Source organism: Leptosomus discolor, chromosome 4 (genome assembly GCF_034619465.1).
Source record: "Leptosomus discolor isolate bLepDis1 chromosome 4, bLepDis1.hap2, whole genome shotgun sequence".
NCBI lineage: Eukaryota > Metazoa > Chordata > Aves > Leptosomiformes > Leptosomidae > Leptosomus > Leptosomus discolor.
In genome coordinates, this window is record NC_141394.1 from 47356508 (window position 1) to 47462923 (window position 106416).

The 106416-nt window shown below is 40.9% G+C and overlaps 1 protein-coding gene across 1 annotated transcript; it reads left to right on the forward strand.

Moving 5' to 3' along the window:
- Nucleotides 1–16101: 16101 nt before the first annotated feature.
- Nucleotides 16102–104621, forward strand: SNX25 (sorting nexin 25). The gene is made up of 19 exons (XM_086464155.1): nucleotides 16102–16551; nucleotides 30068–30152; nucleotides 38424–38640; nucleotides 51537–51709; nucleotides 52579–52765; nucleotides 58228–58298; nucleotides 68024–68214; nucleotides 75055–75186; nucleotides 77126–77401; nucleotides 82282–82437; nucleotides 86258–86389; nucleotides 92244–92384; nucleotides 92962–93075; nucleotides 93612–93776; nucleotides 98674–98791; nucleotides 99984–100050; nucleotides 101900–102081; nucleotides 103624–103724; nucleotides 104547–104621. The coding sequence occupies exons 1-19, from the start codon at nucleotides 16102–16104 to the stop codon at nucleotides 104619–104621; spliced, it is 3033 nt and encodes a 1010-aa protein (XP_086320281.1).
- Nucleotides 104622–106416: the final 1795 nt, after the last annotated feature.

The following is a 106416-nucleotide window of genomic DNA, read 5'->3' on the forward strand; positions in this document are numbered from 1 at the left end:
TAAAAGAAGAATGAATTTTAAAATCTCAAAACATGCACAATAGAAAAAAGATTCAGAAGAGTAACACATTATTTACATTTAATTGTCTACCTCGTGTAACCTAAACCAGAAGGGAACCAAGCAGAATTTTTTGGCATTACCTGCAGACTGTAAGTCATTAATTATTTATTTAGCAACTCGGGCAAAGTCAATTCTAAGAAGAAAATGAATATAGGAAGTACATTGTTAAAATCCAAACAAAAACTTTCCTTCTCCATGATGCAAGGTTTTTATTACTTAATGCAATAGCATCTCACCAGTTTGTAGCTTCACACAGATTATGACTGACTGGTAAAAGTAAGCATGTGGTGTATTTCACTTGTCTCATCAAACACATAGGTTTGATGCACTGTTAGCACTGTTGTACATGTAAGAGCATAAGGGGATAAGGCAAAAACCAGGCTTGCAGGTGGATGCAGACCAACCAGTACTGCTTGAAATACAAGGTTTTGTTGAGTGCAATACACACATCCACGTATTTTTAGTTTATGTAATGCTGCTCCTGCAAAGGAGGCTAACAGTATCTCATTGGCTATAATATAATATGTGGTCACGCCACGACTTCCAAGACCTCTCTTTTCTGAACAGAATCTTTCAAATGAAGATGGGATTTAACTCAAAACAGTGAAAAGCACAGCGTAGAGGTTGCAAAAGGCGATAAGAGATAGCAAGGACACTGTCCTTTCCACCATTAGCACCAGCCAAGGAGCACACACCTTCCCTCTCTGCATGACTCAGGAACAGGTTACCTGACAGTGTTCGTCATGCAGACCGAGCCATAACTCGTTCATGGACAGCAACCACTGTTACAGAAGAAATGCAGTTTAGCAGACTGACTGCCCAAGGAGCAGCAGCTGTAACACCACTCATTTCATTGCCAAACACTCCTTCCACTTTTCTGGCACCATCCCCTTAGTGACTTTAGCCTTCATCTTAATGGAAAACAGACATGCTGTGTTGGTCAATTCTCTCACTGACACTCTTAATCATTCACAAACTAAACATTAATTATTTTTGTAGTTTCCATTAAAAACAAACAAGAGGAAACAGACGAAGATATGGTATTCTTGACTCCTATTCCCCTCGTGCATCTAGAATGTCTTTAAGGGAGCTGGAATTTGCCAACAAGCAGCAATACAGAAGAAGCAATTTAGCTGATAAACGACGCTTAAATTAATAAATTGGCTGTGTATACACACACAGAGACCCTGACACCCCTTTATATACAAGGCAGAGTGTGTTTCTATTTCTGTGAGAGGTACAGAGTTCTGATACATTATCAATTGTTAAAAACCAGAATCAACAGGTGTTATTCTGAAATCCCAAGAAAACTGTAACTATGCTGTAACTGCAACACCCACCCATTACACCAGCCAAGCACACCCATGTGTCTTTGTCTCTTCATCCCTGCAGGTTCTCCTGGTTTATACCACTTTTCATCCCTTCACATCTAAACACCAAGCTTGACCCATTTAAGATCAGAAAGCAGTAGCCAACCAGCCAAGTAGCACATACAGTTTGGCTGTCAGGGCAGTAGGGACACACACTTTCTCATCAAGAGGTTGATGCACTGAGCAACTGACTACCTATCTGGCCACATCTGTGTTCGCACCAGCCAACCACTGCAAGAGCAAAGACTGCTCAGCTCCTGTACAGGCCAACCACTGCCTGCTGTTGCACTGGTCAAAGGACAAGCAACATTTTTACATCCTCCTCCATGTTAAACAAAGATCAAGACCTTATTCACACCCTGCCAGCTACAGCAGGAAATATTTTTGCAGGTAATGCCTAATAGCAGGCCTTTAGGCACGGCTGCAATATAAAGTTTTTATATACTATCCTACCATTGTATAAGAAAGTAATACAGTGAGGATACAGATTTAGATGTGGTTTTGTGTTTGAACATATACTGCCTTTTGATAACATCTTCTGAATGTTAGGAACTAACACTTATGAAGGGCCTGAAGTACCTAGTGAAAGACTCAAGGTATTTTAACCTTAAAGTTAAAGGGTTAAACCTTAAAGTTATCCAATCTTTCACTTTTTAAAATGCAGACAGTCTGAAATGCATGCATCAGAGAGTACTGAAATACATCACAGAAAAAAAAAAAAAAGAAAAAGAAAAAACTCAACATTAAAAGTACAAGCAGTGATCAACTTTCTTTCAAGCATTCTATTTTATAACTGAGGAAGAGGATGGTTCATAAGAGGAAAGCACTTTTTTTTTTTTTCCATTCTAGTAACATACAAATTCCTAGCAGACAGAACACCACACTCTGAATTTGCATGCTATACATCCTCTGAAGGCCCTAAGTGCTTTCAGGACATCTTAAGATTCTGGTATTTAACAAAGTGAAAAATAAGCCCCTTAACCATCCTGTGGCCTCACAGAAATTTCTGACATTACTGCCTGCATACTGTGCATCACCACAAAGGCCATAATACAGCACAGCTATAGTACACTCAAGATGAGTCAACAATACGTTTCCTGCAACAAAAAGGAACACACATCATCTCAGGATGTATTAACAAACAGATATGTAAAGTACCAGAAGCAATAATAATGTTGTATTTGGCTTCAATAAGGCACCTTCTGGTTGATGGTTATTAATTTTGCTTTGTAAGTATAATTGATACTGAAAAAGTAACCAAACAGGCAACCTTCTCTCAGCCCATACAATTAGTGCTCTCACACAGCACCTCTCCTTTCAACTAGAAATTTCTACCTCTTCAGAACAGGGGCCCATCCTCTTCATCTCAGAAAGCAGAAATAAGTCTTTGAGAGCTAAGTGGCTGGAAGGTTAAAGTGTTTTAATTATAACATTTAGACTATCGATGGCAGATAGAACACTCCAAAATCCTCTGACTATGTACTCATTATTGCCCCTCTGTCAGGGATCCGGCCCCCTTAAACCAAGAGGTGATTTGGCAGTGAGCAGCGAGAGGTGAAAATGCAAACATATAATCTGATTAGCATTTTCAAAAATAACAATCGTTAAACAAGTTACCATGTAAAAACATTCTAATTCAAACCCCATCTCCCTCTTTCTCTCCCCCTCCTTTCCTAATTTTTGGTCGAGGTGTTAAAAAAAACCCAAAACATAATTTTGAAAATGTCTAGAAGTGAGTAATAAAAATTTTAAGACAACTGGAAAACTCCAACTCCTGAGGGTTTGTTCAGTTTAAAAGAGGGGAAACACACGGAAACATAACTCTTAAAACCTGTGAAATAAAGTAACCCCAAAATTAGTTTGTTCTCCTATACAATCAACAGTGGCAAAGATCAGCTACTGCAGCTGCTTCCAGCCATGTGACAAATGATGCATACTCAGCCTTATCTACGCCCTCTTTAATTAAAGCTTTAATTTTTGCCACTGAGAAACAACAGAGCATGCAAAGGAGGAAATATACTTCTCAGGGAATTACTTTCCTTAAGGGAAACCCCCCCAATGAATGAAACAGCCGTCCTGTTTAGCAGGTACTCTAATTTTCCAAGCTTAGAGTGCAATATCTGCTATGGCTGTTCTGCACACCAGGTGCTCTACAAACTCGGGCACCAGTTTCCCCGATACAAACCATGATGGGTTCATAACTAATCTACAAAGCACAAGGCCTCAACCCCAGCTCAGAATAAACCCCAACACGACAAATCTATCCAAGCTTTGCTCCCCGACACAGCTATACATCCTGCACTGGACCTGTTCCTACACCCTGACGTGAAAGGGCTGGTTGAGGCACAGGCAAGTTACTCCGAAAAACACCACAAACCAGGAAAGGAGCTGAAATTAGACTCATAGAAAATTTAGGTTGGAAGGGATCCTCTGGACATCATTCAGTCCAGCCCACTGATCAAAGCAGGGTCAGCTTCAAAGTTGGATGTAGTTTTGCTCAGGGCCGTGTCCAACCAAGTCTTCAAAAACTCCAAGGACAAACACTTCACTTCTTATGTGGACACTTGCTCCAGTACTTAACAACCCTTATTGTGAGCTTTCTTTTCTTTAATCAGAATCTCCCATGTTACATCTTGCAACTATTAGCTTCTGTCCTTTCATGGTGCACCTCCAAGAAAAATCTGGCTCTGTCTGGTTACAGGTAACCATGTTGCTGCTGATCAGCCACCTAGACAGAAGTACATGGGGGTGAACCCCTTTGCTCAGAATACAACCCACATAAGTATCTACTGCTGATTCATGACAAACTTCTTATTGTTGGCTCATGAGACAGTAGTAGACCTGTGCCTGAACCATATAATCTGAACAGGCCTTGGAACCACCATTTGTCCCTCACAGACCAGATCTGACAGGACCTAATTCAAGCTCAGATCAGAATTACCATCATTTCTAATGCATCTAAAACCACTTGTTCACCTGATTCTCAGCTGGCTCTCTGATGCCTTTCACTGTCTTTTTCTCTCTCCTAGCTAGCAAAGAGGAAGGAAGACCTGCTACTTCAAATCTATGGGGTCAATATACACAGCCGCTGCTGCCCTTTTCCCTCTGGTGGGTTTTTTTTTTTGTTTGTTTGTTTTCTTTGTTTCTTGGTTTGCTTTTTGCCCTGGTTCTCTCTGCTGGACACAAAGGAAAAGATTTTCCCTGTATGCTGCAAGTTCAGTAACTCTCAAACCTACAACAAGCTAGTCCTCAGAACAGCAGTTCTGTCTCCAAACAGAGGCAGGCCCACTGGAGATGCTCCAAAGTACTCTGAAGTTCTTTTAAAAGGATTCCAACAGAAAGCCCTGAGTCTCATAGCTGTTTCAAGCAAGGATTCAGTTCAGCAAACGAGCACTAGAAAGTCCTGGAACAGAGTCAATTGCCATCATCTGTTAGTGCAAACGAAAGCACATGACCACCACAGAACCCTAGATGACTGCAGGGCAAAGGCTTTCAAGTTAATGTACAAGGGAGAGGGGAAAAAAAAAGAAAAAAAGAGAAAGAAAGAAAATGTAGTTCCTCTTGAACCAAAAAGAAGCCATTCCCCCACTATAAAAAGCTGCAACAGACTATGCCAAGAGGCATGAACCTGTAGCTCCAGGACTTCACTCGTATACACACATTAAATGTTTGTTCTTCAGTGAAGGCCATCTTGCGACCTCATGAGCAGAAAGGCTGGGTCAGAGACTACTGAGGTTAGATGATGGGAGTGATGATGCCCACCAGGCCTGTCTAAAGAGGCCATGGCTACCCACTCACTGCTGAGAATCCCAAGAAAACAACCAGCAAACCCTCCAAACCCAGGGGGAACTGAAGCAGCTTACAATCAAAATCAAAGACAATGAATCATTAAGTTGTTTAATAAAAGTATCAACAGCTTCTGGAAGGATTTCCTTCATGAGGCCCTCCATCTCTACAAGCGTAAGTGACGCCATCCACATCAAAATCTCATGGGCCTACTGCCATACACTGTTTCTTGCTACCTGGAAGAGTCCCACCTCTAGCTACCTCAAGGACCAACAAGCAGCCAGATTCTATGGGGAAACTGGTCACTGGCACTGACCCTTCCCAGAAGGGATCCATAGCCACAGTATTTCGATAACATAGACATTAATCAGTTCCTGGCAGCAAAGCTACTTGTATATAGGTACAAAAAACCCAGAAAAGGACAGACTCTACTACCAGGTATTGAGGGTGAAGAGCAAGGTAACGGGAAGCTGAGTTTTCTCACTCCAGCTGTACTGGTGCTTATCTATGAAGAGTATTTCTACCCGATACCAAGATTTAAATATTGAGGCAACAAGCATCCAACCAGGCTATCCACAACTGAAGGTGGTAATCTGGCACAGTAGTCCACGATGGCATGCAAGAAAAAGCAAAACAATTCCTCTTATTAAAGCAAAACTTCATTATATTTGCCCCGTAAAGGATGGAGTTACGAGTGCCATCATCCTGGTGCACCAGTTGGGGGATTACCTGCGTGTACATGCCTGCCTTAAGCTCCAAGCACACCACTCAAACAGCTGATCCCTTGGGATCTGCTGAGACTAATCCAAGCAGCTGCTGCTGACTGTCAGGAGTCAGGTGTTTGCCATCTTCCAAACGACAACCGATACACCACTTCCCTGGCTTCATGTAAGCAACACTTCCATGTTGATTAACCATTTCAAAAAAATACAGCACAAAGGTGGCCCAAACCTCAGCAAAGGTCTCTGTGTACATCTTCAAGCTCTCAAACCACCATCGATCATTCCGCATCTGAAACCACATAAAAGCATAAACCCCCTCTTTCATCACAGTTGAAAAGTAAATGAGAAACAACAATTCTTTCACCAATATTTGTGCAGTAACATTCACCCTATCTCACCCTGTAACAGACCAGTTGTGTTCAGTCTGCGCTCCTGCCTCATTCACTGCACGCAGTGGAGGAGGTATGGCCCAGAAATGCTTAGAATCTACAGACACCCATCTGCTACTGTTGGGAAGCCAGACTTCAAAAATAAAGCCGTAGTAGAGTTCAAGAGCATCGATACTTTCATCCAAGAGCTGACCATCTATACTGTGCCACTGACCTTGGCATTTTCTGGATTTGGCTCTGTGTCAGTCCTGAAGTAGGTGGCAGGACCACAAAGGAAGCAATTACATACCATTTCAGAAACTATTGACAGAGTTCAGCAGCGGGCAAATCACAGCACGCTCCAGGACACCAGGCCATCCCTACCAAGTGGCACAACACGTGAACTGTCTCCAACAACAGAAATGCTCACTGAGCTAGAGGTTTGTTCATGCTTCTAAGGTTACGGATTTAGTATGCTTAGTGACCTGACTGCACAAATAGGCATGTCATCGGCATTTCTCTCAACACTTTGCACAGATGTGCTTCCACAGAGATCAAATAGATGTGAGTTTTGTGACCACAAGATGACACCTCTTATCATAGTTTGGAAAATACACATACAGTTTTACAGAGACAGCAATCACATTCTGCACAGCCACTGAAAACAAGATGCAATTCTTTTAATTTTCAGTGAATATATTTCTGTGTAAGAGGAACAAGCACTGTCTGGTACAGATGAGCAGACAAAGTACAGAAATTCAGTCGCTAAATCAGTATACAAAGAACAGCTTAAACAAATATCACTTAGGAATAGTCCAGATATATTTATGCTTCCTCAAAATGTGCGTACGGGGCAAATGAGGTAAAGGCCTCTTGAGATCCTCTCTTGCACTGTGTTTTTATGACTTGTTAATTTCTTCTGATGAGAAATATTAGTATGGAAAAGCAAATAAAATGCTGAAAGACAGGGATCTTATATTCAACATAATATGAGTTTCCTGGAGTTCCAGTGTTTATTATGTTATTAAAATGAAACACTTTATGAATGACAAATGCCCATCATTGAATTGTGGCTTAAGCAGCAGTTGAGATTATTGGATGTGAAACCAGTCTTGGTTGAGCAAAAGACCATGAAGCAGAGCATGAAAAAGCTTTAAAAAGCTCTGGTGGAAGCACTAAGGTACATCCATCATAGTAACGGTCTGCCTGTCTCCCATGAATTTAACGAGATGCCGAGGCTCACCTAGGAGCCTGCTCACTCTTATGTCTCAGCTCCAGAAATATTACTATAGCATCCGACTCCTGACCAGGCAGACTTTAAAAAGCTTGTAGATTCTCCTGTCACTTATGCCACAGAAGTCCATATGCCATCTATCCTGCAAATTCTGAAGTACTCCTTAGAGAAGTGCCTGTGTGTGCTGCTGGGTGAAGTCTCTTAAGGGATTGGCCAATTGCACTTTCAAAGCCTCAAGAGGCTCTGCAGTCCTGACAGCCCTCGAGCCCACATAAGTCTTACGCAGAAACATGGGACTCTCTAAATGCCCTTTTAAACATGGGCAAGCACAAAATGAAAACAGAAATCCCAGTAGGTCATAAAAGTTTTAAGTCCCAAGAAAAGGAAGAGAGCCCCCCTACTCACTTGTTCTCTCCTTTTCTCTGGGCTCCATTCCATACCATAAAGGATTATCTAGGCTGAGAAAATACAAAGGAACAATGTCTGCACTACCAAAAAAACCCAATCAAACAAACCAACCAAAAAACCAAAACATCCAAACAAAAAAACCCAACCAAACCTAAACAAACAGGAAACAGTTGTGGGAAAGCTTGAAGCATTCCAAAAGATCGAGTCCAAATTCTTGGAAACCGTATTTTAAAATGTCGAATATTTTACAAACCCATTCTTAAGCTAACATCTGGTGACTAATTTTCTAGTAATGATGACTTCATTTTAGTCCTCAAATAGCTCCTCTGAAGAATTTAACTTTTTTGTGGAACTTTTCTCTCTCCCCCATGAGAACTCCAGCAATTGCTTTCTATCCAAGAAAAAAAAACATTACTTTTTCATAGAAGCAGAAATGTGCACAATGCACTCGATGCTCTATATTAAGCACCTCATAACAGACAAAAGCAGGGATACAAAAGAAATCTAGCAGTGCTAATTCTGTTATATTCATTCAATCCTACATAATTTTCCTGCTCTTTCTATGAACGTTGCGCAGAAATTGTATCCAGTTTTTAAATATATAAATGTCCAAATAAAAACATTAGATGCTTTTTATATATGTTTTATCATAAGAATGAACAAGTGTAAACATTTGCATACTATAATAAAGCCAATTTCTGAAAAATTGTGTTTAACAGAACTGCAAGGGAAAAACTTTAGTATGGCATAGAAGTCACGTGACCTTAAATTGGGCTGTGCCAGAAGCCATGCTAAACTGTATTTTAAAAAGCCAATTTTCCTAATATGCTGTGAAAACTGCAGAAAAAACAGAGCTTCACGAGCATGACATATGTTGCTGTTTATTTTATCGTTTCATTGAGATGCTTTGGAATGAATTCCATGCTCTGCTCTGCTGCAGAGGTTGCACAAATGACAGCCAGGAAAGGCCCAGCATTTACGGTTACCTCTTTTGTCATTTCCACACAAATCCACAGGGGCCAGGAGATTCAGCGGTTGGTTATTTTTCCAAACTACAGCCCTACCTTGGGAACTAGAGAACGCAGACCTGTGCAGGGCAGGGAGAGTTTACACCATCGTCCCGAGGAAAATGCAATGATTTAACGCACTTGAGGCAAACTGTTTACAACGGTCATTTCAGCTGACTTAACTGTCACTAATTACACCCAACCAAAACACTTTGCTAAACGCTATCCGAGCATCGCTTCAACACATGCCTCCTAGTCCTGTAACTTTAAGGATGGTGAGGACGATGCTGTAACTCAGAATCACAGAACGGCAGGCGCTGGAAACAACCTCTGGAGATCATTTAGTCCACCCCCCCTGCCAGAACAGGATCACCTCGAGCAGGTCGCACAGGAACGCATCCAGGTGGGTTTTGAATGTCTCCAGGGATGGAGCCTCCACAACCTCTCTGGGCAGCCCGTTCCACTGCTCGCTTCCAAAGCCCATGACGACGATGCCAACGAGGGCCGGTGCCTCGGAAGAAAACCTCCCACCTTTTTTCCAACCCCCCGAGGAGCAGCAAGGGCAGGCACGACGCTGAAGCGGGGCACACAACACCTCTCACGGCGACATGACTAAACTCTGGCGGCTCAACGCCAGCCGAAGCCCTCCAAATATAGCGCGTGCGACATGCTTGGGAGACACCTACATACGTGTCGCTCAGGCAGCGACCCAAGAAAGACAGCAAATTGAAATTAATAAAAAATAGATCATGATTTAAAACAATACATATATAAAGCGCAAAACGCGTCTCCCACCTCGTTCGATCTGGCAAAGAATCATCACAGGCTGGGGAGGAAAATGCCTACCGCTCCCTCCCGCCTCCCCCAACCGCCACACAGCCGCTCTCCGTGTGGAGGAAGGGACCGGCCACCCCCCGAGACGGAGCACCAGAGGCCCCGTCGCCTCCAGGCCAGGCCGGCAGCCCCCAGGAATCGGCAACCGCCGTCTCTCCGCACCGGCTTTGTTGTTGTAACCGCGCGGGCAGCCGGGGCGGATACTCACACGCACCGGGAGGAAACAGAAAGAGAGAGGAGGGGAAGGGGTAACCTCGCAGCGCCGCGGCCACCGTCTAGATGCCAGGCTCCTGCGCAGCCCGGGCCGGCCCCCTCGCGTCGTCGGGCGGGGAAAGGCGGTGCCTGAGGGGGGCGGGAAGGGAGCCGGGGGCCCGCCCCCGGCTCCCTTCCCGCCCCCCTCAGGCGCTGGCTCTCCGCTTCTCTCCCGCCCCTCTCGGCTCCGCAGGAAAGCTAGGATTGTCGCTGAGGCGATGGCACGCCATGCTGAGGTGATAGTGCCTCAAGTTGAGGTGACGGTCCCCAGATTGTGGTGAAGGGGCTCTGAGCCAAGGTGATGGGGCTCCACGCTGAGGTGATAGGGACACACGCCTAGGTAACGGTGCCCCACGTTGAGGTGCCGGCGCTCCATTTTGAGGTGATGGCACCCTAGGCTGAGATAACAGTGCCCCAGGTTGAGGCAATGAGGCCCCACACTGAGGTGGTGGTTTTCCATCTTGGGGTAACAGCGCCCCAGGTTGAGATGATAGCGCCTCAAGTTGGGATGATGGCACTCCTGTTTGAGGTGCTAGTGGCCCATATGGAGGGGATGGCAACCCAGGTTGAGAGGATGGTGGCCCAGGCTGAGGTGACAGTGACCCACCTTGAGGTGATGGCACCCCATGTTAAGGCAAGAGGACCCCAGGTTGAGGTGACGGCTCACACGCTATAGTGGCTGGGTTGTGGCACTGAGCGACATATCCTGAGGAAAGGGAGAGGAGAAACTGATCTGGAGGGCTTCTGGGGACACCTGATCCAAATCTTTGGGGTTGGATCAGGACCTTTCCCTCAGTGAACCTAATCTCAGCATCCTTGAATCTCAGTATAATCATAGCAGAAACATGGATGAAGCCTTCAGGCAGCGTTTCATAACTTCTAGCACTGACCAAGTAAGTGGTGACTACCTGGATCTGCCACCTGGAAGTGGTAGTGTCCTGTGTAAGGGTGGGAAAGGTTCCAGCTCTTTCAAAGGGGTCAGCAGCAATATCAGACCTTGGCATTTCTTTAATAATAGTAATGTTACTTTTTAACAAAGTAGGAAAGAATTATATGAAAAGAAAGACTTCCAGATTACTGATCCCGCACTCAAACTAAAAATTAAACTTTACTTTGGCCCCGTTGTTCATCATGAAAAAGATTTAATGACATGATGACATGTTCTCTTCTGAGTATACTGAATGTTGAGTTGAATAGCGGCTGTGCAGCCAAGACAGCTGTTATGCATATGGCCCTGTTTCACTTGGCACATGAACACACGCACAGAGGCATACATATATGTATGTATTCGTGTGTATATATATATCTACATTAATTTTTAAATACATATAATGAATGTGTCAGGACACTACAAGAAAAAAAAGAATCTCTTGATTAAGACAACTCAATGTCCATACGTTAACCTGAGTCTAGTCCTACTTGGGCTACACAGTGTTCAATGGAGGTTCTGCAAATTATGCAGACTAACTTGGTCATGTGTTTCATTCGTATTTTTCTGGAACCTTACTCTACTCACTGTTGAAATGTTGAATAATCACAACTGCAGCTAAAATGAATGGAAGCTGTATTTGGAAACTATCAAGTGCTACAAAATGTTGAGTACTTCAAAAATTTTGTCTTAGGTACCTCACATTGGACACTAAATGGGTGCTTTTGTCCCTTTTTCCTGTGTGTCAGGTTCCTATCTGCAAACAGGCAAAACACAATACCATTGTCTCAAAAAGGCGCGGTGAAAAATACAATCAGTTAGTATTAGTGTAAATTAGATATTTTGTAGAAATGTGGGCAACAAAATTAATATTTATCTTCTGTGAGTAGTTCAACTAATTTTCAGTAACGGAGGAATAGGGCCTAATGGAAAGACAGTATATGATTGTATAATTAAAGTCTATATCATAATGTCTTTATGAATTACATTCTTGTAAGGAGAAAAATAACTGTGTAAGTATAAGTTTTGCAGTTGTAATATATAAATATTGAGGTAAAGTTTTATCAGACAAATAGTATCTGCTCTTATAGAGGCAGCTTGTTTATATGGTTTCCACTGAAATGTGTCGGCATTTTACGTTTTCAATCAAGTCCAAAGCATCTACTGTTGCAGGGAAAGTTTTAAAAGGCAAAAAAGGTTGGCAGTTTAAAGCCCCTTCATTCCACAAGCCTTTGAGAAATAACCACAATAATTTTTTTGAGTTTCTTGAAAGGTGTAAAATAAGATTTAAGATACTGAGAAGTATAACAGACAATCTCCTTTTCCCTTCCTCTGTTAGCTAGGGTTCATGAAATCAACAGCATCCACTACCCAGTAAATTTGTTTTTTCTCTTCCCTCTGGTTGTTTCTAACAGTGTTAGTTATCACTCTTCCATACCATCAGGTTTAAAAGGTCACAAGTACTTCTGGGTTTTGTGGCTGAGAGGCTTTTAGGAATTTCTATAATTGTTAATACGACTGTAACTACAATGCAGCACCACAGTGGTTATAAAATAAGCATGTAATTAATTCAAAATTGTAAGTATGCTAAAATATAAGCTAAGTATGCATTCTACACACCTTTTTTGCCTATCATGCAAATTTCTATTTTAATTGAGAAGTGGTAAATTGCTAACCTTTATGGCAATGTGATCTGAGCCAGGAAGGCTCAGAAAACAGAAGGTAAATGTGAAAAAGCTTTTAGGAAAGTATTCATTTTGAGCTTGTCTAAACATTTTAAAGGTGCAAATTTATTGAAGTTTAAAGTTTGCAATACTGTGAATGTGAAAGTTTCAAGATTGTTACTAAAGACAGAAGTAAAATTGTGTTCAGACTAGTGGGGCTTTGTCTAGGCTATGCTATAAACAGGTAAATTACACTCCTAGCTCAAAGGAAAAAGTGAAGATGCTGACTCTTCCCCCAAATCAGATATAATTTCTCTTTTAAAATGGGATTAAAATACTCTTACCTTTGTAGGAAAGATAGTTCCTGTAATGCTTAAGTAAGGTTGAGTTTGAATCTCTTATCTCATAAACTAGTTCCATGACTGAGTAAATAGTTACAGGAAGAGAATAAAATAACCCCCAGTTCAGAAAATTGACCTCTGAAGTCCTTTTGTCTTGTACAGAAAAGTGATTTTTAAAGCACAGAAGGGGAAATTCAAATAACACTGAGGTAAACTTGAAAATTGCCACCTACTTCAGTGGAGCTCGGATGTTGTCCAAAATATTAGGAATTGTACCTCAGGTTGTAAAGTCACAGAATCTTATTAAAAACTAAAAAACCCACACTCACATCTCCCTCTAGCTCTATGGATACACACTTGAGTTGATTTAGACATATCTAATTCAGGGTATGATGTGCAAATCCTAGCTAAAATTGGTGGGATTAGTCATTCGGACAAGAACTGGTTTTGTGCATAAGCACTGCAGGACTGAACCGTGATTGCAGGTAGGTTTGTTGTTTTATTTCTTCCTCTCCACTTCTGAGAATTAATACTCTAATAAGACAATAATCTCTGTTTACACAGGAGTAACAACATTACATGCTCTGCTTCAGGTTAATTTAAAAATTCAATTCCCTTAAGTAGTTTTGACAGAGGCCCAGGCAGTTTCCTGAATGCATTTGCAGTAAGAGGCCTCTACACACTCTGTCTGCTTTCTTGTGCGGATCTTTATTAAGATCCCAGAATAGATCTTGAACTCAGTCCAAAGCCCTGTATTTTCTGAAATCTTTGAGGAATAAAGTGTGTGCTGGGAGACGGATCTTTGCTTTTCGTTTTCTACCTGTTGAGTATAAAATAACTTTATAGGAAACCTTCTGGCATGTTGGGCCTTATCCAAAAGCTTTCAGACTCTGAAGAATCATTCTGTAGGTCTTTATGATCAGACGTATTGAAAGAACCTTGGTCCCCAAGCCTTTCGGTGAAGCATCATGATGTTTTGGCCCATGGTAGTTCACATGGGAATGGACTGTCATTGCAATAGTATTTTCACCATTATGATGTGATGATTTTCACCTTTAATCACATTAGAGGCATCACTTAAATAATAGATTTGGGACACTGTGAGTGGTCTGAGCCAGCCTTTAAAATGTCTTTGTGCAATTTACTATCCACTAAATAGAATAAACTGTGTAATGAAATTTTATGTAAGTTACTGTAAGGACTTTGGATCAGATTAAGGAGCAATGTCTCTTTCGGTCAGTGACTAGCATGGGAGCTAAAATTACTTCAGGACTGCTTTGGGGTTTTGAGACGAAATCCATTGCTCTGCAAACCTCTAATAAAGGCACGCATATATGGAGACAATTTTGCATACGAGTGAGGCCGTACGGTCAGACATCATGAGTTAGGTTAGAACTAGTTTAGAAAATACTGTGGCGGAGTAAAACATTTATTGTAATCCTGGCTAGCTCCGTGCCTGTCCTGTGCCCATTTCCATTACAGTTCTGCCCCGGGAGCTGACACCCGGCCCCCTGTTACAGTGCGTGCCACGGCCGTAGCGGAACCTTTCGGACACCCATACCGTTCATGCTCAGTGCCTTGGCTCGCTTGGTATCGCAGGAGCGCAGGGAAGTTTAGTGTCTGGTTTTAAAGCGGTTCTGGGTGCATTCTTGAAGTTATACAGAAATGTAAACATACCCAAGATCAGGGCCTTGGTACTCGTACCTTTCCTACACCAGGCTAGTATCATCCACTTTACAGAAGTAACATTTTTACCAAAGTTTTACAGAACATGAATAAATCAAAAGGACTCCAACCTCAGCACCAAGACCCGTTGTTTAAAAGACAACATGCAGGGCTATTTTGCACATTGAGACCTTCAGAGTAGTGGTAATCTGAAAAGTGCTTCCCAGAAGCCTCAATACCTGTAAACACTTCTACAGTGCTTAACTTTCTTAATGGGGTACCTGCTCTTAAACTGACGCCCATGATTAAATGCTTGTAAATCCACTTTTGCACAGTCTGGCTTCCTCAAGGAGAGCATTGCCCTTTACTCCTGCTCCGAAGAGATGATGGCCTCCCACTTTGGCTGTGGTTGGTAGCTGCTATGAACCTCCAAATTCAGAAGAGCTGTAATTGCACCACACCTATAGCAAGGTGAACCGTGCATCCCCAGCACAGCTGAAATATGGTAAGGCTTTTCCCATACGAGGAATTTGTTCTCAGAATCTGCCACAGGCGGTTATAAACATCAGATCAGTGGAGGTAGGGTAGTGATGCGGGCGCTGGCAGGCTTCCTTTCGGGTAGTGGGGCTGGGTTTTGCAGAATCAGTTGTATCATTCATTTCAAGAGCTGTTCTATCAACTGTTTATGTCTGAAACCCAGTTACTTGTGGTCTCCTTCGGCTGATCAGAGGGGGGGGGGGGGGGGGGGGGGCGCACAGAGCTCACTCAGGAGGGGCTCTGGACCTCAGAGACACCCCAGGCCAAGCTTTGTCCTGAGCCCAGGCCAGGTCCTCGGTGCTGCCGCCAGACCATCCCGGAGCCCCCTGGGCCGAGCCGCAGCCCGCGGGCTGCAGCCCCCAGCTCTGCCAGGCTGCCCGTGGCGGAGGGGCGCCGGTAGCTTTCCGCGGGACCCAGTTCCACACCGCAGCCGGCGGGAGGCACCCTGCCCGCCTCGTTTCGTCCCAGCGTAGCAGTTTCCCTGCCCGTGCGCGGGGAGGCCCTTAGGACCTGTCTCCGCGGCGCAGAGCCCGACCAGGCCAGGCCGCGGGGCGGCGCGGGGCGGCAGGCGCACATGTCCCCGGCCCGCCCGCCCGGCAGGCACCGCCCCCGCCGCCACCTCCCCCTCCCGGACAGCCAGCGGCGCGGCGGGGCCTCCCCGGCTGCCGCCACGGCGCTCGGCTCCCGCCGCCCACCGCCGGGCAGCGCTGCCGCCTCAGCGGCCGCCAGGAAGCGGCCGCGCCGCCGCGCATCTGCCTGCCGCCGGGCATGAGCTCCGGCTCCCCCGGCGGCCGCAGCGGTGCCAGTGGCGGCGGGCGGCGGAGGAGGCGGCGGAGGAGGAGAGGGGGGGGCCCGGCAGCGGCGACCTTCGCAGGGGGCTGCCGTGGCGGGAGATGCTCTTGCTGCCAGCGGCGCCAGGAGCAGCATGTTCCCCGGTGCCGACAGCGCTAGCAGCACGGCCGGGCAGCCCGAGGCGGCGGGGGCCGCCGCCCCCGGCCCGCTGGGCTCGCACGGCCCCGGCGGCGAGGCCGGCCGCCGCAGCGCCCCGGCGGCCGCCGCTGTGGCCGGCGGCGGCGGCGAGGAGGAGGCGGCGGAAGACGAGGAAGACGAGGATCCCGGCTCGTCCCGCTTCGTGCTGGCGGCGGGGCTGGGGCTGCTGGCCATGTCCGTCGTCCACCTGGGGCAGGAGCGGGCCGAGGCGGGGGGCGGCGGGCCGCCGTGCCTGGCCCTGCTGCTGCTCCGCCTCGCCCTCTATGCGGGCTGCGCCGCCGTCGCCGCCGCGCTGGGCACCCTGATCGTCCTGATGTGTCGCGGCCGCCGCCGCCTGCCCCCGCCGGACTTCGCCGCCGCAGCTCCGGTCCTGCGGGTCGCGGGGGTAAGTGGCGGGAGCGGAGCGGGGCGGGCGGTGGCCGCGGCTAGCTTTCCCCGTCCCGCCGGCGGCAGAGCAGGGAGGAGGGGGACGGAGGTGGCGCGGCCCTCGCTCCGCCGCGGAGCGCCGGGCCACCCAAACCCGCAGCCCCCTTATCCTCCCGCGGCCGCAGGAGCCTGCCCGCTCTGTGCCGCTCGGCGGGGCGTTAAATGGGAAAAGTTGTGCTGGAGGGTAGCGGGCGGGCAGGGAAAATCAAGTCTTTGCTCCGGGAGAGACCTCGGATTGCGGGAATGCTCGTACGGCAATTTGTTGTTGGCTGGGTCTCGTCCTTTTCTGCTCCTTCAGTTGAAATGCCATTAGTAAAAGCAAGAGACGTGCTTAAAGAGCCAGCGTAGCGTTGGTGAAATGCGTGCTCTGAAGTTGGGCAGGTTTAGATGGTGTTATCGTAATGCCTTGAGGAAGTGCCAGTGTGTTCTCAAACCGCTGCAGACCTCTATGCAAAAGATAAATTTATTTTCTGTGTATCTGCTAAAGTGTACTAGTCCATGAGCTGTTTGTAGCTGACTGCTTAGTATTTTTTGATTTTTTTTTTTTTTTTTTTTTTCTGAACGGGGCTAGTAGCACAAGGTATTTGGAGACTAACCGCAGGTGCTGATCGAAATAACTTTCCTCCCGCCCACGCCCCTGCCCCCCAACAAGTCATCCAGTGCTGCGGAGCTGGTCCTAGACAGGCCTGAAAAGCTGCTGCTGCCATTTGGGATCTGCCTGAACTCCCGCTCTGCCCATGGCTGACAGGGACGTGGTGGTTGGCATCGCAGCTGCTGACTCTGGCTGCGTGCCTTTGGCCCCTCACCGGGGAGTGGGGTGTGTTAGGATGTGAAGCGCTGCAGCAGTAGACAGTACCATCTAAGTGCTGTTCCACTTCGATGGTGTCATGCAGGATACCCGAGAGCATTCTACAAAGAAAAAGGGGCATAAATTGTGCCACCTTGATGCACAGCCTAGCTGTTCTGGTGACCCAGTTCATTACGTTTAGTACATGTCTTCTTGTTAGCAGCAAGTAGCTAATGCTGTCACTTGGTGTTTGGGGCTGCAATCTGTGCAGCTGGATTTGCAGAAAGTGGAGGGTGCTGGAAGGGCAGAGAACCTGTTAGAAGTCACTCGCTGATACAGTTGGCTATCTTTCTGTCTTGCCAATCAGATCAGCTAACGACCTGCAGTAGTGGTTTACTCCTTCATTCTTTGACCTAGGGAGGGAAAGAACATGCGTTCATGAGCAATACATTTTTCCAGGCCTGCGTTTAATGGGAACTGTCAGGACATTATTGTCATCAGAAAGGATCGTTTGGCTGGGGGTTGGTGACTTCAATGAATAGTACAACTTGCAGAGGTGCATTCAGGATCTGTTTGTGGCAGTGGGGGTGTGTGTTACTCGTTTTGTCTTTGGGGTAGACTTTAGAAAATCTTTGCTTTAAAGGGTCGACGTCATACTCAGCTTTTTGAAGAGAGTGAAGAATAAATAGTGTGTATGAGCAGTGAAAGTGGGAAATGGGGAAGTGAGAAGATGTAATGCACAAAGTCAGCGAGGGATAAGCAGGAGGTACCTGTGCTGTATGTCGTGTTTTACACAGGTGCAGCTAGGGACTGTTCAGCTGTTTTTTATCATAGGAATGCTGGGGAACAAATGTGCGTTAAGTACATAAGCACCTGAGTAGTAAAGGACCATATGCTTTTGTATTTCACCATTCAACTACCTTGCACCAAATGGAAAAAAAAAAAAAAAGGAAGAAAAAAAAACCCTGAAAAATGCATCAGTCATAAATTCCTGTTGCCTTCAGATTTGCAAGATTAAGTATTTCAGTGATAATGACATAGCTCTGGTGACATCTATATGCTGGTATACTGATCTGAACATCTGGATGTGTGTTAATTTACTTTTAGGAGAACATAGTACAAAAAAATCTTTATATAAACTTAGTAACTGAAATCTCCCTGCTGCTGCAAAGAGGAGCAACTTTCAGATTTGTGAAACAGCCAAACAATAAAAAATTATTTAATTTAGGAAGCTGAGAATTGAAGAAAAAATTAAATATATTGCTCTCTTTCTCTCCCCATTTGTGAAAAACATAATACGCAAGCCTGCTGAACAGGAGTGAAACTAGAACGGTCCAGGATCAGATAGAGTCACTTCAGTTACTGTACCATATGTACTTTGTTTTTTGTGATGTGTTACTGCCTGTTTCTCTTCAAGATGTTCTCCTTTTGTGTCCATCCATTAGATTTGTATATGTAAGTAGGGCACACCTGCTCTTGCTCTGTGTGGTCTAGTATGTGGTGTTTAGATATATTGTAGCTCTGTGGTATGTGTTCGTTGTTGTTGTTTCAGAAGGGAATTGAAATCTGCTACTTAAAAGTCACTGCTAAAGCAGCAGTACCTGCTGCAACCCTTTTTCCGGGATCGGTTCTTTACCCTCTCCCTGATTCAGTTAAAATTTTTCCTTTCTCCCTCTTTGTGCTGTTCTCAAAATTTAAAGGTGTATGAAAGGGACTGTTAGAAAAGGAGGGAGGTATTTTACCCTTTCTACTTAGAAGCTGTCATTCCAGGCATCTTATTTGGGTTTCTCATGCGTTCAATTTACAGTTTTGTTGATTTCTTCCTAATACAAAATGGCTACAGGGCCACAAAGGTCCTTGACGTACTTTGTCTGAGCACAGTTTTGTATATGTTTAGTGGATTGCCTGACTGGTGCTTCAGCAACATGTGAGTGAAGAAAGTAATTCTTCATTCACTAAAATGTTTCTTGCAAAGTTTCATCTGTACATTTACCCTTGAAAATTTAGTAGGTTAATCTTTTTATTATACATCCTTTTGTATTTACACCTCTTTATTATCATTCAGTTGTTAACGCTCCCATTTTTTCATAGAGCCTTATGATCCTGTTGTCTTTTCTTTTCTGGGAGCCAGCAGTAGGATGTCTATAAAGCCAGGATTTCCTCAGCCTTGTTATGTCTTTTCCTCAAGAACGGGGAAGAATCCTCTGTTGGCCTAATATTATTTTTTTTTAAATTTTGTTTATTTATGTAGGAAAGGGTCTTACAGCTGACATCTTGCTCTGTATGTGCCGTATGTATGCAAACTCAAGGCAGATAGGTTAATTTTTTTGTTCTTTGAGTCATTTTCACATTGGGGTTAACAAATGAGGAAACACTACGTTTTCAGTAATAAATATTTACTCTAGTGGGAGTCAGGCTCAGCATTTAGAAGTGAGTGGGAGCACTCTTGATCAACTTCAAAGGGACTTGGATTGAGTTCTTTACGCTGTGCTGAAAAAAGGGAGTTTTTTGTAAGTTCTCAATTCTGCAAGCACTTAGAATGTGAGTTTAGTGCTGTTGATTTTCATGGACCTGTTCATGCAAGTGAATAAGTTGGGTGAGGAAGTGCTGTATTGCAGGTTTGGACTTCAGAAGAGCAACGTGCATGCCTTTTTTCATTTTGCTTGAACTTGCTACTGGAGAAGCCATCTTTTCAAGCTGTGAAGCTCTGCTTTGTCCTGCATGTTGTTTGTGTAAGCCCTTTGGGACTTGAAAAGTGAAGACTTTCTGCTAAAGCCAAGTATCTCAGCAAGAGCATTTGAAATCTGCTGAGAACTGCAAAGCAAGGTGTGCAATTTATATCCCTATGATGAGGTGTGCTTTCAGTGTAGTCTTCCTGTATGTGAGAGCTCTGATCACAAGGTGTATCTGGGCGGTTTTCTGGCTTCCACATAAAGCTTTGTGTTTCTTCCAGTGTTCTTATATTTTCATTGGAAAGAGAAGGGAAGAGAGGTATACAGGCAACTCATAATATTGGTTTACTTACCAATTTAAGTATTTGCAGGCATTAATAATATTGGTAGATGGTTTCTGTTGATACTGAAATAATGGGAATTGACTAACACCTTGAAATTGTACATTATGTTATTGCCAATATTTTTCAGCACTTCTCAGGAGCTGTTTTAGGACGAGGTTATTTGTGGTGGAGGAGGACAGCAAAATGCAAGACAGCAAAAAGGCATCATGACCCAATTGTACCTTCATAAAAATGTCTGTCTCAAAGGGGATTTTCACTTTTCAAGCATTGGTGGACTTGCTCATACCAAAGATAGCCCCGGCTAGAACATGCGTCACCTTTTTAAATTCAAGCTTGCTTCCATACAATGCTGTTAACTTGGTGGTTGTAAGGGAGATGGCTTTAACTCATATGAAGAACCATGTTAAGCAAGTTAGTGGGAAGGGGAAGGAAAATGTTTTTTCCCATGTTTCCAATGTGAGTTGTTTCTTTGCAAAAAAAACCCTGGAAGGACAGAGTTTTCAGCATAGTGTTTTGACTCTGATTCAAAGCAAAAACTCTGAATAATAGAGTTGGCTTATCAACTTCATTTAAATAATGCAAAACCCAAGGATTAGTTTATTAGATTTAAGTGCTACACTTTGAATTCAGATTAAATGAATGATTCTCTGTACAAAGAATGATCTACCTAGACCATCTTGTAGTACTAATAAACGTGGGTTTTTTTCAGTGAAAAGGGTACACTGTTTTTATTTGCCTATGATTAACAGTTGCCAATGATTTTGAGTATTTCTTTAAAACTCAGCTCCTGACATGTTTGGTCATTCTTGCTTGCTTCTGTTTAGTAGCTCTGCATTTTCATAAATAGTTTACTCTTACTTTCTGGCCCTGAGGGAGACATGTGACTGTGTTTTGTGTGCCTAAAGGTTTGTTCCATCATTGAACATGGACTTTTTCTGAAACTGGTATTAATGGAAGGGCATGGTGTCGTGGTTTAATGCCAGCCAGCAACTAAGTGTCACACAGCTGCTCATTTGCTCCCCCTTCGATGGGATGGGGGAGAGAACTGGAAGGGTAAAAGCGATGAAACTCATGAGTTGAGATAAAGACAATTTAATATGCAAAGCAAAAGCTGTGCATGCAAGCAAAGCAAAACAAGGAATTCATTCACCACTTCCCATCAGCAGGCAGGTGTTCAGCCATCTCCAGGAAAGCAGGGCTCCATCACGCCTAATGGTTACTTGGGAAGACGAATGCCATCGCTCCGAACGTTCCCCCTTTCCTCCTTCTTCCCCCAGCTTTATATTCTGAGCATGATGTCATATGGTCTCGAATATCCCTTTGGTCAGTTGGGGTCAGCTGTCCCAGCTGTGTCCCCTCCCAACATCTTGTGCACCCCCAGCCTACTTGTTGGTGGGGTGGCGTGAGGAGCAGAAAAGGCCTTGGCTCTGCATAAGCTCTGCTGAGCAATAACAAAACCATCTCTGTGTTACCAACACTGTGTCCAGCACAAATCCACAACATAGCCCCGTACTAACCACTATGAAGAAAATTTACTCTAGCTCAGCCAAAACCAGCACACAGGCATTAATCTTTTCTCATTGGGTCAGGTAATCATTGAAATCTCTGGATCCTGCAAGGTAGTACTGTGTTTTATTTAAGCCATAGGAGTGTGAGTAGTGAGATTATCGGAAATGGTCTGAGTGATTCAAATGGGATGGCAGCTTGATCTAGGTTGAGTATCTGTCGTGGTATGCAAGCTGAGTGCTCTGCTCGTTTTGAGGAACATAAGGGAAGCAGAGAGAAAGGACACACAGTTTTATTTTTCTTCACTTTGTGACTTTTGCCTTCAGATGAAGCGTGTAAAGGTAAGCTCGCAGGAGCCTCAGCAGCTCTAGGAAGTGGAAGGTTTGCCACCTGTAGGCATCAATTTCGAGCATGATGCAAGGAAGTTCTTGAGATAATGAGCAATTTGGAGCAGAGAGGAGCAACTTTCAGTCTTGATCTTAGCACCTTAGTAAGTCTTCAAAAGTATTGATGTCATTTTTTATCAGCCTAAAGTCAAGCATGTTCTATGGTCTGTCTAATGCTCTGGTCCATTAGGGAATATAGAGAGCTCTGATATTGCAGGATTTTTGCTGTTACTTCTGCCAGTCATTACAATCTCTGCTTGCTGCTCTTCTGTCATGCTTGTGCTTGCAGCCACATATTCTGGTCTACTGCCATTCTTGTAGTTTACCAGTTGTCCCTGGATTGAAAGGAGAGGATATGTTTTAAGTTTGGTTTGTTTGTAACAGAACTGAGAGCCTGATACTTTTGTTCTTAGTGCTCTCTCTTACATAGGCGGGTTAACAATCAGCTTTTGATGATGCAGGTGAGTTTACTACTAGGCAAGTCCTGAAATTAAAGTAATGAAAAGGTCTTGTAGCATTGCCTACCAATTTCAAGAATTTTTAAACTTTTAAGAGAATGTTGCATGAATTGCAAATGTTCAGTTATAGTTCAGTGGGGGCCTGCTACACTTTGGGGCCTGTAGTTTGGACATTTCTGCTATGGCTGATTTTTAGGGATCTGTGGAATATGTTATCCTTAGGGATTTCTAAGCTTCTTCAGAATTGAAGGTTTGTCAGGACTGCGTGCATTGCTTACCTGCAGGCATAACTTTGAAGTGATAAGTTTATTCTCACAGGAGACTGATCTCAGGAAATGAAATGTTTTTCAGGCTCTGTGTCTCACTTATTTGTCCCATAACTCCTTAGCGGTGAGCAGACTTAGTTTTCCACACAGCCTTTTATCCGTCATGTATATTTAGAGATTTCTTATCTTGTCATGCAACCCTTTCTGTTTCCTTCCATGGTATCCTGTGTTGTCTTCAGCTCTGCATTGTATTGTGCTTGACATTTAATTTTCTCGTTGTTGTGTTAGATTGACGTTTCATAATTTGCTGTGAATCAGTCTGCTTTTACCTTTGTAGGGACTGCTTCTCACTTGAAAAGTGTTTTACGGGTGATGATATAATTAGAGAGCTAGTTCATTTCTCCCGATTACTGAGCCACACTGAGTCAAGAAGACAGACTGGTGCTGGGCTCATTGGGATCCTGCTGTCCAGGTCTCTGGCAGGGGAATCCTAAAGGTGGAACCAAAACCTATGTATATAATATAATAAGGTCAAGAGTGAAAGCATGTTGCATTCAAGATAGGCTTTAGGATTGAAAATAACTGTAGACATGTATCGGAAACAGTCTAAAAATAAAATCTGATGAAGTTCCTCCTTATTGCCAGGTGTTGGTTACTTGTTCTGTGCAAAGGAGAGCAGCAAAATTTACCCAAGGAGGAGGCAGTTACGTAGAATACCATATCCTTTCCCAAGCTGCCACCTTGTTAAGTGATTTAAAACAAACAAACAAAAATTTAAAATTGTGTAGTCATAGAGGGAACAAGTTTATGTTGTGTCTATGGGAGGTTTATATGACCAGTCATTCTGTACCATTTTTTTCCCTATTAAGCACGCACAGTGAAAGAGAACAAGTTAATGTTAATAAAATTAATGATGACAATTCATTCTACATGTTTTGTGATTCTCTGTTAAAAAGACAGAATACCCTACCTTTGTATGGTGAAAAGTTGTGTGGGGGGAGGGTATGGCAATCGGCAATGCAGGAGTTTCTCTCTGATTGTCAAGCTGAGACTCTGCAGTGAGGCATGAGTCTGTGCAGGTTTTTCTGGCTTGCCAGCAATTCAGTTTTCACAGCACATGGCTCTTTTGGCCTTGAAGTATAGGCCATAGGTTCTTCTTGTCTGTTTTTAGCAAAGGAGGAGAATCTGGAGATGTTCAGTAGGCTGGGGCTGTGCATGTACCCTGAGAATTCATGTAAGCCTTTATTTTGATGGTAATAGTAAAGATCCCAGCAGAGTATAATGCTGTATTTCTTGCTGAGCAGAAATTTGAATGCTGACTTATGAATTATGTCTTGGCTGTGCTGATGGGAATGAAAGTATTACTTGAGGAAAGTTTAATTTTGATATTCTTATCTGTCTAGTGTTATATGAAATCTCAAGTGAAGGAAGTTCTGCCTTGATGATAAAGTTTTTATACTGCTACAGTTTTATCTGTTCAGAATACGGTACATTCAAGATAGAAGATCCCCGTATAATAAACACAGTTTACGTGTTCCAGAAGCTACTATGTTAGTGGAAATACGATACGCTGATACTATAAAATAGTTATTGAGATAATGATGCTTAACATAATAGGATTAGCATGCTTTAAGTGTGTTGATTTTTAAATTGGTAGTTATGGTACCCCTTAATATATGTAGATTAAAGCTTAATGTGATGCATACATACTTGCTTTGAAATCTTAAATAGAAGTATAGGTATTAATTAAAAATATTAACTCTTGTGACTAGAAAATTTATTTTTACATCATAAGTTAAAGTAATATTTACTATTATAAGAAAACATCTATTCGGATGAGTTAAAGCTGAATTTATGAAGAGTTCAATGAAGTATTACTTGAAGCTGTGACTATCATCAAAGTTCAGTCTGACGTTAATGCATGTTTTACAAAAAAAAGAAATTTATAGGGCAGCCATGGGTGGAGCACGTATCTGTAACTGGGTAGTTCTTGTATGCTGAATTAGATGCAGTCTTTGCCTTCTAGATCAGTGATTAAATGGAGCATCTCATGCACAGTGCCCATTTATATTGTGGGATCTGTCCTGAGCTCTGTTCTAGTTTTGTTGTAACTGAGTTAATGTAATAGAAATAATTGTTAGTTTTTCTCTGCTTCTGGCTTTAATTCCATGACAGAATAAGTCTGTGCGTGACATGTCTGTAGCATGTGCCTGCCTTTCTGCTGTTATGTTTTAAGAATTGCATTTGACTGGATGTTGCAGATGGATTTCTTGAGATTGGAAGGTACTCCTGTGTTAGAGGTCTGGAGCATCTCTTCTATGAGGAAAGGCTGTGAAACTTGGGGCTCTTTAGCTTGGAGAAGCCTGAGAGGGGACCTTATCAACACTTACAAATATCTAAAGGGTGGATGTCAAGAGGACGGGGCCAGGCTCTTTTCAGTGGTGCCCAGTGACCAGACAGGGGGCAACGGGCACAAACTGGAGCACAGGAAGTTCCACCTCAACATGAGGAAAAACTTCTTTACATTAAGGGTGACAGAGCACTGGAACAGGCTGCCCAGAGAGGTTGTGGAGTCTCCTTCTCTGGAGACATTCAAAACCCGTCTGGATGCAGTCCTGTGCAACCTGCTGTAGGTGAACCTGCTTTGGCAGAGGGATTGGACTAGACGATCTCCAGAGGTCCCTTCCAACACCTACCATTCTGTGATTCTGTTCTCTGTGCTTTGCCAGTTATTCAGTGTAGTTGTTTAAACTTCTTCTTAATTCTTTATTGTTTAACATCTACTGTTTTCTTCAAAACTAATTTTAAATTACTTAAACTGGTTAAATCAATAAATGACATTAATGGAATTTTTGCATCTGTAGGAGACTGAGTCTAAGGCAAAATTTCAGGCTCAATGCCAGACTTGTATTTTTTTTTCCTGGTCTTTCAGACTGTTGTTTTCTATGTCTTAAATAATTCTTAAAAGCATCAAACAATGAGTATTATTCAGAATTCTCCAGGAAATACACACATCCTTCTTTTCAGCCTGTAAACAAAGTCAAAACTGGGGAAAACTTGAACTGTTCCAGGAAATAGGCCTCCCTGTTTGTTAGCAACCTCATACTTTGCATGTGCTTTCCAAATGTGCTCCACCCCTACCCCTTCAAGTCATTTTGTCAAGCCTTATTTAAATTTCAGTCTGGTTTGTGCTGTTCTTCAACGATAAACTCTACAGAGTGGAGCCCATGTGGTGTTTGGGGTTTTTTTTTTGGCTTTGGGTGGGTTTTTTTTGGGGCTGTGATAATGTGAGTCAGGGCTATTGGGAACATAACCACATTTCAGTTGGTGTGAAAGAGCATCTAAGGTGGACCTTTCATTGTGTTAAATCCATTTACGAACATCTTTGGCTCAGTCAGGGTTATGCCAACTGTTTCATGAAATGTAGTACCATTTTCCTTCAGATGAGCGACATGAAGAAAAATGTGAAAACATTCAAGCCTAGGCTTTCTAACTGAACCTGTTCTATGCATATGCCCTCCACCTGACTTGAGGCAGGGATGGGAAGAAAATCTTCCAGTGAAATCTGGGTTTTTTGTTCTCTCAGCTGGGAGAGCTGAATTTTGACTGTGAATTTTCTGAAATCTCTGTTATCACAGGTGCTGGTAAACCTGTGTTACCGGGTTGTTGCTGCTGGTTTTAAGGTGTTTGTTGCCATATGTCATCTAACTTGGGGGTGCCTGCTTATTTAATTAATTCATCATTATTGTTGTCACAGACACAGAATTTTTTAAAAGCAAATGTGAGCTAAGAAGACTTAATACTTGATTGTGCTAAATGCAAGTTTGTAAGTCTGAAAGGAAAAAGGATTTTGAGCAGCTGTTTTAGAGAAGGCAACTTAAGGTCTGGTCCATTATCAGTCACTAAATTAAATTCAAAGTTCTCTGACAGATCATCAAGAATCACAGAGTAGTTCACGCTGGAAGGAATGTGTGGAGGGCATCTAGTCCACCTTCCTGCTCAGAACGGGTCCAACTAGGTAGGGTTGCTCAGGGCTTTCTCCTGTCAAGGTCTGAGTATCTCCAAGGATGGAGACACCACAGCCTTTCAGGCCCCCCATTCTGGTATTTGACCAGCCTCATAATTAAAATAGTTTTGCCTTCTAAGTGATGGGAATTTCCTGTATTGCAACCTTGCCTCTTGTCCTTTGCAACTGCAAGAAGAGCCTGGCGCTCTCTTCTCTGAACTCTCCCATTTGGTAGTTGGAGACAGCAATAAGGTCTCCCCCGAACTGTTTTTTCTTAAGTGTGAACTAACCCAGCTGACATCAATGCAATTAAACGTTCCTGTTTGTTCAAATGTTAGATTCTCGTCTGTTCTTGAAAATTTGTTTTTTTAAACAAAGGTGAAACTGTGTTTTTAAAGGAGGTTTGTTTCTTGCTCTGTCTTCTCAGACTGTTTGTGGCGGTGTTATGCAATATCTGTATGAGTATGGAAAATTTCTCAGAAAATCCAATATACCATGCATCTTCCTTTGTCCTTCAGAAACTACATTCATGCGGCAGCAAAATCTCCATTGCTAGTGGTGATATCCACTTCTTAGCTTTTAAATTCTTTTTGATCACTTGTCTTACTTGAGCTTCTCCATGCTAAATGTCGATGTTACTCTTTTTTTAAAATGAAAAGCTATTGCCTTTTAGAGGTCAAATGTACCAACCTTAGCGGATGTTCTCAATGGAAGATATTCTTGCAAGTGGAAATGTGAGTTTGTATCTTGGTATTTAAGAGGCAGCATTTCACTGAGGCAACAATAGTCTGCCTTGTTCTTAACATGAGTGGTCAGGATTGAAATGTAAAAAGGGTAGTTTCTACTTTGTGGAATTGTGAGGACTGGATCGTAGTGTGGTGATGTGGAGCGAGCTACTTGCAACCATGGATCCTCTCTGAAGGCCTTTTTTTTTTTTTTTTTTCAATTGTTCCCTGTGCTGTGAAGAGGTCCTGAACTGAGGCAGGTAGGGAGGGGGAGGCAAAAGTACGAGTTCAGCATTTATACTTTTCATATCTTGGGTTGTGTTTTGAAACACAACTATTTGGCTAATTTGGCTAGCACTTCCTGAGAGAGCTTACTGATGCTTTAGGCTTTAAAAAACTACTTCCTGCTAACTATGTAAAATTAGAACTGTTGATGCCTGAGTGAGGGGCTTGAGATTACCAAACTCTATGCAGGTATGACTCAGTTTAGCAGAAGGATTAGTCTTGTAGGATACCCAAGCTAGCATGAGTGTTAAGGGAGATGGAGTATGTTGAGCATAGAGCTTCAGTCAGGATTGTGGCCTCGTGTTTAGCTCTTTCTTCACAGAAAGACCTGAGTGAGCTTGCTTAATGGAGCTTTCTGAATCCCTTCCCCCTCTCCAGATGTATTTGGGATGTTTAATGTCTCTGTGAGTCTGTCTCTTCTCTTTTTAAATTGGAGTGGTTATGAATCATCTGACTTCCTGCTGCAAATAAAGCAGAAAAATCCTGAAGTAATTGTGTGGCTAGCATTAACACAGCTTTTTGTGGAGGAAGCATGACAACATTAGCAATCAGATGTGATGTATTGGAGCCTTACAAATATTTTTGTTAGGTGTTCTTCCAAACAGCAAAAAGTGATTTCTGCAGTCATTCAGGTAGGTATGGCTTAAGCTTTTACCAGCATTGTGTTCAGGTAAAAGGGGGCCATGAAAATCTATGGTGGTTCACTAATCAGATAATACTCTGTTCTTGCGCATCCTTAACTATAGTTTGGTAGTAAGAGGGGCTGCAAATGGAGGAAGACATGCTGGAAGTCTTGCTGCTCTTGCCGTTGGCAGTGTTGTCAAGGAGGGAAGAAAATTTCTGGAAGACCACAGCGATGGTCTCAGAGTAGTGACTGGAAGAAGTCTAGGGAGCTGTGCTCCCCCAAGAGCTGGAACAAATTTGCTGTGGGTAGAAGGAGAGCACTCGGGGCCTGGAAAGTATCCATAGAAATGCTGTGTGTTAGGTGCAAGAGAGGCCAAACAGCTTCGTTTTACTGTTAGGGTTGTGCTTAGACTCCTTCATGTGTCCCATTAGATTTGCTTTATGCTAGACTCTACATGCATGTATCTGCAGTAGAAGGAAAACAGGTTACACCAAATACACTCTAAGGCTGCAAATTGGCTGAAATAATGGCATACTAACTTTACAAAAAGTGTTTCTACTTAAACCCCCTTTAAAGTTTACACTGCTTTCTTATTCTTTATTTGGTGAATGTTGGAAGGATTGGGACATTTCTGAAGCACTGTCTCGTCACCGAGGAGAGTCTGAGCTCCCATCAAGGCGAGTGAAGTAAGCTGAGTGGCAGTGGGGACGATTTCTATTTCTGATTTGAATTACACTCCTTTCTATATAAGGACAGCATGAATCACTGCTTTTTCTCTACACCCTGAAAAATGTTTCTCTGTCCACCCACCTGTTTGGACACTATAAAAGCTGATACTTAAAAATAGACAAATGTTTGTACAATACAGCAGCTTAAAATGTAGTGGCCAGAAGTGTCTTTGAAGGAAGAAGCCCAAAAAACCATGAACCAAAATTACTGTAGGAGATCTAACAGCTTAGCTTTTATTTTAAAAGTGGTTTATGAGGCTAAGTGACTTTGTGACAGTAGGCTGTAAAGATGTTATATTTGCTATTGACCTATCTGTTGGAGATCTTAAAAGCTGTGAAAATGCTGAATAGAAGAGTTCCAGTTGTTTTATTAAATGCGTGTCCTATTCTCAATGCATTGAATTGCAAATGAATACAGCTCCTTTCTACCAAAAAAAACCACCTTAAGATAATTTGTCAAGTTGTATGGCATACGATATGCAACAGTGAGTATTAGTGTGTGGTTAATGAATGATGTGTAATAACCTCCTAGACAATTGACACTCATCTGTTTTAATCATATTGGGTGACAATATTTGTATAAAACCTAAATTAAATAGTACTGTCATCTTGAATTCCAGTCTTATTTCTTCTGTCATTTTTGGTTTATTCCTTCTTCTTATCATGAGTGTTCTCTTTGAATTTCAGAGTAATTGGTCTGGAAACTCCCATGATTCTGTCCAGTCAAGGAGAGTGGTCATTTCTCACAATATGGATAAAGCACTGAAAGAAGGTGAGTCTTAACTTGGACGAAGGAACATTACTTTGAATATCTCTCGTCCTCTTAGCAAACCATAACTGCACAATATTCCAGGATTTTGGATTATGACCCTCATTTATTCCTTGATACAGACTAAAAGTGCAAGGTCTAGGTCTTCCCAAGAGATCCACTGTAGCAAGTAGTGTGGTAGTGGTTTTGCATTTAACTGATACCTTATCATTTTAGTAGCTGCTTTTTATAGAAATGTATTAAAATAGGGTCCTTAATACTTTGGCATGAAACAAATTCAACATTCAACATTTCCAAGTTTCTTGATTGTGTTTTCCTGAACTGATAAATCCTGTAGACTCTTGTGAACGGTCTTCCTATTTAGTGCAATTCTTGCCATGAAAACTGAATCTAAAATCAGCATTTGTATTTCGAGCTGATACAGTCTATGAAATCTGTGGATCGCCAGTACAGTCACTAGGCTTTAGATTGTAAAATGTGAACTATGATCATATAGATTTAAAATACCTTGTTTATAATTCTTTAAAATAAAGAATAAGTACTACTTCACACATTTTTTCAGCTGACTCCTGGTGATCCAGAATATTGTAGAACTTGGGATAGTGTCAGAGCTCGAAGCAAAATTTTTTTTATTTGTTACTTAAAAGATTATGCTAGATTGGAACTTAAAAGACTATTTTGGGGGAAGAAAACCTGGCTTGCATATTAAAAGAAGAAAATACATAGAGTTGTGTACAGTTTATAAAATGTGATGCCATTTCAGTCTTTTGTAAATATGTTATCTAATTTTGACTATTTTTTCCTTTAAGGTTTCTTTGCAGCACTTTTTTTTTTTTTTTTTTACTTTTTTTCCCATCTGGAGAGTATATTTTAAAATAAACATTGCTTTAAACACTTGGTTGTCTTATGAAAGCTTCTTGGGATGTGTAGTGTTTTTAAAGTTATTTTTATGAATAGCAGTTAGTAGGATATGTAGCAAAAATGTAAAATTAGAACACTTTACTATATTGTGTTTCTGTGAAGGTGAACTGTTATAAAATATCGTAATTTGGTTTTAGGCACCATTTTCATCTGGAATCTGTCAGATTATAGGATTCCTGATGATGTGAAAAGGATGGGGTTGTCTAAACATTACATGTGTGAAACAAGCACTAACAAGTTATTTGCTATACTCTCACATGTGTACTTTACATTTTGAATAATCTGCGTTGGAGTTTGAAATGGAGCCTTTATGTAATTGGCACAGAGTCAGAGGTAGTGGGGATATCTGGAGACAGACAACAGGTGTTGTGGAAAACAGGGGGAAAGATAGTTGTGTTGCATATTCCTCCTTTACTTGCACATAGGAGTAACTCGTGTCTGTAAAAAAATATGGGAACTGCCTTCACTTTATCCTGCAGGTCATTCAGTTGGATGCATGAGTCCATCCTTACTCAGTAAGGCTGAAAGAAAGCTACCAATATTTAAGTGATTAGTTTTTCAGAGTTGAGGATTTTCTGTTGTGACAGCTTATTCGCCTTCCTGCTGTTTCTTTACAGAGTAGCTGTACCCTCCATTCTCACTCTGAATTTTGGAGAGCAAATTTGTCAGATTTGGATGTATTTCATCCAGGCCTAAGTGACTAATGAAACCAACTTCTCCATTATGCAGTTTGACAAGGATGAGCCTGTACTTTTCACTCTACCACATGTTGACTTAAGCAAGCTTTTGACGCTGGAAGGTGTCCGAGTCAACTTAAGTTTGAGATACTGAATTAGTTCCTCAGAAGAAACATTTTACTTTTTTTATTAGAGTAAAATGATCAGTCTCTCTGAAAATAGGCAGGACATTCCTTGCCTTGTGACAGTGCCGAAATTTGTAGTTGTCTTTATATTACGAATGCTTTTTTAATGTTTATTGTTAAATAAAACTTTCTTAATAATGATATGAAAAATACTGTCTGTATTTCTCCTTCATTAGTGTCATACACTAATGCTAATCAGTCTTACACTGATGAGGATTAAAGTATTTGTAAATCCCAGGAATTTTTGCCAACTTCTTGCTGTCTAGATCCAACATGCTGTACAACAAAATGCTTTAAAAAGTCTTTTTTTTTTATTTGGGAGACTTTCAGTTCTCCTGAGGTTTTAATCTTGAGGACAAGTTCAGACTCTATGGCCACTTGAGGTTTTGAGTAAGTGTTGTCAGATTATCACAGTCAATGAGGCTTTGTGGTGGTTTTTAATCAGATTTTACTTGTCTTTGTTTAGAGATGCAAGGATAACGTTTTCAGAGAAGCCAGCATCACCTAATTTCAGACATACTGGTTGTGAAGAGACAGGCCTTTGGCAGTATGACTTCTTCACCTGTTTTTCATCATCTGTGTAATTAAGTTTGCCTAGGGCTTACTGTTAGTTGCTAACCATCTTGCACCCCTCAAGCATTGCCTGTTGACTGTTACTCAGTCATGCATTGCTTTTGCCGGTGTTGCATCCAGTCTGTGTGGACTTTTCTCTCTGGGTTTAGAGTGGCTCTCCTGAGGTTCTATGGTGTGTCTCACTTGACAAGCTGTCACTTGCTTTACTGCATTTTTCCTGATGTTCTCATCATAGTCTGTTAATGTAGTTGGAAGGGTAGGTATCGGTGATCATCAGTTTTAATTGAAGGAGTCGTGCATGTTTCCATTTCAACCATCAGTCTTATTCCAATAAACTTCAAAACGTTACGGTGCTTAATAGTTTTGCTGTGATGGTCATTGGTTGATAATAGTCGCCCATGTCTTGGGTAGCTTCTCGTCTTGCCAAAGCCAGTGTAACAGAGTTGTTGGGAATTGTCTTTCTATGGTGTTGGTCACTAAGCACCGCCAAGAAGGAACTTCTTTTTATGTTGGTTTACAGAACAAGTATAATGTTATAAAAAGATTTTCCATGTTGAATATGGCAGAAAGAGAAGGCCTTTTAGCTGTAAACTTCTGAGTCCCTTTTTCTGCTGGTAGTACTTGAGTGACTAATACTGAAATGTGTTTTTTCAGTATTTTTCGTGCTTTTGCTTGATAGGTTGATTTGATTCCTGTTTGCTCTTCATTTATCTTATGCAAAGAAAAGATGACCCACTTTTACAAATACTTTTGTCTTTTATTAATGCTTGCTGTTGCTTATTTGGTAACGTCATGCTTTCAGCCTGCATCACATGGTAGTTTAGGAACACCTCTCCTAAGAAAGACTGTGCTTAGTCAGACTCGTGCTGCTGTTGGGCAGCGTACTGTTTGGGCTGAGGGCTGTAGCTGTTAGTAGATTTATCTACCACGTGTGTAACTGGTCTCCCAGGAACTGAATTTCGTCTTCCACTTTTATTGCCCAATATCCTGTGGTCTTTTATTATTCTTCACAGTCAGTCTTTATCTCTGCTGCTTTAGTAGTGCCAGGAAAATTGATCTCCATATTACTTATCTGCTTTACTGGATCATTTATGAGTAAGTGAAACAACAGGAGTCATAGCACAAATTCCAGCAGAACTCCACTGCTGCTGTGAAAACTGACTGTTTATTCGTATCCTGTGTTTCTTAGCTCTTAAACTGTTTCATGCCAGAGAGCCATCTCTTCTTTCATAGTTGCTTCTCTTCCTTCAACCCTGTGTTGAGGTGGCCTTGTTGGAAATATATTGGGAATTTAATTAGATTGTACCTGTGCATCAGATCTTGCCTGCCTGTGTTCTTGATCCCTTAGAAGAACTCTGTTAGGGATGTAAGGCAGGACTTCCCTTTACAGGAGTTTTTTCCCCAATCTATCCCACTTCCCAACTGAAGATCCACACATTGACATTTAGAAAAAAAACATGCAGTAGCTTCTGCCACTCTGTATTTGAAAAGCTGTATCCTTTTTTTCACAACTCTCAAAAAATGAGTTGTTTGGGTCCAAAATATGAGCAAGACTTAATTTGAATTCATGTTCTCTCTGCTACTGGGATTCAAACACTTGGAGCTAAGAACTCTTGGCAAAGGGTACACGGGCAAAACTATTTGAACAGAAATATTTCTCTCCTTTTTTTAAAATGCTTTTCTTAGATCTTCTTAACATGTTTTTTTTCTCTTTCATCTATATATTTGGAAATTTCCATGTTTTTTCTGCACATTCATAATAATTAATAAAGAAGCAAATGTCAAGAAAATTTTAATAAAAATGAAGCAATCAGTGTGGAATTGGAAGACTGTCAGGGTATGATCCCATTCATGCAGGAGCTATCCATCGATGCACAGTGAGAAGATCGTGTGTTAAACGTGTCAGTTTCATAGCGTTTCAACAATGTTGCAAAATGCAAGTAAACTAAGAAATGCTACTGGTTTTCCAAGCACAAACTTTAACAAGGGAACTGAAATCTGTCAATCGCTATTGCTAGTGACTAGGGCAGGTTCCCAGTCACTGAAATCTGGGCATTTACACAGCATTTTCCCAGCCTTTAGCACTATAGTCTAAATAAGGATTTAGTGGGCACAAGAAACTTCGATAAATAAACATCATATTAAGTCTAAAACCTCATCATCTTAATTTGTATTGTATCATTGAAACATAATAAAATCTAAAATACAGTAAGTAAATAATGGCCTTTATCTCTTTAAATTTAAAAATTAATATCCTAGAAATGATAGAGTTGCATATTCAGAGTATTAATTAGTAATTTTTAGGGACTTCAATATAGGGACTTCAATATTTTAGTTGGATTTTTGAGGATGAAGGTAAGGTGGGGTGTTTTTTGGTGTTTTTTTAAACTGAATTGGCTTTTGGCAGTGAGGGAAAAGTAGTAGCTGTAACAAATAACTAAACATTTAACATTTGCTTTTTAGAACAGTTCTTTGTCTAGTACTTAACAGTGGCATAGTCTGTCATCTTTTTCTGTAAAATTTTAATTGAAAGTATTTTTCTTCAAGTGTAGCTTGTATCGTATCGTATCGTGCATGTTAAATCTAGTGTTGTAGTAGCACAGCATTATAATAATGCTTCTTGGCTGTTTAGTGGTGGTTTCCTGATGCAGGACCTTAACACAATTCATATTAATGTTGCATTTCTGTTTTACAGATTGCAATGCTTGCATCTGCAGAGCAACTCAAGCCGGTGTTGTAGCTATACCTTCTCTTCTGTTGTTCATGTAGTCACAGGAGAGTTTTGCATTTGACCATAATTTACTGTAACGGTTCTGGTCTCTCCAGTGCTTTCAGGAAAGGTTATTTACTTCTTGTTTTAAACTTGGAAGTCTGTGCTTGCATTTACATAGGGAGGATATTTCTAGTCTGTTTTTTAATGGTGCTTTGAGAAAATGGGTAGGCATTGAGTCCTTGTTACTCGGATTTCTGTGTTATTTTTCATACAGTTGAGTAATGAATATTAGCAGCGTAAAAACTGTCTAAGGTGAAGCTCTGCAAATTGCAGATTTGAAGCCAGTCTGACCGACTGGCTCTTGCAGTGCCGCTGAACCTCTGAATGAATGAATGTGGAAGAAGAAGGGATAGCAGTTACCGTAGGCCTGCATGGGGTTAGGAACGAAGGAAGGGTCTAGAGGGGTGTCCTTGCTAAGCTCCATACAAACTTCTGGCTCTCCATTCCCAACACTCTTTTAGTTTACAGTCTTTAAAAAGAGTAATTGAAGAGGCTCAACTTCATGTTTCTGTTGGAATGACTTTTAATCAGATTATAACAACTGGGGACTTGGATTTTCTAAACTAAGAAAACAGTAGAAGTTTCTACAGTTTTGCACCAGACTCAGGTATTTCAACTGGCAGTATAGTAAAAAAGGTTTAAGGTGTCAAATGTGTGTAACTGGCAGAGAGAAACACAAGTGAAGTATTTCACACTTGCATGGCTTAATTTTTGGTGATGATTGTTGATTTTTTGCCTTTAGTTTGATACTTCCACTAGATTTTGTGGTTCTTTTATGTTTATATACCTACATGAAGAACTGTATCATCACCTTGCTGTGTCTGAGCAGGAGTCTTCCCACCGTAATAGGTCTTGCTTTAGGTATTTCATCTGGGAGTATAGTAAAGTTGCAAGAGTTCTAGTCTCGTAATACTTTATTAATTAGCATTGTTACATGTTTGAATGTGGTGCTTTACCACATTGAGACTTGACATTGGACGTTTCAGTGATTATGGAGTGAATGAGCTAATTTTGGAGATGAGTTGCCTGAAATAACACAGTTACACATTGAGGGTTGGTAGGGATAGACACATGTTCTGAAAGAGAATATATATAGTCTAAGGAATCGAGATACAAGTTTTACTCTCGTACTCTTGTTTTATAGAGTTTTGTCCAACAGATATCTGTAGGAGCCAACACTCTATACCATAACTTGGCTTCTTAGCCGAAAATGCTGAAGAAAGATGCTGCTTTGCACCATTGCAAAGGGTAGAGAGGGTGTCTGTAAGAAACACTGAAAAAGTTATCTGATGATGATGACAAATACCACAATGCAGTGTGTTTTGAATGCACTTGAGAAAGTATGGGTCTCTGATAGAGTAGGTGAAAAGGAAGAATCCATGCTGTGGTTTGCTTTCCACAGCATTTCAGGTATTGTAACAGAAGAGAGTAACCAAGCTGTAAGAAAAAGGTGGTTGCGGAAGAACATGGGGACAGCTGTGGAGAAATAGATACTTAAAATGTGTATTATGATGAGAGACCTGAGATAAGCAAAAACCTTAAGTTTTTAAAATGCTGTTCCCAGTTACTCTTCGGTGTGTCGAGAGATTATTCCTCAGTTTGCTTATCAGAAGACCACTTCCTTTTATAGCAGTTTTTATCACTTTGTGGTGTTTGTGGGTGAGAGTTTTCAATGAAATATGATTTCCTCTATTTTAGAAAAGCAGTGACATTGGATATGCTTCAACAGTGGAAGTTCCCATCCTGCAATATAGCTCTGCATATTTTTTTTCTCTTCTGAATCAAAGAATCAAAACTTCAAAACTTCTATTTATTTATTTATTTAAATGATTTTCTGAATAATTACTTTTAAAGCCTTGAAATGACTTAGCAAAAGGCTTTTAACTATGTATTTCAGCATACTCAGTGACGTGACTCATATTCTTTATAAGCCTGAGGAAGTTGATTTATGAAGCATTTGACTAGAAACTTTTTATAAATTTTAGCCTTTTCTTTTGAAGTGTTTTTAACAAGGTTGGATGAGGTCTGCTAGTATTTCAGGCAGGCAAAAGTATTCAACTTAAGTTGTTCTGCTGTTAGTATGTTGTTAGTTCACTGTCACAGTGCCAGGGGGCGTTTTATGGTTTACTAAGCTGCCAGCCAACCAACCAACTTCTATCAAAGTGTAAAGTAAGAAATAATGGAGTCACATGATTAGTTTGCACCACGGGCTTACACTGACAAGTCAGATGTACTTTTGATATAAAAAATCTGAAATCAGGATGTCTGGTAAAGAAGCTGCTCAGATTATCAGGCAAACGGCTTATTTTCCCCCTTCTTGTTCAGTTATCCCTCTGGTAGATGCAAACTGACTCTTCCTTCCACCCAAACTTTTTCCCTGTCTTGTTGTAACTGCTAAACATGGCTCATGTGTGCACCCTAACATCTCCTGCTCCGTCCTAGACTTCCAGGGACATCTGCTATAGTGAAGTATCAGTAAAACTGGCAGCACACAAGCGTTGTCAAAGTCAGAATGGTAGAAGATGGTGTTGCCATGGGACTTGCGATTACAGTAATCTTGATTATTGCTTGTAGCTATGGTTTGTAATACCTCGTCATTTTTGAAGTTCATGCTGTCTCACTAATCTACTTGTTCTCTCTTATCTCTGGCTCTTCTGATCCTATAATACACTTTCTGCAGTGTTGTTCAGTGTTGCGTATGTCTCTTGAAATCCAGGTATCTTACCACCTCCCGTTTTAACTGTGACTTTGGAATGGAGACTCTTGAATTCTTATGTAAAGAAGGCTAGTTTCAGTCTGCAATGGCCTAGACACAGTGAGATTATATGATAGCTCATATAACCAAATCCACTGTTGAGAGACAGTTTTAGTTTGAGGTTTGTGTGTAGCTAGTAACCTGACTGTCTGAGCAAATCCACTTACAGGCTTTGCTTTGCAAAGTGACCTCCAGTAACCTGCTAGGTGTAGATTTCTGTAACTTCACCAACCTTACTTTCTTTGGCAAGAATTTAAAACCCAAAGAAGAAGATATGATACCTATTACCCATCTAATTTTTGAGAAGGGTGAAGGATAATGTTTTTCCTATCTTTGTGTGCCTTCCCCTTTTGCAGTTTTTGCTATTTATTGTTTTGTTTCTCCTTTCAGTGTTTGACTACAGCTATAGAGATTACATCCTGTCCTGGTATGGGCAACTCAGCAGAGATGAAGGGCAGCTGTACCAGCTGCTATCTGAAGACTTCTGGGAGATTGCCAAGCAGCTGCGACAGAGGCTGAGTCACATTGATGTAGTTAAAGTTGTCTGCAATGATGTAGTGAAAGCTTTACTATCGCACTTCTGTGACCTTAAAGGAGCCAATGCCAGGTAAAAGCAAAACTCTGAATTTCATTGGGAATTTTTTTTTCCTCTCTCTTTTCTTTCAAATGTGCTATATCAAAGTAATGAAGAGTGTAACGCTTTTGTAGGCAACTGATGAGGAAAACAATTCAAGCTTATTACCAGTTTTAGAAATCAAGCAGGCTTCAGGGCGTCTATAAGATCTGTGGAAGGAAACGCCTGTCCTCCTTTTTTCTCAGAGTTTGGATTCAGTGCTCCTTCCATTTCACCCTTGAATCCTTTGCTTACGGTAGGAGGTGGGCTGTGTGAGCAGTTCCTGGAAGTAGTGTGAACCTGCAAGGGAAAGGAGAGATGCTGTCAGAGTAGTCAACAGACAAGAAGAGAGTTATTTGCACATTTCCCAAAATGGCATCAGGGTTAATTCTGTTCAGTTTTCCATTTCTTCTAGGCCTGGGAGGCAAAGCCTTGTGGTTTCTGTAAGCGGCCTGTCCTGCAGTAACAAGATTTTTCTACTGGAAAAATTTTTAGCTGGATTTTCTTTCTCCGTTTAGGTTATCTTGCTAATTCTATGAATTTCCTTTTTTGGGCAAGGCACTCTTTGTCCACTTAAGAAGGTCAGCTGTCCACTAAATTTGTTGCATCCAAATTGTAATTGCAGATGAGATCTCTTAGCCTATGCAGTTCCCACATCCAAATGCACTATTTGTGTAATTGTGCATGGAATTTGGTCTTATGTCTGCACTTACCTGCATTTCAGTTATCCGAATTGAAATATGCTTTGGTCATTTAGATTTAAACTATACATTTTATACTATGAAGTTGTTTTGCCTACAGTTAGATCCACATATTTTTAACAACCTTTCAGGGAAAAAAGATCAACTGTTTTCTGTCAGTGACCAGTCTGTGTGTTGCCATTCTCACTTCTTTCTGTTCTGGAGCAGAAGATAGGGTTAATGGATTTGTGGTAGATGCCAGCTGTATGTAAACTGATGTGTAGGAAATAAAGACAAGACAGACACTAAAGGGTGGTTACATTCAAGAAGAGAAGAAATTTAAGTGTATCAGCATTGCAGTACAACTTGCATTGGATTCCAGATATTACTTTCTTTCAGCTCTGGAATGTGGTAGAAATCCCTTGGTCAGGTAAAGCTCCTAAGTGTGCTTCCTTATTTTTACGCTTTATGCTTGCACTGAATCTTTATCACAGTAAAGCGCTTACTTTTGGGAAGAGTTTGATTTGAACAGTTAAAGGATGAGTTTTGGGGTGGTTGGGTTTTTTTGTTGGTTTGTTTGTTTTAGTTTTTTTTTTTTAAAATGTAAATGTTTTCCTGTTTGAAGCATAGAATCTACAATTGCGGAATTATTGATTATTATTAGTGCTGATTCTTGATGAGTTTCCTTATCTACTGAGAATTATGACTGCTTCTTCTAGGTCTTTGTTGGGTTGTTATTTCCACTATATAAAGCTAAAATAAATACTCTTGGGTATTTTCCAATTAACTTTTTCACTTTGGAATGGTAAGTGCACCTCAGTCAATGCTGGATAAGGCAGACTGCATTAACATGGTAATGAAAAAAATCCTATTGAGAATTAATGGATAGTGGATTAAAAAACCCAATAAACCCCACAACTGTAACTGCAGATTTTGTATAGGTTGAAACTGGACCCATTGACTGTTTTTCACATACTGCAAGGCTGTGAATTCACAAGGAGGAAGGTCTAGTTTTAAAATACCTAACAGTAGATCAGCGGCATAATGATGCATGACGCAAAATGTGAAGCAGTAGTATATCCTTGTGCTGCTCATTCAGACTTGCTCAAAAAGTCCAGGAAGCTTTATGGAAATTGCGCAGGGCTCACCTTTTCTTGGCAGATGGGAAGAAGGCTTAAAAGCTATGTATGTACTATGGCAAAGTCAGCAGAAGTGTGGCATTGTGCTCGTACACTACAGATGGAACTTGCACTGCTGGGTGATCTGAGCCTGCATGTAATAAACATGGAAGCACAGACGAAGACTCTGATACTGTTTTCTTTTTAAGGAAATTTGTTGTAAGAATAATTTGAGTTTTTACTAAATTGCCTACTGCTGTGGAGTTTACTGTGCTGGAACCTGCTGACATTTTAAGTTATAAACTGAGAACTACAAAGTATGTCACTTCTAGCTTGGAAGATAGAGTTTCTTGGAAAGCCTTCAATTCATTTCTATATTGCTGTCCTGGTTTGGACTGCAGTAGAGATAATTTTCTTCCTAGTAGCTGGTATAGTGCTGTGTTTTGGAATTAGGCTGAGAATAATGTTGATAACACACTGATATTTTAGTTGTTGCTAAGCAGTGTTTACACAAAGTCAAGGACTCTTCAGCTTCTCATACCGCTCTGCCAGCAAGAAGGCGGGGGGGGGGGGGGGGGGGGGGGGGCGGGGCGGGGCGGGGCACAAGAAGCTGGGAGGAGACACAGAGGGACAGCTGACCCAAACTGGCCAAAGGGATATTCCATCCCATATGATGTCATGCTCAGTATATAAACTGGGGGGAAAGCTGGCCGGGGGCTGCTGCTCGGGAACTGGCTGGGCACAGTCGGCGGGTGGTGAGCAATTGCATTGTGCATCACTTGTTTTGTATATTCTAATTCTTTTATTATTATTATTATTTCCCTTCCTTTTCTGTCCTATTAAAGTGTCTTTGTCTCAACCGATGAGTTTTATCTTTTTTCTGATTCTCTCCCTCATCCTGCTGGTGGGGAGTGAGCGAAAGGCTGTGTGGTGTTTAGCTGCCTGTTGGGTTAAACCACAGTTGCCACAGTTCAAACACAGAAAATTCTTCCTAGCATAGGGAACACAGAGATCTTCTTGATCTACCTTTGTTTTCTGTCAACCGTTTTTATTAAAGATGGTAATAAATTTAAATTGGCATTCAAGTGTTTCTCTCTCTGTCTCTAATAATGAATCCAGTTGGTTTTGATGAATATAGTGGAACAGAGACTGTAATTAGAGCAAGGTATCTTTCCTGTTGTGATGCATGTTGGAGCACTGCGTCTTGTTTCCACTGCTGAGTTTATACTGCAGTGTGGCAGCAAAGGGCATTTTGTCTATTATCTGGTGGCATATCTCGTACCATCTTCGGTGAGGGTGCTGCCTAAGCCACGTTGTGTCAGTTTTCCTACACGGCATGGATAAATCCACTAAAGTAATGGAAAGAAACTGTGCCTGGGAGGACAGAGTTCTCTGTTTCTTCAGTGTGAAGCTCACGTGTTTTGTCACTGGCTACACATCAGCCACAGAAATCCTTTTACGTTTATGCTTTCCCTGGCTAACTTTGACCTCTGATATCTGATAGATCAGGATGTCTGAGGGGATGAAAATGGTTTGTGACCTTTCAGAATGAGGAAGGGTGCTATGGTCCTTCCCTTTTCTCCTGCTTTCCCTCTGGCTTATCTTAATCGTCATGATGCTCTGCTTAGTAATAAACAGCTCAAGGTAAATGGCCAGCAGAAGCCAATAGATGAGGAAAAATGCTTCCCTAGACGAGGGAGAGCATGAGGAGAGGAGAGGCCACTTCCACACTGGCTGGTGGGAGGCAGGGGAGGGGGAAGCCTGGCAGCATTAGATCTGTTTCCACTTTGTTTATTCTATCCCGTGGCTTTCTTTAGTGGCGACTGTCTTTCCTGAGCCTGCAGGACACTTCTACAGAGTGAAATAGGGGCAGACACTCCTCTAGCTGTGTGCAGAACTGTCTGGGATGACACAGCCATGCAAGCTGTAGGCAAGACAACTCCCAACTTTTCTGTGTTACATGCATTGCTAGGGTGTACCTTGAGGTCCAGTTGGGGCTCCAAAGGATCCTGTTAGTTTTCAATTACAAAATTTGTGGCAATTCAGAATGTTTTAGATAGGAAATGACTTCATTCCTAGTATTATCTCAGTGTAGAAATGGAATATGGTACTTCCCTGTGTCCAGTGTTAGCTAGTTTATGAGTTTGAGATATGGAAGAAAAATCAGCCTTAGATTTATTGGTAGAAGCCACTGCTCTTTTCCCCTGTGTTGTATCAGGAGCACATTTGTAACAAGATTAGCCAAGTGCATCCTGCAGGGGTAGAGAGGGTAGTATTTGGCCATTTTTGTTTTATAGCAGCTTTTATTCCTTCATTCGTTTATATCTCATTCAAGTGTCTTTCATTGCTACTTTAAGCAGAATATAAGCAAGCTGAATACTGGCAGTGCCATTTTATGTGTTTGAGGATGGACCATGAGCTGAGTAAGGTGGTGTATAATGCTGGAAATGTTCGTGTTGGTATGTGGGTGCAGCGTTGTTTGTGGTGGCAGTGTACTTTCCGGGGAGCTAGAATTACCTAGTCCTGGAAATGTAGTGTTATTCTGGTAACATGAAATGTTTGCTGAGAGCAAGAGGCAGCTATCCCTCTGGATGAAATGCACAGGCAGTATTGGAAGGACTTAACAAAGTGAAAACAAATGGTAAAGTGTCTTTCTGTGAAGCTGTCCACGTGAAAGGAAGTATAAAGAAGTCCCTTACACTTACTGTGGGCTAAGATTAACCACATCAGATATTACTACAGAACTATTAACATTTGATAAGTAACACCCTGTGCTGCTGGTCTCTAAACTGCAGTGTAGGCAAAACGGGATTTTTCGACATGAGATAAATAGGCAAATGGGATTTGAAGATAATAAATCCTTGCCTCTTCTTGAACCTCCTGATAAGCAGTGCTTTTTGAACAAATCTTGGTGAGAAGAGGTCACAGTGACACTGATCTTTTTATTTTTTTTTATCCCCCCCGCCTGTCTTTTTGGTTGTGAGTGTTCTCTGTCTTTAACCTACAGCTGGGGCTCCTTGATCCCAAAGGTAGAGGAAGAATTGGTTTCTGCAAATATGGATACGTGGTGTTGCAGGCTGCTTCTGGCAAGTTGACTCCATGTGACGTCTGATGGGATGCTCAGAAGTGGTTTTGTGTGTGTGTGCCTGGACTTGCAGCATAAGTCGTGACTTGGCAAAATGGATGCTTGGGGGCTGCAGGCTACTCCCAGTGCTGATTCAGAACCCATATTTAAGGGCTCTTGGAAAGTGTGATGGAGGGCAAGTGCTGTGGGGAAGTTGCTGCTTGAGTGATGAGCATGAGAAGCAATTTGGGGACGTAAGTTTGTATTGTACATGTTTTGATAATTTTCCTTTTATTTTCTATGTATTAGTGACAGGGTAAGAAGAGAAGACAACTTGGTTCTTAATTTTCTTGGCTCATGTGAATACCTTTGCACGTATAGGATATATAACGTGTTTTTTATGATTACACTATGTAGTGTGTTAAGATACTCAGTTAAAATAAAAGGTGCTGACACCACAAACTGATCAAGAGCAGATTGATGCGAAGGGAATTTAAGCACTTGAGATTTAACTTGGTTAATCCTATAGATGCATCCAAGTAGCTACTAAACACCTCCCACAGTTCTTGTTTTTCTCTTACAATTCAGTTTGCCTCCCACAAACCTGGAACACCAAGAACTGCTTATCACAGTCAGCCTCTGGAAAGGAGTATCAAGAGGATTAGTATGAAATTGTAGAGATTTGTTGCAATGTAAGCAGCTGTATGAAAGTGCTGAGAACAAAATAGTCACAAAAAGCCAAGGCCTGAGCACGTTATTAAAGTTAACTCATGGGTAGTACCAGGTCTAAAGGTTGCCATTGCCTTCAAGCTTCAGTGTGGGAAGTTTAGATTTCCTGTTAATGATTGAGTGTCACCTAGACACCACAATAAGCATTAGGACCTCCTGGTGCTGATATGTTTGTACCATAGCTTGTAAGTAATTCAGATGTTCTTTGGATCTGTTATCAACATGGCATGTCAAATGCTTTTTCCTGAAAGAGGTAACTGTGACATGTATGGATGATACGGTTATCTTCACAGGAAATATTCAGTAAAGTGATTTATAAAACTTGCTCATGTATCTTGATAAAAATGGCAGCTGTGGAAATTTTGGTGTTGGCTTTGTCCCTATTTTTTGTTGTGCTTTTTAGGTTTGGTGTGGTTTGTTTTCGGAGGGTTGTTTTTTTTTTTTTTTTTTTTTCAGTGGGTACTTTTTTCAGGGTACGTTCATGATGCTGACTTGTAAAGGTCTAAATGTGTTTCTTTTATTTCTTAGAAAGTTCAAATAGATCAAGCAGTTTTCATTCAGATGCACTGTCAGGAAGCTTAGAGATCTAAGGGTGATACAGGTGAAGAGATTCAGGCTGCACGTGCTTCTGGTAGTTCTCAGAATCAGTTTAATGAACGCGTGTGGTGAGTGTTGAATGTACTGATGAAAGTAATTTAGAGTGAGTTGCATGTGCACTTCAGCTCACAATTGCGTTGATTGAGACTTCAATGTAACTGAAGACTCTTGAAAGACTAATTAAAGAAATAGCAAGGCTGAAGGGAACATTTTGTGACTTATTTCAAGGGAAAGGATCCTTACATTATTTCCTGTAGAGTTGTTAATATTTTTACGGACTCTGTGTTTTTTGTGTTTTGGGGTTTGTTTTTTTTTTTGATGTGTGCTGTGTTTGGTTTTTTGCTTTTTTTTTGTTTTTTTTTTTTTGTTTGTTTGTTTGTTTGTTTTAAATATAGAATTTATTTTCTTGCTTCCTTCCTATTTTCAAAACAGACAGATTTATCGTGTTTGTCATCATTAAGTTCCTGGTCATGCACGTCTCCTGATCAGTGTAATTATTTTGGGGTTTCTTGCCCTTGAATCAGTGGTACCAGCAACTCCAAACCTGCAAAGTCCCAAGGTGCATGGGCATTTTAAATTATAAATTTGGGGTTGGTTTTCATTTTTTTTTTTTTCACCCCTTTTAGGATTCATTTTTAAGCTCTTCCATGCTATCATGAGGGTTAGGGCTGTATAAAAATAAAGACAATGTTTCGTGTCCGGAGCATATACCCAACCAGAAATATCAAGGGTCTTTTAAAACTCCTGACTGCAATGAGTCTTTACAATACAGGGGTAAAGACTGTATCAGGACCACATGGTCCTAATTAAAACTGTGGGTATCTAGAGTAGATCCTAGACAAAAATAGGTATTTCCATGAGGTCCCTGCATTGGGAAAGCTGGCAGCCCACTCATAGATGATAGTCTGATATTACAGAACTATCGTGGGTCCTGCATTCCTGAGAAGTGAAGAATTGTTGTTAAAGAGGTGTTGATATTGGCTCAGAGTTGCTTAGTTTGTAGCATGGGAAGGAAATGATGATATTTCTATAACATTGGTAATGTTTTAACTCCTTGTCTTCAGGAATACCGAAGCAAATCTGCTGTTCTGCTTTCCTTTATATAAAGTGCTGTATGAACTCATAGATCTGCAGCAGTAAGGGATAAAGTCTTAGTACTGATGATGTTCAGCGGGATACGTGTTCAGTAATTGCACAAAGCAATCTTAGAGCAGGGGATAGTTACAGTAGGTGTCAGTTTGGTCCCAAAGAAAAGTACTGCTTGGAACAGACCTGGCACAAAGGCATTCGCTTTGGCAGGCCCTAACTATGGATCTGTATTCACAGGCTGCTGCCTGATCTTCCACTGGTTTAGGGGGCAGCTGAAGGAAATCCCTTTGCTTTCTGACACTATGAAATAACATTGGATAGTATTAAAAATTCAGAGCAGTCTTAAAGATTCCATACAATGAAAATTATGGGAAAGAAACTTAACGCAACGTTAAGGCTGGCTTTTGTACCTCACAGGAGAGTGAAGAGGGATGTGATCTGTAAGTATGCTGTGTAAAACAGGAGTTCTGTCTACTGGTTTAAATCACTCAAGTCACCTGCGTCTTGATACACCAATATATGTCACTATTGCTTCAATCTTGATTGTTCAAGAAGACAGGAATGAATTAAGTTGCTACTTGTCATTATTTTTCTATTGCCTAAAGCAATTAAACGAGCCTGGTTTACAAAGCTTGTATCGTGCCTGTTTTGGAACTGTTTGCTAGAGTGCCACATTTATATTAGTTCACTGCACACAGTTGTGCTCATAATTTATGGATAATTGGCTGGGCTTTCAAAGCTCTCTCTAAAAATATCTGCACACAATTTCAGTTAAAGAGTTTTCTGTGATTACTAGGTGACCTTTTGTTTGGAAAATCTAACCTCACAGTCCTGATAACACATGTTCAGAATTGAGTAGGAAGAGAAATAATTGCCTGTGTCACTATTTGGGTTATTTAATAGTGCTTCGTATCTTTATTGACACTGGAGAGAAGTTGCAGCACTCTGCTTTGTATACATGCATGCAGATTGCAGTTAAGTTTCTGCTTTTCCTGTTGATCGCTGCAAAATGAACAGTGCCTTTTTTTACTCTTGATCACTTCCCCACAGAGTTGAAGATCTGGGTTTTATATCAAGCCTTAAGAATATGCCTGATCAGGACATCTTATCTCCTGCTCCAGGATAGTAAACACATGGCTTGGTAGCGGAGCAATTGTGTTAATACCTCTGTGATGGCTCACTGCTCCTTCTTTTTTTATGGGTGCAGGGGAAGCCTGAGTTACAAGGGATGCTGTTTTCTGGGGAGACCTTTTGTTGACACACAATATATTTTCCCTGCAAACTGATCAATGGTTATATTGAGGCAAATAGAAGTGTAATGCTTCATGTATAAATGCAAAGGAGGATATAAGCCTGGATATCCTGTCTTGTCTGTTTTACCACTGGCATATTGATTTACTTTGTAGCTGTTAAGCCTCCCCCCAAGCTTCCCCTCCTGCTTTCAGTCTCCCCTTTATTTCTCTTGTCCAAACAGCAATGAAAACTGCAGGATTTGTTGACGCAACAGTTTCGCACTGATATGTAAGGCTTGTTTAGAGTTGATTTTCTTGAAGACTTTATTTCTGTATTCTTTTCATAAAAATCTCCTGTGGTTCTGCGCCTTCCCATTTGCTTTTTAGATAACATTTTAGGTACAGTTTAGCTAGGAAAGCAATTAAAAGAACCCCTCTTCTAGAGTCACATCTTAGGTAATGGAGATAACTCCAGAAAAAATTAAAACTCTTCTTAAATGGCCTGTCAGCTGGAGAGTATGCAACTTCTCTCCCCCCTTGCGTTCCTGTAGGCAGGAACACGTCAGACAAATTAGAAGGATAAGAATCAAATATTTGCCTTTCTATTCAGTTCCACTTTCTGCCTGAGTTCTGTTGACTGTGTATCAGAAAAGTCCTGGCACAGGTCCAGCTCAGCCAGGCTGTACGTACTGGCTGTGGACTGGGAATAAATTTGTACAATAGGGAGACAGATTGTGATAAATGACTTCTCTTGCATGGATGATACTATAGGTGCAGTTAATGCTCCAGGGTGTTTGCAGTCCCAGACAGACTGGCATTCCTCAGGAGGCTTGTAGAGAGATGTTGAAGGCAAAGAAGACTGATCTCACTTTAGTGACATTTCTGTGCATTATGGCTCTGTTTCGTGATTTGCACGATATGAAAGTATAGCTTGATCACTATGCAGGATGTCCCACAAACAAGGTAAGAGTGTCCAAAAAGGATGGGGTTTGTGTGTTCATGGATAAAAAATCAATCGCCCCTTGCTTTTAGTTCTAACTCTGTATCACTGTCGTTAATACATGGGAATTAGTTGTGAGGAGAGGTTAGTTTGCTGCTAGCCAGCTGATGTTTTGTGTAAGTCATTCTGTTTGCCAGCATTTTGTGTAGGCTTCTGGCTGTGTTTCTAAGTGGCTGACTTTGAGTGGACCAACCTGTCCAGAAGAGGCGAACTTTACTTCCCCAATAAGAGGTGGTTGTACATAAATGACCCAGACTTTCTGTCTGCCAGTAGTCTGCCTGGGACATGCCTGGTTTTGGATAAATAATGAATGCCTTTAGGGAGAGCGTGTGATGGGGGCAGTGTAGAGAAGGCTGTAGGATATGTCTGGAGCGTGCAAGAGAAATGGAAATGCAGTGAGGAAAATAGCTAGGTATTCAGCTGCCAGAGAGAAGAGATCCTACCAGAACAAGATAAACAGCTTTCTGAGCTCAGTCAGCTGCACCACCTGTGCTGGTTGATAATGAAGAAAGACTACACATCATCTTTGTAAAACACTGCTCCTCAGAAGAACAGAGTATTCACATCCAAGCTGTTCAAGGGACTTGTTTTGAAATTTGTCTTATTTGTAACAATTGAAACCCCCATTTGAAAATAAAACATTTGATTTGGGATTGAATAAGAGGCTTCCATCAAATCGAAACCAAATGTCATCTTTACATTCCTGTTGTTCTGAAAATTATTTAAAAAATTAATTTTGGTCACCTTGAGACAAATGACTTGTATTATTAGAACAAAATTGGACCTGTTATTAGAATATTCTTACTGTTGCAACATATGTGCTCCCTCCTGGACTGACTAGCAAAAATAAGTCGTTACACAATGCTGACTATCACTAGTGGCCATATAGCGGTGTCTAACTGAAAACTTTTGGTTTGACTGTATACAGTTCTTGGTCACTTTTTCACGTGACCAAGAACTGGGCTTTCATGGGAGCTTGGAGCAGCTCTGTGAGTAACAGTCAGTAGACTCTAACCAGGGCAGCAGCCTCCAGCTCTGGGAAGGAAGCAGACATTATAGACGATGGGACGAGGTGCTGGTATGAGACCCTTTGTAACACCTTAGAGCCTTCTACTGAAGACCAGTCCTGGCTGCCTTTGGAAATTACGGTGGTGCCTCTCAGGTGACACTGCACCTGTCTTGCTGCAACCACTGGCATAGTCACCTTGCTGTTAAACTGTAAATCTGTGATTAGAGCACGCCAGGCATGTGGCCATGAAAGAACTGCTAGGGCACCTTGTCTCGGCTTCTACAGCCATTTTTGTATATATATAAAAAAAAAAGGTGCTGCTGTGACCTGCACTAAGGACTTCCCTTGGCACAGCCGGTCAGGCACATTCTGAGAAGTCCAGAAAACCATTGGCACCTGCAAGGAGGTGAACTGGTCAGTATTGTTATTATTCAGCCACAAAATCAAGGTGGGGATGTTTGCTCCCTCTTCCTTTGAGAGCTATGATCAGAAGAGCTGTTTGTGGGAAGTCTGCAAACAACAGAGACTGCTATCATGGGCTTGCTCATCCAGCAGCATGTTGCTGTGTGTGTTCAGTGGTGCACAGCGCCTAGCCAGTGCTTCATGCTGCAGCAGAGGCACAACCACCCCTTCACTGTTAGCTCCGTCTTGCCGTCTTCCCAGAGCACACCTGCCACAATTGCCAGGGGCAGGGAGGACCTATTTGCCTGTTTGGTGGCAGGAAAAGGAGTATTATTAGTATAATAAGTTACTATATAGTATAGCACACTCTACCTGTCCTAATTCCAGGCCTGATGTACTTTCTTTAAGTTAGGAGCCTACTTCTTTCACCAAGTGCAAAGTGAAACCAGCAAGAAATTTTGAATTTCCTCTGTCCTTTAGTGTCCAGCTTGCATAACCCTTACAGTTAGTGAGTGGATGATAGCAAATGCCTTCCCCAGCAGGCTGAGAGCAATTCTGGCTGAGAGTATTCTCCTGCTCCTTCTTGAAGCTGAACCAGAATTAGCCAAAGGCAAGGATCTGACTCCACCGAAGGCAGGCAAGATGGACCCTGACTTGGAAGCATTTAGGATGGAGGAGGAAAACTGACTTTGTTCCCTAGTTCGTTTTTTTTTTTTCCATCTCTGGTTATTTATTAGTATATAACATGAGCTTCAGCCTGCTGATCAGAGGACTCAGCTTGAGGCGAGTTCTCTTGTTTCTTCTCTGAATGGTTCTGTGATCTCTGCATGCCTGAGATGCTCAGATCCAAGCAGGTGGTGTTATTTGATTTGGCCAAAGGGTGACTCGCCAAATTTGTGATCTGGCTGAGAGGTGGCTTGGATGCGAGTTGGAAGATGCAGGTTCAGACCTATCAGACTGAGCAGAGCCTAAAGTCCACGGCGTCTCTCCCACTCTGGAGTGAGCATGCTGCCCGCAGGGTTATTCCAAAGATGGGGTTGCACACACATGGTGAGCCCCTACAGTTTCATGCTTTCCAGTTTCATGCTTTATATACCCCACTTGTAACTGGTAACGATATGGTCGGTTCTCACTTGCCGAACTACTGAGGGGACTGTCTGGCCAAGTTTCTTTGCGCTTTGAAAGTCAAATCGCCTTTCTCTGTTTGCCATCGCAATTCCAGCCACTTTCTAAATCTGTGGGTGTTTTTTTTAATCTTTTTCTAAATTGGTTTTCCACTTACGGTATAGATAATACCAAGTCTGTTACTACATAGGTGTCTTGCTATCTTGCACAGACCAATTTGATGTAGCCTGCAGGTGGCAGGTTGAAAACTGCTGTTCTAGGAAAAGTCAGGACAAACAGGCCAGTTACTTAGTAGGAGATTTATTTGCCAGTAACAAAGGGAAGATGGTAACTTCAGTATCTAACAGGTAGACCTGTTTCTCAAACTAGATATGATCCCAAATCTTCTGCTTAAAGGTTCAGGTCTATAATTAGTTTGCTTTGCAAGAATGTATTTGCTTATTGAGTTTATCTTGTCAATTGTTCTGAAAAACTGGACAAGATTTCACTGTTAATTCAATGATGGAACAATTGGGCTTTTATTCAAAGAATCTTTTTTCCTTCCATTTGCTGGGTTCTCTGTATTTGATGCAGTTTTGAAAAAACGTATTTCTATATTGACAGGTGAAAACATTGACAGGACAAAGGAATTTGGAAACGTATCTTAACACCCTTAAGAAAAATTAGCACAATTTGAAAAATGTACATGGTTTAAAGTGTTTCTTTACTGAAGTTATTTATCTGATAATGGATTTTAGATGTTTTATCAATTAGTGACTAATCATGATACAAGTGGTAAGTCAGTTCTCTCTCTCTCTTTTTTTTTTCCTTTCTTCCTCCCCCCCCCCCCCCCCCTCCCCCCTTAGGCAGGAAGATCCACCGAGACCTTTTTTGCTGCACCCATGCTTGAGGAGCTCTGATGAAGAAGTAAGATTCCTGCAAAAATGTTCTCAAATTCTGGTGTATTGTCTCCTACCCTCAAAGGATGTCCAGTCTGTCAGCTTGCGCATAGTCCTTGCAGAAATACTTGCAACAAAAGGTAGATCAAAGATCAGAGATGATTAACCATTTGCACCTGTACAATATTAGTAATTACAGACTTCATTATGTATAAGTCTTGATGCTCTGCTTTTAAATTCTGAAATTTAATTTCTGTGATAACCAGCAAGACACTTTATAATTCTCAAAATCAAGCAGATACTTACTTGGCTCTCCTGACTTGATGCCAGGCAGTTTAGCACCTTTCAGGATAAAACAGCATTCTGTTCTTCCGTTTTTTTTTCATAGAGGAACACTTTTGCAGTCTTCCATGGCGTTATTTTTAGCGATTATGTGAATAATTCTGGCTTTTATGTTTTGTTCTGGTATGTAGAATATATAGACTTAAGGATGTGAATATAACTGAATCATGATACCAGATTTAATTAATTTTTTTAGACTTTGATTTATTCAGTGTGGGTTTTTGAGGGTTTTCTATTTTGTCTTTTATTTAATCAGGTACATTTCAGTCCGATTATAAATACGGTAGTCATTTTTTTATGTCAATGAAGTCATATTCAGAAATTACGAAGCCTCAAGTATGTTATGTATTTCAGTTTACTTTTAATTTTTGTTTATAGTGGCTGTAATGTCATAACCTTCAAGGCACACAGCAGAAAGAATAAAAACACTTGCAGTTTTCCAAATAGAGATCGGCTTTGTCAATGTACATCAATTTGTGTAATAGGATAAACAGTTTTATCAAGAGGGTACATTGAATCTCAAATGTACTATGTAGTCCAGAAGACTGGTTTTGGATTTTTATCAACTTGCACATTTATTTTTACCTTTTATATGCAATTTTCTTTTGAAGGACAGCAGTTACTCTTCAGCATAAGAATTTTGTTTTAAAATATTTTTCTTCTCCAGTACTGAAACCAGTGGTGGAATTGCTGAGTGATCCAGATTATATTAACCGAATGCTACTCAGCCAGCTGGAGTACAGAGAACAGATGAATGAGCATCAGAAGAAAGACTACACATATGCTCCTTCTTATGAGGAGTTCATCAAGCTCATTAACAGCAGCTCCGATGTTGAGTTCCTGAAACAACTGAGGTATTTAATGTTTCACTTTAGCTCATTGAAAACTAAACACGCTTCTTTTGCCAGCCCGTTACTGAGATTTGAATGAATTGTGATTTTTCTTTTCAAATTCAATTTTGGATTTCTTTTTCTTTTGATGAAGCAGAGACAGTAAGGATGATAAGCCACAGCATTAGTTAAATCTCTAATATAGTCAGATTTTTAGTTTGGTGGCAGAAAATATTAAAAAATTCTGCTTAGTAATATACTGGAGATGACTGTACTGTTGAAAGGTGTACCAGACCCTTCTTTACAGCTTGCCTTTGTGGAGTTAGATAAAATAATATGCTGAGTTTCCACTAGTGTGTGTATATCTCCTAGTTATCTTCATGAAAATCTGATTTCTGGTGTAAGTGAAAGGATAAGGAACAAGTGACTGGGAAGCAAGGAGCAGAGATACTGCTGTAGGATCCCACTAGATGTCCTTGAGTTGGTTTTGTTGAGCACACCAAAGTTTTGGAGGACTGTTGAAGCCATTTCCAGAATGTTTGTCCTAATCTGTTACCACCAACCAACACTGGTCTTTTTTTCCTCTTCCTTGACTCTCTTCAGTTGCTGCTGCAGGTCAGATTTCTCTCTTCCTAAATGGCTACAGCAACATCTGAAAGATGCAAGCACAGCGATCTCATTTGGTGCACTGTGTCGTCTGTTGTGACCCAGACCTTCTGTTAGACTTGGCTTGATCAGGCCAAGTGATCTTTTACTGAGATGGAGTACGTCGGCTGCGTAAATAACATCTTACTTTCTCTCGCTCTTCTCTTTTACTCTGAATCCACTTTCATTTCTAAGATAGGAAAATACATTTAGGTGATGGTGAAATGATTTTGTTGCTTGGCTACTTATTGTTCATCTGCTGTAAAATTTGCTCTTTACTCTGGGCCAGTGTGCCTTTCCTGAGAGCAGAAATTAGTCTCTATTAGACTCCATCTAAAACCTAATTGACATCATCTTTATTAGCATAATCACACTAATGGATCTGCTTGTTTCAAAAGAAACCCAACTCTGCTGTTGTTGTTGTTGTTGTTCAGGCACATTAATGCTCAACGTGCTCTATTTTAGCTGATAGGTCACTTTAAATTGTGTTCTCTAATACCAGATAGCAAATTTGCTTTATGAAATAATGTGGTTTTGGCTGCACTTAGGTTTTTTCCTATCTAGCCTGTGGAGTCCAACTACCATTGTCTTGAGATGTGTTCCCCTGCACCCTACGTGATGTTGATCAGTCTGAGCTGATCAGTGAGTGTAAAATGTCTGAGAAAATGTATCTTCAAAAAGAAATAGTATTTGATTTTGGAGGCAGTGCTCAGCCTTCCTCTGTATAGAGCCACTCTCTGGGAAGGTGGTTAAAGAGTGTTCTCCTGTGGGAGGAGGGGTTCCTGTTTTGTTTGTCCACCACTGTGGGAGCACCTAGAGAGAGATGGGCCAACCTGTAGTCCTCTCAAAGTTTTGTAGTGTATGTTTCAGAGCTTTCATCACTTATCAGTGAATGTTTACAGATTTACATCGAGGAAACCAAACAGCAGTCCCTATATGGATGGGAGTGGGGAAAGTGATATTTTATAGATGAACAAACTAAATGATATTTCAGGTTGTAATTCACAACAGTGAAATATAGGAAAATCTATAAAGAAGGAATTAAAGAGAAGGAAACAAATAAGCCATTGTGCTGTTACCACTGAGGAACATGGTTAGACTCTGTCTGAGTGATGATGGGAGTGGGGAGAATGCTTCCAGTTCTCTTCCTACAACAAATAAATTACTGTCATGTTGTACTTAAACACATTTCCCAGTTAGATGCTATTTTGGGTAATAAAATGCCTTTTCTCAGTTTTATTTGGAAATAATTTTTCAGTGCATGGCATTCATAAACTATAAGCCTCCTCCTGTTACTCCTAATGTTGCCTTGTAACATCTTGGTAAAGAACAGATAGAAGTAGTAACAATTTTCTGTGTAGGCTTAGCTTTGAGGGAAACTTGTCCCAAGGCACTATGGTTGCTGGGAAACTTTTTTTTTTTAAAACATGCTTTATCTTTGCAGATTAATTGCTATCTGTTTACTAAAATAAACAAAATATGTTGCTCAGTGAAAGATGTCATGAGGCACTAGTAAACAATTCCTTAGTCTCTTGACGGACTGTGGTAAAGAAAGTTAAGTTCAGACTCTTGGGTGATGTATGCATGTGACATTACAGGAGAGAAGTCCCATAAGGCATCTTTCCAGACTGATTTCATTAACAGAGTTTTGCTAGGCTTTCTTGTGATTAGAACCAGGTGTTTGTTGTGGGGTAAGCAGGGAAAAATCCTGGGCTGGATCAGTGGAAACCTGTGGGTGAAGGGTGTTGTTGCTCTTGGCCAAGAAATCAGAAAAGAGTGGGAGTCTGTGTGTGTTGGATCTCCTTGTAAGCAACTGTAAGCTCTTTGCCTTGCAAATAGCTCTCCCTGAAAGACTAGTTAGGGTACGAGGATTTTCTAAATCTTTTTTCTCTCCCTGCTTAGAAGCATTACCGTAAGAAGAAATAGTGTATTGATTTTCTGCATTGCTTTTATGGATTTTATTCATAGAACATATTTAAATGATGCAGGATCTACTCACTAATTTTGGAGATACTTTTGATTCACAGTTCATTAATATCTGTAGTGGGCTTCTAGCATTTGGTCACTTTATCTCTTAGCAGAACTTCTCTCTATTGCTTTGTGGAAACATTCTTTCCATTTTTATAAGGGATATTTAGGGAAGTGATGTTTGTTTTCGTAAAAAGTCATTTGCTGATTTTGGAGGAGCTGTTTTGGTTTCGTTTGTTCATTTGTTTTCCTTTCATACCTTTGCTTTCTGAAAATTTGGATTTGTGTTGGGGGAAAAAACCCAAACCAACAAAGCTTCCAGAAAAGGGACCATCGTATGGTTATCTATGAACATCCTTCAAAGTCACTGTTTATAATGTTTACCTTTATTATTGCTTGTCATGAAGGGAGGCAAAATTTTATTCCTTTTTTATCAAGTTACCACAAAATGTGTTGTCCCTATTTCTTTCAAGAAGAAAAATAGTGGAATTTCACCTTCATTTCCCCTCAGATTTAAGTTACCATGGATAAATTGGAAGTCTGCTACAAATAAGGAAGCAAAGATGGATTCCTCCATGTCAGATGTGAAACAAATTTACTTTCTCTGTCAGAAGAAGACTAGAGATAAAAGATATGATGAGTTAAAAACATGGCTGAGAATAAATAGTGATAAGGAAATAAACTGGTAGATAGTTTTCATTCTGCTTTCAAGATCAGCATTATATTTATTCTGTTATTTATTAGTATAGCAGCAAAAGGTCACTACACAATTCATGGTAAGAAGGACCATTAATCTCTGTGTCATCTTTTACTTAAGAAATGAGGTAAAGGGATGAATATAACAAAGAATAGGGAAGAGAGAAGAGTGGGAAGGTAGAAGTAATGTGTATGTGAGCCCATGATTGATACAGTCTATCAAGTACAGTTCACTTCTTGAAAATAAAATCAATACATCACATTTAAAACTGACATGTTTAGTCACCAGCACCACAGAGTATGTAGCAACTAGAATAATTGGAACAGACTTTCAGGGAGAAAGGGTCATTGTCTGGCAGTGTAGCCAGGGTGGTGTTTCTGTGGTGCAGTGTTGTGCAGCACACTCATAGTTAAAGCCAAAGCCCAATGCTTAGGAGGACAGACTAAATAGTGTCTTTCAGGATGTAACTCGGAACATCTTCCTTACTTAAGGTAATATAATGAGGAGTAGTAAAAAAGAGACACTGTATTACAGTATTGGTAATGAAAACTTGTAAAACCATGAATGTGAACAAATGGGAGTAAATTTGGAAGGAAAGAAGTTGCGAAGTAAAAGTGGAAACTGACTTCCATGTGCAGTATATACTTGGCTGTCTGTACCTTGTTTGATAAATTCCTGATGCTCTCAGTTAATTACAATACCTGCGTGAGGTGATTGAGTGTTGTTTGTAACACATTTACAGATGACATAACAAAGGCACAAGGAGTTCAAGTGAGCTGACCAGAATCATTTGGGAAGTTTGTGTCCGAGCAGGGGATTAGCTGTGGGACTTCTACCAAAATACCACTGTCATGATGGGGCTGTCGTTCCTCAGAAGGGCTGGGCAAGAACTGTGGTGGTAAATGGATGGAAACACCAAGATACAGCAATGGCAAAAGAAAATAGGGTTAGAAAAACTGAAGTTTTGTAAACAGGTTCTCAGGTTTCAACTTGGTATTTGAAGGAGTTTGGTAGAATAAAGATCACTGTGGGGAAAAAAAAAAAAGAAACTCTGGAAGTGTAGATGTGAGTGTATGCCATGTGTGTAAAACTGCATGTCTGTACAAAGATGCAGAGACAATCAAAATCCTAAAAGGACTCAAGAGGAATGGGAGGAATTGAGTAACACTGGTGAAAGAAGTACACATGGAAGAAGGGGAATATTTTTTAAGGAACATAGACTCTCCTAAACAGAGAAATAGCAGACTTTCCAGGAGGCTTCAGCCTTCATCTAGAAGTTGACTTAGAATCATAAGGTTGGAAAAGACTTCTAAGATCACCAAGTCCAACCGTCAACTTGATAGATGGCGTTAGGGAACTCCTACAGGGATGAGTTAAATTCACTAGAATACTTGCTTTAGGGATGAGTTAAATTCACTAGAATACTTGCTTTATTACCAGTATTAATAGCTCCCAAAGTAAGTGCACTGAGAGGAGTTTGAGTGTTTGTTACGACCACAACGTTGATGTCTATGAAAGATTTAACTGGCAGTCATTCTCTTTGCTGAGTGCATGATGTCTGTTAGTTTCAAGACTGGTTTTACTTAAAATTCAGCTCACTAACTGCGTTAGCTGTCTTCCATGTGTAGTATAGTTTTAGGTGATAAACAGGTTTTAATTATTCCTGAGCGTAGTGCTTTAGTGTTTAGCTTATTTTAGTGTAATACTTTTCAATTTCTTCTCCTAAATTACATGTGCTCCATATATGTATTAAGTTTATTAGCTGGAAGAACCTTACGGATAGCTCTTTGCTTTTGAAATGGACTCCCATGCATCCTGGTTTTCTACAGAAAACTTGTATTTAGTGTTAAGAGCATGACTTTACATTGTGTTCCCTATTGCTAACTGGCTGTGCAGTGCCAGAAGTTGAGAAAAGGGGGCGGTATTATTGTTAGTTGGATGTTTGCCTTTTGTTTCAAGATACCTTTTTTTTTCTTACTCTACTCCATACGCACACTGCTTCTTAGATTGCAGATACACTGAGAAATGACTCTGTTTCCAGGTGAGGAGGGGGTGGAAGTGTTTTGGTTTTTATTAATTCTTAAGTGTGCTGTATAAAGAACACATCATAAAAAATTAATACCATGTCTTCTTCTCTCCTCCCTCTTTACCCTTATCCCCTACTGTTTTTAACTAGGTATCAGATTGTAGTGGAAATAGTTCAGGCAACCACAATCAGCAATATTCCCCAAGTGAAGAGGCAGAAAGGTAAGATTCTATTTTTCTTCAGTCACATCTGTTGTTTTCATTTTGAAAAGCTGTTTGTACTCCTGACATAAATATGCAATCAGTGTGTGTGGGATTTTTAGACAGATTTTAGTATTTCAGTATGTTTCATTTGTCTGAATCTTCCAGAAACTCCCATGGTGTGATTATCCCCCCCAACCCATTTTCATCTAGGCTGATGGATCATGAGAAAGGTCATATCTATGATACATTTATTTTCAGAACTTGCTGCAACTAGGATTTTTGGCATTACGAATTCATATGTTGAGAATCTTGCTTCTTTTTCTTTTTTCATACAATCCATTCTGCAAAGTCTCAGTCTGTTCTCTTTTCAAAACGTAGAAGAAGGAATGATACAGCATAATTGTCGCTCAGACTTTATTTTGACTCTCCATTGTATTATGTTTTTGTGTTGCAACGGAGAGTGCTTTTAAATCCTTCTGCAGTGTTTTGGCAACATCTGCCTTTTAAAATGCACATGTATCTTACATTTGTACTCAGATTTGTTGTATATACTGCTTTTAATGGTTCTCAATGTAGGGTTTTTTTTTTTTTTAATGTAGTTCTTTGATGCACCAGAACTGTGGTATATCTTCAGGAGATTACGTTGATGGCAAAATTACAGACCAAATTTTTGCTTGAACAGATACACTTAAGGTATATCAAAGCGTAATAAAAAGGCAATGGACAATATAAATTAATTTGTTTGTAAACAAATAAATCTAAAAGAGCTTGCTTTTAGGTTCTCATGTAATCTCTATCTGTCAGGTTAAAAAAAAGTGAACGTTTTCTGGCTCCTTGTATCACAAAGGAAAGCTTTTAAAAGTGATTCAAGCGTAATGAAAAATGCAGAAGCTGAAAATAACCGTGCTGTGGAGGAGGGTGGAAATCTTTGAGCAGTCTGAATTTGGAGTTTGGTGTCTGTGCTCGAATTTCTGAAAGTACAAGGTTGTCAACACTGATACGCCTTTTGTTTACATTCTAAAATAGACCTAGATGTGCATTCCTGTAGGACAAATTGTTTGTGTTAAGCCAAGGCAAAAGGAAAAGTAGGTACTGGTTTTTGCTCCAGTGTACATATCAGAAAGAGATACTAATATTTCTCAGATGAAAGTTAATGTAATGGAAAGTGTTTCGTAAAGTAATAGAATGAGAACAGGGAAGTTAACTCTGAGTACATTATGAAAAATCAATCTTGCTAAGCCTATATTTCCATTTGTGCTGCCATTGGTCTTTGTTGTGACAAGAATTGATTTGGGGAATATTTTTATACAGTTCAGGTTCCTACAATCAATTACTGTCTCACTCTCCTTTGTCTTACTTGAGTTTATCTAGTTAACTACCCACTGTTCTAAACCCTGAACAGAAGATGCTCTTCTGAAGCTACGAGTGCCTGGTACTGCAGAATAGATGTAAAAAGATTATTGTTATTTATTCTGCCAGAGTAGATGTGGTTCCAGTTATTCTCTTGTGAAGTTGGTTCTGCCTTTTTATGGGCTCTTGACTTTTACCTGTATTTAAAAAAATCCAACCGAAATTCCACTAGCTGGTGTGCTGGGGTTTTGTGTTAAGGTATTGACTTTTATTGTTAGTTTAGTCCTATGTCAACCTTGTATGTCACTTGAGTTGACTGTCACTGCTGGCTATATTAGGCAGGGGGGCTATTGTGGCTAAACCTGTTATTTATTAAATCCTAAGGGTTATTCACATTGTGCCTGAAGAAAAGGGTGACATTTTTTTACTTGGCACATGTGGAACAGTATGTCCAACAGAGGCATACAATACAATCTTACTATAGTTCACACACATTTAAGGCAGATTTCTAATCTGTTTCAGTTTTTCGCTAAGGTTTTAACCTACTGAAAATTTTCAGGCTCAGTCTATGTACAGTAAACTTTGAGGGCTATCTGGACAGCTGAAATCTAGTTCTGAAGGCTTTTTTGTGTCTTGTTTTCCTGAAGTAGGTGGAGACTAATGTGATAATGAATCTAACATGTTGCTGAGTTTCAGGAAGAAAGGTTCAAGGAAAAAACCTGTGCTGCCTTCCTTAAAACAAAACAAAGCCAACAAAAAACCCAGCACAGCTCACTGCTGATATGAAGATTGTTGAACTCTGGTAGAATAGAACACCGTATTACTTATGTCACCTTTTGATGTTTCCCTTTCTGGATGCCACAGCATACTGCTACCTCTGCAAAAGCTGGTGAATAACTAAATATAAGCTTTATGCAAAATGGAAGTGTGTTTGCACAATGTCATTCTGTCTTTGATTTTTATCTCTTCCCCCAGTACCTGCTGCATACCCCTAATGATGTGTGTGAGCATGGGTGTTTGGTGTGTACGAAAGTCTCCCCTTTCCTGCTAGTAAACGAGCTCTTGTCTTTTTTGTCATGGGCATCTCTTAGCTTTGATTCCAGCCTGACAAGAGGTAGTCTTACTGGTAGCTATTTCCTTTTTCGTACGGCAAAGTTGGGTCCTGAAAATGTAACTGCCTCTTCAGTGGCTGGGTGTTCAGCTAGAGAGCTGGACTTCGGCTAGCCAGCAGTCTGCCAAGCCTGATAACCCCTCTCATAAGAGTAGAGCAAGTGTAGAATAATGTGTACATGTATATAGTCTCAGCCTCCATCAGTTTGAGACATGGGAGCTTCCTGAGGCAGCATTTGCAATGGAAAAAGGTACAGCAACAAACATGAGGAGCACTTGGTGCAGCAGGAGTGTACAATACTCTGTAGCAGTGAGTGCTTAGCTACTGTCTAAGCAAAGTAAGTGTTGTGGAAGTACATGACTAGCAATAAATACACCTGAGCAGGATTGTGTACCTTTGCTGTTGGTAGAGGAGACATAATTAAGTCTCTAAAACTGACCAAAAATACTTTGTTTATAAAAAGATTGCTAAAGAATGAGTAGCCTGAGGACGAGGTTTCAGACTGCTGGCTTCTCATATGAGCTATAGTTGCCTGACTTCTTTTAGTATTTTATCTGGTGATACTGAAGTACACATTTAATGTTGCTGCCCAGAGGGGCTGGAGAGGAAGGCTAGTCCGTCAGCAAGGACTGGGTTCTTTACACTTGATTCAACTAGTGTTGGTGCCACCTATTGGCAAAATATTTAGCTGGTAGGGCCTTGTAATAAAAGCAGAAAGTACTTTAAAGTACTTCTAAACATCATTGTATTAAACCCTCCGTAGTAAAAAATGGCATGTTATAGGGTCTTTTTTCTTTTCAGATTTCTATCACTTGAATCTTCTGGCATGTGAGCATAGGAGAACAAACGAAAACGTACAAAAGCATCTGATTCATGTTAAGCAGTAAGTTTTGCATTTGACTCCCTGAGAGAGTCAAATGTCTTAAAAGGTTGAGACACAAAATAATTCAAGAGGTTCACAGTATCGTGCCTGTTGTGGGTGGACGATACAGCTTGTGCGGCCAGGAGAATTGCTTTTGGTCGTTGCTAAAGCTGGATAAGAAACCTAATGTGACATTACTGTTTTCAGTGGTGTTGATGGTTTATTTTGGAGTGGTGCAGGCCACTGTAAGTAGAAGCTGTTATCTTGCATGCTGACACTACACTACTTCCCTCATTTACACTTGCACAAAAGTGCTGGATCTGATGTGTATGTGTATCTGTGTTACTTCTGCAAACTGTGTCCTCCTATGTATCCTTTTCCAAAATAGTCCAGCAGTGACTGTAGGAGGAGGCTTGATTTTGTGGGGTGTTTTTGGTGGGTTGTTTTGTTTTGTTGGTTTTTTTTTGGTTTTGTTTTGTTTTGATTTTTAACTCATCTTTGGTTTTTCTTCCTGTTAATGCTTTTGGACTGTGCTCTTCTCTACAGTCGCATGTGCTCTGGTTGGAAGAATCACATCTTTCTACATCTCTAACTGTAAAACTCCCTCCTCATCTTGTCTTTTGATAAGGATTTATTGGAAGTACTGAACCAAATTTGAGCTAGATTTTAGGTATTTTAGGGTTTTTTTACAAAGTCTGTGTGTTAAAGATTTTGAAGGACTAGAAATGCTTATCTGAAAGTGTTTACTGCATTTTAATCTTGTAAAGTCTTTTGTAAGAGGACAAATACACAGATCAGGCGTTGCAGCATGAGTGAGAGAAGACCTGAATTTCTAGAAGCAAGAGTAGATCTTAATTTTTCTAAAGAAAAGGCTTCAAAAAACAATTATGAAATAGAAAGTTACTTACTGATATTGTATTGCAGGATCCTACAAGAATTCTAGCAAGTATCCCTTTGTACTAGCTGCTGTTTAAAACAAAGCCCATGAAGGCATGTACCTTGTCTTAGGGTGAAACAGAGCAAATCTCTCAAGATTCCCCCCCGCCCCTCAAACACTGTAAAGGGATTTGTTTGATTTGCCTTCTAATTTTCAGTGCCCTCCATCTTATACGTTACTTCACAGCATGACCAGAAAACACCCTTGGATGACTGGATGGGACTGTTTTTCAAGCATCACATTGTAATCGACCCCAGGGCTTCCCTGTTGAGAAAACGGCTCCTTTTCAAGCAGGGATTGCAAGGCAGATCAAATAAGCAGCCATTTCTGTATTAAGAGATCTGCTGTGTTGCAGTAGAAGATTTCTCCTGCTGAGCGTTCCCACTGTGTGTCTAGATATTTGCTTTTATAAGCAGAGCTGACAACTGGTACAGAAACAGAACTGTCTGTGGGCAGGCTTCTTAGGTGCTCTGGTTCTGAAAGAGGCTTGAGTATTCGGCTGTAAAAAGGGACTTTTCTTTTAGCAACTGGGGCTCCAAGCTGACTTGGGTGTGTGGGTTGTGATGTGTGGGTTTTTTCAAGATGGTAATTTAGAGAGAAGTAAAATAGATACTTCTGCATTCCAGCACATTACAGATGCCATCTAACTTAATTATGACAAAACTGTATTATGATTCCTCCCCCCACACCCATCCTCCACACAGGGATAAACGTGCATATGCAATTATTTTTGCATAGCTTTTTGGCAAGGCTTAAAGAGCTAACATTGTGCTTGCATGTGGTGTTCAAGCGTAAAGTGTGGAGGGAATACTTGTGGATGAAGGTGAAGGTTACAGTGACTGATCGTGGTAGACCTGTTAGTTCTGATTTGTGATTTTCAAGTCAATTTTGTAGAGGAAGTTCTGCTTTCTCCTCCTGCTGGTAATGCATCTCGTCCACCTTTGGTTTGGAGAGATGCCCATCAGTGAAAGAGAGAAGGGAGAGGCTGACCGGTCAGTTAGAAGTGACCAAAGGGAATGCAGCGACCTACAGACAGAGGCTATATGTGGTGGATGTTATTTTATTGTTATAGGATATATTTACTCATGCTCAAATTTACTTTACTGCCACTTTGCTTTTTGTTTTGCTCAGCTGTGGCTGTGATGTGGGAGGCTGTGTCGCACTATTGCTAATGATCAGTTCCTAAATTCTCCATGGTCTCACTTTAAGTCCTGTCCCCCAGGCCTGTTGCCTGAAGTGTTTGGGATTTAGCACTTTTTTAATGCATTCTTTTGTCTGTCCACGTTGGAGCTGGTTTTCCCTTTGCTTGTACTGTGGGCAGCAGAAGACCTGTGTGTACTGTTCTTCTCCAAGTCTGGCCTGTTCTTGCAGAATTGAGCAAATATTTTTTTCAGCATATGTGGGCTTTGAAAATGTGTAATTCAAAGTTTCTGAGAGTTCTAAGAGATCTGTAATGATTGGTGGATTCTGTATAGAAGGTGACGGTTCCTGTTTATATGAAAATGTTAAATTGGTGTTTGCTGCTTAAAGGTAGGTACTGCTTGTGCTTAACTTGGCTTTCGGAAAATGTCTTGCAGAAATGCATACGACGCTGTGCATGCGTGTAGTTGCTTTGGAGACTAGTCAGACGGGTCAATGCTGTTGTAAGTGGTGCCAGGTGTCAGGTATCCATAGTTCTTGAAGCTGTAAAGGAACAAAAATGTGTACTTTCAATTTTAGTCATATTTTTGCCATATATAACTTTGCAGTTAAAATGAGAAGTCTTTGGCTTATGCTGCTACTATTGAGAGGGAACAGTTCATGCAGTTCTACAATGCAATTTAGTTTGTGCTTTAAGCAGGCTTTAAATGTCTTCATTTACATTATTTTTGTTGTATCCTTCACTGTGGTTTATGATAATAAAGTTTGTGTGGCATTTGTTGGCATGACTGGCATTTGCAAGGTCCAGCATTCTGCCTGAAAAACAGATGGTGTGAATATGTACTGCAGTTTAATGTATTTAATGCATATAAACGTGACCAGGTAGCAAAACAAACAGAAAAAGAGGAGGAAAGAAAATTAGGTCTGAGCAATCCGTTCTCAGCAATGTTTTTGGTGGGTTCTAGGATCTGCTCCTGGCCTAGTTCAAATCAAGGTAGTTATGAGTGATTCAGAAGAAAACGTGGAAGCTTTGTCAGCAGCCACTGTAGATGTCCAGAAATGCACAGTGAAAAAGATTTGCACAGATAGCTTAGCTGTGATTCCTTGGTAAGTTTGAGCTCATTTGGACCACTTGCGTTTTAATATTGTTTGGTGCAAACTGGATTACCCACAGCTGTGGATCGATAAGCAGCATTTGAAATTCTGCTTTTGGTACTAATTGCATTTGGATGCCCTTGGGAGGGGTACACGGTACCCCCCTGGAGTTTTGAAGTTCCTTTGTGGCAGTGCATGTCTTGTCAAGATTTCCCCTGACAAGGAGCATTATTTTGGAAGAAGTTAGTAAAAGACCCTTTGCTCCTTTGGGGATGGAGGCCCTGATCAGCTGTTGCTGGTAAACATGTGTGCAACTCACTTCGGGAGGAAGTGCCAAAGAAGCATCTTTCTGGTCTTGCTGATGAGAAGTGATTTTGTTTGTTCGTTTTTAATAATAATGAAAAATAAAGTAATCCCCAAACTGTAAAGTTGTTACTAGTAAAAAAAAAAAAAAGAAATTTTCCAAAGGATGCATTTTTTTTCCTTGCATAGTGATGACACAGTGTCTTAATAGTATATATCTATTCGTTTTCCATTTATTGGAGCTTGCTGAAGGGTATGTGCGTAAATGCAAGCCTTTTCTTTTGTAACTTTATGGTCTTGTTTGGTTTATGCAGTGATACCTGAACGTAGCGAACATCATCTTTGCTGATAGTCAGAAATGGCAAAAAAGTTTCTTAATTATATCTCGGTACTTTGGTGGTGGTGGGATTAGTCAAGAATAGATTAAAAAGAGAACTTGTCTTTATAGCTTAAAATCTCTTTTTGATAGGGCTTAATATGAAAAAAACAGAGCAGTTTAGATCTGAAAATCTGAGAATTCTCAAAAATCTCAAAAGGAGATTAGAGTTATGAGAAAACCAATGATATGCCTAACCTTCCCCAGGCGACATGAAAATGCTCCTACTGATTTCTGCTAGTTTATCTTTCATACTTTGGAAGAGGGAAGTCATGTCCGCGCTGTCTCTCCTGCACTGTAGTGTGTTAGCCACGCTCTGCGCTGGGCTGCTCTACTTTAGCCTCTTGTTTATTTGCGAAGGGGCGTTGCAGCCAGGCTTTCATGGTGACTAGTCCTGTGTATCCATGGAGCAGGAGCAGGCTGGCAGTGGGATCTTCACCACTCTGCCCTGAGTGTTTCTTACATGGTGTGGTTCCTTATGGATATGAAGAGCTGAGTAGGGCAAATAGTTTTGAAGGATCTTTGCTAGTAAAGTAAGTAATCACTGGAAGCAGGTGGGATGTAGGGCTCATTAGTCTCTCCTGGAGGCCTGCTGCCATCACAGGATGGTAAGACTTCGGGTAAAGTAGGCATGCTTACTTTGAAAACCCTCCAAGAATGCCTTGTTCTCACTAAGAAGAGTACTTTTGTTTTAAGAAAGCTGAATGATCATTGCATAGCACTGTTTGTGGGCTTTCAAAATGTGGGGTTTCAAGTATGCATTTTGACCTCAAAGTATTTAAACTATTGTGGGAATTGAGAACTTCTAAAAATCATCTTAAGAGTCAAGTGCAGGAGGGGAAATGTTGGGTTTTAATCTTCACTTTAAACAACTGTCCATGTATTTGTTTTAGCTGTAAATGTTTTAAATTGAGGGGAAGAGCTATTTTGTCCTTAAGGTCTCTTTTACTCTCATTGATACTGGTAGCTCTGGTCAGGGACACTAAATTAAATGCTCTGTTGGCTTCCCTGTGGAGATAACGTGCCAGGAAAACAGATGGCTTTTTTTTTTTTTTTTTCATGGTAAACTGATTTTATCATTTGCTTCAGAACGTATCATCTCTGTAGTTCACCAATACGTGGCGGCTCAGATGCAAATGATACTTATCCATTAGAACACCAGCAGTCTTTGAATCAGGAGGGTTCCCTACCAATGTATATAAGTACAGCGAATAAGCTGAAATTAAAAATATAGGAAAAGACTGGAAGAATGTCTGGACTCACATAACACGTAGAACTTCAGGGAGCTCCATGTACCTTGAGTTGTTGATCAATATACAAGTGACAAAACTTACAGTCACATGCAGTAGTTACATGTGATTTTTGAGGGGGAAATAAAAGGATGAAGACAGTTCTAAAAGGAGAAGGTATCTTAATGTATTAGAAATGTGTTTAAAATACCTGTTTGAAATAATTTCCTAAGAGATCACCTTTTTCTGTGTATACATTCACAAACCTGGCTGTCTGTCTCTTTCCATCAGCTGTTTTGAAAATGGAACGCTGTTTTCATCTACATCATTTTACTAGCATTTGATATTTTGAAAATGTAGTAGAATAGATCTCTATTATTTATCTCTTAGCAATCAATTAATCCAGAGCCAAGTACAAGCCAGGTACTCTGCTACCAAGCTGTAGTTGCAGCCTGCGAAAGTGGGAGTATTATGGAACAAGAGGAAAATAAAACCAATGTATAAATGTGAATCAGTTGCACCCTGCAGATATAAAACAGGAATTAACTTCAACACAGTAGGGTTTTTTAATCTGCTTTATCTGCTGCTTCTTTTTTTAGGCCTTGGTAATCAGCTGAAGAGGCTGGAATGTGGAATACACAAACAATATACCTTTTATTACCAAGTCTTATTCAACTGACTGTCATCTTCATGTTGCTTCACTATTTAACAGTACTGTGCGGTCTTGATGTGGCAGTATAAGATTTTTTTTTTTTCTTTTCTTAGTCATCTGACCATTTTGAGTGAGTTTCGGTCAGTATTGTCTGGAGGAGATACTGTATGGTGTGCTGTTCACGTCAGGCTCAAGAAATTTGGATTTTTAAGTGAGCTGCTTGGGAACATGTCGTGCTGGGCTGGAGAGGATTGAGTCCAGTCCTTCATGACTCTAGGCAGTCAATATTATGTTCAAGAAGGTACATAAGCTGTCAGCTCTGTGTATTATCGTACACTGTGGCTGTAGGTGATTTCCTAACGCCATCTGATAAATGTACATCCTGTAGTTCAAGTCTCGGGCCTATGTCTTGCAACAAGCTATGGGAAAAGTGCTGGAGGGGTCAGATTTTCACTGGACATTTGATAAGGATTTTTTTTCTGAACTGTTTTATATAAACCCTTGAGGTATCATTGGAGAATGTTTCAAAATCATCATTCTGTTTCAAATACAAACTTTCCAGTATCTTTGCTCATGTGCATGGTTGATTCCTGAGTGACAAAGGCTTTGATCAGGCAGGTCACAGAGGCAATAGTACGATGATGTTTTCATGTTGTAAAAGACTGTCTCTGATTTGCTTTATTCTTAGATTCAAAAGGAAAAGAAACTGCAGCAATGAAAGCTGACCTACTGAGGGCTCGCAATGTGAAGAGGTATATTAATCAGCTAACGGTGGCAAAGAAGCAATGCGAGAAGAGAATAAGGCTCCTGGGAGGGCCTGCTTATGATCAGCAAGAAGATGGCACTTCTGATGAAAGCGATGGCCCTCAGAGTCAGAAGGTATAAATTGAATAGCACATACATTGTCTGAAGGTTATTCTGACTGTGTTAGCGCTGGATCGTATTAGCCTCACTCATTAATCCCTCCCTTCTCCCAGGAGTCAAGTAAAAATTAATTGCTGCATAGTTTATTTATCTTGGGAAGGGATCACTAAAGTACCTGAAAAGACATACTGATCACTCAGCTTGGAACGTTGCTAAATGTGAAACTTCATGAAGGATCAAGTGGCTTGTAGTCATGTGTGATTTCTCAGACATACTGCATATGGGGAGTTAATAAGGATGTGGTAATGGCCTTTCTGAAAGTGGTAACTTGCTTTCAAATAAAAGATTGCCAACATATGCGCAATGTTTCTTTGGCCCTTGTTATATTTGCTGTAGGAAATACCAGCGGGTTGTGCAAACACTAAGTTGTTCAAAAGCAAACACTTACTTGTGGAAGGCAATTGACAAAATTAAGGGCAGTTGTTGCAGAAAAACTCTGGTAAAGTTGTTGGCTGAATGCTAGGTCTTCAACATCACTGTAGTCTGGAATTGAAAAAAATACTGTTGTGTTAGCTAGCATCTGCAACAATAAAAATAAAGTCATGGCTACTTATCCTTGCTTTAGTAAGCTTAGTGACTTCTTTGTGTAATCTGTCCCCTTTGGGCAAAGCACAGTAATTGATGTATTCAAATTAAAAAGAAGATTTTATCTTTTTCATGTAGGTAGAAGTTCTCTCTTCATGCAGGGATCTTTAATTTTCATTATGTCTGTATAACAGTTATAACTTAGTGGCACCTAAGAAAAAGTTGCATGAAGCAGAAGGAGTTCTTGCTATTTGTGTTTTGTCTTTCTTGAGTAAGGGGTCTGAAAGAGAACAATTCCCTACCCCCTCAAGCATGATTTCAGATGGTGTGTCTCAGATTGTGCCAGGACAGTCCTGAGCTGTTTCCTGAAGTTGGGTGTAGTGAGAGTTGCCAAGGAGAAGAGGAAAGAGGGAAGCATGTGGCAGCACCGCATGAGCCACTGGTGCCACTTTCGGTGCCTGCTGAGATGTTATAGATTTTCCAGGGTAGGTACATGGTGACATAAGATTGTTCAGGAATGGGGTCAAGTGGTGAAGCTGCACTGAATAGGGGCAGGGCTTGGTCAGAAATATAATAAAATACAGTATTGTCATAATTAAAATCAAAGGAATTCCTGTTGTTAATGTAGTGTGTTTTATAACCCGATGGATTTTTTGGGTGGGAACTGCTGACCCAGAGTTATGTCTAGCAGATAGACCCGTGAGCAGCTCCGTATTGAGTTAATGGTACTATTAATAGGAATAAAGACTCCTTGCACATTGTAGTGATGATGGAAACAATGGGATCTGGGGCTGCTCTGCTTGTAAACTTTTGATGTGTTTCTGTGAAGAAGCCCTAGAACCTCTCCCCTGTCAGTGTAGAAAATAGGAGAACTGCTTCTCTCTTCAGTTGTCCTCAACTCTCTGTGGCCAGGAAAGAAGCTGAGGGAGGCTGGATGGGAGATGGAGGCCACACCGTTCTCTTCCGAGCACAGAAAAATGTCCAAGGCTTGGCTGAGGAAGGGGACTCCCTTCACTGTTGCTTCTTCCCATCCTCTTCCTGCAGTGTGGTAGCTGCAGTCTGGGTTCTTATCTCAAGGCAGCCAGTGCTATCTTGGATACTGGCCCCTCCTATGTGGGCAGTATTGACTGAACAGTCAGGCCTTTTTCTAAGCAAAAGGGACAGGCATTGTTTGGGATTTAGTAGGTAAGCTAATGTTGGTGTGTCACTGCTGTTGGCCTATAATTTTTAGAGTCTTGCTGTGCCAGCTTTTCTGTTAAACTAGCACTTAACCTGCAGAATAATTAGCTTGCGTAGAAGAAACTGGAAGTTGGCCTTCCGTTCTTCAACTTGCATGAAATAGGTCAGAAATGGGCATTTTATGGTTGTGTTTTGAATTACTGTTTTATGTAAGTGTAGTACAGAAGCCTGAATACATTATTAACTTTGGGGAATTTTTACTAGTTGAACAAAAACCCAAATTGACTAGTGACCTAAACTTGTATTTTGTTTTCACTTCTTCATCCTACAGAAAGCTTTCTCTTTCCTGCAGTAGTGGGGGAGTAATAGGATTGCTGGTAAAAGTCTTTAATGCATGTTCTGATTATGGGTTTAAATGTGGAGATGGATTATTTGGAGCTGTCAATGTTCTCTTACAGATTTAAGAAACAAAATTTACATGCTTTGAAATACTTTTTTTTTTTTTTTTTCTTTCATGGCAAAAGCTAGTTATAAAACAGCGTCAGTTTTCTGTTTGATAAATACCTGAAGTCAAGGGACTGTATAGGCTTTACATGTTTCACTTGGGCCATTATCCTGAATCTCGGTTCTCTAGGGAAATCATGAATGTGTGAATTATGATCAAATGTTTATAAGCAAACAAACAAACCCTAGCTGCTCTCTAAATCTGAGTTCTGTCATTAGTTCTGATACTGATTTGTAGTCAGCCCTGGGTGTTAGATTTGCTTGCAGAGAAAATGCAGTTTGAGTTAGTGTAATATATAAAGCATTTCTTCTAATCTACTTATGGTCAGTGCAATCCTTTTTCTTAGAAACTGTACCTGCACAGTCTGCAGTAATTAATTGAGTTCTTGTTGTCTGTGTTTATTCAGCAAACCATTTGTTTGATCTGTTGTGTTCAGCATAACAGCCACATCACCACATCTGTGAGATTTGACCTGTGGAGTCACAGCATCTCCTTAGTGGAGCTGTTTTGTGAACCATGGGTGGTAGGAGGTGCTTTGGGGATCTGATCCTTGACTAGCTGTGAAATAGCAAGGAAACCACCTGAGTGTGTTTTGAGGTGCAGGCAGTTCATGTCCATAACCCTGATGATGAGGACTAAGTTGAAACTCCTGCAGAAAACCTTGCTTCCACCACATCTGTGGATAGACACTGATTTAACTGGTGACTGATCGAATTTTCACTGTGATTTCCAAGCTTCAGGTTGCGAGATCACATTATGTCAGGAGACCTCGTGGTACAGAATTTGGGGATATAAAGAAAGCAAGCTTCAGTTGTTGTTCCCCTGTTGCCTGAAGATGGAGTGTCTTATGACAGAAGTGTGTTCACAAGTACGTGAGTCTCAAGGCAGGGATTTTTCCATTAGTATATGTGTAGGTACCTTCTGTACTATGTACTTATCATTGCATTTGTTCAGCTACTGCTGTCTGTGACAAAGATAGCCTTATGATGACTTGCCTCTATTTAAAAAAGAATTATAAGAATATATGCTTTAATTTTAGTAGTGCACAGACAAAGCATTAGCTAATGTTTTTTAAAATGCACTTTGGAAAGAGGCACATTTTTCTGGTGTTATTTTTCCCATTCCTGTTATTCCTGTCTTCTACAAAAAAGTAAAAAAAACAACACCCAAACAAATGAAAACAGAAAACAAGAGTCTGTGTGCCATCATCCCAGCAGCAAACCTCCACTACTGACCCAAATTATGTTCACCCCACCCATGATCTGCAGTGCCGTTACCAGCTTTGTTGTGGTTATTCACTATAGGCCAATGTGGTTGTAGCGAATGGGAACCTGGTGTGTTGCAAAGAAATACAGTACAGTGCATCTGTGCTGTGTCTGGTGCCTATACAGGCCCTTCCACATTAAGTAGTTTTTCCGTGTTCCTCGTCCAGAGAGAGGTTGCGGCTATCTTTAGGGACTTGCCAAGACCAGCTCTCTGCTTTGTAGGGCGAGGAGCAAGGCTAATCTGTGTACATATGCTAAGGATGCTGGTTAAAGCACCCTGCTTGGAAAAAAAAAAAAAAAAAAGAAGATAATTTAATGCCTTCCTAGTCTTTGGCAGAGCCTGTGACCAGCTGTGGTATATTAGTTACTTTCCTGTTGGAGTAGGGAATTGATGTAGCAGCAGTAAAGCTGCTGTTTTTTTCTGAACCTGGAAGCTTCCCTAGAGTTAAAAAGACTTGAAGAGTTGTTGAGGCTGATAATTCTAAGATTATATCTGCTAACTGGATATTAGATTTGCGGGTGTACATGTGCTCTAATACGTGCGTATCTGCCAACATAGCTTAGAGTTTTGTACTCTATCTGTGGTGATACTGAGTCACAGAATGATCTTTTGCTAAGGATTATGAATTACTGCAGAATGTTGTTCTTTAAATCAGAGAAAGAAGGATCCTCCACAGAATGCTTCCTGGATTGCATGCATTTTATGATAACTTATCACCTCAAACCTAAAAAACCTCTTTTGTCTGTCATTGTTGTCATCGAAGTCTTAGTAATGTTTGTAGCGTTTGTAATGTATTTGATAATTTCAGGATAGTCAAGCCTTAAACAAAAACCTAAAAAAAAGTTTGAGAGGTCTCATTTCTGCAAGATAAGTTTAAATAAGTTTTTCTGTCTGTTAATTTATTTTGTTTAAGTATTTCAGTTTGCAAGGTAGCTATTAGAAAGTTTGCGTAACACCGTTATTAGGCACCACCACTTTAATTGCCATGGGGCACTTGTGCGGTGGGCCCTGTGTTAGGTGGGAGGGATGGCTGCACTGGCCTTGCTCCCTGCAGCAGCACTTACCCACAGTTACTTTTGAGAAGGGATGTTTGTTAATTATGCTCCTTGCTGGTAGCCTGGGTGGGGATACCTTAGATAGTAGAAGCATAGAGACCAAGGTGATCTCTTGCTTCAGAATTAATGGAATGTGTCTCCTCCACATTGTGATTTATTCCTCTGCTATCATTTACAGAGCTGACAGTCCCAGAGATGGTGAAGATCTCTGTTCAAGAGGGTGGAAGATCCCCTTCCACTTGTATTTTAAATAGTTGTCCTTGATAAAATGATGAAATAGAGAGTATGATGATGCACAGCAATGAGGCTAAACCACAGACTGGCCTTTGAATTGTCATCTCTGTGTTCTTCTCTTTGACAGTCTGATCACCATTTCTGTAATAAGCCTAGCTTCAGCAAGCCTCTCTCTCTGTGCTGTTCCATAAGGATTATAGAGTGAGCTCTGGAAGGCAGAAGTTTGTTATCTTCGTATACCTGAATAGATCTTAAGCTAAGAGCAAGCCATGTCCAGGCAATATTGTTATGGTAAAGGACAAAGAGAGGAATAGCACATGACTGTCACTGAGGGACTTCGAAGATCAAGAGTGCTCAAAAAGAGCATTTCAGCTGAGACAAACACAATTTACTTAAACACTGCCCAAAATATAGGGGAGCTATTTCAGGCAAAACATAGGTGGCTGCAGTTTTTAAAGAACCTTCTTTGGCTTGGTTCATTAAGGAAGTGACTTGTGCTAGTAATTGTGTACGTGCACATGTACGTGGTTTCCTCCCATACAGCCTGAGTCCAGCAAACCATTTTTCCTAAATGTGACTTGGTGGTAGAGTCTCAGAGGTACTAGGTTTAGGAAAATAGGTGGTCTGCCCAGAGAGAGAGAGGCTGATACGTGACCTGAATTATATTATTATTAGGTATCAGAAAACCCATCTTAGCGAAATTATCATCAATGCCTCAATCTTGGTTGGAATTCATGTCTTGCTCTGTACTAAATTATATCTTTGCTATAAAATGCAAAGTCATAGGAATTTATTATAGATTTATTAACCTCGGTGCTTAAGGACCTGCTTTTCTTTTCAGAGAAAAAGGTGTGGGTCAGTTGTTGTCTGTGAGGTAAAAAGCAAGAGACCAAGATCACTCTGGTGTGTTTGGATTCCTGGTAATATAAGTAATGGTACTAAATAAGCTACATGAAAACTGCTTTGAGGTGAGGTAAAAAGCAAGAGACCAAGATCACTCTGGTGTGTTTGGATTCCTGGTAATATAAGTAATGGTACTAAATAAGCTACATGAAAACTGCTTTGGCTGCTAGACTGAAAAGATGGAGAGGAAGGGGTGTTCGGTTTTAATAAGGTGTTTTGAAAATCAGTCCTATTTATCAAAGAAAGCCAAGATTGTTCATTTTGTTCAACATGGGAAGACACATTCATTTTGTCAGGGAGGTGATTTGTTTTCAGGTGTTCTTCTCAAAGAAAAGGCCTGGATTCACAAAAATAGTAGAGGATGAGGAAGTGATAATGGCTTTTTAATCCAACAGCTTAGTGCCTGCAGCATCTGCTTGGGTGTAGGAAGTCTGCATTTCATTTCCTTCTCTGCTTGACGTACACCCTCTAACCTCAGGAAGAGTCCTGAGCATTATATCACAGCCTGTACTCCTTCCTGTCTGCATTTCTGATAGATGCTTTTCAATAACACTCAGTTATTGGGAACTGGCCACCAGTGCCCTGGCTGCCAGGGTAAAGAACTACACTCCATCTTTCTGTGTATCCCTGGGAATAATTGAGATAAATCTTGGAGCCCTGTGGCCTGGAAACTGCTGGTGTTACTCTTTGTTTGAGTCAAGCAAAGAATAGATCAGTTAGCTTTCAGCTTGGCTCCTCTGCCATGCATTGGAGATACTTAACATTGGAAGTTAAATTTTTGGCAATAGCATTTCATGAATGACTTGAAATGCCATCTTAGTCCTTTGAAATGTAGTCTTACCTTCTGGACAGAAAACATGTGGAAACATTTCCTATCTGCTAGGAGCATAGATGCATTTATCTTCTAAATACTTACAGCTAATATTTTTTACGTTATTATTGATTTTTTTTGTAATGAAGCAAAACTGTTACCATAGAAAATCTGTGCAGTTGAATGTAGTACACGTTTGTGGGATGCATGGTGCTCTGTGGGGACATCAAGTGAAAAGATTTTCCCCATAAGGGATGGAGAGAAGCTAGAGTTAGTTTTTTTTTCCCAGGTTTTACTCTTAGTTTTCCTTTCTTCAGATTCTTCAATTTGAAGAAATTTTGGCCAACCCTTCATACCGAGAGCACTTCCGAATCTACATGGAAAGGATGGACAAGACAGCTTTGATCGGTCTTTGGGAGTCTGTGGAGTGTCTGAAGAATGCTAACAAGGTGGAAGAAATTGCAAGGCCATGCGGCTTGTGCATTAACGGGAATCTCTGCTTGTTGTGATCTTGATGTTAGGAAGTGTGTTTGTATTTGTGTTTTTAAAATAGCAATAGCACAGGATGGGTGCTAAGCAATTTAGGTTTTTTAACTTCATGTCAATGTTTGAGGGTAATATATCAGTTAAAAATTGTGGATTGTTGTGATGATGGTTTACTGTTGTTCAGTGTAGCAACATGACCTGTAAAAAGGGTAATTGATACGCAAAATTAATAGAATTATATCCCACTCCACCGGAGAAGAAAACTTGCAGTAATATATTGGCTTTGGTTGTATCAGCTCATGTGAAACTTAGGAGTACATTACTGTTTGACAGTCTGTACATAAACTTCTCATCTTGCCAATTACAGGTAGCCCATTCAATCCAAAACGGGGAAAATTTCTGTATGTATGTTTTTAAAATCCTTTCCAAAGAGAGATTTTTACTTTAAAATACCCCTTCCTCTCCCTGTTCTGTTGCTGTATAAGCAACTAAGAAACAATGCAATATTGTAATTTGTGCTAAGATAGAGTAGGAATGATAACCCTGAAAAAGGGATGGGAAATATCACTTATGGTTGCAAGATGTATCCTGGAGTATTGGTGCAGAGCAAGACTGTAGAGGACAAATTTGCTGTTGGTGAGCAGTGGGGTGAATTTTTGGGGAAAACTGTTTTAAACCTCCAGGAGTCACGCTAGCATAAGGTAGGAATTTCGTTAATAAGTATCAGTTAGCTTTTTATTCACTGTAATTTTATTACTCTCCTATGTAAAAAGATTCTAGTCAGTTGGAAAACATAAATAACGTCCTGTAACCAAAGTGGCAAATTGTGGAGCGTGAGTAGTGAGCTATTAATATGATCTGAGGAAATGGCTAACAACCAACTCAGGCTAAGAACCATTTGTCAGGCACTGTGGAGAAAGTTGTATCAATCAGTTTTGATTTGCAAACTGCTCGTGATTGGAAAATGACCTTTCAGCTGTGATTTCTGTCCTTGCTTTCAGAACAATGTGTACAGTGCCTTTATTCAGGACTCTTTTTTTTTTTTTTTTTTTTTTTTTTTTTTTTAAAAAAAAAAAAAAAAAAAAAAAGAGATTCTAACATGCTGTGCTCCTGCTTCTTCATGGAACGGAAAGGTTGTCTGCCACTACAGGGGCAGTTTTGATTATAAAAAAGTAGCATCATGCAGCCATGTGGCTGTGATATCTCACATGAGGCAGGCAAGCACATTGCGCTGTACTAAGGGAGTGCATAAAACCTTTTTAATTCGGGTCAGTTTAAAGAGATGATGATTTAGAGAAGTGATCCTGGGCTGTGCTGCATTACTTCCTCTTTCCTGTTCATTACTGCAAAGTTCAATCCCGTGGTCTGGTCTGTGCTCAGTGGAAATACCCAGCATCGTGTGCTGGTAAACGTCTCTTCAGGTGTGCTTGGTTTTCCTTTTTTCTTTTTTTTTCTTCCCCCCTCTCAAAAATTAATTATAGTCATGTAAACAGCGAGTTGATCCTATCCAGCAGAAGACAGGAGAGCTGATAGACCTGAACTCTACAATCTGAATTTAAAATGGTGACCGCAGTGTTGCTCTAGCACTTTTTTACCTTTTAATACCAGCTTTTGGAGCATACATTTAAAAGCAGTGGGTGTGAAGCTATGGTGATTTTAGAGCATAGCTCTTTCTTCACTTAGCAAATACTATACTTACCTTGTGAAATTGACTGCTTAGCATAGGTGCACAGGCAGAGTGCTTGATCTCAGTAAGAGATTCACAGATGCGTTCTCATCTGTCTGGACATGCAATTAGCTTGATCATCCTTCAAATTATGCACCTGGATCCTGAGTCATCCTGATATTTTTAACACTTTTTCATTATTCTCTTCTCCCTCCCTTTCCCTCCTTGCTTCCTAGGCTGAAATACCTCAGCTGGTGAGTGAAATTTATCAGAATTTTTTTGTGGAAAGCAGAGAAATACCTGTGGAAAAATCCCTTTATAAAGAAATACAGCAAAGTCTTGTGGGAAATAAAGGCATTGAAGTATTCTACAGAATTCAGGCAGATGTTTATGAAACTCTAAAGGACAGATACTACCCCTCGTTCATCGTCAGTGATTTATATGAGAGATCAGTCAAGAAGGAAGAAGAAAGAAGTTCTGCTCAGCTAACTCCTGAGGACAGAGACGAAGTGGTGAGTCATATGGACAATTTCTTTCTGTTATTTAAGGTGATCTGAAGACGATGCTGAATAAAGCATACAGTAGCATCTTCTGTCCTTGAGCTTTGGACGACTTTTCTTTTTTTTTCTGATATATTTATAAATGTCACTCTTCGTATTTTCATCAAGTAAACCTGGTAAGTTTACAAGCTCTTTGAAACAAAATGGTACAAAATGACTGACTACTTACACTTTAAATTAGTTAAAGTAGATATTTCAGATTTCCAAGCCTTTTGTGTTCCTTACCTTTTGTTTTGCTCCTTAGTACCAGAGGATGCAAAACGTACCTCATTCAAGCTCAGCTGCTCTGCTTTTCAATGAAGGAAGTCTCACTGAAACATCAGTAGGTTTCTGTCTAGATATTGTTCCTGTCCCTTGTGCATTTCCTAGGTACTAAATAGGTATTAAAAGCTGCACAGAAGAGAAAAAGTAATGAAAAATGTAATCTTAGTGCTTTTTTATTAATTTAGTGAATAAATTAATAAGCTATGTTGGAAGATAAAACTGATTAAAATAGCACTAGAACTGGAAATATTAAAACAGAGCATTCAAAAGGTCATGAGCAATAACCCAATGGCAGCTCTCTTGGGGCAGGTTTTTTCAGTGAGTTCTCTAAGTTGGTCACGTCAGAGGCACTTACGTTACGTTTATGGAAGAACATTTTGACAAGAGTGTCTCTCAGACTAGTGAGCATCTTTCAGTCAGGCTGCTACTTCAGGTCACCCTGGATATCTTCATTTTACATGTGAACTTGCTCAGAACACAGTGAAGTGTAATAGTTTGTCTAAAACTGGATCTAAATGAAAAAATCAGAAGCAGAATTCAGAGGTGCTGATCTACATTCTGCCATTTAGAAACACTTTTTCTGGACCGTGAGGCTTTTGTATTTACTACTTAAATATAACTTTCATTTCTGTAGGTGAGCTATTATAGTCTCCGTAGTCCATATCAAGCAAATGTGCAGAGATGAGCTGTTATAAATAAATTACTTCCAATATAAACTTTTAGAGCTTGCTGGATTTTTCATTGTTAGTTTCTCCCTGTGTTCTTTTCCTTGATAAAAGATCCAAGATGCGTTTTCTACTTTTCTCACTGCTAACTCAGCTGTGTTGAGGGTGGTAGGTACTTCAAAGTCTTTCTGTCCTTGTGTTTGCAACTGTTGGGACTTTAAGAAGAGAGTTACTGGTTTTGTCCAGAACTTTCTAAGTATTAAACGTTGTGCTTTTTAATCTCTTTATACATTTTATTCAGAGTCTAACAGAGATAACAGTTTTTTTAAGAAAACTGACACAACACTTCAGGGCTAGCTGTCCTCTGTCAGATAACATTTACTATAGCTGCTGAAAAATTCGGTTTTTGACATCAGCATCATCTGTCCTTCCTCTGAGTCCTTGGATATATATGTGCCAGATTTGAAGGCTGTGTCTGCTGTGAAACCTTAAAGACTAGTGTATTGCCAGGTTTGCTTATATGGTTAAAGTTTTTTGCATTTTTAACAATAAATTAAGTATGAAGTTGCATATGCCGTTAGAGCATTTCTTGAATAGAGCAATCCTAATGGCTCTGTGCCATCCTTCAGGTCTTTGAGGTGAAAGTAAATTATAACAAATTCTTCTTTTTGAAGGTTCTAGTGCGCTTTCAAATGTTGGTGAAAACATACTACTGGCTAATAGGTTTGGATTTTTTTCCTCCCTGTGTATAGGAAACCATGGCTGAGAAATCAGATATTTCTGGAGGGATCCATATTGTTAGCAAATACTAATTGGTTTAGTTTGGGTTTTGGAGGTCTGTGTTCTCGCTTACTGGGGCACTGTGGGAGTTACTATGTTAATTTTCTATAAATTTCACTGTTACAGTTTGGTAGGTAAAAAGCTGTCTAGTGTACTCATGGAGGGAAGGACAAAAGGGCAAACCCTGATGAAACGTGAGAGAATCAAATCAGAAGATAGGAACTGGAGGAAGGCCAGACTCTGCTGGTTCTGCTGCACATGAAACAAGCTCTTTCTTCTTTCTTCCAATCTGCCATCGCTTTTCGCTCCTTGGACAAACCTCCTTTAAAAGGTCATGAGTAGATGTAAAAATACAGAAGCAAGCAGTGCCTGTGTGCAGCACTTTGAAGAAAGAGGGTCTGGTGGTTGCTTCAATGCTGAGTGTGTCAGGTGGCTAAAATAAGCCCAAAGTGTGTTCTGCAGCACTCACAGAAATGGAAGTCACTTCAGTTTAGCAATCAAGGGAAACAGCATGATACTTTACAATGTCAGCTTTGAGTGTGTTGGTTGTTTATTTGATAAATTTGAATACAGGTGACTTGTTGTCTTTTAATTCTAGTGTTTTTGTGATAAACCTAGTGATTGAGCAGTGTAATAATTTCTGTAAGTGTCATGGTTTGAGGCTGGGCCACTAACAAATGACAGACACTCTCTACTAACCCCTCTCCCCTCCCAAAAAGGGAAAAGGAAAGAGAACAAGGGCGAGAGACTTTACGATTTGGAAAAGGAAACTAAAACAGCTTTAATGAAACAATAGCAATAAAAGAAAAGATAATAATAAGAATAAGGAAATAATGAAATATATGCAATATGTACAAATATATACAAAACCAATACCGTACGCAACTCCCCCCCCCCCGATGACAATACGTCACCACCACGCTGCAGGGCTGGCACTGGGGCAGTCCCAGGCTGGACTGGCAGCAGACAAGGACGGGATGCAGGAGCTGGACTCAGGCACTGGATTCAGGGATGCACAGATCGGGATCGACGATGTAAGAACAGACAGAGTCCTCCTCAGATGTCGGCCATCGAAGAAGAGCAGGAGAGACCCTGGTGATCTCTTAGCTTTATACTGAATATGACGTCTATGGGATGGAACACTCTGTTGGTCAGTTTTGGGTCACCTGTCCAGTTCACTCCTCCCTGCAAGTGCGACCCTTTTCACTCCCGGCACCCCAACACGGAGTACGAGATTTAGCAGTGACCTTGGTCGCTGTAAGAACAAGTATAAGCAAGGGCCCCTCTGCATCCCATTCCTTGGTACGAACTATAAACATCAGGCCTTGTCACTGCTGGAAGCAGTCACTGTCTGGAAAAACATGCTGCTGTTTCAGAAAGTGCTGTTAGTTAGAGGAGACTTAACTGAAAAGTTAAAGCACTAAAACAGAATTAGTTCTGGTTTAGCCCAAACCAGGACAGTAAGTGTCTGAAATATTAATGAAAGAAACCATGTAGCCTACCTCTGTGAGCAGAGCCTCACTGATTTATAATTGATTGCAATCCTTTGATTGCTAGAACCAAACTTCATAAGAAAAGGCTTTTAATTCTTCGGTGTTAAAATAGCACTTTTGATTCATTTTGACATCTGTACTTCCCAACAAGTGTAAAGTTTTTAATTTTGTGGTTCTGTTCAATAGCGTTTTGAATAACACCCAGTGTCGTTAATTATTAGTATTTGTGTTATCGTAGTGCCAGGAGCTGAGCTCTGTACACATGCTTGGAGGGAGTCTCTGACCTGAGGAGTTTACAGTCCATGCAGAACAGACAGAAGGGACTGGGCATAGAGCTAATATTACTTACTCGGCCCCATAGCAGGCCAATGCAGAGCTGGAAAAGGGCGTGGATTTCTTAGCCTAGGACTCCTGACTTCTGCATTATGCTGCCCTCCCTTATGAGGATCACACTAAGGAGATTAATTATGTTTGCTCCATCTCTTCTCAGACTTTTTTTACTAAGATGTAAAATAGTGCAGAATTTACAGTAGGATTGTCTCCTTCAAAACTCAGAGAATTTATAGTAGAGTATGAGACTTCTTTCTGTTAGCATTTTTTTTTTTTAGTTATATAAAGATACAGCTTGCTTAGTGAGAATATCATTAAATAACATAGAACTCTTGTTCATGAGGTTAGATTCATAGCTTCCCACAGATAAATTTAGGTATATTCAATCAGAAGCAGACCTCAAAGATCTTTGAACATGGCAACGGTAACATCACAGTGCTGTGTTTGCTGGATCTCAAGGTCTTCATGCCTATTTGGGGAAGCACGGTAAGAAAGGGGAGGCTTGAGGCAAATGCCAAAAGATGTTAAAAGAGAATCTATCACTGAAAGGTGTGAAGTTTTCTATTTTTTTTTTTTGCATGCTGTAGTACACAAGATGGAAAAAGCTATTGGTTTGTCTGAATGAATGTAAGAAAATGATTTAGGAGTTTAGGGTGATGCATATGTGCTTTTAACACATTTTTATTATCACTTCTAAAACCAGCAGTGAAATCTGTTTATGAATAGAAAAGACTTGGTTTAGATTGTTCTACAGGCTGATAAATCTGTTTTGTGAAGGTTTGTGGGAGGCAGGAGTGTTTGTTAAAACTGTGTTTTTTCTGGTTTTGTTTTCCCTCTGCTGTGTCCTGGTCTGTGTGTCTGTTTCCCACCCCCCACCCCATTATCTTTCAGCTCAGAGCTGAGCATTTGCTTTTCGATCTGGCTGTGAGTATTGATCATGACTACTAAGCTGTTGTTGCTTTTAAAACAAACTTTGATTCTTTCTCTCAGTTACACTAAAGCCGTAGCTTGAAGGTCATTTTACACAGTTGGCAAGAGTTGATGAAGAGCTGTAGTATAGACGGTAATAAGGCTTTGTCTGGGGTTTTTGGGGTTTTGGGTGGTTTTTTTTTTTTTTTTTAGCAGAACTATGTTTCCTGTTGGATCTGGTGGTTGGAATATCTGTTAGAATCTGTTATACCTACATTTTCACCTCGATCAAGAAGAAGTGTTCTTAACACATAAAATGCTTATGAAGCAAACAATAACTGTCTCCTTTTTCATGTTAATGATGCAGTTACTCTCATCCTCTATTCCTTAGAGCCAAGGTTGTGAAGAAGCTACTGAGGAATGCAGCACAAGAATTAATGAACAGGCCAGTTACGCTGTAAATAAACTTCGCCAGCTAAATGACAAGCTCGAGTATAAGAAACAGGCTCTAAATTCCATATGTAATTCACCAAAACCTGACAAAAAGGTAAATACCTTTAGTGTCTTCAGTGTTTTTTTACATTATGTGTGCGTCGGTGTAATATCCAGTTGTCTCAGGCTCTTTTTGGACAGGTCAGCCAGTTACAGAAAGTGAAATCAGCGCTTAGTTTTAAATGTTTATTTTTTAAAAAAGAAAATTGCAACTATGATACTATTTCTTTATCGTAGAATAATGACCACTCTCCTAGTGGTCTTGCTGCTTTGTTGGTGGCAAACAGTATTTCTTCCTTACATCTCTACCTACCTGTATCTACGTAATTCTTCATCGCAGCTTGTTTCGTGTCCCTGCTGCATCTGCAGCACTGCAGCGGAGGGTTGTGCAGGTTAACTTCTGCTCCCTCTGCTGGCTTTGCAATAGCACAGCACAACTTCGTAATCCACAGTCGTGACTGGCTTGCTCAAGTAAAGGGGCGGGGGGGGAACCCCAAAGCTGTAAAAGTGACTGATTTCCTTTGTGACGAGCTAGGAGAAATCTGCAGGGCGCACTTTCATCAGACTGAAAATTCTGAGGGGTATGAAACTTCAGCTCTCTGGGCTTGGATAAAAAGAAAAGTTAAAGAAATCTTTTTCTCTTTGCAAAGTGCAACAGTTAAGTAGTCTAAGAACATATTCAGGCAGAAGCAAGTGGTTTGCATTTGGCTTAGGCCAACTCATTTGTATGGCTGCTGAGGATGATACTACAGAACTGTTCAGGTGCAGCTAGGCCAAGCTTTTCAGGTGCAGTAAGGTTGGTTGCCAATGGTAGATGGTGGGTGAGGCGAACAAGTAGCCAAGGCGTCTCCCTGAAATGGCCTGCTGCTAGGGCTGGCAAAAATGTACCAGGGCATTAGTCATTGCTCAGGACCTGAGTGCTTCGTACATATGTTCCTTCACTCAGGGAGGACCAGGTGCTGGTCTGAATAGAAGTTGACACCCCATTCATTCTCTGCTGCCCCAGCTCTGGGGATAGCTACCTCTGAGAGAAAGATCTGGACAGTAGTGTTTGAGGCCACGCTGGCTAGCTTTGTTCCCTCTGTCCCTTCCACATCTCCCTTCTGCCAGAGGTTGCTGCAAACAACTGGAAATGTGTTGTTCTGGGGTGTCCCGCTCAAAGCTGCTCTCTGCTGTGTGTGTGGCCTCAGCTGGCAAAAGATACCTCTGATTTGTCATCCAGCCATTACTGTTCTGAGTCTAAGAGAACAGATGTGTCCCCCTTTTTTTTAATGCCTGCAGTATTACTGCAGTATCTAGCGTTTACCTGTGGAGCTTGTAAATGGATAGTTAGGGCTGACAGTGTGAGAGCACTTTATCACAGGGACTTTATTTTTTCTCCTCTGGATGTGGTAGGTAAAAATTTGGTTCTTGGTCATATGAAGTAAAAAATGTTTCTAAAAATGCCACAGTTTTGTGCCATATGAAGGGAAATGTCACACACATTTTGTATTAAATTTTTTGACTGCAAGGTGTTCCTGGGTTGTTTTTCTCTTTTTGAAATGTCTTTGCTGTGAGACCCATGTAAAACATGTATGTTCATCTTTAAGTGACTTCTAGCACCGTGCAGCTTGGATGCCAGTCAGTCAAGAAAGAAAACTACTCATTTGAGTGGCACGTGGAATGCTGCTAGTTTTAAAAGAAAATGTTCTGTAGGGGGAAGTCTTATTTCAGTTCTTTCTGTGGAGTGTGAAGACTAGCAAAGATGACTGGAAAAGATGACAGAGTCTTGGGCAGTGTGTCTGACATATGAGGCCCACTGCCATAGCAGATAGCTTGATTTTGGAGGTCCACTTTTGGTGCGTGCCTTATGCCCGAAGCTCAGCTGCTGCCTCCCTTGGGTCTGCGAGTGTAGTCTCATGCCGTCTTGTGCAACCACAGTAAACGTGCAGGGAGTTCAGTCTCGTCATCCTCAGCAGCAAAGCGAAACCTTAACATTTCCCACCCGGAGCACTTTCTAGTGCTTGCTAAGCCTTATTTTCATACAAAACTGTGTGACACAATTACTGAAATTAAATGGGACTTTACTGAATGGAAAAAGGCCTCTGTCTCTGTCAGGAATTACGAGGAAGTTGGCAGGATTTAATGATAACTTGTTCAGAACCTTTGTATTTCCAGTGGACCTATACCAGGAGTGAACATAAAACTCACTTCAAGAAGTTGTAAGAGGTGCTCTTATAACCAAGTAGGTTTTAAGCAAAAATTTGCACCATGGGCAAACAGAGTTAGAATTACAAAAAAAGCACTAAACAAAAGTGGATGTGCTTGTGTATGCATGAGTTAGGCCATCCCACTTGTTTCTGTAGCGCTATAGTTTTAAATTTTCTTTCTTTTCATATCAAACCCCTATATAACTAAACCTTTGTGTATTGTTGCATTCATATGGCTGTATCCCTTGTATATTCCCTTTGCATTCTTGAGAAATAATAGCTATATTCTTTCTATACCTAAGCTCTTGGGGAGGTAGGGATTGTACCCCTTCTAAATTAGTGGGGTTTTCCCTGTATTTTTTTTCACCTAAAATATCCTTTGTCTTTGAAAATATATACATCTTTGAAAAAGAATAGTAAAATGGATCCAGTATCATTTCAAAGTCTCAGTATTTTTATAAGCATAGAAGCTATTTATTTATGATGAAACCTTACCACTTCTTCTATATTTATCGATTGTTACTGGATGCCACATGTAGGAGTCCGTGTAAGGTGACTGCAGAGCAATCTGTATGTCAATAGTAAATAAAATAAAATACAAAATTATTCTGAAGGTTAGGTATATGCTAGAAGGTTGTTATATAGCTGTCATGTAGATAATATTTCACATCTTACGTGACAAAAATTCTGAAAGACAATTACTGTAGCTCTGTAGAATGTCCACTTGTGATGCAAATTGTACAACTAAGACTCGTAAACTTGACAATGTGGTATATCGTATTTAAGAAAAAAAGTGTCAGTTTCTTTTGCTGTGTTTCTAATGTCACATAGAATCATAGAATCATTTTTGTTGGAAAAGACCTTTAAGATAATCAGGTCCAACCATTATCCTTACACTACTAAGCCTACCACTAAATCATGTCCCTAAGCACCACATCTACATGGCTTTTGAACACCTTCAGGGATGGTGACTCCACCACCTCCCTGGGCAGCCTGTTCCAATGCCTAACCACTCTTTAAGTAAAGAAATGTTTCCTATTTTCCAATCTAAATCAACTTTTCTTGTCATAGTGTTTCCTGGTGGTATGTATGGTTACTTATTTTATTTTTGCTGGTTTGATGAGATACACTATTTCTCCTTTATGAGATTATGACAGTGAGTTATGTCTTGGTGACAGCATCTTTTTCAAATGTGTGCTTTCCACAGTAATAAATCCTTCCCTTTCCAAAACTAAAATGAATTAAGTGGTGACTTCATGAGTGATTGTTAACGTAGCTAAGTTCCTAGAAATTAAATCTACTCCCATGTTCTTCAGTTGCATCATGTATATCTAAAAATGGTAAGGAGGATGTCTTCAGTAATGCATATTTCAGTAATTGCAGTTTCAAGTTTGTATAAAACATACAGTGTAATATATAATCCTATCTAAAGTGCCCTTTATGCTGACAGTGATAGTAGCATATCCTTCTAACTTGTTTTTTATTTTAGTGTCAGGGTTGACCTTTAAGATTACTGTGTATTCTACAAGTTTGTAAGAGGCATCATAGATTCTCTCACTTAATATTTTTTTTCCATGTGAATTGTTCATTTTCTCCCTGCTTTTGTACCTTTTCTCTTTTCCAACTAGTGTCCCTAAAGACACAACTAGACATGTTGCACAACTGTAATCAATAAAATTTCCTCAGATTGTTTCTAGGCTGAAGGACGAAATTACTCTGATGGAGAGAGAGCACAATGACCTTCAGCTGCACATTGCAAGAACGGACTGGTGGTGTGAGAATCTTGGCATGTGGAAAGCCTTAATTGTGTCAGGCGAGGTATGGGTGTTCTACAGCTTTTCATCTTCTGAGTCAGTTCAAACTTGCTTCAAGAGAAGAATAAAAACATGTATATACTTTTCTTATACCTTTGAGTACACTGTGTGCACTTCATATTTACTTGGGTGGGGAGGAAACCCTGACCTCTTCTGAACTCCTCCTCTGTTTCCCCAGTGACTACTGCGGTGCGTTCACAAAATTCCTAGTCCTCAGACACTGTTGTAATGGAGTTATAAAAATACTTGCATGTATGTAAACTGGTTTTGGCATTGGGTAAAGTAATTTGCTATCTTAGGGGCATTGGTTTTGATGAGAACTGTCTCTCATTATATTATCATGCTATTACACTTGGGTGCAGTTCTACTACGTCTCAAATATGCAGTGCTTACACTTTTTGTGTTTTGTATTAGAATATTTAACAGTAGTACAGTTTCATGGGACTAGAATGCTTTAAATCTGTGAGAAAGTTGAAGGAGAAGTTAAATTTTTCTTCTCTTTTTTTTTTTTTTTTTAATTGTCTTGTTCTGCTCTTCTGTTTGGGCACAGGCAGACAATTATGGAATGAATGTAAAAAAAATTGTAACGGAAACAAAAAAGTATTACCATCTCATGGCTTTCTATTAATACTTGGTGTGAAAGGAACCCAATAAATGCTTGTTATGTAGTAACCATAAGGCTCACACCATACATAAGCAATCTTCTTGACAGTATCACGGCAGAGAATTAAAGATTAATTTGATCTCTACTGGCTTGCCTTCCTGTGCTATTAAGAAAATGTTCCTTAAATAAGTAGTTTTCCTTGAGGTAATTTTTCTTGGAAGAAAGAAATTACGTGCTCTTCAGTTTATTTGGTCGTGTCTTGAGCTCTTGCAAACTATTGATAGGTCTGTCAACAGTTAAACTCATTGTCTGTAAAAGAAGAAATAAATCCAGCAGGTTAAAAACTTAAGGTGCCACTTTAAAAAACAGATTCTCAATGTGTAAGTGTCTGGGTTGGTTTGTGGTTTAATGCTGTTTGCAGGTGATACAGCTGAGAACAGTGAAGCTCTTAAATTGGCTTTAAGAGATCTCTGTAGCTTTTGAAGTCTGATTTTAAAGCCCGGTGGTATAATGTGCAGCAAACCGCAGAATGGCAGCATTCTGGTAAGGGGCACCATGCAAAACTGCCCAGCATCTCCCTTATTACCAGATGAGAAGGTGGTTCAGCTAAATAAGATGGAGGTTGGGAGAGGCTTCTAATTACTTTCTGCCTTAACTAATAAGTAGTACTGGATTAGATAATTAAATGTAGGCTTCCATTAACTGTGCTGTTTGCAGCTCTGTGCTTCAAAGGGTGGGCTGGAGAAAACATTAATGTTATCCATGTTAATTAATTGCTTGGGAATGTTCTGGCTGCAGTTGACGATTTCAGGGGGTATGAGTAGGTGACATTTGTCTTCCTATCTGCAAAATATGCTGCTGCTAATTCTAGCATGTAGGTCTATGATTTTGAGAGAGAAAAACTTGGTGGCCCTATGTTTTTCGCAGAAAAGCTTAGTAAAAGTAATTTTGCTATAGAATTTGAGTTGAAAATGTAATAGCCTGTCATTGACCTTTTAAACTGATTTACTACCCAGTTAATAGATAATGCATTATAAAAACTAGAACTACTTAGGACTTGGGGAAAAAGCTATGTGTCTAAACTGTTGTTTGTACTCTTAGCTTGAATCTTTCAGTCATTTAATAGTTTTGAGTCACATAAATGCACTATCTGTGTTTGTGAAATACATAAAAAAATAAATTTCAGTGGTATAACCTACAGGTGTCGTTTCGTAAATAGTATTTCTGATAAAACTGTCTTTGGAGACTCAGTGTTTTGGCTAGTTGGTAGAGGTTGAAAAAAGACAGTAGGAACATGCAGAATGAGGGGGACCTGTGATAATAACTTGTCTAATTCTGCGAGTCATGTCCCCATGACAGGTGTATTCCCTCCTTACCAGCAGGTATAAAACTTACAGCTACGTAGCCTAACCTGTTCTGCTTGCTTTAATGGTTTTGGCCTTGTACTGTTTCATATTGCAGCAGATGTTCTGCCTCCTCTGTCCAAAGAAAGAAGGCTGTTTCAGAGCATTGCATCTTTTAAAAAATGTATTACTTTCATAAGGAATGGAATTTGTAGATTTGAATATGGTGGAAAAATAACTTGTTTTACTCATTTAAATATCTTGGAATTTAAGATGTGTATGCTTAGTAGAAGTTAAGAAAATTAGCTTCCTGTGAATTGAGGAAAAAAACGGTGTGCCCTATAAGCCTTCTGTATGGTCTTTCTGTGTTTGAAAGAGACTTTTAAGGGACTTTTTTTAACAGCAGTCTGGGTAGCTCCTATTTCGCTGCTGCGCAGCTTGGGTGGGCTGTTTCAGAGAGCCGCTCTGACTGAAGGAACTTTCTGGTTGAGTCATACAGTTCCTCACTGGCTTAATGGCTGGGCTAATTTTTGTTAATGTTTAATCATTCCTGACAGATGTCTGGACCAGCCCTTAGTGCTTCTAATAGGTAATTCAACGGTTTTCCTTAGCAGCTTGTTACTTTACTGAACTATTGTTACAGTTTTTGCTGATGTTAAGTTTACATTTGGCCTACTGCAGCTAATAGCTATAGCTTCTCCTGGGAAGTATTTAGCAGTACTTGTACCTCATTTGCTTTTGCGATATTTCATTGAATGTTTCCACACTACACTCTCCAGTAAGGGGTGCTTACCTCTGGCATGTGCCTTGTAGTTTTGGTTAGGGGATGTAGGTGTGTCAACATCCTTGTTCATATCTCTCTCTGTCCACTTTGGGACTTTGTGTCTCATAGGGAGAAGGCAGAAATCTTTACCCTTTGTGGACTAGGTATCTATGGCGTGCTAGTAGACACTAAATTCTGAAATTATTAATCTTTGCATTGTCTTGAGGCTATGGAGTTGCTGTCAATGCAAAAAAACCCCAATACCCTGAAGCTGCTTTAGGTACTTGAGGGCCGATTCTGTCCTTGCCAGGTAAGTAGCAGTGAATAACCTGGAAGACTCACCTGTAAGCTGAGGGAAGGGGCTGAGAAAGGGCTGAGGAGGAGACTTGTGGAAATGCCATCCTAGGGGCTAATTCTGAGAGCCCTTGCCAGTGCTGTGAAACAATCAGGGCTGTGACTCTCACAGGACCTGTGGACTTGGAAGACTAAACCAGAGCGCAAGTGTTAAGTTTATGCTCATGAAGAATCGGAGCTAGAAGAGGGTTAGGATGCTTCTCAGAAAGAATTGGATGATTTTGGGGATGGGAGTAGTAGAAGTGCGGTGAAATCTCACAGCATGGCATGCGAGGTTTGGCATTCAGCACAAACTCTGGGCTTGGGCTCCAACCCACTGAAGCGCCTTTTGGCTGGAAGCAGTAGGTGTGTGCTGGTGGCTTGTCAGATGTGCAGTTCGTCTTGAGTGGGCTGCAGGTGTGAAAAAGGCAAACGCAGCCCTCAAAAACATGAGGAGAGGAGTTTCCATTTGAGACGAAGTGTTACAGTTGCTCTTGCAGGTGCTGGGCCGGTGCGTTTGAGAAGGCTGGAACTGCATGGATTGAATGAGGAACTTTGCCCGTGAGAAGTGATTGTGAAAGCACTTCTGTTTGCTTAGCTTAGCAAAAGGGAGACTCGGAGGCATAAGGCTGTCTATAAAAACACATCAGTAAGGGTAAACAATGAGGATGGGGGAGGAGTTGTTGGAACAAATGGGAAATGAGTGGAAATTGAAAGGAGATTTCCAATGACCAGGGTGATGGTCTAGAGCAGACTTTTAGTGTAATGGGGATGGGAAAAAAAACCCTGTTTCACAAGTTTGAATTCATTTGTGATAGCAGTCATGTGAGATGGTGCCTGTTACAGCAAAGGACTAGATTGCCTGGTTTAGAAGACCCCCTAACATCCCATCTTGCTATGTGTTTTCCAGTTGACTCGTTAATTTGGAGAAACAAATGCACAAGTACCTAAGTTGGTCAAAAATTTTGCTCTCCTAGGAAGATCCTGAATGCTTTCAGATATTTATGTGAGGGTATTTGAAGGAAGTTGTAATGTGTGCCTACCTAGTAATTAGAGTTTAAATGATTTTGCACATGGATCCTGACTTGAAACAGAAGGAGTACGAAGTCCTCCCATTTTGAGAATGTCCTTCCAGAGGGATGACTCTCTCCTGACACTTACAGTTCAGATGACCTTGCACACATACAAATCCCTGCCCTGGGGACGACTGTGTAATGGAGAATGATGTGAGTGACTCAAATCAGCATTTTCAGCACTGATCTCCCAGTTTTCAAAAGTGGCTGCCGGGAGGTGTTCGTGAGTCTCCTACAAACACAAATCCAGTCTAGCTCAGGGACAGACAGAGCAGGGACTGTCCCAAGAGATTCCTGTCTCTCTGTGCCAGGTCCCTCTGACCTACATTTTGGAGGCTATTCAGGCATCTCTTTCTGCAGTAGTCTGGCGGGAGAAGGGCAGTTCCCCAAATAGCTGTGCTGGGAACTAGGCGCATTTTCAGACGTTCAAGCTGGTGCTTTGTATTCTGTCTGGGTGCTGCTGCAGCTTTTTTTACAGAGATGTGAAACGCAGGTTCTCAGCTTGGGTTTCCCAGTGGTCCATGTGCAGATTTAGGAGCACATCATGGGGAATATTCTCCGTGTACACTTCTGAACAGCCATAAAATATGAAGATACATTTTTAGCTGTGTGCCTTTTACAATGGTGATGTAGGTGCTCATCAAATTATCTGTCACTGGCATTAAGTGTTGCCAGACCTTTACAGGCTTCTCATAAAATGTGTCATAATTATATGAATTGTAAAGTTTATTCTTATCCTAATTGGATTAGTTAAATATTCTTAAAACAAACAAACAAAAGCTCCAAAAGCTTAAAAGTTATTACTTTCCTCAAAAAGATTGTGTGAGAGTGGTATTTTGTAATTATCTTTCTGTTATTTGCATATATATTAAGACAAGCATTTGAGAGTTTGGTTTGGCTGAAACTATGTGTTTCATGTGTTTCCCTTATTTGCCCTTCATAATCTATTTAGATGTCCCCTTAAAATAAGTAAAGAAAAATCTATTACCTTTAGGACATAATGGTGGCTCATCAAGTTAAGAAATAATATGGTCACACTGCTGTTGTTGTCTTGAAGAAAAACTGTTCAACTTCCTTGCTGGAGTTTTCCCATTTGCCCAATGTGGTGAATCGCTCCTCCTTCCTCTGGCTGTTGCGCAGCTGGATTCATTAGTATTTTCATAAAGTTGTGAGCCCCTCGGAACTAAGCACCGCGTGGATACCACGTGTTCTGCGCCTGCAGAATAGCTCAAGCGAGCAGGGAAGTCTCTCGCAGACAGCGCCAGCTGCTGCAGGGCCCAGCTGCAGAGCTGCTGAGCCTGGAGCGTGGGCGAGCCTCGGCACGAGCGCTGGATAAGAAGGGTGGGAGTAACGGGAGAACAGTCAGGAAAATGCAGGTGGGCGAGATGGAACATTGATAAGCAATCAGAAAGCTTCGTGGTAGGTACCTTAAAAAGTGCAGGAATTCCTGCAGCTGTTAGGAGAAGACCCGTCAGGGAGATTTGATTGCTGATGGGTAGCATTGCAGAGCTGTATGTGAAGTGTGATAGTGCCTAGCTGGAGGACTGATTCAGGACTGATGCAGCATTTTGGGCAAAGTTTAGTCCATTAAGAGTGTTGCTCCATGTGTAGCCTTCAAACTGCAAGAGAAGCATGGGACAGAGATGATGACTGAATTTGCAAGCCAGTCATCTGACAGCCCAAATGTTCCACTGTTGGCTTTCAAAGCAGTATGCCTTATCTGTTGGTTTCTTCCCCACAAGGTTTTAGAAGAGAATGGAGAACAAGTGCCCTGTTACTCTGTCATGGTGAGTTTACAAGAAGTTGGTGGAGCTGAAACTAAGAACTGGACTGTTCCCAGGAAGCTCAGTGAGTTTCAGAACCTACACCGGAAACTCAGTGAGGTATGAATCTTGGTTAGGGGAGGAAGAAGACGCTAACTGCTAAAATTTGTCAGAATGATGCTTGGAGAGGGGAAAACCAGATAAAAATGTAATACTGCCAGCTTTTATGCCAGCCTTTGGTCTTTAAGCCTTTTAGAGCTAGTTTTCTACCTACAAGATGCTTATAAAATGTGTTTATGTGGGTTTTTTTTTTTCCTTAGTAATGAATGTTTTACTGGACTAACCTGATGTCAAAATAGTATATGCTCAGCGCAGTCATGCAAGAGCCTGCTTTAAAAACTATATTTTGTCTCTGGCTTCTAGGGAGGTATTAGAAAAGACAGCTTTTGGGGACAGAGGAGGTTTCCTTTCACAGGGCTTTAACCTTCTGTCCGATAAGGGACGGATAATGATGGTGGTATGAAGGGAAAGGGTTTATATGTGTCAGCCCGTGGTGGGTAAGGGAAGGTGTTTTTCAAGGTGCTGAGAGGGGTGTGGAAAGGAGATGAGAGTACAGAGCAGTCTTGGCGTTTCTGTTCTGAACCACCTGTGGTTTTCTGCACGTGCATGTTAAGTGAGCTCTCTTTTTCTCCTACAGTGTTTTCCATCATTAAAGAAAGTTCAGTTGCCTTCCCTCAGCAAACTGCCCTTCAAATCCATAGACCAGAAATTCATGGAGAAATCCAAGAACCAGCTTAATAACTTCTTGCAGGTAAGAAAACAAAGAGAAAAACAACAAGTGTCTAAACAGCAGAAATGAATCATGCCTCTGGAGTGGATGTTGTCTCTCTATTGACTAAAGAGAGAGCCTAGACCAAATAGGTCAGATGTCAGGTTTGACACTATAAATGTTAAAGTTGTCTAAAATGCCTGAAGTTGAAATGAGTTTGGCTGATAGTAACCATTTCTCTAGTGGTAAGTTAATTTAGACTTGGATTAATTAAGAGATAGTAAATAGTGAATCCTGTAATTGCCACTTCTAACTACAACACTTCACAACAAATTTCTTAGAAATGAGAACTTCTTCATTTAAAAATAAAGTTGTAAGATTACAAAACTTTAATCTTGCTAGTTCTAATACTTTAGAACTAGTTTCTTAAAGTGTCTTTGTGAGACATGGGTTTTTTTTTCTCACTCTGCCTCTGAGACATGTCTTGATCAGTTTTATTGGATGGTCTGACACATCTTGTTCCTTAACAAGAAATATTTAATTGATGTGTTGTTTCTGTCATTATTTTACTTCAATAGAAATTGCTCTCTGATGAAAGACTCTGCCAGAGTGAAGCACTTTATGCCTTCTTGAGCCCTTCCCCAGAGCACCTCAAAGTTATTGATGTGCAAGGAAAGAAGTCATCTTTCTCACTCTCCTCATTTCTAGAACGACTTCCTGGTGATTTGTTTTCTCATCAGGAGGTAAGTGGTAGAAAATGATCTTCCCCAATTTAATTACTTATCCAAAGTAAGCAGAGAGAGCCTTTAATATAATGCATTTGAATGGCAGGTAATATCGGAAGGCATTTCCAAAGGTCATTTTTAGTTTACTGTAAGTGAACAAAGAGTCAGAAAGAGCTGTCTATGAATTTAAAAGGTTTATTAATACAATAAATTTCCTGCCCTTTGATAAATACATGTACAGGCAAATGTGTAACCTATAACAAATAAACAAATTGCAGTCCGTGTGGCGTTATTTTGTTATAGCAGAATTTACCACTCTCTGTGCCCTCGACATGCGTATTTCAGAGGTTTTTGACAGGTAAAAATAATTCTCTCCTAGGAAGCTTCTCTCAGCAGGGAACAGCTGTGTGTCCTTAATAATTTCTGGACAACTTCTGAAGCAAAGCTAGTTTTGGCAAATGGTACGGGCTTACTGAGGGAATTTGCAAATACAGGCAGTAGCCCATGTGGGCAAACCAGTTGGGGAATTTGATACTAAGCCATAAAAAAATACTGTTTTTCACAGTGTAGTGAAGAATAGGTTAGTGACTAAAATAGCTCGTTGACTAAAATTGACCATAATTCCATGTCTCTCTATTCTGTGTGGTTCAGCCTCCAAGGAGCTGTTTCTATTCGCCTTTTTAGTTATTTTTTATATTAAATAAATCTTTTCTTACGTGCTGTAGTTGTCTGCAGTGGATGAGCCTTCTGCAGGATAAATGGCGTTTGGGGAACTTGTACAGTTCTAGGAAAGAAGGTGGTCTTGCATCTCTCAGAAATAAGAACATGCTCTATATTTTCATTTTTCAGAATTGCGTGGTATTTGCACCTAGATGCTGAATGCATATGTCTCATTTCAGAGTAATAAATGTAAAGAAAGTTTGAGAAACTGATTTTGCACTTCGATAGAAGTACTGCAGTTCTAAAAACAAAGGTGTGTTCACCAAAATGACTGTTAGGTAGAAGTAGCCTAAAAGCATAGAAGCATGAAGCTACTCATGATTTGCTATCTAATTGAAAAACATCCTCAAGAAAAAAGCCAGACTGCACGTATATTGTATTACGTGAGTGTGTAGGAGGATACAGTTAGGAAATATGGGAGAAGGAAAGGGAGGTTGTAATGAGAGTGCGTGAGAGAGAAGATAGAACAAAGAAATGAAGCAGCTGGTACTGAAAAGCTGAAGGAAGCAGAGCAAAAAATGCCCAGAGAATGTGGCAACAGAGGAGTTGGAACATAACTTCTTACTCAGTTTAAATTTAATACTATTTCTTACTTGTTACTTGTGGGACTAGGAGCTTAGTTTTGGCTAGACTGGATTACAGCAGGCACTGTGCAAATGCAGACAAAGACCATCGCGCTTCACATCCACCTTCCCTCTCCTTGCCCTTCCTTCCCTGCACTGAAACATAAGATGAGACAACAGACTACAGATGGAGGGAGTATAGGAAACTGGTAGACCCTCTGAATCAGTATGGCAAATGTTTGTCCTAGATTAAAAATAACAATAAAATGGTGGAAGGGGAATTGTGAGGTGGTCTGGGATCAGCTCCAGTTCTTCTTGGACACTGTTGTCTTTCGGCGCGCACTTTAGGTCACCTCAGTCTTGCCCAGTTATAGCATTTTGGATAATTTACTAAAGCAGTTAAACTAGGGTTGAATCGTTCCGTAAAGGTTGTTAATGAAGTTAGTTGTGTTAAACCACACATTACGAAGCTGCTGTAGTTGTGTTCTCTTTGTAACTGAGAATTCCTGGTTTACTTGGTATTTTGGACTCTGCAAAAGAGAATGCTCTTGTACAGCTCTCTGTCTTTTATGTCTCTTCTCACATTTTTCAAATATGTGTTAGAGCAACAATATTACCTCTTGAGTGCTGTTTTCAGGATTAGATATTGCAGCAATTTCAGGTCTCTTGTATACACAGCTCCTTGCACAGGGCTGGCTTTAGAACGTATTTCTTAGCTCTCAAGACCAAAACCAAATCAGAGGAAAAAATGCAGTTGATAGCATCTAGAGACGGGCTTTTAGGTTTATGAAGTGTTAATGGATAAAAATGCACTGTGGTATAAGAATTTACACTTCTCACTGAATTTTTTAAATGATAGGGGATTCACTGAACAGCAGAAAAATAGAGCAGGGGCCTCAGACAGGTCATTGGGTTTACCCTCCTGCTCCAGGCACTCAACTGTACCAGCAAAATTCTTGGCACATGTTTGTCTAACATGTTTTTAAACCCCTGATAACTGATGTTCTTCAGTCAAGCAAGGCAGCGTATCCCAGCTCTCAGCTGTCTTCAAGGTCAGAAACCTTTTCTTACTGTCTAACCTAAATGTCCCTTCTTTAGCCAGCTAGCATTTGTCCTGTCTGCAGCAAACACAGCACAGTTTGGGTTAGGATCATCTCGGTTATCAGGAGTTACTACTTTCTTTTTGTCTTTTATTCTTTTATTTCTTAGACTGAGCAGCCCCAATTTCTCCTAGTTTTTGTTAGGTTATGGTTTTAGTTCTTATGGTTTTGCTCTGGACTTTACCAATTATCCATATGTTTCCTGGAAATGTGGTGACTAAAATTTGAACGCAATGCTCCCACTAGGTTTTCCTATTCTCATGTATGAAAATAATTTTTATACCTGTATGTGTGTGTATATCTTGCAACCAATGTTCATGCTTAGCCGTCATGATGTTACACTTGCCTTTTGCACAGCAGCGTGGCGCTCAGATCTTTTTCTGTAGGCTTATCAATACCAATTGTTTTGCTTCCTTCATTTACACAGTGAGTTATTGCTGCTTTGCCTCTGTCTCTATCAAACTGCACCCTGCGGGCTCAACTACAGATTCAGTAAGCTTCTTTTCTGTTCTGTTGCCCAAGTGCTTAATGAACATGTGGAATGATGTCTACTATGAAAAATTAAAAAAAAACACCATAATTTCTTGAATAATTAAGATAACGAAGGGCCAAGAAACCTGTTGACCAGAGGAAGACAGTGAGCAGGACTGGAGTTTGCTCTAGACTCTGTGCCTGGAGAAAATTCTGTTCATCATCAGTGAATTTGTGTGCTTGTGTGGTAAGATGGGTAATGATTTGTGATTTCCTTGTGTGGCATTTCTTGTCAGGATGGTGTGGCTTTTTGTTCCCTGCCCTTGGTCACAGCTTAGCGTAATATTAGCAGAAAGCTTTAAAAGCTGGGGACTCATTAAGCTGTGGAAGTTGCTAAACAGGGGTGCCTGCGTGTCTGTTTACAGGGCACTTCAGTGCTGTGTGTGGGGTTTTTTGTTGTTGTTTTTCTGGTTACAAGGAGAGAAGCAGCATCTCAAGCAGTGCTAGAGAAAAAGCCAGATGTGACACAGGAAGTGAAGGGGACAGGATATGTAAGGGTTGGAATATGCAACGCTGTGGAGCTATTTATTTATAGACCAGTATGCAGTGCCATGCCTGGAGAAGATTCTGGGACTGGAAACATACCCAAAGTCAGTGATGGGCTCTGGGTGGGATTTGGAGGGTGTGAGGAAGGAGTAAAACAAACTGATGCACAGCTGAGGCACTGTAGGATACTCTGTACAGCAGGGTTCAAATGACAGGCAAGGGATGGCTGAAAGATTGAGACCATAAGAATAAGGCCACGAAAAGACACCGAAATAATGCAAGAGAAATAGGGCCATGAAGCAGGTTTTGCAAACTAGATGATGAGGGGTGGGAGGAAGCAGTATTAGAAGATGGAATGATAAGGAAGAAAGGAAGGCAAAGGAAGAGATGATGGAGTTTTTTGAAAATGAGAGCTGAAGAAAGAAAATCTGCCTGCCTGCCATTCTGACCATTCCTGAACCAGAGACTGGGGCATTGCACCAGCCTCAGTGGGGGTCAGGTCTGCCTCACTGCGACTTTGCTGTAAGCACAGGCGGGCAGGGAAAGACTTGGGAAAGCAAAGGGAAGTGCTGGCTGCCACGAGTAATGGTGGGTGGCATCGTCCTGATGCTGAAGTAGATCTTCGTGACACTGAGAAACAACCTGCTGTCTGTTCTTCACTTTTCAGTAAATGGTACCACCAAAACTGAGGTGGTTCAATCCATTCTTTTCCTGTGAGTCTATTCTGAATAACTCTGCTCCCTTCGGTACTCAGGCTCGGGTCACCATATTGTGCTTCTTCCTGGGACTGGTACTTGTTGATGGTGCTTGTCTTTGCAGTGGCCAGTTCCTCTTCTGCTGCTGATTTGTTTCCTGGCTTACTGCAAGGACAGACTGCTGGTGCCTGATCCCACCGTAGGCTGTGCAAGGCACTGCCTGCTCTCCAGGGGAGCCAGCTCCCTGCATCTCCCTGTGCAAGAACCAGAATCTCCCCCTTTCTTCCTAGCTGTCTGCGTTGCAAACAGCTCCAGCTGGCTAGCTCCCCATCCTGGATGTCCTTCCTGGGTTTAGTGTCAGAGGAGGCTTTGCAATCACAAACACCTCTGAGTGCCATCTTCTCCTTACAGCTCTCGCTCACTGCTGAGCAGTACATGGCTCCCACATCACCTGCTTTCCCATAGCCAGCCAGTGCTGACAGGGCAGTATGGGCAGTGGACCCTGCCAGTCTGGGCAGATCCACCCAACACTGAGCTGCTCACAGGGGCGAGGCTGCAGGCAGAAGATCTAGCAGTGGTGCTGACACCAGCCGTGCAGTGTCCTCGTCACTCTCATCCGGTGGGAAGTGCAGTCCCTCGTCAGGCTCCCTGGTGAGGTTCCTGTTTGCCAGATCCTGCCAGCAGCAGCGTTGTTGGCTCTAATGCTCTTTCTTGAGAGGGCTGGCTGTGCTCCTTCCCCAGAGCATGGCAGTAACCAAATCTGTTCTGGAAGAAGGGTGGGGAGCTGCAGTGCATACCCATGTTGTGTCTTTCTTCCTAGGAAGAAACGGAAGAGGATAGCGACCTGTCGGACTATGGAGAGGAGGTGGATGGGAAAAGGGACTCGCTTGCTGAACCATGTTTCATGCTGATTGGAGAGATTTTTGAGCTGCGAGGAAGTAAGCTGTAAACCTGCTTATTTGCTAGTGGGATCTGTTGGCCAAGAAATCTGGGGCACGTTGTAAACTGGATTTTTCTGCTATTTTAATAAGTGGAAATGTTCTTGCAATCTGTATAGCCAGTTTGGAACAGAGCTGTTCTTCAATAGTTCATAGCTTTGGTGCTTTCATTCAAAAGTGAAATGCCAATATAACGTGCCATTAAAAATGTAACTGGTAGAGGAGAGCATTTCCATTCAATGTTTTTCAGTTTTGAATTTTAAAAAAATTCTGTAAAAACCAGAAAAGTACAAAAGCGCATTTTCTGTAAATAGGCTGCGTGTTAGGGTGTATGGAATACGAGGAGGGAAAGATGGCTTTATTACAGAACGTGTCCCTGACAAAGCAATGTCATTTTAATGTCCATTTCAAGTGTATTATGTATGCGTTGTAGTTCTCCAATTTGTTTAATGGAAAAGATACTAGAATGGTGGCATCTTTCAGTACCAGATTTTTTTTCCTCCTTTAGGTAACTGAATGATGGTAATAAAACTATTTTTGTTTCTATTTGAATGTGCAGCCACACTTGACGCCCTATAAAATTATTTAGAGGGTAACTATTATAAAATGCAGCACTTTCCAAAAATGGCAGATGTATCTCCCAAATATAGACTTTCTCATGCTGATGGTGAACAGCGTGAAAGAAAGATTAGCCAGTAATTATGAGGAAGCACTCACATTTGTTTCCTTTATTTCTAATGAAAAGCCTACTGCTTGGTTGATTTGAGCAAAAACATTTTCAGAATTTTAATGAAGCTGCTGTGCGTACAACATTATACTAGGGGGAATGAAAAGGGTGTGAATTTTAAGGGGTTTTCTTTTTTCCTAGTAGAAAAAGGGCTCAATAAACTTGAAATATTCTTAAACATAAAAGTTTACAGTATAAACTACAAATGCACGTTACAGATCTGTGTGTGTACTCTGCGAGACTTAAAACCCATACAGAAAACAGCACAGGTAAAATGGTTGAGAAAAATGAGACGCATGTACAGTTAGTGAAATCTCAGAAAGGATTATAACAGGCGTGTTTACTGTAGGGGTGGGTTGCGGGGGTTTTTTTGGAGGTGGGGGGAAAGGTTTTGGACATGATCATGGGTTCCCTAATGTTACTAACCTCTTGATCTTTATTTTCTGTCATTTTTCATTGTTCTAGTGTTCAAGTGGGTCAGAAAAACGTTAATTGCACTAGTACAGGTCACTTTTGGAAGAACTATCAACAAGTAAGTAGCTGTTACTTCAAATGAACCTGCATCATTGTTCTATGACAAAAAGGCTGAGAGCAGAACTGTTAAAAAAAAAAATCTGGACATTCTGTTGTATATGATAATCTGCATTTATTTTACACGGCTCAATTTACAAATATGTTGACTAGAGAAGACATAGATATATGAATTATCTTTTTCCTTATTTTCCCCCTACACAGGGCTTTGCTTTTGGAAGAACACGATATTTCATGGGAGACAAACGTATAAAAAGAGACTTTTTTCTTTTTAGTGAAGCAGCCTTGCATATAAATGTACAAAAAATGAGTTGCTGTTCTGTTTTTCTGAATGGCCTGGCTTGGAAGGGCTTTTATTAGTTTGTGGTTTAGGCTCATGAAAATTTTTCCAGATCTGAAGCTAGGTTTTTGTTTTAAGTAATTTGTTTCAAATCAAATGTGTATTTCTCTAAAGTGACCGAAATAGTGCTTATACATGGTGAGAACCATTAATTTATTACATGAAACCTGTGCACATGTAGCAGGGATGTGTTCTCATACCGGTATTTTTCTGGATCGTTTGAAGACGTGTCTGCCAAGCGAGGCTTGGACAAGGCTGTGCAGTAAGCGCTTGTGACTGTGCACGCCTTTCGTGTGGAAGGCTATGTCATTGGTCAGAAAAATTTTGGAAGAGTATTCCTTTTCTTGTCAGATACAAAGGCCTAGAGTAAAACTTGGTTCAGTAGAGCAGGTGATTGATACGAACACATTCCCCATGACTCTTCGATCAGTACTGATGCTCTTACACACGGTGATGTTTTTCTTATGAAAGTCTGAATCTGTGATTTCTGTAGCACATTCATGTAGGCAAAGGGCCACTGAGAATCTGATGAAATGTGTTATTTTGCTTTAGTGTAGCGGTGGGACTGTTACTCAGGTTAAGTGTCACAGCCCGGAAATCTACCAGCAGAACAGGCTGTTCCTTTGTCCAGTCAGTGACTAAATTTGCACATGCCAGCACGGCTTTTAAAACCTCTCACCTGCGTTATGCGGCGGTAGATTGGACGAGAAGCGATGGAAAGTCTCGCAGTTGGCTCCTGGTGAACTCGTGGTCTCTGACAGTATCCATTCACCAAGTTTTAAATTGATCAGTTCGTTTGCTCACACTCCCCTGACAACCAGCATGAGAGAGGACGGAGAGACTGTGTGTGTGGGCAGAGGCTGCACACAAGGTTGCTGTATAGCTTTTTACGTGTTGGTTGCGGTTTTTACATTGATTTTAAGTGTTTCATCTGCTCTGTGGCACAGTCGGGCAGTGTTGCCCAGAGCCTGCCGTCCTCCTCAGGCTCTTTGTGCTGGCGGCTGCAGTGAGTGCCTGCAGCCACAGGAGGCGGCTGCTGTCGCCTTTTGTAATCCCTTCGCTAATGTGCAGTTGGTATCTGCGGGGGCATTTACTGCGCTTTTATCAGAACTTCGTCTGGGTTTATCCCACCAGGCACATCTGTGCATGCAACTGGTTTGGAGCTTGCCACAATTAGCTGATTTTTATGTCTTTACCCAGTGGAGCTTTTGTACTGCCCATCCTAGAAATATGTACAGTGCAGTACTTGCAATATGTAATGTATGTTTGTGGATTACGTTGAAATGCAGCCTTCTCCACATCTCAGTTAGGTATCTGGAGTGACCTAGATCCTAGAGCAGCCAGAGCTGAATACGATGTGCTGTGATGCTGGTGAAATCAGCTCAGATAAATTGGGATAACTACGTGAAAACAAGTGTCGCTTCCACTCCTTTCAGGAGTAAAAAGAATAAAATCTGCATAAAACCTGAAAGACCAGCTCTGACATGCTCCCTTCAACACATCTTTACAGGCAGATCCGTGACACTGTACACTGGATGTTCAGTGAACCAATGCTTGTTTACTACATTGGTGTGTTTCGAGATGCTTTTTGGCCAAATGGAAAGCTAGCACCACCACCGAGAGCCAAGAGCGATGAACAAAAGCAGGAGACAAAACAGAGAGCACAGCAAAAGCTACTTGAAAACATTCCAGGTGAGAGCACTTTTATTCTGCTCAATCACAGATTTAATAACTAGTAAGGGAACTGGTTAACCGAGTACTGTTCTGATGCATTTTAGATTTTTCCTGTGGAGTTGTAAATCATGGTTATTTGTGTAAATAAGGATAATTTCTTTGCCCCTCCTGTCTGGTAAAGGGCATAGATTTGGATATTATGGGTCGATGCAAAATCCAGTATTGCCATACTTATGTCCATAGCCCTCATCAAGGAACCGAAGTTAAGTCAAGACTCTCTGATGGTTCTCTGTGAGCAAATACCAGGTGGTTCTGCTCCCTGGAACTCCTTGACAAATGGGGAGAGTGGCACCACCCCAGTTACTCCTTCCTCTTACCTTTCGGAATTGAAGAGGGAGGTGTGCCCACGCTGCCAGTGTTGCGTGTTGCGCTCTGTTTCTGAGAAAGGTTTCAGGGCACTGAATGTTAGAGGGACCTGCAGCCTGGGCAGAAGCATCCCAGATTGAGTGGGGTTTCCCGTGGTTCCCTTTGCCTGCCCTTACCTCCCATGTCCAGGCAGCTTCCTCTCGAGCACGCGCGTTCCTGGGGCTCCGCTCTGAGGTGCTCCGTCCCACCCACAGGACGGGGAGTCCAGTTATGTCGTTCTGACTCGTCAGAGATCACGTGAACCCAAGGCACCTAACTGTGAAGAACCGAAATCGTTCCATTTAGCCCTTGGAAATGCACTCAAACACAGCTCAAGTGCTTTTATCTGCCCTCCATCTGAACAGAATGTGCTTTAATGAGCTATTTTCTGGCCTCCCTGAGATATCTCACGTAGCCCCTTGCATTGGGTTGTTCAATCAACTTGTGCTGCAAAAGCAGCAGCAGGTACGCACGGCAGATATTCGTCGTTTGACGTGTAAACAATCCTCCATTTGCTCTCTGTGTTACAGATATATCCTGACGTTCTTACCTGCAATAGCCTTCCATAGTGGGTTTGTGCTTGTGCGTGTTTGAGTTTGGAGGGGTGTGTCAGGACATAGCTGAACACGCTTTAATGATGAAGCATTGGATCGCTCTGTATTCTCTAATTTAATCCAAAATGTAGATAATTCACTTAGAATTGTCTTACCTGCTTACTTGTGGGAAGTATTTTCTGTGAAGACTGAGAGGCAATGAAAGTGCTAAATCTGTTTTAACTGTAGTAGGAATTCTGTCTTCATGGCTGAAGGTGCATTTAAGTGAACCGTTTAATAATGTATGAGATTAGACTTGACTGCGAGGTAAACTACCAAAAAGGCATGCTATGTATCATGTTAAAACACTTGAAATGCTGTCACTGAGATGCATGTGCTATTAGTTAACTTGGGTAACTTGAGAATAAGAGTATCTTTTCAACCTGTGACCTACCTTACCTGTGCATTAAAAGGTTGGTGAGGGGGGGCTATGCATCTTCTAACTAAGGGCGGTGAAGTGCTAGGGCCGTGAAGTGCAGTGGTTGTGGTTCCCCTCCTTTATGGGTAGCAGCGTGGGCTGGTGTGAGTGAAACAGTATCAGCTGAAGTAACGTTTGTTGCAGATACTCTGCAGAGCCTTGTTGGACAGCAAAATGCCCGTCACGGCGTAGTGAAAGTGTTCAATGCGTTGCAAGAAAGAAAGGCTAACAAGCATCTACTCTACGTGAGTAACCCAAAAGTAGCCTTTTAACTTTATAATCCTGTTAATTGCTGATCTCTGCTCCCTCAGTAGGAAAGCTTGGGGTGCGTGTTTTTGCAGAGATTTGTATTGGACTGTTCTGTATGCATGTAATTTTTTTAGTTATTAAAATGTCAGAAAAAAAATGTACTTAGTTCCATCATTTGACTGATTTTGAACAACAAAAAGCTGTTTAAAAACAGTTACTGCTTTCGTCTAAAAGAGATCCTCAACCACATCCAACTTGCCTGCCTTTGCAAGGTGCACACTGATTTCTTCATACAGCTGAGAAAAATAAATCTTGGAGAGTCCTAGGGCAGGAGAGCTCCAGGACTGGCTCTCAGTTAGGACGTGTCAGCCCTCCAAAAGTCCCGCTCCTCTGCTGTTGGCTGGGACGGGTCGGAGCGCGCTGCTGGACCCAAGCGTGGTACTGTTCCTGCCGGTCAGTCCCTGGCTCGTTTTGGGCAGCTGCCGGCCCATCGCGCCGCCCCGGCACAGCCGCTCGGGAGGCACGTGCCCTCGCGCGTGGCTGCCGCGGCTCCGGCAGGACAGCGCCGGTTTGTGGCGGGCGGGAGGTGCCCCTGGGAGGGCAGCTGCCCTGGCGCTCGCCTGCCTTCAGCCGTAGGGCGCTTCCTGCGCTATCTGTGGGGCGCGGGCTGGCCTGAGGGGGAAAGAGAAGCAGCTGCGCGAATGGCGAGCGGAGTGGCCCCGCGGGCTTGTGCCGCCTGCGGAGCTCTGAACGCGACGGAAAGGGGGAAGGCTCTCATTTGGCACCGGCGCTCATCTTAACTCTTCTCTGTGTTTCAGGTGTTGCTGGAACTGCTGCTAACCGAACTGTGTCCTGAGCTAAGGGCTCACTTAGAGCAGCTTAACGCCACTTAGGTTTGACTCTGCACAACTGGACCACTAGAGAAATGTCTATGTCCAATAATAGACATGAAACTTACTTTCCTCTTTTCCATAGAGGGCTGAGGACTATGATTATTTTTAGCGTTTTTCTTTCCTCTCGAGTTTTTTGTGAAGTAAACAGACTTGAAAAGATCTGATGCTGTAGTAGGGTAGACAAAACAATGCTGTATAGTTGCCAATTTTTATTTAAATTGTTCTATTTGACTACTCTTCTGTTTCAAATATAGATTGAAAAATAAATGTTCGTATAAGCTGAAGGAAACCAGAAAATATTTTAAACATTTAAGAAAAGAAGTTTTGCTTATAGTGGTAAACTAATGAATGTTGTACAGTTCTAACCTCCTCACTGAGGACTTGAGCATTCCTTTTTTTCTTGTGTATTGAGAAAGCCTTGTTGTGCAATACCACATGTAAAGCTATTGTGAAAATTTTATCAATTTTGTTTTTACCAAAGATTTCCCGTAGTTTGAAGCATTTGTAAGCAATAAATAACACAACTGCATTGCAGAACTTGGTAATGAGGCTGTACTGAAAACTAACGGATGAGTTTTGACAGCACTAGTTTCCTAAGGGATATTTACATTACTTGTCTGTATGGAAAATACGTACTGTGTGAACTGGTATGTCCTAACAGAATGCCTGTGTTAGGTGTCAGGCCAGAGATTAGTGCTTATGAATTGCTTCTATGAATGATTAAGTAGACATTGAATTAAACCATTCTAATAACTTCCCTGATATTACTCAGGGCTGTTTTAGTCAAATACCCCAATTTCAAACAACCTTCAAATCTTTCCCTTATTTTATACAAGGAAAGAAAACAATGTCTTCAGTGGTTTTTTAATTTATGTAAAAATTTGTAAATATGGTCTTAATACACATCTAAATAATTAAACATAATCAAAAATCCCTAGATGACACTCAGTACTTTCTTTTGAATTCAGTCCAGTGGTGCTCTTAGGAAAACTGCTTGCAGTTAAGACTGACTGTATTGTGAGGTGCATGAAGTCCGTACGCTGGGTTTAAATCGATGTTTTTAGTAACATCTACCCTTCCGTTCCAGCAGTTTCCAAAAGGTTTTCAAGTCAAGGCACAGTCCCAAGAAGCAAGCCAAACTCTGCACATACAGTTTTACAAGTAAACAGGTGTTTAGAAACGTGCAACGCAGCGATCGCTAAAATTCACTAGTGGTTAATCAAAGTATTGTTTGATAAAAGATTCAGCAGAACGTTGCTCAGGCGTGCACCCTCCTGGCCAGAGGGTTGTCAGCTGTTTCCGGTACAGACAGAGGCAGTGTGAACGCAGCGTGGAGCAGGATGGAAGAGAACAGGCCTCGTGCAGAGGACACGTGTACTGAAAGTTTCCATACTAATGGGGTTGTTTTCCATCGTTCTGTAAGTATTTTTTTCTAGTTCTGGAAGTTGACATGGGTTGAACTGTGAAGCTTAGTGTCATACAGGCCAGTGTCCAACTTTCAGTCCTTGCAGTCTAAGAGTAAAACCTGTTGCCACGTAGGTACATCTAGATGCAGTAGAAAAGCATGTGAAAGGAAGTACGCACCACTAGCAAAGGTAAGACTCAAAAGTGATCGTGACCTGTGCATGGGATGTATGTGAAAATGAGACAAGTTTGTGTTCAGGCTTTTCAGAATACTAAAATTCAGTGTTTAAATACTAGAGAGGCAGCAAAGGAAACAACAGTTTTTATTTGGTTTTGGTATGATTTGTGTGATGTATAGCAGTATGACATGAAGGAAACACAGGACATCTGT

Bases quoted from the DNA above. Each gene is read 5' to 3' on its own strand.
- SNX25 (XM_086464155.1), top strand. From the start codon at position 16,102: ATGTTCCCCGGTGCCGACAGCGCTAGCAGCACGGCCGGGCAGCCCGAG. The intron at 30,153-38,423 runs GTGAGTCTTAAC...TTCTCCTTTCAG, and splicing joins GGATAAAGCACTGAAAGAAG to TGTTTGACTACAGCTATAGA. The intron at 93,777-98,673 runs GTAAGTGGTAGA...CTTTCTTCCTAG, and splicing joins ATTTGTTTTCTCATCAGGAG to GAAGAAACGGAAGAGGATAG.